General features: G+C 52.1%; 3 protein-coding genes and 1 pseudogene across 3 annotated transcripts; all 4 read right to left on the reverse strand.

Annotated features, from left to right (window-relative positions):
* Nucleotides 1-2,210: 2,210 nt before the first annotated feature.
* LOC136993020 (olfactory receptor 14J1-like) lies at nucleotides 2,211-15,157 on the reverse strand (the record flags this gene model as incomplete). The annotated part of the gene is made up of 3 exons (XM_067303038.1): nucleotides 2,211-2,291; nucleotides 14,068-14,124; nucleotides 14,342-15,157. Coding segments are annotated over 3 exons (954 nt in total), but the record flags the coding sequence as incomplete, so codon positions are not given.
* Nucleotides 15,158-27,454: 12,297 nt separating this feature from the next.
* LOC136993021 (olfactory receptor 14C36-like) lies at nucleotides 27,455-62,476 on the reverse strand (annotated as a pseudogene).
* A 38,772-nt stretch (nucleotides 62,477-101,248) lies between these two features.
* Nucleotides 101,249-102,169, reverse strand: LOC136993156 (olfactory receptor 14C36-like; the record flags this gene model as incomplete). The annotated part of the gene is made up of 1 exon (XM_067303166.1): nucleotides 101,249-102,169. A coding segment is annotated over exon 1 (921 nt), but the record flags the coding sequence as incomplete, so codon positions are not given.
* Nucleotides 102,170-112,675: 10,506 nt separating this feature from the next.
* LOC136993022 (olfactory receptor 14A16-like) lies at nucleotides 112,676-113,635 on the reverse strand. Its single transcript, XM_067303039.1, has one exon. It carries the CDS (start codon nucleotides 113,633-113,635, stop codon nucleotides 112,676-112,678), a length of 960 nt encoding a protein of 319 aa, XP_067159140.1.
* Nucleotides 113,636-142,159: the final 28,524 nt, after the last annotated feature.

Raw genomic sequence — 142,159 nt, forward strand, 5'->3', positions numbered from 1 at the left:
CTCCCAGAGACTAGAGACTTTTAGGGGACGTCAAGGGCATGAAGAAGAGCTGCTACTACTCCACTAACACAGAAAGACTAAGCAAAGAACACCAGGTCTCACTGCTGAATGGGGCAGGGGCTCTAGTAATAGCAGATGCAGATGGGTCTGAGCAGCTCGGTGCGTTCTTGGCTTCAGTCTTCACCAGCAAGGTCTCCTGAGCTGTTGTGCCTTGAGTCAGGGCTCCAGAAGAGAAAAACAGCCAGCAGGGTATGAGGGTTGAGTGAGGGATTGCTTGTAAGTACTCAGCCCAGGCAAGTCTCTGGGATGCGATGGGCTGCACATGAGGACACTGAGAGGGCTGGCCAACATCGTAACAAGGCCAGTCTCTATCACCTTTTGAAAGGTTGTGTAGATCAGGGGAGGTCCCAATGACCAGAAAAAGGAATGTGTTGTGCCCATCTTCAAGAAAGGCCACAAGGATAACCTGGGGAGCTGCAGGCCCTGCAGCCTCACTTTGGTGAGGAGTGTGTTATGGAGCAAATCCTCTTGGAAAACATTTCTGGGCACATGAAGAATGTGCCTGGGAACAGTCAGACTGGATTCACTGAAGGTAAATCATTCCTGCACAACCTGATTGCTTTCTGTGATAAAAGACCTGTGATTGTGGAGGAGCAGAAAGTTCTGGATGTCATTTACCATGATTTTAGGAAGGTGTTGGACACTGTCTCCATGAATATTCTTGAATACAATAAGGCATTACAATATGATGGGTGGACACCCGGGTTGGATGATTGAGCTCAGAGGACTTTTTGAATGGGTCATGCTTTACCAGGAAGCCAGGTAAAGGTGGAGTATGCAGGGGTCTCTACTGGGACCTGTCTTGTCTAACAAACAGGTTCACCAGTGACCTGGAGGATGCAACTCTCATCACGTTTGTAGATGACACCTCATCAGGAGGAAGAGTCATAAGTTTGAGGGCTGCCATTCAGAGCAACCTCAGCAGGCAGGAGGAATGGGCTGTGAGGAACTTTGTGAAATTCAACAAGGACAAATGCAGGTCCTGCACCTGGGACAGACCAACACCCTGCAGTGATACAGGCTGGAGAGTGCCCGGTTGGGCAGCAGCTCTGCAGAAAAAGGACCGGACGGTCTTTGTGGGCAGCGAGCTGAACATCAGCCAGCAGCGTGCCCTGGCAGCAAAGCAGGCCACAGCGTCTTGGGCTGCATGAACAGCAGCACAGCCAGGAGATGGAGGGAAGTGATTATTCCCCTCTACTCAACACTCATTAGAGCCCATCTAGATACTGTGTCCAGTTGGGGCTGCCTGTAGAAGAACACTGTTGATCACATGGAGTGAGTCCAGTGGCAGGCCCCAAGGTGGTTGGGGGCTGGAGCACTTGCCCTGTGAGGAGAGGCTGAGGGAACAGGGCTTGTTCAGCGCAGAAAAGGGAAGGTTTTGGGGAGGATTCATAGCAACTTCCCAACTCAAGGTTGCCACTGATAATGAACCAGGTTTTTACAGGAATTCATGGCAGGAAAATGAGAGGCAACAATTAGGAGCTGAAACAAGTGCAGTCAAAATTGTATATGAGGAAGAAAAATCAATGAGGATCCTGAAGCATTTGAAGTGGGGTCCAGAGGGGTTAGGGACTCTCTCTTCTTGGAGGTTTGCAGGATGCAGCTGGAAAGAGGCCTGAGAAACTTGGTGTGAATTCAGGGTTGATCCCTATGTGAGCAGGAGGTTGGACTCGAGACCTCCCAAGGTCCCTTCCAGCCTGAATGATTTGGTGATTTTGTCCTCTCTGCCGATAGCCACTGCAATTCTTGCAGGCAGCAAATCCTTTTCTGACATGGCCTCCCCAGAGCCAGCCCCTCCTAGTGGTGTGAGGTTGCCTCTTGGACCTGAAAGGTTTTCAGTCAAGGTTTCATTATGAGTGACTGCTTGTCCAGAGTGAGTCCTCTTCACAGCCTACAACACCTGTACATTACAACACGATTCCAAATGAGTGTGACATATGCAGAAAGTCATGGTGTAAGGGTGATTACACTCTAACATCCATGAGGTCCTTTGCTGATCCAAGAATAGCCAGAAGGACTGAAAGAGCCTTAAAGCTCCTAGGCACACACAGGTAATGTTGACTTTGTCCCTCTGGGAGGTGAGGGAGCTGCGTTTGTTCAGCCTGGAGAAGGGATGGCTTTGGGGACACCTAATAGTAGTCTCGCCATAGCTACCAGGACGTCATCAAGGAGATGGAGCCAGACTCTTCACCATTGTGCATGATGCGAGGGTGAAGGCCGATGGGCATTCGCTGAAAGAAGAGAGGTTCAGGCTGGGTGTAAGGAGAAACTTTTGACCCATCCAGAAAGTCAAGCACTGGGACAGGTTGCCCTGAGAGACTGTGCCATCTCCATCCTCAGAGGTTTTCAAGTCCGAAATGAGTAAAGCCCTGAGCAGCCTGATCGGACCTGATAGCTGACCCTGCTGTGGGAAGGAGGTTGGGCCAGAGACATCCTTGGGTTCCTTCCAGATGGAATGATTCTGCATTTCCTTCCAGCGCAAGTCTTCTCTTGACCTTGGGAAAACATTCAGCTTGCCTGTGATTGTGGAAGCAGATCTCACAAAAGTATGATCAGATCAACTGCATGTTCCTTCTCCTGCTCCGGTTAGTGTCATTCAGATTCAGGACTGCTTGGCAGCTACACCCAAATAGCCCTGATTGTTCTTTTGTTTCACCTTTTATTGCATTTTTCCCTCTTTTCCACCTTCCAGGTTGTTCTAACATCCTGATATCCTCCCATGCAGGCAGCTGACCCCTCTTTACCCTTTCTCCATTGACCCTGGCTCTGCTTTCTTCATGGAGCTTTTCTGAGATGCTTGCCATAGTGATCCCTACCTTTGCCAGCAGTCCCTTTAAACAACTACCTCCTTTTATTATGCGTAGTGTCCTGCAGTTCCTCCTGCTGTTATCCTGTCAGAGGCACCGCAAGACAGGATGAGCCATCTGCGCACACTCATTTACAGCTGATACAAGGGAGCTTCAGTCCAGAGGGACCTTGAGAAACCTGGGGATTTGACCAACAGAAATCTCATGCTGTCGTACAAGGAGCAGTGGTAGGTCCTGCATTAGGGGACAGAATAGCCCATGCACCAGGACAGGCTGGCACCTGACAGTCAGAGGAGTGACCCTGAGGAGAAGGGCCTGGATGTTACGAGGGATGCCATATGAGCCAGTGGTGCACGCTCACTGCAGATGAGGCCAGTTGCATACGAGGCTGCTTCAGGAAGAGTGTGGCCACCCAGACAAGTGGAATTATCAACCCCCTCGACTCAGCCCTGCTGTGGCCGCATCTGGAATAGTGTGTCCCAGTGTGGGCTTCCCAGTGCTGGAGGAATGTGGAGCAACTGGAGAGGGTACAGAGGAGTCTTCCAAGATGGAGTTTGGGGCCTGAAGGAGAGGCTGAGGGACCTGGGCTTCTTCAGCCTGGTGAAATGGGGGCGAAGGGCAGTACAGTAGTAGCCTCCAAGTGCTTGAAGAGATCATGGATCTTTTCTTGGTAGAGGGAAATAACATCAGGAGGGGAAACCAGGGTAAAATGGGAACTCACAGCTCAACTCCAGGGCAATATGACACAAAAGAGAAAGTGGAAGGAGGGATATGCAGCAAAGGAGGAATTCAAAAATTGTGTTCACTGGAGGAAGGATGGTGTTATGAAAGCCAAAGCTCTCAGAGGGTGCACACTGGCAGGGGACATCAAAGGCATGAAGGAGGGCTGCTACTGCTTCAGCTATGGTAAAGAATAGAAAGGAAAATGTTGGCTCTTTGCTGAACGGTGGGAGCTCAGTGCCTTTTTGGCTTCAGTCTTCTCCAGCGAGGTCTCCCAGGCTGTTGTGCCTCGAGTCAGGGCTCCAGGCAAGAAAAGCAACCAGCAGGGGATGAGGGCTGAGTGAGGGATGACTTGCAAGAACTCCACCCCTACAAGCCAGTGGGAATGGAACGGCTGCACCAAAGGACACTGAGAGAGCTGGCCACTATCATAGCAAGGCCGCCCTCTGTCATCTTTGAAAGGTCGTGGAGATGGGGTGAGGTCCCAATAACTGCAGAAAAGCAAACGTTACATCCACCCTCAAGAAAGGCCCAGAGGGCAACCCAGGGAACGACAGACCGTTCAGCCTCAATTGGTTGAGGAGAGTGTCATGGAGTGAGTCCACTCATTTCTGGGCACGTGAGGGAGAAGAAGGTGATAGGGAAGAGGCAGCACGGATGTTCCCAGAGTAAATTGTGTCTCACCACCTCATTGCCTTCTAGGATTAAATAGCTCTATTTGTGTTTGGAGAGCAGAAAATGCCTTTCAACTTGATTTGAGCAAGGGGTTTGACACTGTCTCCCACAATAGCCTTGTGGAATACAATTTAGAAATTTACCGCCTAGATGGGTGGACAACCAGATGATTGATTAGTGACATGGAAGAGGTAATACTCACTATGCTTGCTGAGGACAAAAAAACTGCAGGGGGGGCCCCAGCCATATGCTTGAGGGCTGCCATTCAGAGAGACCTAGACAGGCAGGAGGAATGGGCTGTCAATACCTGGAGTCCAGGGCATGAGCCACCTCATCTGCAGCCAGACCTCTGCCAGAGGAGAGAGCAGCATCTCTCCTGCCACAGGCCCATTTCATGCTGCCTGACAAGGGGGCTGAGAGTGACTGCCCTGCAATGTTGTTGTCTGTGAGGCAGCATGCCCAACTGGGTAAGGTGAAGGCTTTCCCAAGCCCCCTCTCTCTCTCTCCTTGCCTCCTTCGGCAGCAGGATCATGGTGTTGCTGTTTGTTTCCCCTCCTATCTATGCTGCTGCTCTTCTTGCTCTTGGGACAACTTCTTTGCATTGCTGCCAGATGGGATGAGAAGCGTGATGCTTTCTTGTATCTGAAAATTTCAAACAAGGAGGAACTGATCAGGGATGGGATAGTAAGCGTCACCCTTCTCTACTGTGACCATGAAAATGTGCATTTCCCAGATCGTGAGGAGAGTGAGGAAGGACAGTAGCAGAATACAGACCCTGCACTTGAGAGGAGCAGACTTTCGCCTCTTCGAGGGACTGGTGGCAGAACCCATGGGAAGCAGCTGTCAAGGGCCAGGAGCTCAGGAAAGCCAGCACGTCTTTAAGGACAGCACCTGCCAAGCACAAGGATGGTCCATCCCAATTCTCAGTAAAACTATTAGATTTCTCAGGGGACCAACCTGGCTAAACAGGGACCTCACACCTTAGCTCCAGGGTGATAGGGCAGCATACAGAGGGGCAAGAAGGGAGAGGCAAAGGAGGCATTTAGAAATATTGTCCAGGGTCATAGGCTTGGTGTCAGGGAAGAAAAAGCTACCCTAGCACTGACACTTGCAGAGGATGACAAGGGCATGAAGATGAGCTGCTACTGCTTCTGTAAGAATCAAAGAATAAAAAAAGAAAATGTGGCCTCACTGCTAAATGGGACAGGGAATCTTGTAGCAGCAGATGCAGATAGGTCTGAGTAGCTCAACCTCTTGTTAGCTTCCGTTTCCACAAGCAAGGTCTCCTGGAGTGTTGTGCCTTGAGTCAGGACTGCAGAGGAGAAAAGCAGCCAACAGTGGATGAGGGTCATGAGGGATTACTTGTGAGAACTCAAACTATACAAGTCAATGAGGTCGGAGGGGCTGCAGCCAGGGATACTGTGAGAGCTGACTGCTGTCACCGCAAGGCCACTCGCTATCATCTTTGAAAGGTTGTGGAGATCAGGTAAATCCCAACGACTTCAGAAAGGCAATTGTTACATCCATCTTCCAAAAAAGCCACAAGGGCAACCTGGGGAGCTGCAGGCAGTTCAGCCACACTTTGGTTAGCAGTGAGCCATGGAATGAATCCTCTCAGATCAAATTTCTGGGCACATGAAGGAGAAGAAGGTGCCTGCGAACAGTTAGCATGCATTTACCAACGGTAAATTCTGCCTCACCGACCTGATTGTCTGCTAAGAATAAATAACTGTATTTGTTGATGGAGAAGAGTAAGTGTCCTTTAAATAGAGTTCAGCAAGGTGTTTGAGAGTCTCCCACAATATTCTTGCATGCACGTTAGAATGTTACAGTCTAGAAGAGCAGACAACTGGATGGGTTGTAGATGAGGGCTGCCATTGAGAGGGACCTAGGCAAGCAGGAGGAATGGGCTGTCAGGAACCTCATGGAATTCAACAAGGACAAATGACAGGTCTTGCACCTGCCATAAACCAACACCCCACTGTGTCACAGGCTGGGGCCTGAGGGCCTGGGGAACAGCTCTGTGGAAAAGGACATGAGGGTGCTGGGGGACAGGAGGCAAAACATGAGCCAGCAGCGTTCCCTGGCAGCAAAGAAGGGCAGAAGCATCGTGGGCTGTATGAGCAGGAGCACAGCCATGAGGTGGAGGGAAATGGTGATCACCTTCTAGTCAGTATTCATTAGAGCACATCTAGAACCCTGCATCCAGGTTTGGGTTCCCAGAACAAGACAGAGGTTGATAACTGGGAGCGAGTTTGGCCGAGGGCCCTCACAACAGTCAGGGAGCTGGAGCACTTGCTTTGTGAGGAAGCATTGGAACTTGTTGCCCAGACAGCGCTGTACAGTCTCCTCCTTTGGATGTTGCCAAGACCAGACTGGATGAAGCCCAGAGCAACCTGGCCTGACCCCAGAGCTGACTCTGCTGGGAGCAAGGAGTTTGGGCTGAAGACCCCAGAGGTCCCTTCCACCCTGAAGGTGTCCATGATTCTTCCCACTCTCAATCTTCACTTTTGATGTCAGGGAAAGCATACAGGTGCCCTAAGACAGTGGAAGCAGGCCAGCTTTCTTGTCCTCCTCCACTCAGAATTATTCAGATGCAAGGCTTCTTGGCAGGAATCCCCAAGACAGCCCTGATCAATCCTTTGCTTCATTTGGAATTTCCTTGTTTTTTTCTTCCATTCCTTCTAAGTCTGTCTCTTTTACCACCCTGATCCTGTCCCATAAAGCCCACCCCACCCTGCCTTACCCTTAACTCATTGGCACTGGCTTGTTTTGTTTGGTTAGTTGGTTGGTTGATTTTTTTTTTTTTGGGGGGGGGGATTCGGACAACAGGTGCATCATGGAGATTTCCAAGAGAAGTGTCAAATCCTGTGCCTCAGGGAGAATAACACCATCCATGAGGAGAGGTTGAGGGACCTGTGCTTCCTTATCCTACTGAAGTGGAGGCAAAGGGCAGTAGAGTAGGAGCCTATGACTGCTCGAAGGGTGCTTTCAGAGATGATACAGCTTTTCTTAGGATGGGGAAACAGCATGAGAAGGGGAAAGAGCCACGAACTGCATCTTGAGAGGTTCAGACTGCACTTCAGGTCAAAAGAATGTCACTCCTAGGGTAGTGCTGTGGTGCAACAGGTCACCCAGAGGGAGTCTGTGATCAGCCCCTGCCTTTGTGTTTCAAGGAAAACCAAGGGAGGACAGGAAGACATCAGGAGAGGTAGGGAGATTGTGGGGTGAGAGTAAGGTGAGGAAGCAGCTTGGGTGTGTACAGTGTGCAGGGAAACAGGCACAGGCATGGAAAAGCATAGGACAGCCTGTGGTGGAGATGGACGAGGGTACTGCCAAGGCTGAAAGCTCCCAACACAGCTAGGTTTTTGTCCTCTTGGCCGTGGCTGTTGTCTCTGCCACTGAGGCCTATGAGGAGACACTGTTTCCTTAAAGCACTGTGGCCCTGCTGCCTCCTTGTCCCTTGGGAGCCCAGCAGGTGTCATATCATGGTCCTGAACTTCGTGTTGTACACCCCATGTCCACACTGCCCACAAGAAGAGCCCTGAGCAATGTGTGAGGGAAAGCATCACCCTACCCAGGGGCTGGCTGTCAGGGCCTGGTCACTCTGCTTGATAACACACATCAAGGTTGACCTGGCATCACAGCCACCCTCACATTGCCTTTGCCTACCTGCAATCAGGGCCTCCAACTTTCAGCTCTAATCAGCCCCTGCGGAGCTTTTGTTGGTAATGGCCCTCACTGGGACCTGTTAGCACTCCAAGAAACTTGGGATTTTCTTCTGACTTTAACTTCTTGAGAGGTTTCTTCAGTGTCTTCTCAGCATCTGAAGTTCATGGGCTCAGCACCAAATACAGCCGAGGGGTCATTAAAATGCAAAAAAAAAAAAAACCCTAAGACCTCTTTCCATAACTTTCTTCAGTTTGTCAATTCTTGTGTGGCAAATTGGAAAGTTTGCAGGAGTGTATTGAAATTAGGCAGATTTCAATGAGCACCTGAAAAGAAAGATGTCTGCTTCTTAAGCTTTCTTGAGTCTTCAGTTCTCAGAATAAGTCATACCCACATTCCCCAATTCATACTGACCCACAGTGTCTCCTAATGAAGTCAGGGCATGTAGGCAAAGCAGTGTTTTTCAGAGGAGACCTGCATGGAGAACCTTGCTCGCCAGCTCCCCAGCCCTGCCATTTCCCTCATCAGCCACTGGGGACTTCACATCACTCTTGTGAAAATCAAATCTTTTTCCTCTCAAGTCTGCAGCAGAATGTTACAGCTCATGTGCACCAATTCCCACCTGCTTTCCTGAGAGAAGTAGTTGCAAGCAGACACAGAAGGGTTTTTCTTAATTGGAAACAAACAAATTATAATTCGGAACAGTTAATAAAAGATACAAAAAAACAACTCGTCCACTGTATGTCAAGTCCAAGCTGCCTCCAGTGAGGTCCACTGCCCACAAGGCATAACCTTCCTTGAAATGTTCTCCACAGATAGATAGGAAAGGATAGGCAAGAAACACAACAAAGGAGGTGGCTAAAGAGACAAGGAGACTGCTGAAAGACGAGGCAAGCTTCAGACTCCCAGCAGCTCAGAGCAGCACCTGGAGAGTTGAGAGGTACTTGAAAGGATAAAGAGCAAGGGGAGGAGGATAACTGGGAAACTATGGGAAGTGCATATGTCCAGAGAGTCTGATGCAAAGATGCCTTTAGAAATGACCAATTTAATCTGGACATGTGGAGATTTGTGAGAGATCACTAAGATTTTATCCACAGCCTAACAGACAGAGCAGTGGAAACACAAGGTCAAGGGCAGATCAAGATTTCTTCTCCCCAGATTAATACCCTTCCTGAAGATTTCCATCTTTCATCATGTTCATTGAAGTAGACTAGAATAATCACCAATGGGCCCTCTCTAAGCACTGAAGGAAGACTGATTCCAGCATTACAAATCGTCTCATCAGAGGGTGGTTATGTGCAAGAGGTGGAATGTGGCTCTGGAAGCCCCGATTCCCATCTCTTAACTAGGCAGGACACACAGAATGGGCAAGAAGAGAGCTCATTGAGAACAAGGAGGAGGCTGATCTCACCCCAGGCCAGACCCCATCAGTGCAGATTTCTCTGTCAAATACAGTTCTCTGGAGTTGCCAGTTCCCTCTATGGAGGGAACTAAGTTGTCTCAACGGAGTTGTTTTGAGATACCTTTCCTAATGACAAGCTCAGATCCTGCAGGAGCCGCCTCCAAAATTTCCAGCACCACATGGCAACACAGCTGACCCAGGGCATCTCAGGCAGCAATAGCCTCTCTCTGTGGTCAAATGAATCAAGCCCCAAAAGGAGATCCTAGTCATAAGTTGAGATCTTCTCAAAAAAATAACTCACAGCAACAATTGAGAAGAAATCCTTGCTTCCAAAACTTCACACAGTTTTTACCACTGCCAGATATTTTTTTCTTTCTTATTAATTGGCAGCACCATTTTCATGCGCTACAGGAATTAGCCTGTCAATGCGAGTGTACATATACATATGTATATATACACATTATTCATCAAAATGCATGTGCTACCAACACTTGGAATGGAGAAACTTTGTTCTGAGGAACTACTTTATTCAAACTGTCATGTTTCAGCTCTCTTCTTCTGCCTCTCCATCCTTTCTTCTTCCTCGGCCTCTTCTCTCTTTACAGAGCCCTCCAGGGAAAGATACACTGAATCACAGCACTTAGGGTGGGGGAGAACTCTGGACGTCATCTAGTCCCAGCCGCCCTGGTCAATGCAGAGGGAACTAGATGAGGTTGCCCAGGGGCTCCCCCCACTTATGCATTGTCCACAAGGGTGCTGAGAGTGCGCTCCATCCATTGTGCAGGCCATTCATAAAGGTGTTAAACAGTCCTGCCCCACATGTTGATCACTGAGGGATGCTGCTAGAAACTGGCTGCCACTTGGAACTTGTACCACTGATGACAGAGTTCCAGCCTGATGGTCCAGCCAATCTTCCACCTGCCTTATGGTCCATTGATCCAGGGCAGAGCTCAACAATTTGCCGATAAGGAGACTCTGGGGGACTGTGCCAAAGGCCTTGCTAAAGTGAAGGTGCACAAAATGCCCTGCTTTCCCCTTGTGCACACAGGCATTCATCTGATGGCAGAAGACAATCAGGTTGGTCAAGCATGCTTCCATTTCCCATTGGTCAACACATGCTGCCTCTTCCAGGCCTTGCCCTTCATATGCTTGGAGATGGTTTCCAGGAGGATTTGCTCCATCACCTTCCCAGGGACTGAGATGAAGAGGACCAGCCTGTTATTCCCCAGACCCTCCCTCTTGCCCTTCTGGAAAACGACTGCGATGTCTACTTTTTCCCATTCATCAGAAACCTCCCTGATTACCCTGACATTTCATAGACAGTTGGGATCAGCATTGCAGTGACCCCAGCCACCTCTCCCTGCACCCTGGGGTGCTTCATGTCTGGTCCCATGGACTCGTGTGTGCCCACTGGGCAAAAGTCCTCCCCACCTGCATCATCCTCTACCAGGGGTGAGGCTTTGCTAACATGGATGCTGCCAAAGGACTGGGGGGCCAGGGAGGCCTGTCAGTAGACAAGACCAGGAAAAGACAAGGTAAAAGAAGCAATGAACTCCTCAGCTTTTCCCCTGTCTTTGTCATTATGTCCCCTACCCCACTGAGCAGGGAGACCATATTTTCCTTGTCTGGCTGCCTCGTGCTGCCAGCGTCCTTGCAGAAGCCCTTCAGGTCACCCTCCCCATCCATTCCTAGATCCAGCTCCAGCTCCAGCTGAGCTTTGGCTTGCCTAACTCCATCCCAAACAAGATGAAATCCTCTCTGCTGCAGTCCAGGGTGGTGACTCTGTTATTCCTCTTACCTCTCCACCATCTCATGGTCACTGCAGTGACAGACAACCTCCACATTCACATCCCCATCCAGCCTGAGCCTCTGGCAAGAAACCAATGGGGAGGATGGCACCATCTACTTAGAGATGCAAACTACAGAGGTACAGAAATCACACTGCAGAAAAGCTTGATCTTCTCCCCTCACCCCTGAGGGGATCGAGGCTATGGCCTTTCAGGTGGTTAAAGGTGAATGCCAGGAATTTCAGGAGTAATGTAGCTATGCCTGAGGCAGTGCCTCCCAGGCTGCCCTTACAGTCAACAGGGAGGAAGAGCTGTTCACCTGCCTCCTTTGAGATGGTCACATAAAGCACAAAGGACTCCTGTCCCAGAGACATTTGCTCTGTGCTTGAAATGCGGCCTGAGATCATAGGCATTCAGGATAATTCAGGTTGAAGGGACACAGGAGGCCTGTAGTGCAACGTGCTGCTCAAAGCAGGGTCAGATATAGGGTTAGAAACCAAAAAAATGCCCCTGCCACAGGACTTCCGGCAGTGATAGAGAAGGAGAAGACAGTAGAGGGTTGACAGGGTGATCCCATGGACAAAAAGCTTGCCTTTTTCCCCTTCTCCCAAGAATGAAATCCTCAGCTCTCCAGAGAGAAGAAGCTGGGAAACAAACTTTGCCACTAACATGGAGGCAGTGAATCTCCTGAGTCCCTTACAGACAGAGACTGGTCCAAAGGCCACCACCCCAATGGCACCAGACCCCCCCAGGCATGCCTGCCTTCTTGCTGGGCACCCTGCAGCCCCAAGCAGGAGGTGTGTGGGGAACAGAGTGGGGTCTGAAGCCTGCAGACCTGGCCACCCAGCAGGTGTGGTGGGACCCTGCTCCTCTAGATGACACTGGGCTCTCCTGCATTTCCCCAGTGTGGAGCCTGCGTCCCCTCCAGCTCGGAATACAGCCTGGCAGGTAGGACCAACATGGGAAACACGATCTCTATTCAAGGGTGTGAAGAGAGAGGGGAGGTCAGAGGGGGATCTGCTCATGCCCTGGGCAGTGATTCCCTCGCTGCAGCCAGTACAGCCCTGCTGATGCCCTGCAACCTGTGAACCCAGGAGATGGGACTCCGATCTGCTCTGGCTCTACAGATTTCTCAGCCCTTCAGACCCTGGATGCAATGCACTGGTCTGGGGACACCTCAGCAGTCGAAGGGCCTGAATGCCTGGTGTGCTCCTGAGAACTTCTCTGTAGTCTCCCAGCACTGCTTTGACTCCTGTTGCCCATGGAGCAGAGACTACTTTTGAGGATGAACTTGCTCACTGTGTCACTCTGAGGACAGGCTTGACCAGGCAGTACAAATGCCAGCAAGGCCTCAACCCCACAATAGTGTCCCCAGACCCTCACTCTGCCTTCCAGCCCCTTCGTCCTAGAGGATTTGGGTTGGGAGGGACCACCAGAGATCTCCAGGACCACGATTTGCTCTGAGCAGGGCTAACTTGACAGTTAGATCAGGTTGTTAAGTGCTTTCTCCAGAAGAATTTCTTAAATTCTCCTGTCCCCTGCCCCAGTGCTGCTCAACTACCATGGATATTTCTTTATTTTTTCCTTCAACTCCTTTGAAATTTCCCTTACTGCATCTTCTCCTTGTTGTCTCTTGTCCTTTCCTCCCCTTGGCCCCCACCCAGACCATCCCGCCAACTTTGACTGAGGACAATCACAGCCTCATCTCCAACCACAGCTTTGCTGAGATCTCCTTGAACTGTGCAGGTGGGTTGTGCTGGCCAACCCCAAGCAGAGCCATGTCCTGCAGACCTCTCCGTGGTCTCAGACGAGAGCGTATGGAGACATAACATGACCCAGGGCAGATCCTGTGAGCCAGTGCCAGCGCAGAGCCTGGATCAGCAGGCATGAGAAGAGAAGACCTCCAGCAGCTCCTCTCCATACCTGGGCAGGGAGTGATGCACCCAACAGTGCTTCTGAGAGAGGACAGTGACACAGGACAGGGGGCACTGTGATCTGCAGTGCTGGGCACTGACCATCTGTGCTGGCTTTGGGAGTCCTGGCAGGTGGTGCTGCTGGTAGTAGCCCTTGAGAAGCCCCCAACCCTGCTAGCAGCAGTGAGTCCCCTCCATGACTGTCAGGAGCTTCTGGAGTGTTGTGGCTCCCATCGGCACCTCATCCCTCACTGGCCCAGCCCTGCTGCCCTGCATGTGGCCCCATGGCCCCACTGTGTGGGCATTGCACAGGACAGGGCGCATGCTGGGGTGGGGAAACATTCCCCCCAGCATGGTCCCCATGACAGCCCTTGGTGCCCCGTTGCCCACGGCCCTCCTGCCTGGCAGCCTCCCACCAGTCCACAGACCCTGCCCAGCCATGATTCTGTCCCCCGGGGTAGCAGAAGTCCAGGATCTGGGGTCTGCTGAGGTCTGGGCCTGCAGAAAGTCCAGGCAGGGCTGGACATTGCCTCCACACACGTGCTGAGCCCAGCAGGCAGATGGAGCTAGTCGCATTCAGAGATCACCCCTCACCAGGACCACAGGGAACGGCCAGTGCTGGAAATAGTTGGTGTGAGAGGCTGGGTCTGGGAGGAGTTTCCTGGGGCAGTTTCTCCTCTCTGTTCATGCAGCAACAAGCTGGGCTGGATCTTTGCCCTGAGGCACCCTGCTTGAGGCCCCCATGGGAGGAGGATGGTCTACAGGCCCAGCAGATGGCCCCAGGGCCTCCTCTGCATGCTCCCTGACAGCCCTGCAGAGGACCCAGCATTGGTCGCATCCTCCCAGGGCTCACAGCTGGACATCCAGTCCTCTAGCTGGGCATGTAGCCTAGTTTGGGAGTGACATTTGGGGTGAGAACCAGCATGCGGGGTGGGGGAGATTGTCTCAAGGAAATGTGCTGGGGACACGGCATGAGGGACAGCAGCTTTGGAGGCAGAGCCCAGCCTTCAGGCACTGCACCTGCAAGAACTTACTTTATTACAACGATACTGCGATGGAGTCAGCTCTGACCCAGTGTTGGACACAAATTTCTATGGGCACCAGGTGAGACAGAGCAGTCTCAGTAAAGGCGGAAAGAATCCAACCATTTGTGTAGCAACATGGTGACAAATAATAACAACAGTAATAATAGTCATAATAAAAATAAAGTGAACAAACAAAGCTCAGTCCTGGTACAGGACACAGTGGGAGTCATTTGTGGAGAGCAATGGCAATGTCACCACTGCTGAAAAAGGCCCATGAAATCACTTTCCTCAGGGCATCTTTGAGCTCCTTGTTCCTCATGCTATAGATGAGAGGGTTCAGAGTTGGAGGCACAACTGCGTACAGAACAGTTACCACCAGATTCAGAGCTGGGGAGGAGATGGAGGGGGGCTTCAGGTAGGCAAAGATGATAGTGCTGACAAACAGGAAGACCACAGCCAGGTGAGGGATGCACGTGGAAAAGGCTTTGTTTCGGCCCTGCTCAGAGGGCATCCTCAGCACAGCAGTAAAGATCTGCACGTAGGACAGCACAATGAAAATGAAACACCCAAATATTACAGAAGCACTAAATGCAATAAGCCCAACTTCGCTGAGGTAGTAGTCTGAGCAGGAGAGCTTGAGGATCTGGGGAACTTCACAGAAGAACTGGTCCACTGTGTTGCCTTGGCAGAGTGGTATTGAAAATGTGTGAGCAGTGTGCAGGAGAGCATTGAGAAAAGCACTGGCCCAGGCACCTGCTGCCATTCTGACACAAGCTCTGCTGCCCATGAGGGTCCCATAGTGCAGGGGTCTGCAGATGGCAACAAAGCGGTCATAGGCCATGACAGTGAGGAGATAAAATTCTGCTGAAATGAAGAAAAAGAAGAAAAAGACCTGGGCAGCACATCCTGAGTAGGAGATGGCCCTGGCGTCCCACAGGGAATTGGCCATGGATTTGGGGACAGTTGTGGAGACGATGCCAAGGTCGAGGAGGGAGAGGCTGAGGAGGAAGAAGTACATGGGGGTGTGGAGGTGGTGGTCACAGGCTACAGCAGTGATGATGAGGCCGTTGCCCAGGAGGGCAGCCAGGTAGATGCCCAGGAAGAGCGAGAAGTGCAAGAGCTGCAGCTCCCATGTGTCCAAAAATGCCAGGAGGAGGAACTCGTTGAGGGAGCTGCTGTTGGACATTTTCCTATCTCCGGGCATGGGGGTCTGTGCAAAGAAGAAAAGACATTGAGAAGTTAGCAGAGACTTTTCAAGCAAAGAAACCCCCAAACGTTGCAGTTTTCTGTTTGAGCTGGAGGACGATCACACTCATATGTTGCCCTAGAAAGAAAGCAGCCCCTGCTGAGAGCAGACGAGTCCAGTTTCAAAGTGCACATCTTCAAATTTCTCACCTTTTCTCAGGGCACCTGAGGGAGCTCTCCACACTCCCCTTCTAGACAAGGACACACAGGGCTCTTTTCAGATGCCCACATACAGCTTCCCACCACCATCTCCATACTCTCAGCATCTCTGCACCTTCCTCATGGGGCTCTCAGATATCACAGAGCTGCTATGAGGCAGCAGTGCCTTTCCAAAGGGCAGGATACCACATGGAAACGGTCAACGGACTATCAGGAGTGAAGATGTGTACGCCTTATCGGAGATTCAGCTCATTTCCCAGCCCCACAGACCGCATTTCCTGGAGTGCAATAGGTTAGAAGGGGCCTATAGCAACCTCATTCCCATGCAGACCCCTCTGTTCCACAACTTGCAGCATCGGTGTCTGAACTGCAGCTGAAAACCCCCAACCCGTGAAAGCCCGAGAGCAAGAACAGGAGCAGCATGGCCAGGAGGGGAAACAAGGAGCAACACCATGATCCTGCTGCCAAGCGAGGCAAGGAGAGAGACAGAGAGGCATTCTGGAAAGCCTTCCCCTTACCCAGCTGGACATGCCACCTCGCAGACGGCAACATTGCAGGAGAGTCGCTCTCAGCTCCTTTGTCAGGCAGCATGAAATGGGTCCATGGCAGGAGAGATGCCCCTCTCCTCTGTCGGAGGTCTGGCTGCAGAGGAGGTGGCTCATGCCCTGCAGTTCCCTCTCATTCCCTGCCCATCCCTGCTGCCTGGAACTGTCCCTGCTGGCAGCTCTTTCTCTGTCACAACATCTTCTCCCTGTCAGTGCTCACAGACACCATCCCGCATGCTGGGTGCTCACTTCTGCCCTGCAGAAACCTCCCGGATCAGGGCACTGTCTACAGGCATCTCTGTGCATGCACGTCCTAAGGAGCAGGTCACAAAACTCCTATGAGGCCACAACGTGATGGTGATGTTGATGCTGTCTTTAGACTAAGGTGGAGAAGAAGCATCTTTCTGAGGTTTCTCACTGACCTATTAATGTCTGAGAGTGAAGGTTTAGGACTCCCACTTCCTTCACAAAATAGAAAGCCTGTTCATTCATTCTCCCTGCCAAATGTAGGAACCTGAAAGTGCAGACACCTGAAGGAAAGCTCCTTCCCTTTCAAGAAGCCCTTCTCTTGATCTCCTCCTGAAAAAAACCCTTGCACATATCCTGCGCTTCAGCTAGAGCTGTGAGCAGCCGTGACCCACGCAGCACCCTCTCAGCAGGAGAATGAACCTGCCCTGCCGGGGGTCGCTCCTTTCTCACAGAGTTTCTCCCCGTAGTGCTGTGGGGAGCTCCCCAGGCAGGCTGAGGGCTGACCATCGCTGGCAGCACAGTCACTGCCCCAGGCACACAGCACCCTGGGGTGCACAGACACTGCTCTGAATCACACCCCTGCGCAGACCTGTGTGTGCTCCCTGGTTTCACACCCTGCAGGCACCCCTGGCAGAATGGAGCTACACGCCCTATCCCTGTGATGGTGTGTCAAGGAATCCCTGCTCTGAAGCATCTCCTCCTCTGCCTATGCACTGGAAGAGCTGGGAGAGCGATCCTTAAAAAGCCTATCAGTTATAGGATGGGATGGGTTCAGAAGACCTGTCCAGGAACCTCAGTAGCATTGCCCTGCAGCCGGAGACTTAACGTGTCAAGGGCTGTGAAGATTTCTCCCACAAGGAGCTCTCCTCTGGCCTCCCACTCCACACTGCCTTGCACTTCTCTCTGCCTTGTCTCCTCTCATGTCAGCAGCAGCAGGCAGTGCCCAGAGCCCTGCTGCTCTTTGCAGAGGAGCTGCTCCTGCACACAGCTGTCTCTGGGCAGCGCTGCCCGCTTGCCATAAACTCCCTCCATTCCTGGAGCCTGTCCCCATGCTGGAACAGAGGCCCAGCTGAGCTCATGAATTTCTCTGTCTCTTGTGCTCCCTCCTCCTGGGAAATGTTCACTCCAATAAACTAAAATAATCACTGATGGGCCCTCACTAAGCACTGAAGGAAGACTGATTCCAGCACTAAGGATTGTTTCATCAGAGGAGGGTTATCTGCAAGAGGTGGAAATGTCCCACTCTGGAAACCCCTATTCTCATCTCTTAACTAGGCAGGACATGTAGAAAGAAGCAAGAAGGGAGCTGATTGACACCTGGTTCAGGTGCTGACTCAGATTAGTCAATGTGGGCACCTCATTCTGGTTTGGATGGTCCTGGACTGGAGGGGGATTCAGATCCCTCCCATGAACTCCACAAACACACAGCAGGTGGGATTCCCCTTCCCAAGCTGAAGTGAGCATAACATAGATGTCTGCACACGAGCTCCTTGTCTAAGCTCTGGCTATAATCACTGGAGATGGAGGGTGGGAGTCAGTTGCTCACACACAAACACCTGGTGACATTGGAAGAGACAGAGGTGGTCCCAGGCATGTGCCAGTGTCTGCTTGCTCTCATGGAGCAACTGGGAGACCCACATCCTTCTAGAACATGAGTTGGGGGCCAGCTGGAGAATTCCCTTGGCCATCTCAAATGACACTAGATACCCACTACTGTTAGAGCACCCCTCACTATGATGCTGAGACACATGGAGATGCCTACAGTGCAAACTGCTAATGGAATTCAGTGCAGACACTTGATTTAATGACATAGAAAAAGGCTGGCAGGGCCATGTCAGATGCCTGCGGTTTCTAGCACAACTGCATGGATGGGACCTATGGGAAAACCATGCCCCTTTGGAGTGGTTGCTGGGCAGACAACACAGGTTATCTCAGGCTTTCTACCTGTGCCCAGACAACTGAATCCCACCACTGCCTTTAGGGAAAGTCTTTCCCATCTGCTTCCAAGTGTACTGCATAAATGGGAGGCACATCACACCAAGGTCTCTGCTCTAGTCTCTGCACTCTCAAAACCTTCTTGCTCTTCTCTGCCTGAATCTCTTCTCACATCTGGACGACATGAACTGGGACTGGGCTAATGATGACCTCAGGGTGCCTGGATCACAGGCTGCCCAGGCCCAGGGACTTCTTCAGTGGCACCTTGTCCTGCCTGGAGATCGCTTCACCCCTGTCACAGGCACCATGGTGCTACAAATCAGCTCAGGCAGCAAACCCCTCTCCTGGCATTCCTGCACAGTCCAGCTCTGTTTTTCGCTGGCCTTGGGCACTGAAGGCTTTGCTCTCTCAGTGGGAACCTCCTTGCACCATTACATTGCCACCTGCTGTCTATGCCAGCATGGCTCTGCTCTGAAGTGGGGCCATTGCACACAGTGTCTTTGGCTCTTGGTAACAGGTTTCACCACAACCAGTCTGCTCTCTGTGCCACAGCTGATGCTCTGCAACCCTAATATATGCAAATGCATGCAGCCTGGGGTAGAAGCAGGATCAGATGGAGATGTACAAGCTTTCGCAGGTGTGAAACATCACTGGAATGATTGAGATGTGGTGGGATCACTCACATGACTGGAGGGCAATGCTTGTGGGGTACAATGTCTTCAGGAGAGACTGTCAGAGAAGCTGAGGAGGGAGGATGTCTTTTGTGTGAAGGGGCAGCTTGGATGTGTGGTAAATGTCCTTTACCTAGACTTTAGCAATGTATTTGACACTGTCTCCCACAATATTCTTGCATGCACGTTACAACGTTACAGTCTAAAAGAGCAGACAAGCGGATGGGTAAAAAGCTGCTTGGTGACCAGAGGCTCTGAGGGCAGTGGTGAATGGGTAATATTCTTCCTGGAGGCCAGGGAGAAGTAGACCACCTGAGGTTCTCTCCAGGAACTTGTCCTGTTCATCATCTGTATTAGTTACACGCAGGTGGCAACACTCATCATGCTTGCAGATGACCCCAAACAGAAGGCGAGGGTTCCAGTCCCATGTTTGAGGGCTACCATTCAGAGGGACCTAGACAGGCAGGAGGAATGAGCTGTCAGCAACCTCATGGAATTCAACAAGGACAAATGCCAGGGCTTGCACCTGCCATAAACCAACACCCCACTGTGTCACAGGCTGGGGCCTGAGGGCCTGGGGAGCAGCTCTGTGGAAAAGGACGTGAGGGTGCTGGGGGACAGGAGGCAAAACATGAGCCAGCAGCGTTCCCTGGCAGCAAAGAAGGCCAGAAGCATCGTGGGTTGTATGAGCAGGAGCACAGGCAGGAGGTGGAGGGAAATGGTGATCGCCTTCTAGTCAGTATTCATTAAACCACATGTAGAACACCGCATCCAGGTTTGGGTTCCCAGAAAAAAGAAAGAGGTTGATAACTAGGAGAGAGTTTGGCCGAGGGCCTTTGCAGTACTTGAAGAACTGGAGCACTTGTTCTGTGAGGAAATGGGGCTGGTACACTGTGGAGAAGAGATGGCTTTGGAGGGATCTCATAGCACCCTTCCAATGACTGTGAGGAGGTCCTCAAGAAGATGGAGCCAGGCTCTTCACCAGGGTGCAAGAGACCATGGGCATAATTTGGAAGAAGAGACGTTAGTGCAGGAGATAAGGGAAAGCTTTTCCACTACAAGGATGGTCAAGCTTTGGAAGTGGTTGCCCAGAGAGGCTGTGCAGTTTCCTCCCTTGCAGGTTTCCAAGACCACACTGGATGAAGCCCAGAGCAACCTGCTCTGACCCCAGAGCTGACCCTGCTGTGAGTGAGGAGATTGGCCTACAGAACTCCTGAGGTCCCTTCCACCCTGAAGGAGTTTGTGATACATCCCATGCTCGATCTTCTCTTGTGGACGTCAGGGAAAGCACGCAGGTGCCCTGTGACAGTGGAAGCAGGCCAGCTTTCTTGTCCTCCTCCACTCAGAATTATTCAGATGCAGGGCTTCTTGGCAGGAATCTCCAAGACAGACACGATCAGTCCTGGGCTTCACTTTTAATATGCTTGCTTTTTTTCTTCCATGTCTTCTAAGTCTGTCCCTTTTACCACCCTGATCCTGTCGTATACAACCCACCCCACCCCTGCTCATCCTGAACTCATTGGCACTGGTTTGGTTAGTTTCGTTCGTTACCTGTTTTTTTTTTTTTTTTTTTTTTTAATTTGGACAACAGATACCTCATGAAGATTTACAAGAGAAGTGTCAAGTCCTGTGCCTAGGTGGAAATAAACCCATCCATGAGGAGAGGTTAAGGGGCTTTGTTTCCTTTAGCCTGCTGAAGTGGAGGCAAAGGGCAGTAGAGTAGGAGCCTGTGACTGCTCGAAGGGTTGTTTCAGAGATGATGGAGCTTTTCTTAGTATCGGGAAACAGCATGTGAAAGAGAAGGATCCACAAACTGCATCTTGAGACGTTCAGACTGGAGTTCAGGTCAAAAGAATGTCACTCCTAGGGCAGTGCTCAGGTGCAACAGGTCACCCAGAGGGAGTCTGTGATCAACTCCTGGCTTTGTGTTTCAAGGAAAAGCAAGTGAGGACAGGAAGACATCAGGAGAGGTGGGGAGATCGCGGGGTGAGAGCAAGGTGGGGAAGCAGCTTGGGTGTGTACAGTCTGCAGGGAAAGAGGCACAGGCATGGGAAAGCATAGGACAGCCTGTGGTGGAGATGGCCGAGGGCACTGCCAAGGCTGAAAGCTCCCAACACAGCTAGGTTTTGTCCTTTTGGCCATGGCTGTTGTCTCTGCCACTGAGGCCTATGAGGAGATGCTGTTTCCTTAAAGCACTGTGGCCCTGCTGCCTCCTTGTCCCTTGGGAGCCCAGCAGGTGCCATATCATAGTCCTGAACTTAGTGTTGTGCACCCCATGTGCACACTGCCCACAAGAAGAGCCCTGAGCAATGCATGATGGAAAGCATCAGCCTTCCCAGGGGCTGGCTGTCAGGGCCTGATCATTCTGCTTGATAACACACACCAAGGTTGACTTGGCATCACAGACACCCTCACATTGCCTTTGCCTACCTGCAATCAGGGCCTCCAACTTTCGGCTCTAATCAGCCCCTGGGGAGCCTTTGTTGGTAATGGCCCTCAGTTGGACTCATTATCTTTCCAAGAAACTTTGGATTTGCTTCTTGAGAGGTTTGTTCAGCCTCTTCTCAGCATCTGAGGTTCATGGGCTTAGCACCAAATACACCGAGGGGTCATTAACATGCAAAAAAAAACCCAAAGGAGCCATGCCTCTTTCCATAATTTTCTTCAGCTCTTTAATTCTTGTGTCGCTAATTGGAAAGTTTGTAGCAGTGTATTTAGAAGAGAAGGAGGTCAATGAGCACCTGAAAAAGAAAGACGTCTGCTTCTTAAGCTTTCTTGATTCTTCAGTTTGCAGAATAAGTCATACCCACTTTCCCCAATTCATACTGGCCCACAGTGTCTCCTAATGAAGTCTGGACATGTAGGCAAAGCAGTATTTTTGATAGGAGGCCTGTATGGAGAACCTTCCTCCCCAGCTCCCCAGCCCTGCCATTGCCCTCAGCAGCCACTGGGGACTTCACATCACTCTTGTGAAAATCGAACCTTTTGCCACTCAAGGCTGTAGCTGAATGGTACAGCTCATGTGCACCAATTCCCACCTGCTTTCCTTCGAGAACTAGCAGCAGACAGACACAGAAGGGTTTGTCTTAATAGCAAACAAAGAAATTATAATTTGGAACAGTTTAATAAAAGATACAAAAAAGCACTCCTCAACATTGTGGTAAGTCCACACTGCCTCCAGTGAGGTCCACTGCCCACAAGGCATAACCTTCCTTGAAATGTTTTCCACACATAGATAGGAAAGGATAGACAAGAAACACAACAAAGGAAGTGGCTAAAGAGACAAGGAGACTTCTGAAAGACGAGGCAAGCTTCAGACTCCCAGAAGACCTCCCAGAGAGGTATCTGAAAGGATAAAAAGCAAGGGGAAAAGGAAAACTGGGAAACTATGGAAAGTGCATATGCCCAGAGAGTCTGATGCAAAGATGCCTTTAGAAATGATTAATTTAATCAGGACATGTGGAAATATGTGAGAGATGACTGAGATCACATCACAGACTAATAGAACTGATGAGGTGTCCCCAGACCAGTGCTTTAATCCTGGGTCTTAATGACTGAGAAATCTTTAGAGCCAGAGCAGATCGAAGTCCCATCTCGGACTCACAGGTTACAGGGCATCAGCAGGGCTGTACTGGCTGCAGCGAGGGAATCACTGCCCAGGGCATGAGCAGATCCCCCTCTGTCCTCCCCTCTCTCTTCACACCCTGGAATAGAGATTGTGTTTCCCATGTTGTTCCTCTCTGCTGGGCTGTATCCCCAGCTGGAGGGGACGCAGGCTTCACCCTGGGGAAATGCAGGAGAGCCCAGTCTCATCTAGAGGAGCAGGGTCCCACTACACCTGCTGGGTGGCCAGGAATGCAGGCTGCAGACACCACTCTGTTCCACACACACCTCCTGGCTGGGGCTGCAGGGTGCCCAGCAACAAGGCAGGCATGCCTGGGGATCTGGTGCCATTGGGGTGGTGGCCTTTGGACCAGCCTCTGTCTGCAAGGGACTCAGGAGCTTCTCTGCCTCCATGTTAGTGGCAAAGTTTGTGTCCCAGCTTCTTCTCTGTGGAGAGCTGAGGATTTCATTCTCGGGAGAAGAAGGAAACCCTTTTGTCCATGGGACTTGTAGCACCCTGTCAACCCTCTACTGACTTCTCCTTCACTATCATCCCCAGAAGTCCTTTGACAGGGGCATTTTTTGGTTTCTGACCCTTTATCTGACTCTCGTTTGAGCAGCACATTGCAGTAAAGGACTCCTGTGGTCCATTCAACCTGAATTATCCTGAACGCCTATGATCTCAGGGCCCATTTCAAGCAGAGAGCAAATGTCTCTGGGACAGGAGTCCTTTGTGCTTTATGTGACCATCTAAAAGAAGGCAGGTGATCACCTTCTCCTTTCTATTGTCTGTAAGGGCAGCCTAGGAGGCACTGCCTCAGGCATAGCTACATTACAATGGAAATTCATTGCATCCACCTTTAACCACCTGAAAGGCCATTGCCTGGATCCCCTCAGGGGTGAGGGGAGAAGATCAAGTTTTTCTGCAGTGTGATTTCTGTACCTCTGTAGTTTGCACCTCTAAGTAGATGTTGCCATCCTCCCCTTGGTTTCTTGCCTGAAGCTCAGGCTGGATGGGGATGTGAATGTGGAGGTTGGCCGTCACTGTAGTGACCATGAGATGGTGGAGAAGTAAGAGGAATAACAGAGTCACCTCCCTGGAGTGCAGAAGAGAGTGCTTCATCCTGTTTAGGGTGGAATTAGGCAAGCCAAAGCTCAGCTGGAGCTGGAGCTGGAGCTGGATCTAGGAAGGGATGGGGAGGGTAACCTGAAGGACTTCTGTAAGGACGTTGGCAGCACAAGGCAGCCAGACAAGGAAAATGTGGTCTCCCTGCTCAGTGGGGCAGGGGAAGTAGTGACAAAGAGAGGGGAAAGGCTGAGGAGGTCATTGCCTCTTTTACCTTGTCTTTTCCTGGTCCTGTCTACTGCCAGGCTTCCCTGGCCCCCAAGTCCTTTGGCAGCATCTGTGTTAGCAAAGCCTCACCCATGGTAGAGGACAATGCATCTGGGGAGGACTTTTGCCCAGTGGGAATACACAAGTCCATGGGACCAGATGGGAAACACCCCAGGGTGCAGGGAGAGGTGGCTGGAGTCACTGCAACGCTGCTCCCAATTCTCTGTGAAATGTCAGGGTAATCAGGGCAGTTCCTGATGACTGGGAAAAGGCAGAAATTGTACCCATTTTGCAGAAGGGCAAGAGGGAGGATCTGGGGAATAACAGGCTGGTCCTCTTCATCTCAGTCCCTGGGAAGGTGATGGAGCAAATCCTCCTGGAAACCATCTCCAAGCATAGGAAGGAGAAGGCCTGGAAGAGGCAGCATGCGTTCACCAAGGGGAAATGGAAACCATGCCTGACCAACCCAATTGCCTTCTACCATCAGATGAATGCCTGTGTGCACAATGAAAAGGGAGTGTGGCGAGATGTTTTAGGGACTCTTTTAAAACATCATGGTAACACAGGTATGTTGAGATTTGTGTAAATTTGGCCATCCAGAAGCAGAGCATTTCCTTGAAGCTGGTCACCCTGCTTTCCTCACCAGTTGAGAGAGCCTGACACCGCAGAGTGCGATGTGCTCTGCGCAAAGAGTGAAGAGTGGCATGGACAGCTGTGGGCAGGGTGTGGTTTTCTGAGCCCTGGGCTCTGTGTGAGACACAAAAATATTTTGTTTAATGGTGTAAGGCTGATTATAACAGAAATGTTTAGAAAATGAATTAAAAATGAAACACGAAAGAAATTAAGAAATAGATTGAAAGCAAAGAATTTTTTTTTATCCTTTCCAGCTTTTATTTTTTTTGTGTTCCTATTATCTTTCTTGAGTCATTTATTTATTTTTTCTTAATATAGTGGTCTTTCAGGGGAATGCTGTGTTTTTTCTTTTTTTTAAAAAAAAGGAAAGAGATTTTCAGAGCTGGGGTGGGATGCAGTCACAGGGTGATGGACAGCTGGTGCCTTTGCAGGTGCCCTGGTCCCCTCTGCCCAGCCTCCCTCTGCAGCTCCAAGGGGCTCCAGTGTCCCACAGGTCCCCTGTGAGAGCTGCCAGGCCCAGGCAGGTCCCTCAGAGACACCGGGGCCTCTCCAAGTGCCCCTGGGTGCTTGTGGTTGGACACCTGAGCTCTGCCTGGAAAGGTGAAGAACTGTTTTCAACATGTCAAAAATAGGAGCACACTTTCATCAGCACAAAAGGTTGGTTAATTTTTAATGTCAATGTTTTCCTATGATGAAAGAGTGGAAATCTTCAGGAAGGGTGTTAGTCTCGGGAGAAGAAATATCGATCTGCCCATTAACTTGCATTACCACTGCTCTGTCTCTTATGCTGTGGGTTTAATCTCAGTAACCTTTCACATATTTCCATATATCCTGCTTAATTGATCATTTCTAAAGTCATCTTTGCATCAGACTCCCTGGGCATGTGCACAGCTGAGGATTGTGTTTTCTTTCTTATGACACTGGATCAAGATTATTTTTGTTTGTCTGCAATTAAGACAAACCCTTCTGCGCCTGTTTGCAGCTAGTTCTCTAAGGAAAGCAGGTGGGAATTGGTGCACACGAGCTGTACCATTCAGCTACAGCCTTGAGTGGCAAAAGGTTTGATTTTCACAAGAGTGATCTGAAGTCCCCAGTGGTTGATGAGAAAACTGGTAGGGCTGGGAAGGTGGGAGGAATATTTTCCATGGATGTCTGACATCAAGGATGCTACTTTTTCTACATGTTCCGACATCATTAGGAGACACTCTGGATCCATATCAGTTGGAGAAAGTGGATATCACCCTAATTTGAAAGCTGAAAACTAAGGAAAACTTCAAAAGCAGAAATCCTTTTTTTTTTCTTTTTTGTGCTCATTGAAATCTTCCTCTTTTAAATACACTCCTGAAACCTCCCAATTAGCCACACAAGAATTGAAGAAAATTATGGAAAGAGGCCTGGCTCCTTAGGGTTTTTTGCATATTAATGACCCCTCAAATATATTTGGTGCTGAGCCCATGAACCTCAGGTGCTGAGACTGAACAAACCTCTCAAGAAAGTCAGAAGAAAATCCCCAAGTTTCTTGGAGCGTTAATGGGTCCCACTGAGGGCCATTACCAAGAAAGGCTCCCCAGGGGCTGATTAGAGCAGAAAGTTGGAAGCCCTGATTGCAGGTAGGCAAAGGCGATGTGAGGGTGGCTGTGATGCCAAGTCAACCTTGATGTGTGTTATCAAGCAGAGTGACCAGGCCCTGACAGCCAGCTCCTGGGTAGGGTGATGCTTTCCATCCCGCATTGCTCAGGTCTCTTCCTGGGGCCAGTGTGAGGTGAGGGTGCAAAATGCCGAGTGCAGGACAACATTACAACACCTCCTGGGATCCCCGGGGGTGAGGAGGCAACAAGGCCCAGTGGTGTAAGGAAGCATCATCTTCTTGCAGGCCCCGGTGGCAGACGCACCAGCCATAGCAAAAGGAAAAAAAATCCTCAGTTCTTTTGGAGGCTTTTAGCCTTGACAGTGCCCTCCGTCGTCTCCACACAGGCTGTCCTTAGCTGTCACAAACCTGCACCTGTATCACTGCAGGCTGTACACACCCAACCTCCTTCCCCACCATGCTCTCACTGCAGGATCTCCCCACCTTTACTGAAATCCCTCAGTCCTTGTTGGTGACTCCTTGAAAAACAAAGCCGGGGCTGATCACAGACTCCCTCTGGGTGTCCAGTTGCACCACAGCACTACCTTACAAGTGACATCCTTTTAACATGAAGTTCAGTCTGAATGTTTCAAAATGCAGTTTGTGGCTCTTTCTCCTTTGCATGCTGTTTCCCACTGCCAAGAAAAGCTCCCTCATCTCTGAAACCACTCTTCAAGCAGTCAGAGGTGACTACCATATTGGCCTTAGCCTTCACTTCAGCAGGCTAAAGAAGCCCAGGTTCCTCAGCCTCTCTGTATGGGCCATGTGCTTCAGGTCCCCAACCCCATCTGGGCAGACCTCCCCTGGACCCTCTCCAGTTGCTCCCCATTCCTCCAGCACTGGGTACCCCACACTGGGACACATTGTTCCAGACATGACCACACCAGTGCTGAGTGGAGGGAGTTAAGAACTGCCCTTGCCTGGGTGGCCAGGCTCTTCCTAATGCAGTCCTATATGCAGCTGGCCTCATTTGTGGTGAGCATGCACCACACGCTCATATGGCATCCCCCGTAATGTCCAGGACCTTCACCTTGGGGTCCCTCCTCTGCCGGTCAAGTCTCTGCCTGTCCTGATGCATGGGTTGTCCTGCCCTGCTGATGAGCCTTTCAAACAGGACAGGATGTGGAGTATACCCCTGCATACCCCACCTTTACCTGGCTTCCTGGTAAAGCATGACCCATTCATGAAAACCCTCTGACCTTGATCATCCAAACAACTTTTTGCCCATCTGGATGTCTAGTGGACATCCACTACTCTCCTCTCCTCCACAAGTACTCATCTTTTATCACAGAAGGAAATCAGATGGTTCAGGAATAATTTACTTTGGGTAAATCCATGCTGACTGTTCCCAGTCACCTTCATGATGTGCCCAGAACTGTGATCTGAGAGGACTGGCTCATGACACACTCCTCACCAACGTGAGGCTGAACAGCCTGCAGCTCCGCAGGTTGTCCATGTGGCTATCTTTGAAGGTGGACACAACATATTCCTTCTGCTGCTCATTGGGACCTCCGCTGATCTCCACAACCTTTCAAAGATGACAGCAAGCAGCCCTGCTGTCACAGCAGCTAGCTCTGATGCCAGCCATCCAATCCCATAGACTTGTATGGGTTGAGCTCCAGAGACTTAGGCACTGCAGGCTGGTTTTCTCCTTAGCAGTCCTGACTCTAGGCACAACAGCTCAGGAGAGCTTGCTGGTGAAGACTGAAGCCAGGGAGGACTTGACTTCCCCAAACTTATCTGCATTCACTTTTGCTAGAATCCCTGCCCCAGTCAGCAGTGACACCACATTTCCTTTTTTATTCTTCTACTGTTACTGAAGCAGCAGCAGCTCTTCTTCCTGTCCTTCACATCCCCTGCAAGTGTCTCTGTCCCAGGGGACCTATGGCTTCCTTAACACCATCCCTACTTTGCTGGACAATATCTCTAAATTCCTCCTTTGCAGCCTCTGCCTTCCTCCCCTTTCTGTATGCTGCCTTATTGCCCTGGAGCTCATGTGGGAGCTCCCTGTTTAGCCAAGCTGGGGTCCAGAGGTGTCTGCTAATTCTACAAACTGTTCATAAGGAGCATTCTTGTGCTTGATGGGTGCTTAATGACCTGCTGGCTTTCCTGAGCTCCTCTGCCCTTCAGAGTTGCCTCCCTTTGCCCATCCCATGGAAGAGCTCCATACATCCAAGTTACCCCTTCACACATAGGACATCCCCCTCCTCATCTTCCCTGGCTGTCTCTCCTGAAGAACTTGCACCCTGCCATTGAAGGACTCCATCATGCGACTGATCCCACCACATCTCAGTTATTGCAACCATGGGGCAGTCCCGGGACAGGCTCCATATGTTTGCATATATTTTGGCTTCAGCACCTCAGCTGTGGTGCTGAATGAAGATTTGTCACAGGGAAAACTTTTAGCAAGGACCTCAGGAATACAAAGGCTTTGATTGCAAGTGGTGACATGCTGGCCTAGACAGCAGGTGGCAATGTAATGGTGAAAGGAGATTTCCACTAAGAGAGCAAAGCCTGCAGTGTCCAAGGCCAGCGAGAAACAGAGCTGGGCCACAAAGGGGTGGCAGGAGAGGGGTTTCCTGCCTGAACTGACTCTGCAGCACCTTGGTGCCTGTGACAGGCTTGAACCAATCTCCAGGCAGGACAAGGTGCCACTGAAGAGGTCCCTGGTTCTGTGATCCAGCCACCCTGAGGACATCATTAGCCCAGTCCCTGTTCACATCATCTAGGGGGCGGAGGGGGAGGGGGAGGGTTGAGAAGAGGTTCAGAGGGCAGGGAGCAAGAAGGGTCTGAGAGTGCAGATGCTGGAGTGGAGACCTTGGTGTGATGTGCCTCCCATTTGTGCAGCATGCTTGGATGTAGATGGGATGGACTTTGCCTAAAGGCAGTGGTGGGATTCAGTTGTTTGGGTACAGGTAGATAATCCAAGATGCCCTAGGGCACTTGCCCAGTGCTACTCCAAAGCCCATGGCTTTCCTGGAGGTCCCATGCTGGAACTACTAGAAACATGTGGTTTTGCTGGACACCCCAGGCACTTGACATGGCCCTGCAGGCCTATTTCTATGTCATTAAATCACGTGTCTGCACTGAATTACATTAGCTGTTTGTAACATTGGGATCTTCATATGTCTCAGCTTCATAGTGAGAGGAACACTAGTTGTAGAAGGCATCTAGGGTCATTTCAGATGGCCAAGGGAAATTCTCCACCTGGCCCCTAGCTGATGCTCCATAAGGACGTGGGTTTCCCAGTTGCTCCATCAGAGCAAGAAGACACTGGCACATGCCTTGGACCACCTCTGTCTCTTCCAAGGTCACCAGGTGTTTGCATGTGAGCAACTGACTCCCACCCTCCATCTAAAGCGATTATAACCGGAGCTTAGGCAAGGAGCTCCCATGCAGACATCTATGTTGTGCCCACTTCAGTTTTGGCAAGGGGAATCCCACCTCCTGTGTGTCTGTGGAGTTCACGGGAGTTAGCTGAATCCCATTGCATCCCAGGGGTTTCTAAACAGGCATGAGATGCCCAGATTGACTCATCTGCATCAAGACCTGAAGAATGGGAAAATGAACTGCCTTCCTGACCACTTCTAGGTGTCCTGCCTAGTTGAAACATGGGAATATGGATTTCCAAAGTGGGACATTTCCAGCTCCTGTAGATAACCATCCTCTGATGAAACAAGCAACAATGCTGTGACTGGTCTCTCTGCATTGTTTCTAGAGGGACCATCAGTGATTATTTTGTTTTACCTCAGTGAACATTTCTCAGGAGAAGGGAGCACAAGGGACAGAGAAATTCATGAGCTCAGCTGGGCCTCTGTACCTGAGTGGGGCCAGGCTCCTGGGATGGAGGGAGCTCCTGGCAACCGGGCAGCACTGCCCAAAGACAGCTGTGTGCAGGAGCAGCTCCTCTGCAAAGAGCAACAGGGCTCCAGGCTCTGTCTGCAATTGCTGACAGAAGATGAGAGAAGACAGGGACAAGTGAAAGGCCGTGTGGAGTGGGAGGAGAGAGGAGAGCTCCTTGTGGGAGAAATCTTCACAGCCCTTGACACGGTAAGTCTCTGGCTGTGGAGCAATGCTATAGAGGTTCCTGGAGGGCTCTTCTAAACCCAACCCATCCCATCAAATCCCATATCTGTTTTTTAAGGATGTCTCTCCTGGTTTTTCTTTTGCAGAGGAGGCAGAGACGCTTCAGAACAGGGATTTGCCTCCACATCATTAAAGGGACAGTGCATCCTGCTCCTTTTTCTTGGGGACAGCTGCAGGGGTGTGCAGCCAGTGTGTGCACACAGGTCTGTCCAGGGCTGTAATTCACAGTAGTGTCCTTGTGCTCCAGGGTGCTGTGTGCCTGGGGCAGTGACTGTGCCGCCTGCGAGGGTCAGCACTCAGCCTGCCTGGGGAGTTCCCTGCAGCACTGTGGGGAGAAGCTCTGGGTGGGAGGAGAGACGCCCTGGCAGGGCAGGTTCATTCTCTCCTGCTGTGAGGGTGCTGAATGGGTCATGGCTGCCCACAGCTCCAGCTCACTCCCAGAACATTTCTGGAGGAGACTTTCCAAAAGGAAGGTCAAGGCAGCAGATACATGAAAGGGAAGGAGCTGTCATGAGTCTGTGCTTTCACTTTGATTCTCTCTGGCTAGGGCGAAATGGGATTGGATCTGTCAGGTTTAGACAGGGGACTGAGACAGTGACACTGAGAGAGGAGCAGCTCTGGGAGGGACTCAGCAAATGCCTTCATGCACCCCTCAGCCTAAGGACAGAACCAGCATCACCTTTCCAGCCTCAGCAAGGTTTCTCTCCCCTGCTCCATAGCACCTCCAAACACGGAGGTGCCCTGGGCAGCGTCCTGCCCCTGGGAGGTTTCTGCAGGGCAGAGCTGAGCTCACAGCAGGTGGGATGGGGTGTGTGAGCACTGAGAGGGGAGAGACATGGGGACGGAGAAACAGTTCCCCACAGGGACGGCTCCAGGCAGCAGAGTCATGCTCAAAGTGTGAGAGGAAACTATCAACTCCAAGGCCTCCTCTCCTCTCCAAGCCAGCACAGCCCTCTGCTCTCAAGGCTGGGGGGTCCAGGGCAGGAGTCGTTTCCTCGCCTGAAAATCCCTTCAACACTATGAGTGGGTTAAATCTGACTGGAACTGTCAGTAATTTAAAATTTTAGTCCCCCGTTCCCATCTACGTAGTGCTGTAGGTCAGGGCTGACTCCTCTGGAGCCCATGGGCAGAGGCCCCTGCTCCGCATGGCAAAATCAGCCAGCACAAATCAGAGCTCAAGCCACAGAGATCAATGATGGTGCTACTGAGATGCGGAGAGGTAATGTGTGTGTGCTTGGTGTGTGTGTGGGGGGGGGGGAGGGTGTTATGAGAAAGCTTTGCTCAGAGAAGCCTGTTCTAACTTGTCAAAGTCTTTTCTTCCTTGGACAGTCACCCTGTGTCACAAAGGAGCAAATGTCCAACAGAAGCTCCCTGAATGAATTCGTCCTCCTGGCATTTGCAGACACGAGGGAGCTGCAGCTCTTGCACTTCTCGCTCTTCCTGGGCATCTACCTGGCTGCCCTCCTGGGCAACGGCCTCATCATCACAGCCATAGCCTGTGACCACCGCCTCCACACCCCCATGTACTTCTTCCTCCTCAACCTCTCCTTCCTCGACCTTGGCTCCATCTCCACCACTGTCCCCAAATCCATGGCCAATTCTCTGAGGGATACCAGGGCCATTTCCTACTCAGGATGTGCTGCCCAGGTCTTTTTCTTCTTTTTCTTATTTTCAGCAGAGTATTGTCTTCTCACAGTCATGGCCTATGACCGCTACATTGCCATTTGTAAACCCCTGCACTACGGGACCCTCATGGGCACCGGAGCTTGTGTCAAAATGGCAGCAGCTGCCTGGGGCAGCGGTTTTCTCTATGCTGTGCTGCACACTGCTAACACATTTTCCATACCACTCTGCCAAGGCAACACAGTGGACCAGTTCTTCTGTGAAGTTCCCCAGATCCTCAAGCTCTCCTGCTTGGACTCCTACCTCAGGGAAGTTGGACTTCTGGTGGTTAGTCTTTGTTTAGCCTTTGGGTGTTTCATTTTCATTGTGCTGTCCTACGTGCAGATCTTCACTGCTGTGCTGAGGATCCCCTCTGAGCAGGGAAGACACAAAGCCTTTTCCTTGTGCCTCCCTCACCTGGCCGTGGTCTCCCTGTTTATCAGTACTGGCTTGTTTGCCTACCTGAAGCCCCCTTCCATCTCCTCCCCAGCTCTGGATCTGGTGCTGGCTGTTCTGTACTCAGTGGTGCCTCCAGCAGTGAACCCCCTCATCTACAGCATGAGGAACAAGGAGCTCAAAGATGCCCTGAGGAAAGTGATCCAATGGGTACAATGTCAGCACCAATAACTGTCCATTGTGCATCCATTCCTCAGGGTGCCTGGAATCAAGGCTGCGTGTTGTGCGTTTCTTTCTTTCTTACTTTTCTTTTTTGCATCCATGTCAAAAAACAAACAACAGCAACAAAAAAATCCAATTCGTGTCACCTCTCGTCAGGAATCTCTCATTTTAATCTGACCCAAAGTCCATGTTGAAGCAGGAAGCCAGGCTTCCCCTTTCATCAGCAGAGATGGGGAACCTCACAGCCCCACTAGTCTGAGCTCCCACGGATGTCCTGAGTGCAATGCAGAGTTTCCCTTTGCAGGGTCTCTTTCGGCACTGTCTCTTTCGACACCAAGGGAGCTCAGGGGCACAGAGTCAGGCTCAGATGAGCACAGGCAGGGTGAGACCATGGGTCCCGTGTCCATTAGGAGAGCTCAGCTCCCCTGGCCACAGTCAGGGTGTGATCCCACACCCCTCTTCTGTGAGGGTGGCAGCCAGCTGTCACCATGGGCTGGTCACTTGCCTCTACAGAGCTCCAACACCCAAAGCGAAGTGGGAGTGGATGGGAGGAGATGCTGGACAAAGCCTGTGGGGACAGACCCTCTGCTCCTCAGGACCATTACCCCACTGCCACAGCAGGCATTTCCTTGCTGCAGCCTTTGTGTGGGGCCTGCAGCTTTCTTGGAGACACGTCCAGCAACAGCAGCAGGACTTTCTCTTTTCAGGGCTTTTCTCCTCATTTCCACACTGTCCTGCCTTGCTCCGATGTGTGTGTATGGTCTCAGTGCTCTTGTAACATGCTGGTGGTAGGTTTGTGCTTCCCTGTGCATTCCTGTGAGCTCAGGAAGGACCAGGCATTGGGTGCATTTAGGGCAGACCTGGTCTGCACAATAATATTGTGATAGTAAAAGGGGATCCCCTCCACTATGTGCCTGAAGTCTGGCCTTTCTTCAGAAGGTGGAGTCAAAAATACACCCAAAGAAAGAGCACCTCAAAAGAGCCTGCTGCTCTGCTTGTGGACTCCATGGGATGTGGGGGACAAGCTCAGAGTCTCCATGTGATCTGTTAGGGACTGAGGGCTGGATCCAGGGTTCATCTCTCAGTGACCAGTGCTAGTGGAGCTGGTGAATGGTCTCTGAATTTTCTGCCCGAGGCGGTCCCACAGGTGCAGATGAGAGATGCTCATCCTTCTGGAGGGGAATCTGGAGCTGCCAGGAGAGCTCAGGGGATCTCCAGGGACAACATGTGCCTGGTGTGGGCAGTGAGTGGAGCCTCACAAAGTGAGGGACAGTCCACGGTGGTGGAGTGACCAGAAGGTAGAGCACTAAATCCAGGTACGCATGGGGAAATGAGGGCTCTGCAATCCCCAGAGAGGCAATGGGGACCCAGGAAGCCCAGGGAAGGGGCACTGGAGAGTCATTCCTGCACCCTCAATGAAGAATCACAGGCTGGAGCCTTGCCTGAGTTATGCTGTGGACATGCCTGTTCCTGGCCTGCACCTCTCATGTCTGGACCCGTCCCTGTGCCCATCCTGCTGACCTGACTCCCCATCTCTACCTCAAACTGGTCTCTGCATTACAGTCAGGAAAGCCTTAGAAAGGGATGCTGGGACCTGAGCAGCACCCAGAGAAGGTTTTAGATGCAAAAGATGACCATATATCCACAGCAACACTTGCCTGACAGCCAGTGTAAAGGTGTAAGGAGAGCTTCACATTTGGAGCCCTACTCAGCTAACACTGCACGCAGAGTCTTAGATGGACGAAAAAGTGAGGGCAGCCACTTGGGTCTGATTTTATGATGCACGGTTAGGAGAGGCACCTCCAGCTCCCTCGAGGGCTGTGCTGGAACCTTTCAGGATTGGGCTGAGGTGGGGTTGGCACATGCAGGGGGGTCAGGAGAGGGCAGCTCTCCTCTGCCATGCTGGGGCTGGGGCTGAGTCTGCAGCTGGGCACAGTGTTTCCCTGGGAAGATCCCTGAGGAATGGCTCTGGGGGATCCTTCGCCTCTGCCCTGGCAGCAGTGCCCGTGCTCAGAGTGCCGAGGTGGAAGTGCACAGAGGGTGGAAGGGGCACTGGCTGCCCAGAGGGATCATGGAGACATTGTGCATGCAGGGATGGAGTGAGGAAAGCCAGAACTCAGCTGGAGGTGCAGCCAGAGACCTTGGACATGGAAAGGGCTGGTGGATTATTAAATGACTCTTAAAAATTCCCCTGGAGCCTGGAGGGCCCCTGTCCAGCCTGACTTGTGCCCCACGTGGGGGTCAGCAAACAGCCATGCTCCTGGTTCTGCCAGGATCTGGTGGAGAAGAGAGGTCATGCAAGGCTGGCCTTTTCCCCTCCGTCGGGACAGAGAAACCTGCAGGAGGACACAGGTGGCCATGGACAACCCCACAGCTGGGGTGAGCAGCCAGCAATGGAAAGGGGTGATGTGAGGGGCTGGTGTGGGACGATGGCCCTGGGGCAGCTTCCCCAGTGTGTCCATGCAACACAGGGAACAACCTGGGCTCTTCTCTCCTGCACCCGCCATGTCCTGGTGCCTTTCCCAGGAGACCTGCATTTGCCCTGCAAGCACACAGCTCTGTGCTCCCACACTGCCATTCACACAGAGTAGCTGCCTGCTGGCATTTTTCCTCTCCTGGGCCCTTCCCAGCCCAGCCCAGACCCTCCCCAGCTCTCCCCACCTCCCCTGCCCTCTCCCCAGACCACCCAGCAGAGCAGCCCACACTGGGGGTGACCAGCAGCAGTGCCCACCACAGGGGGCTGCAGAGCTCTGGGCACTCACTCCACAGCCCCTCTGAAGGGCACAGCAGGTCCTGGGGGGGCAGAGAGGGGTGTCAGCCTCCCCATCAGCACCAGGGCTGGGAGCTAGCAATGGCACAAGGAAATGGAGGCCACTCATTCCATGTCTCCACTGCTCTCATCACCAGGAGATCCTTAACTCTGGCTGCCTGCAGCCCCTCTGGGCAGCCCCTCTCCCCAGGACAGCACAAGACTCCTGGCCCTGGGGCTCCTCAGGCAGCTCCAGTGACAGAGCAGCCTGCCCCAAGCTGACACACTCAGAAACAGGTTTTCATTTATTCCCCCCCACAGAAGCAATCAATTGCCCCTTTGCTCTTCTCCAGAGACATCCCTGCTCCCCAGAGAGCCTTTCCCCAGGTCAGTGTGTCCGTGCTGGCCTGCCTGGCCATTCCTGCAGTCCTCCCCTGTGCTCCCCACAGGGATCTGGGCTGGCGGTGCTGCTCTGCAGGGTTAGTGTGCTGTGGGGGCATGAGGTGACTCCACCCTGGCTGTGCTGGTCTGGGCAGGCCCAGCTGGCCCAGCATCACTGCACCTGACACCCCCCTCCCCAGGCTCTGTGCCTGTGGAGGATGCTTGGAGCAATCAGAGGGCATTTCACATTGTTCAGGATGTGTTCAGAGGTGTCATTAGACCCAGCCCACTCCCTCTCCTGAGATTTGGTGCATTCCTCATTTGGCCCTTTACCTTTGGGTGACTCCACTTGGTTTTGGGAATCTCCACTCACTGCCTGTCCCAGGCACGTGCTGACCCTGGAGATCTCCTGTGCTCTCCAGGTGGCTCCATACTCCCTTCCAGGATAGGAATCTGTCACCAGCCCTCTAATATGTGAGACAGTCCCCAGGAGATACCGCTTGAGCACTCACCCTCCCCAGGGGCACTGGACACATACTGGGCACCCTAACACATCACCCTATGAGCGCATCCCCCTTAGCCCATGGAAAACCCAGGCATGGCAAAAGGGGCTTTTTGAGTGCAATTCCCTGAGCACATTCTTGGCTCCAGCTTGGGAAGAAGAGCCCAAACTTCAGGCACTGTGCTGAGGAGATCTCCTTTTATTACAGAGATGCTGCAAGGGAGGCCAGCTCTGACAGTGTTCAGCAAATTTACACAAAGCCTCTGAGTCAGACAGAAGGGGGTTGTGCCTCTGGAGATGAATTCAGACGTTTGTGTACAAACACGCTTATCCCAGATAGAATGTCCGGACCACAAACGTTGCCTGAAATCGCTTGGAAATCACTTGTGAGGAGACATGGGCAGCTTATTGCTGCTGAAGTAGTAGCAGTTGAACCAATTTCTTCAGTGCCTCCTTGAGTTCCTTGTTCCTCATGCTGTAGATGAGAGGATTCACTGCTGGAGGCACCACGCATACAGCATGGCCAGCACCAGATCCAGAGCTGGGGAGGAGATGGAGGGGGGCTTCAGGTAGGCAAAGATGATAGTGCTGATAAACAGGGAGACCACTGCCAGGTGCGGGAGGCACATGGAAAAGGCTTTGTGACGACCCTGCTCAGAGGGGATCCTCAGCACAGCAGTGAAGATCTGCACTTAGGACAGCACAATGAAAATGAAACACCCCAAAGATAGACAGACGGTAAGCACAATAAGCCCAACGTCCCTGAGGTAGGAGTCTGAGCAGGAGAGCTTGAGGAGTGGGGGAATCTCACAGAAGAACTGGACCACAACATTGCCTTGGCAGAGTGACATTGAAAGTGTGTTTCCAGTGTGCAGGAGAGCATTGAGAAAACTAGTGCCCCAGGCAGCTGCTGCCATTTTGACACAAGCTCTGGTGCCCATGAGGGTCCCATAGTGCAGGGGTCTGCAGATGGCAACATAGCGGTCATAGGCCATGACAGTGAGGAGATAATACTCTGCTGCAAATAAAAAAAAGGAGAAAAAGACCTGGGCAGCACATCCTAAATAGGAAATGGCCCTGGTGTCCCACAGAGAATTGGCCATGGATTTGGGGACAGTGACGGAGATGTTGCCAAGGTCAAGGAGGGAGAGGCTGAAGAGGAAAAAGTACATTGGGGTGTGCAGGCGGTGGTTGCAGGCTACGGCTGTGATGATGAGGCCGTTGCCCAGGAGGGCAGCCAGGTAGATGCCCAGGAAGAGCGAGAAGTGCAAGAGCTGCAGCTCCCGTGTGTCCGCAAATGCCAGGAGGAGGAACTCGTTGATGGAGCTGCTGTTGGACATTTGCTTCCTCAGGACTTTGTGGACTGTCCAAGGAGGAAAAGACAGGGGCACGTTAGAGCAGGCTTCTCTGAGCCAAACCCACTCTGTGTCTCATAGAAACCCCCACCTTTCCTCTGTCCTTTACCTTTGCTCAGCTCCCTTTCTGCAGCTCTCTTTACACTGGCTGAGGGTGCCATGCGGAGCAGGGGCCTCTGCCCATGGGCTCCAGAGGAGTCAGTCCTGTTCTGCTGGGGGGTGTAAATGGAGGTGTCAAACTGCCCCTGCTATGTGGTGGGATACCTGGGGATGGGCGCTGGGAGGTGGGAGCAGGGGACTTGGCCCAGGTACCAGTGGGAAGTTTCTCTGTTTACCATGATGAGAGCTGAATACGGCTACGTCTGAAGGAGAAGACCCTTGTGAAGGATTCATCTGCCCCAGCCTTGCCTCTTCAACAGAGGTGTCTGTATCTGAATCAGTCACACCAGCTGCCACTCCAGCAAGGCAGAGAAACAGTCAAGTGAAGGCAGGGGGTGACCTGACCCTTTCTAGATGTCTCTGTCCCAATGAGATAGACCCTGCCGTCATGCCAGTTTACCATCTGCACCCTTCCTGTAGGCACTGCAGAGAGAATGGGAAGTGACTAGCTCTGATGCACACGTGCTGCAGCAGATTATGTCCACCGTGTATGTGGAAGGGCTGTTCAACATTTGGAAACCCATTTTTCTCTGCAGAATGATCAGTGGAGGAGTCTGATGATACACACACACATGCACACACACACACACATACACAGACACCCCTATCTGTATTTTCGATGCCTCCTTCTCATCGTGGAAGCATTCTTGGATGGAGTAGAAATCTTTGGCATTTCAATTGCTCTCAGCATGAGCCCTTGTGCATCCCAAGAGCAAAAAAGGACTCACTGTGACTTTGAATAGGGTCACACCTTGAATAGGGTGAATGCAGCCTTGGGCACAGGCATGAGCAGATGGAGATGCACAAGGCAGATAAGGCTGATGTTTTCCTGCATCTGGAAATTGCAAATACAGAGGAAGTGATCAGGGATAGGATAGTGTCAGCCTTGCCTACAGTGACCATGAGAAAGTGGAGTCCCAGATCCTGAAGGGAGTAGGGAAGGACAGGAGCGGAACACAGACCCTGGACTTCAGAGGAGCAGACTTTGACCTGTTCAAGGGACTGCTGGGGTACCCCACGGGAGACAACTCTGAAGGGCCCAGGAGCTCAGGAAAGCCAGCAGGTCTTTAAGGACAGCACCTTCCAAGCACAAGGATAGTCCATCCAGATACTCAATAAAACTAGCAGATATCTCAGGGGACCAAATTAGCTAAAGAGGGACCTCGCACCTTAGCTGCAGGGTGATAGGGCAGCATACAGAGGGGCAAAAAGGGAGAGGCAAAGGAGACATTTAGAAATAGTGTCCAGGGTCATAGGCTTGGTGTTAGGGAAGAAAAAGCACCCCGAGGATTGACGCTTGCAGGGGATGTCAAGGGCATGAAGATGAGCTGCTACTGCTTCAAGTAAGAATCAAAGAATAGAAAGGAAAATGTGGCCTCACTGCTAAATGGGACAGGGAATCTTGTAGCAGCAGATGCAGATACAACTCAACCCCTTGTTAGCTTCATTTCCACAAGGAAGGTCTCCTGGGCTGTTGTGCCTTGAGTCAGGACTCCAGAGGAGAAAAGCAGCCAACAGTGGACAAGGTTCACGAGGGATTACTTGTGAGAACTCAGACGATACAAGTCAATGAGGTTGGATGGGCTGCAACCAAGGATGCTGGGAGAGCTGACTGCTGTCCCTGAAAGGCCACTCTATAATCTTGGAAAGGTTGTGGAGATGGGGTGAAGTCCCAATGACTGCAGAAAGGCAATTGTTACATGCATCTTCCTAAAAGGCCACAAGGGCAACCTGGGGAGCTGCAGGCAGTTCAGCCTCACTTGGATGAGGAGTGAGTCATGGAATGAATCCTCTGAGATCACATTTCTGGGCACATGAAGGAGAAGAAGGTGCCTGGGAACAGTTAGCATGGATTTACCCAGAGTAAATTCTGCCTAAGCAACCTGATTGACCACTATGATTAAAAAAAACCCTCTCTTTGTGGATGCAGAAGAGTAAATGTCCTTTAATTAGACTTTAGCAAGGTGTTTGAAACTGTCTCCAACAATATTGCATGCACGTTAGAACGTTACAGTCTAAAAGAGTAGACAACCGGATGTGTAAAAAGCTGCTTGGATGACCAGAGGCTCAGAGGGCAGTGGTGAATGGGTAGTACTCTTCCTGGAGGCCAGGGAGAAGTGGAGCACCATGGGGTCTCTCCAGGAACTTGTCCTCTTTATCATCTGTATCAGTGACATGGAAGAGGCAACACTCATCATGCCTGTAGAAGAGGGCTGCCATTGAGAGGGACCTAGACAGGCAGGAGGAATGGGCTGTCAGCAACCTCATGGAATTCAACAAGGACAAATGCCAGGGCTTGCACCTGCGATAAACCAACACCCCACAGTGTTACAGGCTGGGGCCTGAGTGCCTGGGGAACAGCTCTGTGGAAAAGGACGTGAGAGTGCTGGGGGACAGGAGGCAAAACATGAGGCATTAGCATTCCCTGGCAGCAAAGAAGGCCAGAAGCATCATGGGCTGTATGAGCAGAAGCACAACCAGGAGGTCAAGGGAAATGGTGATCGCCTTCTAGTCAGTATTCATTAGAGCACATCTAGAACCCTGCATCCAGGTTTGGATTCCCAGAACAAGGAAGAGGTTGATAAGTGGGAGCGAGTCTGGCCGAGGGCCCTCACAGTAGTCAGGGAGCTGGAGCACTTGTTCTGTGAGGAAGCATTGGAACTTGCTGCCCAGACAGCGCTGTGCAGTCTCCTCCTTTGGATGCTGCCAACACCAGACTGGATGAAGCCCAGAGCAACCTGTCCTGACACCAGAGCCGACCCTGCTGGGAGCAATGAATTTGGACTGGAGACCCCCTGAGGTCCCTTCCACCCTGAAGGTGTCCATGATTCTTCCCATTCTCAATCTTATCTTGTCGATGTCAGGGAAAGCACGCAGGTGCCCTGTGCCAGTGGAAGCAGGCCAGCTTTCTTGTCCTCCTCCAGTCAGAATTCTTCAGATACAGGGCTTCTTGGCAGGAATCCCCAAGACAGCCCTGACCAATCCTTGGCTTCACTTTTAATTTCCTGTTTTTTTCTTTCACTCCTTCTAAGTCTGTCTCTTTTACCATTCTGATCCTGTCCCACGCAGCTCACCCCACCCCTGCTCACCCTTAGCTCATTGGCGCTGGTTTGTTTGTTTTGTTTTGTTTTGTTTTGTTTTATTTTGACAGAGAGGAGCTTCAGTCCTGAAGGAAATTGAGAAACTTTGGTGATTTGGACAACAAATACCTCATGAAGATTTACAAGAGAAGTGTCAAGTCCTGTGCCTAGGTGGGAATAATCCCGTCCATGAGGAGAGGTTGAGGGAGCTGGTTTTCTTTAGCCAGGAGGCAAAGGTCAGTAGACTATTAGCCTGTGACTGCCTGAAGGGTGGTTTCAGAGATGATGGAGCTTTTCTTGGCAGTGGGAAACAGCATGAGAAGGGGAAAGAGCCACAAACTGCATCTTGAGAGGTTCACACTGGACTTCAAGGAGAAAGACTGTCACTTGTAGGGTAGTGCTGAGGTGCAGCAGGTCACCCAGAGGGAGCCTGTGATCAGCCTCTGGCTTTGTGTTTCAAGGAAAAGCAAGTGAGGACAGGAAGACATCAGGAGAGGTGGGGAGATCCCAGAGTGAGAGCAAGGTGGGGAAGCAGTTTGGGTGTGTACAGTCTGCAGGGAAAGAGGTACAGGCGTGGGAAAGCATAGGACAGCCTGTGATGGAGATGACCCAGAGCACTGCCAAGGCTGAAAGCTCCCAACACAGCTAGGTGTTTGTCCTTTTGGCTATGGCTGGTGTCTCTGACACCAAGGCCCACAAGAAGATGCCATTCCTTAAAGCACTGTGGCCTTGCTGCCTCCTTGTCCCTTGGGAGCCCAGCAGGTGCATTATCATGGTCCTGCACTTAGCGTTGTGCACCCCCACCCTCACGCTGCCCCCAGGAAGAGCCCTGAGCAATGTGTGATGGAAAGCATCACCCTACCCAGGGGCTGTCTGTCAGGGCCTGGTCGCTCTGCTTGATAACACACATCAAGGTTGACTTGGCATCACAGCCACCCTCACATTGCCTTTGCCTACCTGCAATCAGGGCCTCCAACTTTCAGCTCTAATCAGCCCCGGGGGAGACGTTCTTGGTAATGGCCCTCAGTGGGACCTGTTAACACTCCAAGAAACTTGGGATTTGCTTCTGACTTTAACTTCTTGAGAAGTTGCTTCAGCCTCCTCTCACTCTCTGAGGTTCATGGGCTCAGCACCAAATACACCCAGGGGTCATTAAAATACAAAAAACCCTAAGGAGCCATGCCTCTTTCCATAATTTTCTTCAGCTCTTCAATTCTTGTGTGGTTAATTGGAAAGTCTGCAGCAGCGTATTGAAATTAGGCAGATTCCAATGAGCACCCGAAAAGAAAGATGTCTGCTTCTTAGGCTTTCTTGATTCTTCAGTTCTCAGAATAAGTCATACCCACATTCTCCAATTCATACTGACCCACAGTGTCTCCTAATGAAGTCTGGACATGTAGGCAAAGCAGTATTTTTGATAGGAGACATGTACGGAGAACCTTCTTCGCCAGCTCCCCAGCGCTGCCATTTCCCTCATCAGCCACTGGGGACTTCACATCACTCTGGTGAAAATCCAACCTTATTCCTCTCAAATCTGTAGGTGAATGTTACAGCTCATGTGCACCAATTCCCACCTGCCTTCCTTAGAGAACTAGCAGCAGACAGACACAGAAGGGTTTTTCTTAATAGGAAACAAAGCAAAATGAAATTTGGAACAGTTTATTAAGAAATAAGACACTCCTCAACTGTATGGTAAGGCCAAGCTGCCTCCAGTGAGGTTTACTGCCCACAAGGCATAACCTTCCTTGAAATTTTTTCCAGATAGATAGGAAAGGATAGACAAGAAACACAACAAAGTAGCTGGCTAAAGAGACAAGGAGGCTCCTGAAAGCCGAGGCAAGCTTCAGACTCCCAGCAGCTCAGAGCAGCAACTGGAGAGTTGAGAGGTACCTGAATGGATAAACAGCAATGGGAAAAGGAAAACTGGAAAACTATGGAAAGTGCATATGCCCAGAGAGTCTGATGCAAAGATGCCTTTAGAAATGACCAATTTAATCAGGACATTTGGAAATATGTGAGAGATCACTGAGATTTTATCCACAGCCTAATAGACAGAGTAGTGGAAACACAAGGTCAAGGGCACATCGATATTTCTTCTCCCGCGATTAATACCACTCCTGAAGATTTCCACTCTTTCATCATGTTCATTGAAGTAGACTAAAATAATCACCAATGGGCCCTCTCTAAGCACTGAAGGGAGACTGATTCCAGCATTACAGACTGTCGCATCAGAGGATGGTTATGTGCAAGAGGTGGAAATGTCTGACTCTGGAAGCCCCGATTCCTATCTCTTAACTAGGCAGGACACATAGAACAGGGCAAGAAGGGAGCTCATTGACAACAAGGAGGAGGCTGATCTCACCCCAGGCCAGACCCCGTCAGTGCAGATGTCTCTGTCCAATCCAGGTCTCTGCACTTCCCTTTCTCGTCCAAAGAGGGAACTAAGTTGTCTCAACTGACTTGTTTTGAGATACCTTTCCTAAAGACCAGTTAAGGTCCTGCAGGAGCCACCTCCAAAATTTCCAGCACCACATGGCAACACAGCTACACCAGGGCATCTCTGGCAGCAATAGCCTCTCTCTGTGGTCAGATGAATCAAGCCCTAAAAGTGGATCCTAGTCCTAGGTTGAGACCTTCTCAAAAAATAACTCAGTGCAACAACTGGCAAGAAATCCTCATTTCCAAAACTTCACACAGTTTTTACCATTGCCAAATATATATATATATATATATATATATATATATATATATATATATATATTTACACACATTATTCCTCAAAATACATTTGCTACCAACACTCGGAATGGAGAAACTTTGTTCGGAGGAACTGCTTTATTTAAACTGTCATGTTTCAGCTCTCTTCTTCTGCCTCTCTGGCCTTTCTTCTTCCTTGGCCTCTTCTCTCCTTACAGAGCCCTCCAGGGAACGGTTCACTGAATCACAGCACTTAGCGTGGACAAGACCTCTGGACATCACCTGGTCCCAGCCGCCCTGGTCAATGCAGAGGGAACTAGATGAGGTTGCCCAGGGGCTCCCCCCACTTATGCATTGTCCACAAGGGCACTGAGAGTGCGCTCCATCCACTGTGCAGGCCATTCATAAAGGTGTTAAACAGTCCTGCCCCACATGTTGATCACTGAGGGATGCCGGTAGTAACCACCTGCCACTTGGAACTTGTACCACTGATCACAGTGTTTCAGCCTGATGGTCTCTCCAATCTTCCACCTGCCTTATGGTCCATTGATCCAGGGCAGAGCTCCACAATTTCCCTATAAGGAGACTCTGGGGGACTGTGCCAAAGGCCTTGCTAAACTGAAGGTTCACAAAATCCCCTGCTTTCCCCTTTTGCACGCATGCATTCATCTGATGGTAGAAGGCAATCAGGTTGGTCAGGCAGGCTTTCCATTTCCCCTTGGTCGACGCATGCTGCGTCTTCCAGTCCTTCCCCTTCATATGCTTGGAGATGGTTTCCAGGAGGATTTGCTCCATCACCTTCCCAGGGACTGAGATGAAGAGGACCAGCCTGTCATTCCCCACACCCTCCCTCTTGCCCTTCTGGAAAACGACTGAGATGTCTGCCTTTTCCCAGTCATCAGGAACCTCCCTGATTACCCTGACATTTCATAGACAATTGGGAGCAGCGTTGCAGTGACTCCAGGCACCTCTCCCTGCACCCTGGGGTGCTTCCCGTCTGCTGACATGGACTTGTGTGTGCCCACTGGGCAAAAGTCCTCCCCAGCTGCATCGTCCTCTACCATGGGTGAGGCTTTGCTAACACGGATGCTGCCAAAGGGCTCGGGGGCCAGGGAGGCGTGGCAGTAGACAAGACCAGGAAAAGACAAGGTAAAAGGGGCAATGAGCTCCTCAGCCTTTCCCCTCTCTTTGTCACTACGTCCCCTGCCCCACTGAGCAGGGAGAACACATTTTCCCTGTCTGCCTGCCTTGTGCTGCCAACGTCCTTACAGAAGCCCTTCAGGTTACCCTCCCTATCCCTTCCAAGCTCTAGTTCCAGCTCCAGCTCCAGCTCCAGCTGTGCTTTGGCTTGCCTAACTCCATCCCAAACAAGATGAAATCCTCTCTGCTGCAGTGCAGGGTGGTGACTCTTTTACTCCTCTTACCTCTCCACCATCTCACAGTCACTGCAGTGACAGACAACCTCCACATTCACATCCCCATCTTATTTTGTTATTGCTTCAGGCAAGAAACCAAGGGGAGGATGGCACCATCTGCTTAGAGGCACAAACTACAGAGGTACAGAAATCACACTGCAGAAAAGCTTGCTCTTCTCCCCTCACCACTGAGGGGACCCAGCCAATGGACTTTCAGGTGGTTAAAGGTGGATGCAAAGAATTTCCATTGTAATGTAGCTATGCCTGAGGCAGTGCCTCCCAGGCTGCCCTTACAATCAACAGGGAGGAGGAGGTGTTCACCTGCCTTCTTTTAGATGGTCACATAAAGCACAAAGGACTCCTGTCCCAGAGACATTTGCTCTGTGCTTGAAAAGGGGCCTGAGATCATAGGTGTTCAGGATAATTCAGGCTGAAGGGTCCACAGGAGGCCTGTAGTGCAACGTGCTGCTCAAAGCAGGGTCAGATAGAGGGTCAGAAATCAAAAAAATACTCCTGTCAAAGGATTTTGGGGGTGATAGAGAAGGAGAAGACAGGAGAGGGTTGACAGGGTGATCTCATGGACAAAATGTTTTTTCCCCTTCTTCCGTGAATGAAATCCTCAGCTCTCCAGAGAGAAGAAACTGGGACATAAACTTTGCCACTAACATGGAGACGGAGAAGCTCCTGAGTCCCCTACAGACAGAGGCTGGTGCAAAGGCCACCACTAAAATGGCACGAGAGCCCCAGGCATGCCTGCCATGTTGCTGGGCACCCTGCAGCCGGTACAGCCCTGCTGATGCCCTGTAACCCGTATGCCCAGGAGATGGGACTCCGATCTGCTCTGGCTCTAAAGAATTTCTCAGCCCTTCAGACCCAGGATGCAAAGCACCGGTCTGGGGACACCTCAGCAGTGGAAGGGCCTGAATGCCTGGTGTGTTCCTGAGAACTTCTCTGTAGACTCCCAGCACTGGTTTGACTCCTGTTGCCCATGGAGCAGAGACTCCTTCTGAGGATGAACTCACTCACTGTGTAACTCTGAGGACAGGCTTGACCAGGCAGTCCAAATGCCAGCAAGGCCTCAACCCCACAACAGTGTCCCCTGCCCCTCACTCTGCTTTCCAGCCCCTTCCTCCCAGAGAATTTGGGTTGGGAGGGACCACCGGAGATCTCCAGGACTATGATCTGCTCTGAGCTGGGCTAACTTGACAGTTAGATCAGGTTGCTAGGTGCTTTCTGCAGGAGAGTTTTTAAAGATTTCCTCTCCCCTGCCCCAGTGCTGCTCAACTACCGTGGATGTTTCTTTATTTTTCCTTCAGCTCATTTGGAATTTCCCTTACTGCATCTTCTCCTTGTTGTCTCTTGTCCTTTCCTCCCCTTGGCCCCCACCCAGACCATCCCTCCGTCTTTGACTGAGGACAATCACAGCCTCACCTCCAAGCACAGCCTTGCTGGGATCTCCTGGGACCACGCAGGCTGTCTGTGGTGGCCAGCTGCAAGCAGAGCTATGTGCTTCAGGTCCCTACGTGGTCTCAGATGAGAACATATGGAGACATAACATGACCCAGGGCAGGAACTGTGGGCCGATGCCAGGGCAGGGCCAAGGGCAGCAGACATGAGAAGAGAAGACCTCCAGCAGCTCCTTTCCACACCTGGGCAGGGAGTGAGCACCCAGCAGTGCTCCTGAGAGAGGGCAGTGACACAGGATTGGGGACTGTTTGCTGCAGTGCTGGGCACCGACCATCTGTGCTGGGTCTGGGAGTCCTGGCAGGTGGTGCTGGTGCCTGTAGCCCTCGAGGAACCCTCAATCCTGCTAGCAGCAGTGATTCCCCTCCGTGACTGTCGGGAGCTTCTGAAGTGTCACGGCTCCCATCTGCACCTCATCCCTCCACTGTCTCATCCCTGCTGCCCTGCATGTGGCCCCACAGCCCCCCTGTGCAGGCACCACACAGGACAGGGTGTGTTCTGGGGTGGGGAAACTTCCCCCCCCACCATGGTCCCCATGACAGCCCTTTTTGCTCCATCCCCCACAGCCCTCCTGCCTGCCAGCCTCTCACCAGTCCCCAGCCCCTGCCCAGCCCTGTCCCTGTCCCCCTGGGGTTAGCAGAAGGCCATTGTCTGGGGTCTGCGGATGTCTGAGCCCACAGAGTGGCCAGACAGGGCTGCCCATTGCCCCCATACAGCTGCTGAGCCCAGCAGGCAGATGGAGCTGGTCACATTCAGAGATCATCCCTCACCAGGACCATGGGAATGGCCAGTGCTGGAAATGACTGATACAAGAGGCTGGGTCTGGGAGGAGTTTCCTGGGGCAGTTTCTCCTCTCTGTTCATGCAGCAACAAGCTAGGCTGGATCTTTGCACTGAGGCACCCTGCTTGAGGGCCTCCATGGGAGGAGGATGGTCTACAGGCCCAGGAGATGGCCCCAGGACCTCCTCTGCATGCTCCCTGCCAGCCCTGCAGAGGACCCAGCAGAGGGCATGTCCTCCCAGGGATCACAGCTGGACATCCGGTCCTCCAGCTGGGCATGGAGCCTTGTCTGGGGGTGACTTTTGGTGTAAGGACCGGCACGCAGGGAGGACAGGATTGTATTAAAGAAATGTGCTGGGGACAGGGCATAAGGGACAGCAGCTTTGGAGGAAGAGCCCAGGTTTCAGGCACTGCACCTGGAAGAACCTACTTTATTAAACAGATACTGTGAGGGAGTCAGCTCTGACCCAGTGTTAGACACAACTTTATATGGGAACCAGGTGGGACAGAGCAGTCTCAGTGAAGGTGGAATGAATCCAACCATTGGTGTAGCAACATGGTGACAAATAATAATAACAGTAATACTAGCAATAATACAAATAAAGTGAACAAACAAAGCTCAGTCCTGGTACGGGATGCAGGGGGAGTCATTTGTGGAGAGCAATGGCAATGTTACCACTGCTGAAAAATGTCCGTGAAATCACTTTCCTCAGGGCATCTTTGAGCTCCTTGTTCCTCATGCTGTAGATAAGGGGGTTCAGAGTTGGAGGCACCACAGCGTATAGAACAGTCACTACCACATCCAGAGCTGGGGAGGAGATAGAGGGGGGCTTCAGGTAGGCAAATGCGTCAGTGCTGACAAACAGGGAGAACACGGCCAGGTGAGGGATGCACATTGAAAAGGCTTTGTTTCGGCCCTGCTCAGAGGGCATCCTCAGCACAGCAGTGAAGATCTGCACATAGGACAGCACAATGAAAATGAAACACCCGAAAGCTAGACAAAAACTAACCACAATAAGCCCAGCTTCCCTGAGGTAGGAGTCTGAGCAGGAGAGCTTCAGGATCTGCGGGATTTCACAGAAGAACTGGTCCACCACATTACCTTGGCAGAGTGGTATTGAAAATGTGTTAGCAGTGTGCAGCACAGCATGGAGAAAACTAGTGCCCCAGGCAGCTGCTGCCATTTTGACACAAGCTCTGCTGCCCATGAGTGTGCCATAGTGCAGGGGTCTGCAGATGGCAATGTAGCGGTCATAGGCCATAACAGTGAGAAGAGAATACTCTCCTCCTAACAAGAAGATAACCAGAAAGACTTGAGCAGCACATCCTGAGTAGGAAATGGCCCTGGTGTCCCACAGGGAATTGGCCATGGATTTGGGGACAGTGGTGGAGATGGTGCCAAGGTCAAGGAAGGAGAGGTTGAGGAGCAAGAAGTACATTGGGGTGTGCAGGCGGTGGTTGCAGGCTACGGCTGTGATGATGAGGCCGTTGCCCAGGAGGGCAGCCAGGTAGATGACAAGGAAGAGTGTGAAGTGCAAGAGCTGCAGCTCCCGCGTGTCCGCAAATGCCAGGAGGAGGAACTCGTTGAGGGAGCTGCTGTTGGACATTTTGCTATCTCTGGGCATGGGGGACTGTGCAAAGAAGAAAAGACATTGAGAAGTTAGGAGAGACTTTTCAAGCAAAGACACCCCCAAATGTTGCAGTTCTCATACAAGCCCCCACATTGCCTCTCTCTTTCCTGAGAGGAGATTTGTGCAGCTCCCGTGCTGGAGCTCTGCTTTGCACTTGCTGAGTGTTCTGTGAGGAGCAGAGACCCCATGGGCCGAACAGGATTCAATCCTGCTGTAAAGCTGTGGGCACAGAATGGGGATGATTAGCTCTGACAGTCACAGTTTCGGTCAGGTGAAATCCACTCATCATGTAGAAGGGCTTTTCAGCATCTTCACTGTGAATTCTGAAGAATGAGGTTTGAGGAAGAGAGTTTCAGGGACTTTTTATTTCCTTTCAGATGGTCTTTTCACCACTGGGGAGTGTTCCTCAGAGGTAGAAATCCTTGGCATTTCCACTGTGAGTCCTGAGAAAAACAGATGCACTGTCCCTTGTTGCAGAGTGAGGACACCTAGTCTGTCTAATAGTCTCGTTCCCAGCTGGCCAGGGCTTCTACCTCTTTGAGCTGGAGGATGATCACACTTATATGTTGCCCTAGAAAGAAACCAGCCCCTGATGAGAGCACACGAGTCCAGTTTCAAAGTGCACAGCTCCAAACTTCTCACCCTTTCTCTGGGCACCTGAGGGAGCTCTCCACACTTCCCTTCTAGCCAAGGACACACAGGGCTCTTTTCAGATGCCCACATACAGCCTCCCACCACCATCTCCATACTCTCAGCATCTCTGCACCTTCCTCATGGGCCTCTCAGATATCACAGAGGTGCTATGAGACAGCAGTGCCTTTCTAGAGGGCAGCACGCAGGCTGCCAGGACACTATAAAGAAACAGTCAAAGGACTCTTAGGACTGGAGATGGGTTCTCCTTAAGGGAGAGTCAGCTCATTTCCCAGCTCACCAGACTGCATTTCCTGGAGCTCCACAGGTTAGAAGTGGGCTGGGGCCACCTCATTCCCATGCAGACGCTTCTGCTGCACAACTTGCAGCATCAAAGTCTGAACTCCAGCTGAAATCCCCCATCCCAGAGAACCCGAGAACAAGAACAGGAGCAGCATGGCCAGGAGGGGAAACAAGGAGCAACACCATGATCCTGCTGCCAAGCGAGGCAAGGAGAGAGACAGAGAGGCATTCTGGAAAGCCTTCCCCTTATCCAGCTGGGCATGCCACCTCGCAGATGGTGACATCGCAGCGCAGTCGCTCTCAGACCCTTTGTCAGGAAGCATGAAATGGGCCCATAGCAGGAGAGATGCCCCTCTCCTCTGTTGGAGGTCTGGCTGCAGAGGAGGTGGCTCATGCCCTGGAGTTCCCTCTCATTCCCTGCCCATCCCTGCTGCTTGGAGCTGTCCCTGCTGGCAGCTCTTCCTCTGTCACAACATCTTTTCTTGGTCAGTGCTCACAGACCCCATCCCACATGCTATGTGCTCAGCTCTGCCTTACAGAAACCTCCCGGATCAGGGCACTGTCTAGGGGCATCTCTGTGCATGCACGTCCTAATGAGCAGGTCACATAAACTCCTGTGAGGCCACAAAGGTGATGTTGATGCTGTCTGTAGGCTAAAGTCGGGATGAAGTGGCTTCCTGAGGTTTCTCACTGACCTATTAATCTGTGAGAGTGAAGGTTTAGGAGTCCCACTTCCCTGACAAAACATAAAACTTGTTCCTTCATTCTCCCTGCCAAAACTAGGAAACTGAAAGTGCAGACACCTGAAGAAAAGCTCCTTCCCTTTCAAGAAGCCCTTCTCTTGATCTCCTCTTGAAAAGACCCCTTGGACATATCCTGTGGAAGAGCTAGAGCTGTGAGCAGTCCTGACGCACACAGCACCCTCTCAGCAGGAGAATGAACCTGCCCTGCCGGGGCTGGCTCCTCTCACCGAGAGTTTCTCCCCACAGTGCTGTGGGGAGCTCCCCAAGCAGGCTGAGTGCTGACCCTCACAGGCAGAAGAGTCACTATCCTGGGCACACAGCACCCTGGGGCACAGGGACACTGCTCTGAATCACAGCCCTGCGCAGACCTGTGTGTGCTCCCTGGCTTCACACCCTGCAGGCACCCCTGGCAGAATGGAGCTACACGCCCTGTCCCTGTGATGTTGTGTCAAGGAATCCCTGCTCTGAAGCATCTCCTCATCTGCCTATGCACTGGAGGAGCTGGGAGAGTGATCCTTAAAAAGCCTATCAGTTATGGAACAGGACAGGTTGGGAAGACCCCTCCAGGAACCTCAGTAACATTGTCCTGCAGCCAGAGACTTACCGTGTCAAGGGCTCTGAAGATTTCTCCCACAAGGAGCTCTCCTCTGGCCTCCCACTCCACACTGCCTTGCACTTCTCACTGTCTTGTCTCCTCTCAAGTCAGCAGCAGCAGGCAGTGCCCGGAGCCCTGCTGTTCTTTGCAGAGGAGCTGCTCCTGCACACAGCTGTCTCTGGGCAGTGCTGCCCAGTTACCATGAGCTCCCTCAGTCTGAAGAGCCCGTCCCCATGCTGGAACAAAGGCCCAGCTGAGCTCATGAATTTCTCTGTCCCTTGTGCTCCCTCCTCCTGGGAAATGTTCACTCCAATAAACTAAAATAATCACCAGTGGGCCCTCTCTAAGCACTGAAGGAAGACTCATTCCAGCATTACAGATTGTTTCATCAGAGCATGGTTATCTGCAAGAGGTGGAAATGTCCCACTCTGGAAGCCCCTATTCCCATCTCTTAACTAGGCAGGACATGTAGAAAGAAGCAAGAAGGCTGCTCATTGACACCTGGTTCAGGTGCTGACTCAGATGAGTCAGTCTGGGCATCTCGTTCTGTTTTGGAAGGCCCTGGACTGGAGTGAGATTCAGCAAACTCCTGTGAACTCCACAAACACACAGCAGGTGGGATTCCCATTGCCCAAGCTGAAGTGAGCACCACACAGATGTCTGCATGGGAGCTCTTTCTCCAAGCTCCCATTGTAATCACCTGAAATGGAGGGTGGGAGTCAGTTGCTCACACACAAACACCTGGTGACATTGGAAGAGACAGAGGTTGTCCCAGGCATGTGCCAGTGTCTTCTTGCTCTGATGGAGCAACTGGGAGACACACATCGTTCTAGAGCATGAGGTGGGGGCCAGGTGGAGAATTCCCTTGGTCATGTCAAATGACACTAGATGCCCACTACTGTTAGAGCACCCCTCACTATGATGCTGAGACACATGGAGATGCCTGCAGTGCAAACTGCTAATGTAATTCAGTGCAGACACTTGATGTAATGACATAGAAACAGGCTGGCAGGGCCATGTCAGATGCCTAGGGTTTCTAGCATAACTGCCTGGATGGGACTTATGGGAAAACCATGCCCCTTTGGAGTGGCTGCTGGGCAGACAACCCAGGTTATCTCAGGCTTTCCCACCTGTGCCCAGACAACTGAATCCCACCACTGCCTTTAGGGAAAGTTCCTCCCATCTGCTTTCAAGCATGCTGCATAAATGGGAGGCACATCACACCAAGGTCTGTGCTCTAGTCTCTGCACTCTCAACCCCTTCTTGCTCTCTTTTTCCTCCTGAACCTTTTCTCACCCCCCAAGATGATATGAACAGGGACTGGGCTAATGATGACCGCAGGGTGCCTGGATCAAAGGCTGCCCAGGCCCAGGGACTTCTTCAGTGGCACTTGTCCTTGCTGGAGATCAGTTCACCTCTGTCATAGGCCCCAAGGTGCTACAAAACAGCTCAGGCAGCAAACCCCTCTCCTGGCATTCCTGCACAGCCCAGCTCTGTTTCTGCCTGGCCTTGGGCACTGCAGGGTTTGCCCTCTCAGTGGGAACCTCATTCCACCATTATATTGCCACCTGCTATCTAGGCCAGCATGGCTCTGCTCTGAAGTGGGGCCATGGCACACACAGTGTCTTTGGCTCTTGGTAACAGGCTCCACCACAACCAGTCTGCTCTCTGTGCCACAGCAGATGCTCTGCAACACTAATATATGCAAATGCATGCAGCCTGGGGTAGAGAAAGGAGCAGATGGAGATGTACAAGCTTTCACAGGTCTGAAACATCATTGGAATAACTGAGATGTGGTGGGATCACTCACATGACTGGAGGGCGATGCTTGTGGGGTACAATGTCTTCAGGAGAGACTGTCAGAGAAGATGAGGAGGGAGGATGCATTTTGTGTGAAGGGGCAGCTCAGATGTGTGGTAAATGTCCTTTACCTAGACTTTAGCAAGGTATTTGACACTGTCTCCCACAATATTCTTGCATACATATTAGAATGTTTCAGTCTAGAAGAGCAGACAAGCGGATGGGTAAAAAGCTGTTTGGATGACCAGAGGCTCAGAGGGCAGTGGTGAATGGGTAGTGCTCTTCCTGTAGGCCAGGGAGAAGTGGAGCACCACAGGGTCTCTCCAGGAACTTGTCCTGTTTCTCATCTGTATTACTTACACGCAGAAGGCAATACTCATCATGCTTGTAGATGATCCCTAACTGGAAGTGGAGGGTTGGGGGTCACTCATATGCTTGAGGGCTGCCATTCAGAGGGAGCTAGACAGGCAGGAGGAATGGGCTGTCAGCAACCTCATGGAATTCAACAAGGACAAATGCCAGGGCTTGCACCTGCGACAAACCAACACCCCACTGTGTCACAGGCTGGGGCCTGAGGGCCTGGGGAGCAGCTCTGTGGAAAAGGACGTGAGGGTGCTGGGGGACAGGAGTCAGAACATGAACCAGCAGCATTCCTTGGCAGCAAAGAAGGCCAGAAGCATCGTGGGCTGTATGAGCAGGAGCACAGCCAGGAGGTCAAGGGAAATGGTGATCGCCTTCTAGTCAGTATTCATTAGAGCACATCTAGAACCCTGCATCGAGGTTTGGGTTCCCAGAACAAGAAAGAGGTTGATAACTGGGAAAGAGTCTGGCCGAGGGCCCTCACAGTAGTCAGGGAGCTGGAGCACTTTTTCTGTGAGGAAATGGGTCTGGTTCCACTTGGAGAAGAGATGGCTTTGGAGGGATCTCATAGCACCCTTCCAGTGGCTACAGGGAGGTCCTCAAGAAGGTGGAGCCAGGCTCTTCACCAGGGTGCATGGTGGGAGGACAAGAGACAATGGGCATAGGTCGGAAGAAGAGACGTTCGTGCAGGAGATAAGGAAAAGATTTTCCACTGCGAAGATGGTGAAGCATTGGAAGTGGTTGCCCAAAGAGGCTGTGTAGTCTCCTGCCTTGGAGGTTTCCAAGACCAGACTGCATGAAGCCGAGAGCAACCTGGTCTGACCCCAGAGCTGACCCTGCTGGGAGCAAGGAGATTGGGCTACAGACCTCCTGAGGTCCCTTCCACCCTGAAGGAGTCCATCATTATTTCCACTCTCAATTTTCTCTTGTTGATGTCAAGGAAAGCACACAGGTGCCCTGTGACAGTGGAAGCAGGCCAGCTTTCTTGTTCTCCTCCAGTCAGAACTATTCAGATGCAGGGCTTCTTTGCAGGAATCCCCAAGACAGCCCTGACCAATCCTTGGCTTCACTTTTAATTGCCTTGATTTTTTTCTTCCATGCCTTCTAAGTCTGTCTCTTTTACCATTCTGATCCCTTCCCATACGGCCCACCCCAGACCAGCTCACCCTTATACTCATTGGCGCTGTTTTGGTTTGGTGGGTTTTTTTCTTTGTTTGTTTGTTTCGTTTTGACACAAAGGCGATTCAGTCCCAAAGGATCTTGAGAAACTCAGGTGATTCGGACAACAGATACATCATGAAGTTTTCCAAGAGAAGTGTCAAGTCCTGTGCCTAGGAGGGAATGATCCTGTCTGTGAGGAGAAGTTGAGGGACTTGGCCTTCTTTATCCTGCTGAAGTGCAGGCAAAGGGCAGTAGCAGCCTGTGACTGCTTGAAGAGTGGTTTCAGAAAGATACCATTTGGCTATGTCTGTGGAAAAGATCCACAAACTGCATCTTGAGAGGTTCAGAGTGGACTTCAGGTCAAAAGAATGTCACTTGTAGGGTTGTGCTGAGGTGCAACAGGTCACCCAGAGGGAGTCTGTGATCAGCCCCTGCCTTTGTGTTTCAAGGAAAAGCAAGGGAGGACAGGAAGACATCAGGAGAGGTAGGGAGATCGCGGGGTGAGAGCAAGGTGGGGAAGCAGCTTGGGTGTGTACAGTCTGCAGGGAAAGAGGCACAGGTGTGGGAAAGCACAGGACAGCCTGTGGTAGAGATGGCCGAGGGCACTGCCAGGACTGAAAACTACCAGCACAGCTAGGTCTTTGTCTTCTTGGCTATGGCTGGTGTCTCTGACACCGAGGCCCACAAGAAGACACCGTTCCTTAAAGCACTGTGGCCCTTCTGCCTCTTTGTCCCTTGGGAGCCCAGGAGGTGCCGTATCATGGTCCTGCACTTGGTGTTGTGCACCCCCACCCTCACACTGCCCCCAGGAAGAGCCCTGAGCAATGTGTGATGGAAAGCATCACCCTACCCAGGGGCTGGCTGTCAGGGCCTGGTCACTCTGCTTGATAACACACATCAAGGTTGACTTGGCATCACAGCCACCCTCACATTGCCTTTGCCTACCTGCAATCAGGGCCTCCAACTTTTGGCTCTAATCAGCCCCTGGGGAGCCTTTGTTGGTAATGGCCCTCAGTGGGAGCTGTTAACGCTCCAAGAAACTTGGGATTTTCTTCTGTCTTTAACTTCTTGAGAGGTTGCTTCAGTCTCTTCTCAGCATCTGAAGTTCATGGGCTCAGCACTAAATATACCCGAGGGGTCATTAGAATGCAAAAATCCCTAAGGAGCCATGCCTCTTTCCATAATTTTCTTCAGCTCTTCAATTCTGGTGTGGTTAATTGGAAAGTTTTCAGGAGTGTATTGAAATTGGGCAGAATTCAATGAGCACCTGAAAAAGAAAGATGTCTGCCTCTTAGCTTTCTTGATTCTTCACTTTTCAGAATAAGTCAAACCCACATTCCCCAATTCATACTGATCCACAGTGACTCCTAATGAAGTCTGGACATGTAGGCAAAGCAGTATTTTTGATAGGAGACCTCTATGGAGAACCTTCCTCCCCAGCTCCCCAGCCCTGCCATTGCCCTCATCAGCCACTGGGGACTTCGATCACTCTTGTTCAAATCAAACCTTTTTCCACTCAAGGCTGCAGCTGAATGTTACAGCTCAGGTGCACCAATTCCCACCTGCTTTCCTTCAAGAACTAGCTGTGAGCAGACACAGAACGGTTTGTCTTAAGAGGAAACAAATTATAGATTGGAATAGTTTAATAAAAGATACAAGACACTCCTCAACTGTATGTCAAGTCCAAGCTGCCTCCAGTGAGGTCTACTGCCCACAAGGCATAGCCTTCCTTGAAATGCTTTCCACAGATAGATAGGAAAGGATAGACAAGAAACACAACAAAGGAGGTGGCTGAAGACACAATGAGACTGCTGAAAGATGAGGCAAGCTTCAGACTCCCAGCAGCTCAGAGCAGCAACTGGAGAGCTGAGAGGTACCTGAAAGGATAAAGAGCCAGGGGAAAAGGAAAACTGGGAAACAATGGGAAGTGCATGTGCCCAGAGAGTCTGATGCAAAAATGTCTTTAGAAATGACCAATTTAATTAGGACATGTGGAAATATGTGAGAGATCACTGAGACTACATCCACAGCCTAATAGACAGAGCAGTGGAAACACAAGGTCAAGGGCAGATTGCTATTTCTTCTCCCCAGATTAACACCCTTCCTGAAGATTTCCATCTTTCATCATGTTCATTGAAGTAGACTAGAATAATCACCAATGGGCCCTCTCTAAGCACTGAAGGAAGACTGATTCCAGCATTACAAATCGTCTCATCAGAGGGTGGTTATGTGCAAGAGGTGGAATGTGGCTCTGGAAGCCCCGATTCCCATCTCTTAACTAGGCAGGACACACAGAATGGGCAAGAAGGGAGCTCATTGACAACAAGGAGGAGGCTGATCTCACCCCAGGCCAGACCCCACCAGTGCAGATGTCTCTGTCAAATCCAGGTCTCTGGATTTGCCAGTTCCCTCTATGGAGGGAACTAAGTTGTCTCAATGGAGTTGTTTTGAGATACATTTCCTAATGACAAGCTCAGATCCTGCAGGAGCCGCCTCCAAAATTTCCAGCACCACATGGCAACACAGCTGACCCAGGGCATCTCAGGCAGCAATAGCCTCTCTCTGTGGTCAAATGAATCAAGCCACAAAAGGAGATCCTAGTCATAAGTTGAGATCTTCTCAAAAAAATAACTCACAGCAACAATTGAGAAGAAATCCTTGCTTCCAAAACTTCACACAGTTTTTACCACTGCCAGATATTTTTTTCTTTCTTATTAATTGGCAGCACCATTTTCATGCGCTACAGGAATTAGCCTGTCTATGCGAGTGTACATATACATATGTATATATACACATTATTCATCAAAATACATGTGCTACCAACACTCAGAATGGAGAAACTTTGTTCTGAGGAACTACTTTATTCAAACTGTCATGTTTCAGCTCTCTTCTTCTGCCTCTCCATCCTTTCTTCTTCCTCGGCCTCTTCTCTCTTTACAGAGCCCTCCAGGGAAAGATACACTGAATCACAGCACTTAGGGTGGGGGAGAACTCTGGACGTCATCTAGTCCCAGCCGCCCTGGTCAATGCAGAGGGAACTAGATGAGGTTGCCCAGGGGCTCCCCCCACTTATGCATTGTCCACAAGGGTGCTGAGAGTGCGCTCCATCCATTGTGCAGGCCATTCATAAAGGTGTTAAACAGTCCTGCCCCACATGTTGATCACTGAGGGATGCTGCTAGAAACTGGCTGCCACTTGGAACTTGTACCACTGATGACAGAGTTCCAGCCTGATGGTCCAGCCAATCTTCCACCTGCCTTATGGTCCATTGATCCAGGGCAGAGCTCAACAATTTGCCGATAAGGAGACTCTGGGGGACTGCGCCAAAGGCCTTGCTAAAGTGAAGGTGCACAAAATCCCCTGCTTTCCCCTTGTGCACACAGGCATTCATCTGATGGCAGAAGACAATCAGGTTGGTCAAGCATGCTTCCATTTCCCATTGGTCAACACATGCTGCCTCTTCCAGGCCTTGCCCTTCATATGCTTGGAGATGGTTTCCAGGAGGATTTGCTCCATCACCTTCCCAGGGACTGAGATGAAGAGGACCAGCCTGTTATTCCCCAGACCCTCCCTCTTGCCCTTCTGGAAAACGACTGCGATGTCTACTTTTTCCCATTCATCAGAAACCTCCCTGATTACCCTGACATTTCATAGACAGTTGGGATCAGCATTGCAGTGACCCCAGCCACCTCTCCCTGCACCCTGGGGTGCTTCATGTCTGGTCCCATGGACTCGTGTGTGCCCACTGGGCAAAAGTCCTCCCCACCTGCATCATCCTCTACCAGGGGTGAGGCTTTGCTAACATGGATGCTGTCAAAGGACTCAGGGGCCAGGGAGGCCTGTCAGTAGACAAGACCAGGAAAAGACAAGGTAAAAGAAGCAATGAACTCCTCAGCTTTTCCCCTGTCTTTGTCATTATGTCCCTTACCCCACTGAGCAGGGAGACCATATTTTCCTTGTCTGGCTGCCTTGTGCTGCCAGCGTCCTTGCAGAAGGCCTTCAGGTTACCCTCCCCATCCCTTCCTAGATCCAGCTCCAGCTCCAGCTGTGCTTTGGCTTGCCTAACTCCATCCCAAACAAGATGAAATCCTCTCTGCTGCAGTCCAGGGTGGTCATTCTGTTATTCCTCTTACCTCTCCACCATCTCATGGTCACTGCAGTGACAGACAACCTCCACATTCACATCCCCATCCAGCCTGAGCCTCTGGCAAGAAACCAATGGGGAGGATGGCACCATCTACTTAGAGATGCAAACTACAGAAGTACAGAAATCACACTGCAGAAAAGCTTGATCTTCTCCCCTCACCCCTGAGGGGATCGAGGCTATGGCCTTTCAGGTGGTTAAAGGTGAATGCCAGGAATTTCAGGAGTAATGTAGCTATGCCTGAGGCAGTGCCTCCCAGGCTGCCCTTACAGTCAACAGGGAGGAGGAGGTGTTCACCTGCCTCCTTTGAGATGGTCACATAAAGCACAAAGGACTCCTGTCCCAGAGACATTTGCTCTGTGCTTGAAATGGGGCCTGAGATCATAGGCGTTCAGGATAATTCAGGTTGAAGGGACACAGGAGGCCTGTAGTGCAACGTGCTGCTCAAAGCAGGGTCAGATATAGGGTTAGAAACCAAAAAAATGCCCCTGCCACAGGACTTCCGGCAGTGATAGAGAAGGAGAAGACAGTAGAGGGTTGACAGGGTGATCCCATGGACAAAAAGCTTGCCTTTTTCCCCTTCTCCCAAGAATGAAATCCTCAGCTCTCCAGAGAGAAGAAGCTGGGAAACAAACTTTGCCACTAACATGGAGGCAGTGAATCTCCTGAGTCCTTTACAGACAGAGACTGGTCCAAAGGACACCACCCCAATGGCACCAGACCCCCCCAGGCATGCCTGCCTTCTTGCTGGGCACCCTCCAGCCCCAGCCAGGAGGTGTGTGGGGAACAGAGTGGGGTCTGAAGCCTGCAGGCCTGGCCACCCAGCAGGTGTGGTGGGACCCTGCTCCTCTAGATGAGACTGGGCTCTCCTGCATTTCCCCAGTGTGGAGCCTGCATCCCCTCCAGCTGGGAATACAGCCTGGCAGGGAGGACCAACATGGGAAACATGATCTCTATTCAAGGGTGTGAAGAGAGAGGGGAGGGCAGAGGGGGATCTGCTCATGCCCTGGGCAGTGATTCCCTCCCTGCAGCCAGTACAGCCCTGCTGATGCCCTGTAACCTGTGAACCCAGGAGATGGGACTCCGATCTGCTCTGGCTCTACAGATTTCTCAGCCCTTCAGACCCTGGATGCAAAGCACTGGTCTGGGGACACCTCAGCAGTCGAAGGGCCTGAATTCCTGGTGTGTTCCTGAGAACTTCTCTGTAGTCTCCCAGCACTGCTTTGACTCCTGTTGCCCATGGAGCAGAGACTACTTTTGAGGATGAACTTGCTCACTGTGTCACTCTGAGGACAGGCTTGACCAGGCAGTACAAATGCCAGCAAGGCCTCAACCCCACAATAGTGTCCCCAGACCCTCACTCTGCCTTCCAGCCCCTTCGTCCTAGAGGATTTGGGTTGGGAGGGACCACCAGAGATCTCCAGGACCACGATTTGCTCTGAGCAGGGCTATCTTGACAGTTAGATCAGGTTGTTAAGTGCTTTCTCCAGAAGAATTTCTTAAATTCTCCTGTCCCCTGCCTCAGTGCTGCTCAACTACCATGGATATTTCTTTATTTTTTCCTTCAACTCCTTTGAAATTTCCCTTCCTGCATCTTCTCCTTGTTGTCTCTTGCCCTTTCCTCCCCTTGGCCCCCACCCAGACCATCCCGCCAACTTTGACTGAGGACAATCACAGCCTCATCTCCAACCACAGCTTTGCTGAGATCTCCTTGAACTGTGCAGGTGGGTTGTGCTGGCCAACCCCAAGCAGAGCCATGTCCTGCAGACCTCTCCGTGGTCTCAGACGAGAGCGTATGGAGACATAACATGACCCAGGGCAGATCCTGTGGGCCAGTGCCAGCGCAGAGCCTGGATCAGCAGGCATGAGAAGAGAAGACCTCCAGCAGCTCCTCTCCATACCTGGGCAGGGAGTGATGCACCCAACAGTGCTTCTGAGAGAGGACAGTGACACAGGACAGGGGGCACTGTGATCTGCAGTGCTGGGCACTGACCATCTGTGCTGGCTTTGGGAGTCCTGGCAGGTGGTGCTGCTGGTAGTAGCCCTTGAGAAGCCCCCAACCCTGCTAGCAGCAGTGAGTCCCCTCCATGACTGTCAGGAGCTTCTGGAGTGTTGTGGCTCCCATCGGCACCTCATCCCTCACTGGCCCAGCCCTGCTGCCCTGCATGTGGCCCCATGGCCCCACTGTGTGGGCATTGCACAGGACAGGGCGCATGCTGGGGTGGGGAAACATTCCCCCCAGCATGGTCCCCATGACAGCCCTTGGTGCCCCGTTGCCCACGGCCCTCCTGCCTGGCAGCCTCCCACCAGTCCACAGACCCTGCCCAGCCATGATTCTGTCCCCCGGGGTAGCAGAAGTCCAGGATCTGGGGTCTGCTGAGGTCTGGGCCTGCAGAAAGTCCAGGCAGGGCTGGACATTGCCTCCACACACGTGCTGAGCCCAGCAGGCAGATGTAGCTAGTCGCATTCAGAGATCACCCCTCAACAGGACCACAGGGAACGGCCAGTGCTGGAAATAGTTGGTGTGAGAGGCTGGGTCTGGGAGGAGTTTCCTGGGGCAGTTTCTCCTCTCTGTTCATGCAGCAACAAGCTGGGCTGGATCTTTGCCCTGAGGCACCCTGCTTGAGGCCCCCATGGGAGGAGGATGGTCTACAGGCCCAGCAGATGGCCCCAGGGCCTCCTCTGCATGCTCCCTGCCAGCCCTGCAGAGGAACCAGCATTGGTCGCATCCTCCCAGGGCTCACAGCTGGACATCCAGTCCTCTAGCTGGGCATGTAGCCTAGTTTGGGAGTGACATTTGGGGTGAGAACCAGCATGCGGGGTGGGGGAGATTGTCTCAAGGAAATGTGCTGGGGACACGGCATGAGGGACAGCAGCTTTGGAGGCAGAGCCCAGCCTTCAGGCACTACACCTGCAAGAACTTACTTTATTACAACGATACTGTGATGGAGTCAGCTCTGACCCAGTGTTGGACACAAATTTCTATGGGCACCAGGTGAGACAGAGCAGTCTCAGTAAAGGCAGAAAGAATCCAACCATTTGTGTAGCAACATGGTGACAAATAATAACAACAGTAATAATAATCATAATAAAAATAAAGTGAACAAACAAAGCTCAGTCCTGGTACAGGACACAGGGAGAGTCATTTGTGGAGAGCAATGGCAATGTTACCACTGCTGAAAAAGGTCCATGAAATCACTCTCCTCAGGGCATCTTTGAGCTCCTTGTTCCTCATGCTGTAGATGAGAGGGTTCAGAGTTGGAGGCACCACCGAGTACAGAACAGTCACCACCAGATCCAGAGCTGGGGAGGAGATGGAGGGGGGCTTCAGGTAGGCAAATGCATCAGTGCTGACAAAGAGGGAGAGCACAGTCGGGTGAGGGAGGCATGTGGAAAAGGCTTTGTGTCGTCCCTGCTCAGAGGGCATCCTCAGCACAGCAGTGAAGATCTGCACGTAGGACAGCGCAATGAAAAGGAAACACCCAAAGCCTAAAAAGGCACTAACTGCAATAAGCCCAGCTTCCCTGAGGTAGGAGTCTGAGCAGGAGAGCTTGAGGATCTGCGGGATTTCACAGAAGAACTGGTCCACCACATTGCCTTGGCAGAGTGGTATTGAAAATGTGTTAGCAGTGTGCAGGAGAGCATAGAAAAAAACCACTGCCCCAGGCAGCTGCTGCCATTTTGACCCAAGCTGTGCTTCCCATGAGTGTGCCATAGTGCAGGGGTCTGCAGATGGCAACGTAGCGGTCATAGGCCATGACAGTGAGGAGAAAATACTCTCCTCCTAACAAGAAGACAACCAGGAAGACTTGAGCAGCACATCCTGAGTAGGAAATGGCCCTGGTGTCCCTCAGGGAATTGGCCATGGATTTGGGGACAGTGGTGGAGACAGTGCCAAGGTCGAGGAGGGAGAGGTTGAGGAGGAAGAAGTACATGGGGGTGTGGAGGTGGTGGTCGCAGGCTACGGCTATGATGATGAGGCTATTGCCCAGGAGGGCAGCCAAGTAGATGCCCAGGAAGAGCGAGAAGTGCAAGAGCTGCAGCTCCCACGTGTCTGCAAATGCCAGGAGGAGGAACTCGTTGAGGGAGCTGCTGTTGGACATTTTGCGACCTCCAGGCATGGGGGACCGTGCAAAGAAGAAAAGACATTGATAAGTTAGCAGAGACCTTTCAAGCAAAGAAATCCCAAATGTTGCAGTTCTGTCTTGGAGCTGGAGGAAGATCACACTCATATGTTCCTTTAGAAAGAAACCAGCCCCTGCTGAGAGCACACGAGTCCAGTTTCAAAGTGCACATCTCCAAACTTCTCACCCTTTCTCTGGGCACCTGAGGGAGCTCTCCACACTCCCCTTCTAGCCAAGGACACACAGGGCTCTTTTCAGATGCCCACATACAGCCTCCCACCACCATCTCCATACTCTCACCATCTCTGCACCTTCCTCATGGGGCTCTCAGATATCACAGAGGTGCTATGAGACAACGGTGCCTTTCTAGAGGGCAAGTTGCAGCCTGGCAGGACACCACAGGGAAACAGTGAAAGGACTGTTAGGACTGAAGATGGGCTTGCCTTAAGGGAGAGTCAGCTCATTTCCCAGCCCCACAGACTACCTTTCCTGGAGCTCCACATGTTAGAAGGGAGCTGGGGCCACCTCATTCCCATGCAGACCCCTGTGCTGCACAACTTGTAGCATCCATGTCTGAACTGCAGCTGAAAACACCCAACCCCAGAAAGCCCCAAAACAAGAACAGGAGCAGCATGGACAGGAGGGGGAAAAGGAGCAACGCCATGATCCTGCTGCCAAGGGAAGCAAGGAGAGAGACAGAGAGGCATTCTGGAAAGCCTTCACCTTATCCAGCTGGGCATGCCACCTCGCAGATGGTGACATCGCAGCGCAGTCACTCTCAGCCCCTCTGTCAGGCAGCATGAAATGGGCCTCTGACAGCAGAGATGCCCCTCTCCTCTGCCGCAGGTCTGGCTGCAGGGGAGGTGGCTCATGCCCTGCACTTCCCTCTCATTCCCTGCCCATCCCTGCTGCTTGGAGCTGTCCCTGCTGGCAGCTCTTCCTCTGTCACAACATCTTTTCTTGGTCAGTGCTCACAGACCCCATCCCACATGCTATGTGCTCAGTTCTGCCCTAAGGAAACCTCCCGGATCAGGGCACTGTCTAGGGGCATGTCTGTGCATGCACGTCCTAAGCAGCAGGTCACATAAACTCGTATGATGCCACAAAGGTGATGTTGATGCTGTCTGTAGGCTAAGATGGGGATGAAGCGGCTTCCTGAGGTTTCTCACAGACCAATTAATCTCGGAGAGTGAAGGTTTAGGACTCCCACTTCCTTCTCAAAAAAGAAAACTTGTTTCTTCATTCTCTCTGTCAAAATTAGGAAACTGAAAATGCAGACATCTGAAGAAAAGCTCCTTCCCTTTCAAGAAGCCCTTCTCTTGATCTCCTCTTGAAAAGATCCCTCAGACATCTCCTGTGCATGAGCTAGAGCTGTGAGCAACCGTGACCCACGCAGCACCCTCTCATCAGGAGAATGAACCTGCCCTGCTGGGGTCGCTCATCTCACTAAGAGTTTCTCCCAATAGTGCTGTGGGGAGCTCCCCGGGCAGGCTGAGGGCTGACCCTCGAAGGCAGCAGAGTCACTGCACTGGGCACACAGCACCCTGGGGTGCAGGGACACTGCTCCGCGCAGACCTGTGTGTGCTTCCTGGCTTCACACCCCTGCAGCCACCTTCCCTGGCAGAATGGAGCTACACGCCCTGTCCCTGTGACAGTGTGACAGGGAATCCCTGCTCTGAAGCATCTCCTCCTCTGCCTATGCACTAGATGTGCCAGCAGAACAATCCCTAAAAAGCCTATCAGTCATGGGATGGGAGGGGTTTAGGAGACCCCTCCAGGAACCTCAGTAGCATTGCCCTGCAGCCAGAGACTTACTGTGTCAAGGGCTGTGAAGATTTCTCCCACAAGGAGCTCTCCTCTCTCCTCCCACTCCGCACTGCCTTGCACTTCTCTCTGCCTTGTCACCTTTCATGTTAGCAGCAGCAGCAGGCAGTGCCTGGAACCCTGCTGCTCTTTGCAGAGGAGCTGCTCCTGCACACAGCTGTCTCTGGGCAGTGCTGCCCAGTTACCATGATCTCCCTCCATCCCCAGCGCCTGGCCCCGCTCAGGATCAGAGGCCCAGCTGAGCTCATGAATTTCTCTGTCCCTTGTGCTCCCTCCTCCTGGGAAATGTTCACTCCAATAAACTAAAATAATCACTCATGGTCCCTATCTGAGCACTGAAGGAAGACTGATTCCAGCATTATAGATTGTTTCATCAGAGCATGGTTATCTGCAAGAGGTGGAAACGTCCCACTCTGGAAACCCTGATTCCCACCTCTTAACTAGGCAGGACACCTAGAAAGGAGCAAGAAGGGAGCTCATTGACACATGGTTCAGGTGCTGACTCAGATGAGTCAGTCTGAGCATCTCATTCTGGTTTGGAAGCCCCTGGAATGCAGTGGCATTCAGCAAACTCCTGTGAACTCCACAAAAACACAGGAGGTGAGATTCCCCTTCCCAAGCTGAAGTGAACATAACATACATGTCTGCACATGTGCTCCTTGTCTAAACTCTATTTATAATCATTGGAGATGGAGGGTGTGAGTCAGTTGCTCACACACAAACACCTGGTGACATTGGAAGAGACAGAGGTGGTCCCAGGCATGTGCCAGTGTCTGCTTGCTCTCATGGAGCAACTGGGAGACCCACATCCTTCTAGAGCATGAGGTGGGGGCCAGGTCGAGAATTCCCTTGGCCATCTCAAATGACACTAGATGCCCGCTACTGTTAGAGCACCCCTCACTATGATGCTGAGACACATGGAGATGCCTACAGTGCAAACTGCTAATGCAATTCAGTGCCGACACTTGATGTAATGGCTTAGAAACAGGCTGGCAGGGCCATGTCAGATGCCCGGGGTTTCTAGCATAACCACCTGGGACCTATGGGAAAACCATGCCCCTTTGGAGTGGCTGCTGGGCAGACAACACAGGTTATCTCAGGCTTTCCTACCTGTGCCCAGACAACTGCATCCCACCACTGCCCTTAGGCAAAGTCCATCCCATCTGCATCCAAGTGTGCTGCATAAATGGGAGGCACATCACACCAAGGTCTCTGCCCTAGTCTCTGCACTCTCAAACCCTTCTTGCTCCTCTCTGCCTGAACCTCTTCTCACACCAGGATGATATGGACCAGGACTGTGCTAATGATGACCTCAGGGGGGCTGGATCACAGGCTGCCCAGGCTCAGGGACTTCTTCAGGGGCACCTTCTCCTGCCTGGAGATTGCTTCACCTCTGTCATAGGCCCCAAGGTGCTACAAGCCCTTTCCTGCCATTCCTGCACAGCCCAGCTCTGTTTCTCGCTGGCCTTGGGCACTGCAGGCTTTGCTCTCTCAGTGGGAACCTCCTTTCACCATCACATTGCCACCTGCTATCTAGGCCAGCATGGCTCTGCTCTGAAGTGGGGCCATTGCACACACAGTGCCTTTGGCTCTTGGTAACAGGCTTCACCACAACCACTCTGCTCTCTGTGCCACAGCTGATGCTCTGCAGCCCTAATATATGCAAATGCATGCAGCCTGGGGGGGAGACAGGATCAGATGGAGATGTACAAGCTTTAACAGGTGTGAAACATCACTGGAATGATTGAGTTGTGGTGGGATAACTCACATGACTGGAGGGCAATGCTTGTGGGGTACAATGTCTTCAGGAGAGACTGTCAGAGAAGATGAGGAGGGAGGATGCCTTTTGTGGGAAGGGGCAGCTCGGATGTGTGGTAAATGTCCTTTACCTAGACTTTAGCAAGGTGTTTGACACTGTCTCCCACAAAATTCTTTCATGTACATTAGAAAGTTGCAGTCTAGAAGGGCAGACAAGCAGATGGGTAAAAAGCTGCTTGGATGATCAGGCTGAGAGGGCAGTGGTGAATGGGTAGTACTCTTTCTGGAGGCCAGGGAGAAGTGGAGCACCACAGGGTCTCTCCAGGAACTTGTCCTGTTTATCATCTGCATTAGTTACATGGAGGAGGCAACACTCATCATGCTTGTAGATGACCCCTAACTGGAGGTGAGGGTGTGTGGGGAGCGCAGTCCTATGCCTGAGGGCTGCTATTCAGAGGGACCTAGACAGGCAGGAGGAATGGACTGTCAGGAACCTCATGAAATTCAACAAGGACAAATGACAGGGCTTGCACCTGCAATAAACCAACACCCCACAGTGTCACAGGCTGGGGCCTGAGGGCCTGGGGAACAGCTCTTTGGAAAAGGACGTGAGGGTGCTGGGAGACAGGAGGCAGAACATGAGCCAGCAGCATTCCCTGGCAGCAAAGAAGGCCAGAAGCATCATGGGCTGTATGAGCAGGAGCACAGCCAGGAGGTCGAGGGAAATGGTGATCGCCTTCTAGTCAGTATTCATTAGACACCATCTAGAACACTGCATCCAGGTTTGGGTTCCCAGAAGAAGAAAGAGGTTGATAACTGGGAGAGAGTCTGGCTGAGGGCCCTAACAGTAATCAGGGAGCTCGAGCACTTGTTCTGTGAGGAGATGGCTCTGGTTCCACTTGGAGAAGAGATGGCTTTGAAGGGATCTCATAGCACCCTTCCAATGGCTACAAGGAGATCCTCAAGAAGATGGAGGCAGGCTCTTCACCCGGGTGCATGGTGGGAGGACAAGAGACAACAGTTATAAATTGGAAGAAAAGACGTTTGTGCAGGAGATAAGGAGAAGCTTTTCCACTACGAGGATGGTGAAGCATTGGAAGTGGTTGCCCAGAGAGGCTGTGTAGTCTCGTGTCTTGCAGGTTGCCAAGAGCAGACTGGATGAAGCCCAGAGCAACCTGCTCTGACCCCAGAGCTGATCCTGCCGTGAGCAAGGAGATTGGGCTTGATACATCCTAAGGTCCCTTCTACCCTGAAGGAGTCCATGATTCTTGCCACTCTCAATCTTCACTTGTTGATGTCAGGGAAAGCACGCAGGTGCCCTGTGACAGTGGAAGCAGGCCAGCTTTCTTGTCCTCCTCCAGTCAGAATTATTCAGATGCAGGGCTTCTTGGCAGGAATCCCCAAGACAGACATGATCAGTCCTGGGCTTCACTTTTAATATGCTTGGGTTTTTTCTTCCATGTCTTCTAACTCCGTCTCTTTTACCACCCTGATCCTATCCTATACAACCCACCCCACCCCTGCTCATCCTGAACTCATTGGTGCTGGTTTGGTTTGTTTCGTTCGTTAGCTGGATTTTTTTTATTTTATTTTTATTTTTATTTGGACAACAGATAGCTCATGAAGATTTCCAGAAGAAGTGTAAAGTCCTGTGCCTAGGTGGAAATAAACCCATCCATGAGGAGAGGTTAAGGGGTCTTGTTTTCTTTATGCTGCTGAAGTGGAGGGAAAGGGCAGTAGAGTAGGAGCCTGTGACTGCTCGAAGGGTGGTTTCAGAGATGATGGAGCTTTTCTTAGTATCAGGAAACAGCATGCGAAGGGGAAAAATCCACAAACTGCATCTTGAGACGTTCAGAATGGACTTCAGGTCAAAAGAATGTCACTCGTAGGGTAGTGCTGACGTGCAACAGGTCACCCAGAGGGAGTCTGGGATCAGCCCCTGCCTTTGTGTTTCAAGGAGAAACAAGGGAGGACAGGAAAACATTAGGAGAGGCAGGGAGATCCCAGACTGAGAGCAAGGTGGGGAAGCAGCTTGGGTGTGTACAGTGTGCAGGGAAAGAGGCACAGGCGTGGGAAAGCATAGGACAGCCTGTGGTGGAGATGGCTGAGGGCAATGCCAAGGCTGAAAGCTCCCAACACAGCTAGGTCTTTGTCCTTTTGGCTGTGGTTGGTGTCTCTGACACAGAGGCCCACGAGAAGATGCTGTTTCCATAATGCACCATGCCCTTGCTGCCTCCTGTCCCTTGGGAGCCCAGGAAGTGCCGTATCGTGGTCCTGCACTTGGTGCTGTGCACCTCCACCCTGACACTGCCCCCAGGAAGAGCCTTGAGCAATGCATGATGGAAAGCATCACTCTACCCAGGGGCTGGCTGTCAGTGCCTGGTCTCTCTGCTTCATAACACACATCAAGGTTGACTTGGCATCACAGCCACCCTCACATTGCCTTTGCCTACCTGCAATCAGGGCCTCCAGCTTTCTGCTCTAATCAGCCCCTGGGGAGCCTTTCTTGATTATGACCCTCAGTGGGACTCATTATCTTTCCAAGAAAATTCTGATTTGCTTCTTGAGAGGTTGCTTCAGTCTCTTCTCTGCATCTGAGGTTCAGGGCTTAGCACCAAATACACCCGAGGGGTCATTAAAATGCAAAAAAAACCCTAAGGAGCCATGCCTTTTTCCATAATTTTCTTCAGCTCTTCAGATCTTGTTTCGCTTAATTGGAAAGTTTGCAGGAGTGTATTTAAAAGAGGAAGATTTCAATAAGCACCTGAACAAGAAAGATGTCTGCTTCTTAAGCTTTCTTGATTCTTCACTTTTCAGAATAAGTCACACCCACATTCCCCAATTCATACTGACCCACAGTGTCTCCTAATGAAGTCTGGACATGTAGGCAAAGCAGTATTTTTGATAGGAGACCTGTATGGAGAACCTTCCTCCCCAGCTCCCCAGCCCTGCCATTGCCCTCATCAGCCACTGGGCACTTCACATCACTCTTGTGAAAGCGAACCTTTTGCCACTCAAGGCTGTAGCTGAATGTTACAGCTCATGGGCACCAATTCCCACCTGCTTTCCTTCGAGAACTAGCTGCAAGCAGACACAGAAGGGTTTTTCTTAATTGCAAACAAACAAATTATAATTTGGAACCATTTAATAAAAAATACCAGACACTCCTCAACTGTATGCCAAGTCCAAGCTGCCTCCAGTGAGGTCCACTGCCCACAAGGCATAACCTTCCTTGAAATGCTTTCCACAAATAGATTGGAAGGGACAGACAAAAACACAACAAAGGAGGTGGCTAAAGAGACAAGGAGACTGCTGAAAGATGAGGCAAGCTTCAGACTCCCAGCAGCCCAGAGCAACCACTGGAGAGTTCAGCATTATCTGAACAGATAAAGAGCAAAGAGAGGAGGAAAACTGTGAAACTATGGGAAGTGCATATGCCCAGAGAGTCTGATGCAAAGATGCCTTTAGAAATGACCAATTTAATCAGGACATGTGGAAATATGTGAGAGATCACTGATATTTTATCCACAGCCTAATAGACAGAGGAATGGAAACACAAGGTCAAGGGCAGATCGATATTACTTCTCCCCAGATTAATACCCTTCCTGAAAATACCCTTCCTGAAGTTTTCCACTATTTCATCATAGGAAAACACTGACATTAAAATCAGCCAATCATTTGAGCTGATGAAAGGGTGCTCATATTTTTGAAATGTTGAAAACTGTTCTTCACCTTTCCAGGTGGAGCTCAGGTGTCCAAACACAAGCACCCAGGGGCACTTGGAGAAGCCACGGTGTCTCTGAGGGACCTGCCTGGGCCTGGCAGCTCTTGCAGGGGACCTGCAGGAGACTGGAGCCCCTCGGAGCTGCAGAGGGAGGCTGGGCAGAGGGGACCAGAGCACCTGCAATGGCACCAGGTGTCCATGACCCTGTGACTGCATCCCACCCCAGTTCTGAAAATGACTTCCCCTTACAAAAAATAAAAAATAAAATAAAATAAATATAAGAATCTTTCCAAAAGACCAGTGTATCAAAAAAGAAACAAACAAAAAAAGATATTTAGAGAAAGAAGAAAAGAACACAATGATAAGAATAATAAAATAAGAACACAAAGGAGTTGCAAAAGCTGAAAAGTGTAACAAATCTTTTTTTAGATAATTTATCTAATTTTTTCTTGTTTCATTTTTATTGACAGTTTCTAAAGATTTCTTTTATAATATGGTCCATATTATAAAAATATATAAAAATGATACTATAAAAATGATATTTTTGTTTCTCACACAAGTCCAGTGGCCTCAAACCATTCCCTGCCCAGGATCTTCCTTGACACTCCTCAATCTTTGCACACAGAGAGTCACACGATGAGGTGTCAATATTTCACAACTGATAGAGGAAAGCAGCCTGATCAGCTCCAGTAAAATGCTTTATTTATCCATGGTGGAAATTGCACCAATCTCAACATACCTGAGTTACAGTGATGCCTTAAAGGAGTCCCCAAACATCTAGCCACAAACCCGTTTCATTCATTGCATGGTCATTAAGCGTGACTCCATTTTAGGCAACAACAGGGATGGGAATTAGCTCACCCGATGCCAGACCCCTGCAGTGCAGATGTCTCTGGCTAACCCAGCTGTCTGCACTTCCCTTTCTAGTCAATGGAAAGAAAAAAGTTGTCCCACTCAGAGGCCTTGAGATGCTTCTCCTGGTGACCAGCCAATGCTCCAGAAAGGTTCCCATAGTTCCTGGGTCACATTTCCCAGCACCACATGGGAACACAGCTACACAGGGAATCTCAGGCAGCAATGGCCTCTATGTGTGTCTATAAAGGCCTGAATGTAAACTCTCATCATTGGGTGAAATCTATGCAAAAAATAGCTCTATGCAAGAAATGAAAAAAATCTTTGTTTTCAGAACTTCAAACATTCTTTATAAATTCTAATGAACATTTTCTTTCTCTTTTATTGGCATCACCATATGCATGTACTACAGAAATTACTCTATGTGAGTGCAAAGGTTTACATAGACATACAGTTACTCAACACAATACATTTCCTGGCAACACTCTGAATGGAGAAACTTGGTTCTGAGAAACTACTGTATTTCAATTGACATGTCTCCTCTCTCTTCTTCTGCCTCTCTGCCCTCTCCTCCTCTGCCTAGTCTGTCTTTACAGAGGCCTCATGGCCCCTCTGCCCTCCAGGGAAGTCTTCTGTGGGATCTTGCAAAACAGATCCCGAATGAGCTGAAACACCTACCAGAATGTCACCCAGACTGCTGTGTCCTCTTATCCTTACTACAAGGTCGCAACTGGCTCATCACCTGCTCCAAGGCAAAGCCCTGTGCACTCCAGCCACCCCTTTGCACAGAGCACTCCTGCACCTTTTCACCATCCCAGCATGCCTTTCCCAGGAGCCCAGTTTCACCCTGCCACGTGAGCTGTCCCACCATGTGAGTGTAATTCCACAGGGATAGGGGAGAGGGAGGTGCCAGTAAAGGGGACATGACTGGGATGTTGAATGTGGGGCCCAGAAAAGAGGACGACTCAGAAGAGGGGCAGGGGAGAAAATCATAGAAGTGACACCTGTGCAGTGTTGATGGTGAGGTCACCTCTTGTACAGCAACCTCATGGGCTGGGTTCTGGCAGGAGCCATTCTGAGGACCAGAACAGAATCACACCACCACTCATCCCACCAGAGATGATATATGGGCAGGAGGATGGGGAGAGGCAGGCAAAGGGGACATGGCTGCAGTGCTGATTGTGAGGTCACATCCACTGCAGCAGCCTGATTGGCCCTCAGCAGATGTGCTGGCCAGCAGGCTTTGGGATGTCACCCAGTGCCTCAGAGAGTCCACCCAGCAGAAATGACTGTCCTTGGGAGGGGAGGGGTGACACAGGTGACAGGGACCCATCTGGGTGCTGACTGCGAGGGCACCTCTGCTGCAGCCACCCCACCAGTCCACGGCCGGCAGGCATGCAGGCACGGCTCATGGCCACCCCGCTCAGGACTAGCCTTCTGGAGTGGACCTGCCACCAAGCAGCACACAGCTCCTCGCCTAGGTCTCCAAGCCCAGCATGCTGCCCCTGCGGCCCAGAGACACCATGGATGTTATCTGGAGGCTAGCTCTGGCAGCTCAACCTTCCCAAAGTAGCGCATGATGGATTATTAACAACAATTTTTTTTTTTTATAGTGTGATACAAAGAAGGAGTCATACTGCAGGCTCCAATGTACACTTTGATGATGGGTGGGTGACCTGAACTGTGCAAGGCATGCTGGGACAACCTTGTACCATGCTAGAAGGAAGTGACCCTCCCTTGCTTTTATCCACACCTCATTGCCAAGAGGGGACCTTTGTCCAAATTAGCCTCAGATCCACACTTGCGATTTCATCTCAGAGCGGGTTGCTAGCAAAGAGTCCACAAGTGAGCTAATATGCAGGCTGTGCATGAATTGGTCAGGCAAGAGCTTCAGAACCTGCAGGCTCCCAGCTGGGGGGCTCTTCGGGGACCCAGACATTCCCATCCCATGTTTCTGGATCCCAACCTGCTTTTCACACCAGTGCCTGCATCACCAGGAGATGGACATCTCGCCGAACCCACTGTCACTGCCAGCAGTTTGCAATGCAGGCAGCCAAAATGGTACACCGGTGCTCCAGCTTCTCAACTCCATCCATGGTTGGAGTTGCAACCTCCTGGGTCAGTTGGCAAGCCCCCTTAGCTGCTTTGAGATCACTTTCCAAACGCCCATTTCACTGGCACTGCATCAGCAATGCCTTGTCCAGGGTGCAGAGAGCAGCCAGTAGGATCCACCCCAGATCCCCCACTTCCTTTCACCCTGCCAGGCCTACTTTTTTCAGCCAGAGCTTGGAGACCAGTTCCAGGAGCCGCTCTGGGGATACCTCCGGCTCACTCTCTAGCTCTGGCCATGCTGCGGGGGCAACTCACCCCACCAGCTTGCGAGCCATGGGTGCCCATCCACCTGTAGTGACCACCGGGGACTGCAGCCACCCGCCTCCCCCTTGTCCTTTCACCCCCAAAGAGGCATCTCCACACCAGTATTCTGCCGACTACGTCAAATGTGACCACAAGGCAGGCAAGAGAAGGTTGGATACCGGCGGAGAGAGACACTCAAGGTTCATAAGGGGTTAAACAGGGTAGATTTAATAAAGGACTTTTACAGTCCAAGCTGCATGTGGAGCCCTGGGAACTGCATGGAGGGGTCACCGATGGGAGTCTGCTGGAGGCATGGGTCGGACGCAGGGGTCGGATGTCCAGGCGGGGCTCAACTCGTCATATCCTATGGGCCCCTTAAATCTACTACAACTATTTCCTTATCTCAGCTGTGCTAACCTTGAGCAGTTACTGTCTGGGAAATGCTGTCCTACTATTAATCTTTTGGATAGATAGGAAATGCTAGATAGAAACAGAATTTAGGACTTGCCTAAAGGGACAAACTACTGAAAAGCAAGCTTTAAACTCCCTGAAGTGCAACTCAGTAACTAGGTTCAGCTTTGTTCATTTGAATGCGGAAAGAGCAAGGGGAGGTGTCACAGTGGTACAGTGTTAGGATGTCCAGCTAGTGTGCTGTAAAGGAGATGTTAGGAATTGTCTATTTAATCAGGGCACGTGGAACTAGAAGAGAGAGTCACACAGCTCCTGGGGGTCCTGGGCCATGCCAGGGGCTGCGCTGCTTTTGGGGATCTTGGACCAGGCTGTGTTTCTGCACAAAAGTCTGGAAAACACTTTATGCAAGTCCCCAGAGAAGAGGGATTTTCCTGGGCACTCAGAGATACCCATGCTGGACTCAGCACATGTCGAGGGAAACCCATCCCACCGTACTAAGCCCACTGCTCTCCTTCCTGGAACCTTCCTGGGTGCTCAGGTATGGAACAGGAGACGAGGAAGAGCAATAAGGTTGGGTGTAGGGACGTTCTCAAGCTTCAGCAGCTGCAGAGCTGGGAGCTGGTCATGTCACAAACTTCTGAATGAGCCAAATGCAGATCCTGAGGCATTGCACTGCCCTCCAGGCTCTGCACTGGAGCCTGGGCGGCAGCACTGCAGCATGTGGGCGTGTCCTGAGATGCCCAGGGTCAAACCTGTGGGAGACCCAGGGAGACAGGGCTGTATAGCCCCCTTGGGAGAGCCAGGGTGCCTATGGTGGGGGGCTCTGGGGTGCCAGGGCTGTACAGCCCTGAAGAGAATGGGGGTCCCAGGGTGGGTCCAGGGTATCAGGGACTGTACCCAGGGGAGAAGCACTGCCTCGAGGTCATGCTGAGAAGCCCAAGGATCAGCTGAGCCCCAGAGAGGAGAAACAGCTTTCCCCAGGCTCAGCCCAAAGGAAATTTGGGCAAAATTCATGGAAAAACTTCCCTAAATTTGCTACTTGGCTTGGCCCATGCCTTTGGAGCATGGCAGGAACCCGGGTTCCAGAAAAAGCCCTCCAGATGATGTGTGTTAAGGGCATGTTTGCTCTTTTCTGGTGCATCATCTCTATCTCAAGCACTGCAGACCAAGAAACTTTGCTGAAGACTTTTAGAACCAAAGAGCCTGCTTTGGTGCCTCAAGGAGGAAGGTTGCGTCCTGTCCCAAACTGTCCTACATCCTACTTCTACAAAAAGAGCAACCCACAGTAGTTATCAGTTTTGAAGCTCACCAAAGCATCTCAGCACATGGCCAGGCTCTGTGCTGTTTCATCCCACATGACTTTGATCCTGACTTTGAAAAACGCCAACTCCCAAACCAACCCCCAAGCCCTAGGTTATTAAACAGCTCTGCCCAGTGCAGAGACCTGTTGGTGCAGGGGCGCAGAAGTGACCTCTCCAGTGCCCCATCTGAGATTTTTCACAGCCTTTGGCACTGTCTGGAGACGTTCCAGAAGGATTTATCAGCAATTTTGGGACATAACTGGGAACTGAAGGGAGGTGGCTGCTTTCCAGGACATGAGGGGAAATCTCTCTGCTCTCTCCTGGTCTGGGCCATCTCCATGGCACTGACCTAATGAGCCCCCAGATGACACCAGCTGAGGTCACAGTGGGATGTGCCGCATCACAGGGAGGTCTCCCCGGTGCCACAGGAGTGTCCTCACTACCATGCGCCACTGGACACTGCTCACGTGTTCCCTATCACTGCCCTTTGGAGCTGCTCCATGGCAAGGGGTGCGGACAGGAGGCAGTGGGGCCACACTGGGGCCACTCACTGACAGGCAGAGGAGCAGGGACGTGTTGGAGAGCTGTTCTGGGTTATTGGACAGGAAGAGCGTCCTGTTTCCCTGGCTGGGGAGGCGAGCTGAGAGTAAGGGGGCAAGCGAGATGGAGAACTGCTGAACTGAGACCATCAGCCCGCACTGCAGTTCCCTGTTCCCATCGCTCCTGCGGCTCTCCACCAAGGGTAAGGGCTTCATGACCTCCTTCCCCAGGTGCTGTACAGAGACTGTTAATTCCCAAAATGGCTGTGGGTCCTGGGCTGTGGGGGTAAATGGACAGGGTGGGGGCTGCCTCAAGAGCCTTTCCTGAGGGTCCCACGTGGCTCAGGGGACACTGTGGCAGCCAGGACTCCTGGGTCCTGGGGATGCCCTGAACCCCAGCCCTATCCCCTAAAGGCAGGGGGCAATCCAGGGCCAAGTTTCCCTGGGAGGGGGTCCCCCTTTGGGATCTGGCTCTGGCACGAAAGGGGTCCTGCGTCCTGGAGGTTGGGGTGTCCTGCAGCTCCTGTGGGGCTCTCAGGAGCCTGCTGGAAATGCCCATATGGGAATGTGTGATATGTGCTAATTTGTTACATCAAAGTGAGAAACAGCCTTGGGAACAGCCTGGATTGCAATATGTGCTAATTTGTTACATCAGAGTGAGAAACAGCCTTGGGAACATCTGTGGGAACATCCTACATCCTGTGGTGGGGGCATGTACCTCGCCTGAGAAAATTGAGCTGAGCTAGCAAAGCGGCAATATTAGTTTAGATAGCCTAATATGGCGATGGCGAGGTCACACAGTTGTAAAATATATGCGTGACCTGAGGGTCACCACTCACAATGCAGAGGAAGACTCCAGCCTTCATCCCCACGACCACCAGAGGGCTGAAGAAGACCCCCTAGCAACAGCCGGCGCAACCGCAGAAGTTACAGGAAGTGCCATGTATACCCGGAACTGGAATCGCATATAAGGAGACTGTGGGGGGGGGGTGCACGCACCGTTGGTGGAGCAGGAGACTCCCTGTCCGCCCAGCGCTGTTTTGCTTACTTGTAACTTGCTCAATTATTCCATTAAATTGGATTTTATGCAAACCAATTGGAGTGGTCGTGTTTGCCTAAAACAAATGGATCCTTCATCTTGTAATAACCCCAAGGTGTCTGCTCCTTTGGGAGAACCTCTGCTCCTTCCCCCTGGATCCTTTTATGTTTCCAGTTTGGCAGAGCATGTTTTGGGCTCAGAGGTGTTTTCCTCAGATGGCCTCAGACCCTGTCCTCCTGCAAATTGGGGTCAAACCTCTGCACCCAGAAGACAGCACGTTTGGGAGAGCAGCTTGGAAACAGGTGGGGGTGTCATCACCACCCCACAAGTCCCTGCAGCAGAGCCCAGCCATGGCGGGGCAGTGGCCATGCCCTGCGGCCCCGCACTGCCCGGCCACACGGGGCCACGCTGCCCCCAGGCCCTGCGATGTCTCGCGCTGCCTGCGCTGCCACCCACAATATGGCGCCTCACCGCGGGGGAGGGGGAGGAGCCACCCGTGGGGTCACACAGGGCCGCAGTGTTGCCATGGCATCGCCCCCAGTGCTGCCCTCCTATTGGCCAGCCAGGGGAGGAGGGTAGGGCAGGGTTTGAACTGGTGGCTCTGTCAGCCAATCAGAGTGCGGCATGTGGAAAAAAAGTGGTGAAAGGGGAGCGGGAGCCAAGCCAGAGGGAGGCAGCGGGCGAGAGCGGGTGTGAGCGGGACTGGCGGGGCTGCAGGCGCCTTCAGCTGCTGACAGGTGCCCTCCCGCCGGGGCAGGGGCAGCGGTGCTGGCAACGGGGCTGCTTTCCTGCAGGAGCTGCAGCAGGGGCTGGTGGGGCCGTGAGCACGGCACAGAGCGACCGGGGACAGAGCAGGGAGCTGCCCTGCAGCCAGACGTGGCGGCCTGCCCCGAGCAGCTGGGCCGGGGCAGCTGCTGGGGTTGGGGGGCAGGAAGCTTTGCCCCTGCTGGGGGTCGGAGATCCATTTGGAAGCGTTTCCCTGAGCTGCTGCTGCCACCTCAACCCCCAGGTGCTGCTCCGAGCTGCGTTTGGGAGCTGCTGGGCAAAGTGTGAGCAGGCTGCTGGTGTCCTCGCCAGGGCCCTTCCCAGTGGTGTCTTTTGTTCTGAAAACAGCATTTGTGAGAGTCTCTGAGAGTCATGGAGGTGGGAAGTGAGCAGGCACCGGGTTGTGAGTGGCTGTTCAGAGGCAGTGCCTGTTGCAAGGCCTTGGAGGCGTAGAAGGGAATGGAAGGGCTGGAGAGTTGGGCTTTGTGTGTTGTGGGGCGCTTGGGGTGCCCTGCGTGCTGCCATGTGTGGTGCTGTGACCTGTGTGTTGCTGATGCAGAGGCACGTGTTGGCTGCCAACCCTCTGCGAGGTGCAGGGGTAGCGGTGTGTTACAGTGTGGGGTGCCCTGTGGTGGAGCAAGGTGGTGGCCCCAGTGTTTTGCTGCTCAGCATGGGAGGAGGTGGCTGGAGAGAGCAGTGCTCTGCTCCCAGAGCCCAGCCTGCCATCACGGTGTCCTTCTGGGAGACCTGGGTGAGGACTGTTGGTGACCGTGTTGCCTCCTTGGAGCATCGTGGTGCGAGGCAGGGCTGCTGGCAGTTTGGTGGTTTCTGTCAGCTGAGGTTCAGGCTTGCAGTTTCGGAAGGTCTTGATGCTTCCGTGAGTCTTTCGGATGCTACTGACTCCCCTGGAGAAAGTCATCTTCTCCCTCCTTAAAGGCTTTCTGTTGCATCTGGACCCTCATTGCATCTTCCCATCCCAGACCCTAATCCATTCCGATCCCTCAGAGAGATGGGTAGTGAATCAAATCAGTCAGAGCCATTTCTCCACTTTGTGCCTACGCAGACCCTTGCAGACAGGGGAGATGCCACCTCACGAGAAGTCAGGCCTCTGAGGGTGATGGGTGGCTCTGAGACACCTGTCCTTGGTGAGCAGTGTAGGCGGCATCTCCAAAGCCTCTGGTGCCTTTGGAAAGAGTCTCAGAAGAGCAGATTCCTTGAGGCTGCAGTGGGGGAGATGTGGAGGTAGGGATCCAACGCCCTGCTCAAGGCAGGTGCCAGTAGATGAGGTGTCTTGGGTCCTTTTGCAGGGAAGTTTTGATCAGGCTCTCACCAATACAGCTCAGCACGGAGGGGAGACATTTGCCCCTGCCTGTTGAGACTCTGTAAGGCCAGCAGAACTGACAGTTACACTCCGATTCTTTCTTTCTTTCTAGGTTGCTCCACTCCTGGAGGTTCCCAGTGCAGTCATAGAGCTCCTGAGGGTGGAGGCAGGATACCAGGGTGTGTCCCTGTACCTGTCAACATCTTTGCCAACATCGTGAGTCCTCTGTGAAAGCAGCTGCAAGTGGATGAGAAGAGGCTATGTATGGATGCAAAGGCTTCCATAAATGCGCCTGGCTTCCGTGGGTGACTTGGGGTGTGGGTTCACCTCCTGGTACCTCTGCTGTGCTACAAATTCCATGTCCGACAACTGCTGTTAGTGCCAGCCCGCTCAGCAAATGCTCTTGTGTCCCCTCCTTTTCCTAGGAGGTTGTGGTGCCATACAGGACGAGTGCGAGACCCTTATAATAGATGCCAGCATGTCTTGAGGGCCTTTGTGTGAGGGCCGCAAAGCCTCCGTAGCTTGACCTGAGGAAATCTGACAGCTCTTGGGCTCCTGGCTCTGCGAGGGGTGAAGATGTGCCCAGGGCCAGGTTACCCGTGGCACCCAGCCCTCAGTGCTCTGTGAAGCCAGCTGTGGAGCCTGGACTGCTGCTGCAGAGCCTGCACAGCCAGGACAGCTGGCATTTCAGCAGCTGTCCAGTGTGGGGCTGTCTCATTGCGTGGGCCTCATGTCAAAGCCTCTGCACCCTGTTTCCCTTCCCCGGGGCTCCTTGTCCAAGTAAGTAAAGGAAAGGACCCGAGGTTCCTTTGGGCTCAGGAGCCCTTCTGGACTCTCTACTGTTTCTACACTGTATCTGTATCTTTTGTATTACTACAGAAAATGCCCATCCCTGCCATCCCTAGGTGGAGGTTCCTGAGGGGATGGAGGTGGGAAGCAGCAGCCTGCTGTGCCCAAAGAAAGCAGGATCCTTCCCTCTGAAAAGAACAGCATCGCCCAAGGAGCCAGCTCTGTCCCCAATCTTGTGCTGCTCATTTGCAGAGGCCTTGTGAGCCTAGAGTGCCTTGGCAACCTTGTGGTGTCACCTCAAGAGCTTCGCTGTGTGTCTGGGTTGAGGAGCCAAGGGAAGGCAGCGAGCAGAGCAGTGGCTGGGGAGTGTGCAAGAGGCGAGTGTCCTGCATCCATCTCTTCTTGGTGGCACCTGGTTGTATCGAGCAGAAGAGGCAGCTGTGTGTGGCAGAGACAGTGTGTTTGTAGAGTAGGTGGCAGAGCAGAGGTCTGGCGTCAGGTTGATGCCTGGTGCAGTGCTGAGTTGATGTGCCAGTGTGAGCAACCCTTTGCAGTGCAGCTGCTCCCTCAGCTGGTCTCTGTCCCTAGAAATGCACTAGAAATGGAAGTGGCATCCTGCTGTCATTGTGTAGGTGCTGCAGTGCAAAGGCTCCCAGTTCGGACTTGATGGTACTAAAGGAAAAGCAAGACCAATTGTTCCCTTTTGTGATTTGTGTGCAGGGTGACAGAGTGGAGGTGTGCCATGAGCTGGAGAGAGTCTTGCCAGGAGATGAAAGCCGTTTGCAGAAGACTGTTCTGTATGGAGCGATAACAGCGTAATCAAGGGACATGCGAGTGGCCCAGGTGAGCTTGTCCTCTGTGAAGGTTTGCACTTTTGAGATCCCTTGTGACTCCGTCCCAGATAGGGCAGCAGCAGACACGTCGATGTCGTTTGTGCTCGCGAGTTGAGTTGTACCTCTGAAGCTGCTAGGCCAAGAACATGCATATAGCTTGGGTGATGATGGTGAGGTCCCTTGTGTCTCAGTGCCTCCTAAACGGGGAGCAGGCCCATTGCTGCTCTTTCTGGTTTTGAGCTCCCTTCTGCATGAGCACCTGGTAGAGCAGTGGTAGGGAGGTTAGTGCTGTTTTTGTTTCTGGGGATCGTGTGCCTCAGTCCATGATAGGCCAGCAGCAGGTGCATGGCTTCAATGCAGACTGTGAGGTCGCTTTACTTTGAGTATTGAGAGGCCGATGGTAGGCACATGGCTGCTGTTTTTGTTTGTGAGGTCACCATTGCCTTAGTGTCTTATAGGCCAGCAGATGGCACATGGCTTTGATGAAGCATGTGAAGACACTACTTCCTCGGAATGGGATAGGCAAGCAGCAAGCAAATTCCTTTGATGCACATTGTTAGGGCACTTGTGCATCTGTAAATGACAGGCAACAAGGAGACGCATTATTACTCTTTGGGCTTGTGAGGACACATCTGCCTTAGTGCCTGATAGGCCAGTGCTGGGACCATGGCTGCTGTTTGTGGTTGTGAGGTCACTTGTGCCTGAGTGCCTGATGGGCCAGTGCTGGTCATGTGGCTGCTGTTTGTAGTTGTTGTTAGAGAATATTGAACTGAAGCTGCCTAGAATTAATCGCTTAGTGTAACTTGCTTAGCATTAGTAGCTAAATTTGCTGAAGCCTTAGGCCTCGAGCTGTGAATTTCTACCTAGATAAGTAAAAGGGGGCCCCAGAGCTGGTTCAGGCTGGAGGGATAAAGAAGTTACGCGGACAGCAGGAGTAGCAAATCTTGAAGATAAGAAAAGCAGCAGCCTGCCTAGAGACAGTGAAGGGGGCCCATGAAGAAGGGGAAGACCCCAGACCTAACTATTACTATTGGTCCATACTATCACCTAAGAGGTGGGGAATTTAGATTGTAAGGGTATAATTGCCCAGGGATTTCTTTATTTGCGGTCCCTCTTCAGAGGCACCCAGCTCGAGCTGTAATTACCACACGTGTATCATTAAATTTTATTTCTCTCCAACCTGACTTCGAACTTCTGCCTCAGCAGGAACCTAGGGTCGGACCCTGTTATGGTGGCCAGCGAGCCTAATTTTCCATAGCATGGTTAAATGTAGATGCAAAGAATTTCCATTTTAATGTAGATATGCCTGAGGCAGTGCCTCCCAGGCTGCCCTTACAATCAACGGGGAGGAGGAAGAGATTTTCACCTGCCTTCTTTTAGATGGTCACATAAAGCACAAAGGACTCCTGTCCCAGAGACATTTGCTCTGTGCTTGAAATGGGGCGTTCAGGATAATTCAGGATAATTCAGGTTTTAGGGACCACAGGAGGCCTGTAGTGCAAGGTGCTGCTCAAAGCAGGGTCAGATAGAGGGTCAGAAACCAAAAAATGCCCCTGCCAAAGGACTTCTGGGGTGATAGAGCAGGAGAAGGCAGTAGAGGGTTGACGGGGTGATCCCATGGACAAAGGCTTTCCTTTTTCCCTTTCTCCAGAGAATGAAATCCTCAGCTCTCCAGAGGGAAGAAGCTGGGACACTAACTTTGCCACTAACATGGAAGCAGAGAAGCTGCTGAGTCTCTTATAGACAGAGGTTAGTCCAAAGGCCACCACCCCAATGGCACCAGATCCCCAGGCATGCCTGCCTTGTTGTTGGGCACCCCGCAGCCACAGGCAGGAGGTGTGCGAGAAACAGAGTGGGGTCTGCAGCCTGCAGGCCTGGCCACCCAGCAGGTGTGGTGGGACCCTGCTCCTCTAGATGAGACCGGGCTCTCCTGCATTTCCCCAGTGTGAAGCCTGCGTCCCCTCCAGCTGGCAATACAGCCTGACAGAGAGGGCCAACATGGGAAACACGATCTCTGTTCCGGGGTGTGAAGAGAGAGGGGAGGGCAGAGGGGGATCTGCTCATGCCCTGGGCAGCGATTCCCTCCCTGCAGCCAGGACAGCCCTGCTGATGCCCTGTAACCTGTGAGTCCAGGAGATGGGACTCTGATCTGCTCTGGCTCTAAAGATTTCTCAGTCCTTAAGACCCAGGATGCAAAGCACCGGTCTGGGGACACCTCAGCAGTCGAAGGGCCTGAATGCCTGCTGTGTTCCCAAGAACTTTTCTGCAGTCTTCCAGCACTAGTTTGATTCCTGTTGCCCATGGAGCAGAGACTCCTTCTGAGGATGAACTCACTCACTGTGTAACTCTGAGGACAGGCTTGACCAGGCAGTACAAATGGCAGCAAGGCCTCAACCCCACAACAGTGTCCCTTGCCCAACACTCTACTTTCCAGCCCCTTCCTCCTAGAGGATTTGTGTTGGGAGGGACCACCAGAGATCTCCAGGACCATGATTTGCTCTGAGCTGGGCTAACTTGACAGTTAGATCAGGTTGGTAGGTGCTTTCTCCATGAGAGTTTTTTTTTTTAAGATTTCCTGTGCCCTGCCCCAGTGCTACTCAACTACCGTGGTCATTTCTTTATTTTTCATTTTACTCATTTGAAATTTCTCTTACTGCATCTTCTCCTTTTTGTCTCTTGTCCTTTCCTCCCCTTCGCCCCAGCCAGACCATCCCATCTGCTTTGACTGAGGACAATCACAGTCTCGCCTCCAAGCACAGCCTTGCTGGGATCTCCTGGGACCATGCAGGCGGGCTGTGGTGGCCAGCTGCAAGCAGAGCTATGTGCTGCAGATCCCTAGGTGGTCTTAGACGAGAATGTATGGATACATGACATGACCCATGGCAGAGCCTGTGGGCCGATGCCTGGGCAGAGACGGGATCAGCAGGCGTGAGAAATGAAGACCTCCAGCAGCTCCTCTCCACACCCAGGCTGGGAGTGATGCACCTGGTGGTGCTCCTGAGACAGTGACACAGGACTGGGGGCACAGTGAGCTGCAGTGCTGGGCACTGACCATCTGTGCTGGGTCTGGGAGTCCTGGCAGGTAGTACTGGTGGTAGTAGTACTTGGGAAACCCCCAACCCTGCTAGCAGCAGTGAGTCCCCTCCATGACTGTTGGGAGCTTCTGGAGTTTTGTGACTCATCAGCACCTCAGCCCTCCACTGCTCCAACCCTGCTACCTTCCATGTGGCCCCCACAGCCCCACTGTGCAGGCATCGCATAGGACAGGGTGCATTCTGGGGTGGGGAAATATCCCCCCACCATGGTCCCCATGACAGCCCTTGCTGCCCCGTCCCCCTCCGCCCTTCTGCCTGGAAGCCTCCCACCAGTCCCCAGACCCTGCTCAGCCCTGATCCTGTCCCCCTTGGGTTATCAGAATGCCTGCTCTGGGGTCTGCTGGGATCTGAGCCCAAAGGGAGAGGCCAGGCAGGGCTGGCCATTACCCCCATACAGCTGCTGAGCCCTGGAGGCAGATGGAGCTGGTCACATTCAGAGATCACCCCTCACCAGGACCATGGGGAATGGCCAGTGATGGAAATGGCTGGTATGAGGGTCTGGGTGTGTGAGGAGTTTCCTGGGACAACTTTTCATCTCTGTTCATGCAGCAACAAGATGGGATGGATTTTTGCACTGAGGCACACTGCTTGAGGCCCCCCATGGCAGGAACATGGTCTACAGGCCCAGGAGATAGCTCCAGGACCTCCTCTGCATGCTCCCTGACAACCCTGCAGAGGACCCAGCAGAGGGTTCTCCTCCCAGGGATCACAGCTGGACATCCAGTCCTCCAGCTGGGCAGGGGCCCTTGTCTGGGGGTGACTTTGGGGATTAGGACCAGCACACAGGATGGGCAAGGTTGTCTCAAGGAAATGTGCTGGGGACACTGCGCAAGGGAGAGCATCTTTGGAGGAAGAGCCCAGCCTTCAGGCACTGCACCTGCAAGAACCTACTTTATTAAAGAGAGAGTGCAATGGAGTCAGCTCTGACCCAGTGTTGGACACAACTTTATATGGGCACCAGGTAAGACAGAGCAGTCTCAATAAAGGTGGAAGGAATCTCAGCATTTGTGTAGCAACATGGTGACAAATAATAATAACAACAATAATAGTAGTCATAATGCAAATAAAGTGAACATACAAAGCTCAGTCCTCGTACGGGACACAGGGGAGTCATTTGTGGAGAGCAATGTTACCTCTGCTGAAAAATGTCCATGAAATCACTTTCCTCAGGGCATCTTTGAGCTCCTTGTTCCTCATGCTGTAGATGAGGGGGTTCACTGCTGGAGGCAACAATGCATACAGAACAGACACCACCAGATCCAGAGCTGGTGAGGAGATGGAGCGGGGCTTCAGGTAGGCAAACATGACAGTACTGACAAACAGGGAGACCACAGCCAGGTGAGGGATGCACGTGGAAAAGGCTTTGTTTCGGCCCTGCTCAGAGGGGATCCTCAGCACAGCAGTGAAGATCTGCACGTAGGACAGCACAATGAAAACAAAACACCCAAAGGCTACACAGGCAGTAAACACAATAAGCCCAGCTTCCCTGAGGTAGGAGTCTGAGCAGGAGAGCTTGAGGATCTGGGGAATCTCACAGAAGAACTGATCCACTGTGTTGCCTTGGCAGAGTGGTATGGAAAATGTGTTAGCAGTGTGCAGCACAGCATAGGAAAAACCACTGGCCCAGACAGCTGCTGCCATTTTGACACAGGCTCTGGTGCCCATGAGGGTCCCATAGTGCAGGGGTCTGCAGATGGCTACAAAGCGGACATAGGCCATAACAGTGAGAAGAAAATACTCTCCTCCTAATAAGAAGACAAACAGGAAGACTTGAGCAGCACATCCTGAGTAGGAAATGGCCCTGGTGTCCCACAGGGAATTGGCCATGGATTTGGGGACAGTGGTAGAGATGGAGCCAAGGTCAACGAGGGAGAGATTGAGGAGGAAGAAGTACATGGGGGTGTGGAGGTGGTGGTCACAGGCTACAGCAGTGATGATGAGGCCGTTGCCCAGGAGGGCAGCCAGGTAGATGCCCAGGAAGAGCGAGAAGTGCAAGAGCTGCAGCTCCCGCGTGTCTGCAAATGCCAGGAGGAGGAACTCATTGAAGGAACTACTGTTGGACATTTCACTCCCTGCAGGCATTCAGGACTGTCCAGGGAAGAAGAGATAGAGAGAAATGAGGACAGGCTTTTCTGAGCAAAACTTTCTCATAAAACCCTCCCAAACACATGCACATTACCTATCCCCATATCAGCAGCACCTTTATGGACCTCCAGTGCTTGAGGTATGGTTCGGGCTGGCTGGGTTTGCTGTGAGGAGCAGGGACCTCTGCCCATGGACTACAGGGGAGTCAGCCCTGACCTACAACACTGCAGACATGGGAACAGGGGTGACTAAAATTTATATTCCCAGTTCAAGTCAGATTTCATCCACACATAATGTTGAAGGCATTCTCAAAATCTTCACTCCCCTTTCTAAATAATGTGGGGTCATTAAGAGTTTTAAGGCTTCTTTTGTTTCCTTTAGCTGACCCTGTCACACCTGAGGAGCATTCCTGCAGGTAGAAATCCTCAGCATTGCTGCTGCACTCAGAGTGAGCAGCTGTGATTCTGAAGAGGCAAAAGGATTCACTCTGGCTTGAGCGCAGAGGGAGCAGAGCTGGCCTGTCCATCTACCTTCTTCCCAGCTGTCCTGTCCTCAGACCTTGGAGGTGGAGGACAGTTGCACTCATGTTACCCCAAAAAGAAACGACACCATGGAGAGCAGAGGAATGCACTTGCAAAGTGCCCATCAGCACTCTTTCTGAGGGGATGTGAGGCAGGTCTCAGCCCTCCCCTTCTAGCTAGCAACACACTGGTCTCCTTCCAGCTGCCCACATCCAGCCTCCCAGCAGCACATCCCAGCGTAGCCTCAGTATGTATGTGGCTTCTGCCTGGGGCACCTAGATAACACGCAGCTGCAATGGGAGAGCTGTGTCCTTGTGGAGGGCAGCTTGCAGCCCAGCCAGACACCCCAGGGAAATGGCGGAATGTCCTAAGGATGGGGTGTCCAGACGAGAGAGTTGGCTCACTCCCAGCACACACCCCCACTGCATTGCCCAGAGCCCCACAGGTTAGAGGGGCACTTGGGCACCTCACTGTCAAGGACACATTTGTGTGGCAGCACCTGCAGGGTCATTGTCTGAACTGCATCAGAAAGCCCCCTGCCAAGAGAGTCCAAGGGGAAGGACAAGGGCAGCATGGACAGGTGGGAAACATGGAGCAATACCATGATATTTGTGGTGAGGGAGGCAGGGCCAGGGAGGGACAGAGGAGCACTCAGGAGTGTCTCCTCTCCTGCATGTCCGGCTGCTGAGGAAATGACTCCTGCCGTGGACCCCCCAGCCTTGAGAGCAGAGGGCTGTGCTGGCTGGGAGAGGAGAGGAGGCCTTGGAGTTGACAGTTTCCTCTCACACTTTGAGCATGACTCTGCTGCCTGGAGCCATCCCTGCAGGGAGCTGTTTCTGTGTCCCCACATCTCTCCCCTCTCAGTGCTCACACACCCCATCCCACCCGCTGTGAGCTCAGCTCTGCCCTGCAGAAACCTCCCGGGGGCAGGACACTGCCCAGGGCACCTCCGTGTTTTCAGGTGCTATGGAGCAGGTGAGAGAAACCTTGCTGAGGCTGGAAAGGTGATGCTGGTTCTGTCCTTAGGCTGAGGGGTGCATGAAGGCATTTGCTGAGTCCCTCCCAGAACTGCTCCTCTCTCAGTGTCACTGTCTCAGTCCCCTGTCTAAACCTGACAGATCCAATCCCACTTCACCCCAGCTAGAGAGAATCAAAGTGAAAGCACAGACTCATGACACCTCCTTCCCTTTCATGTATCCCCTGCCTTGACCTTCCATTTGGAAAGTCCCATCCAGAAATGTCCTGCAAGTGAGCTGGAGCTGTAGGCAGACCTGACCCACATAGCATCCTCTTGACAGGAGGCTCAAGCTGCCCTGCCAGGGATCTCTCCTCCTGCCCAGAGCTTCTCCCTGTGGGAAGGTCCCTGGGAAGGCTGAGTGCTGACCCTCGCAGGCAGCAAAGTCACTGCTCCAGGCACACAGCACCCTGGGGCACAGGGACACTGCTCTGAATTACAGTCCTGGACAGATCTGCGAGCACACCCAGGCTTCACCCCCTGCAGCGTCCCTGGGAGAAGGTAGCAGCATGCCCTGTCCCTGTGGCACTGTGACTGGGAATCCCTGCTCTGAAGCATCTCCTCCTCCTCTGTAAAGGTGAAACTGATAAAGCGATCCTTAAAAATCCAGTCGTGTGACTGGATGGGTTTCTAGACCTTGCCAGGAACTGCAGTAGCATTGCCCTGCAGCCAGAGACTTACTGTGTCAGGGGCTGTGAAGATTTCTCCCACAAGGAGCTCTCCTCTGTCCTTCTGCTGCACGCTGCCTTTCACTTCTCCCTGTCTTGTCTCATCTTCTGGCAGAAATTGCAGGCAGTGCCTGGAGCCCTGCTGCTCTTTGCAGAGGAGCTGCTCCTGACAGCGCTGTGTCTCAGCGGTGCTGCCCGGTTGCCATGACCTCCCTCCATTCCTGCAGCCTGGCCCCACTCAGGAGCAGAGACCCAGCTGAAGACGTGACTTCCTCTGTCCCTTCTGCTCCCTCCTCCTGGGAAATGTTCACTGCAATAAACTAAAATTATCAGTGATCGTCCCTCTCTAAGCACTGAAGGAAGACTGATTCCAGCATTGCAATTTGTCCTATGAAAAGTGGAAATGTCCCACTCAGGAAGCCCCTAGTCCCATCTCTTAGCTAGGCAGCACACCTAGATGGGCAGAAGAATACAGTTCCTTTTCCCATTGTTCAGGTAATGATTCATATGAGTTAGTTTGGGCTTCTCAGGCTGCTTTAGAAGGCCCTGGGCTGGCATAGGATTCAGATTCTCCCGTGAGTTCCACAAAAAACATGGAGGAGGTGGGATTCCCCTTGCCTAGGCAAAAGTGAGCACAGCATGGATGTCTGCCTGCAAGATGTTGGTCTATGCATGACCATGCAGGTCTTCTGCTCCATCCTCCTGGGAAATGTTCACTGAGGTAGACTAAAATAATCAGCTATTGTCCTTTGCTAAAGAGTGGAGAGAGACTGATTCCAGCACTGCAATTTATTTCATCAGAGGATGGCTATCTCGGAAAGGTGGAAATGTCCCACTCTGGAAGCTCCTATTCCCATCTCTTAACTAGGCAGGACACCTAGATGGGGACAAGAAGGGAGCTCATTGACATATGGTTCAGGTGTTGATTCAGATGAGTCATTTTGGGCTTCTCAGGATGCTTTAGAAGGCCCTGGACTGGTGTGGGATTCAGATCCTTCTCGTGAGCTCCATAAAAAACACAAAGGGGGTGGGATTCCCCTTGCCCAGGCAGGAGTGAGCACAGCATGGATGCCTGCATGCATGATTTTGGTCTATGCTCCTGTCATAACCAACGGAGATGGAGGGTGGCAGTCAGTTGCTCACACACAAACACCTGGTGACATTGGAAGAGATAGATGTGCTGGAGGACATGTGCCAGTGTCTGCTTGCTCTGATGGAGCAAGTGTGACACCCACATCCTTCCAGAGCATGAGTTGGGGGCCAGGTGGGGAATTGCCTTGGCCACCTGCAATGATATTAGATGTCCACTGCTACCAGAGCTCCAGTCGCTAGGAAGCTGAAAGACATGCAGACCCAAACACTGCAAAGAGCTGATGTCATCCAGTGCAGACACTTGATTCAGTGACACAGAAATAGGCCTGCAGGGCCATGTCAGATGCCTGGGGGTGTCCAGCCCATCCACAAGTCTCTAGCAGATATACCACGGGACCTATAGGAAAACCATGGCCCTTTGGAGTGGTTGCTGGGCAAGTGCCCCTGGGCAACTCAGGTTTCCTACCAGTGCCCAAAGAAGTGGATCCCACCACTGCCTTTAGGCCAAGTCCATCCCGTCTGCATTCAAGCATGCTGCATAAATGGGAGAGGCACATCATACCAAGGTCTCCGCTCTAGTCTCTGCACCCTTAAAACCTTCTAGCTTTCCTCCCCCTGAACCTCTTCTCATCCCCAGGTGATATGAACAGGGACTGGGTTAATGATGACCTCAGGGGGGCTGGATCACAGGCTGCCCAGGCCTAGGGACTTCTTCAGTGGCACCTTGTCCTGCCTGGAGATTGGTTCACCTCTGTCACAGGCCCCAAGGTGCTTCCAATCAGCTCAGGCAGCCAACCTCTCTCCTGCCATTTCTACACAGTCCAGCTCTGTTTCTCCCTGCTCTTGGGTACTGCAGGCTTTGCTCTCTCAGTGGGAGCCTCCTTGCACCATTACATTGCCACCTGCTATCTAGGCCAGCATGGCTCTGCTCTGAGGTGGGGCCACTACACACAGTGTCTTTGGCTCTTGGTAACATGTTTCACCATGACCAGTCTGCTCTCTGTGCCATAGCTGAGGCTCTGCAATCCAAATACACACAAGTGCATGCAGCCTGGGGCACACAGAGGAGCAGATGGAGACACACAAGCTGTCACAGGACTGAAACATGGTTGGAATAACTGAGATGTGGTGGGACCACTACCATGACTGGAGGGCTGTGATGGCATGGTACAATCTCTGCAGGCAAGACCGTTAGGGAAGATGAGCAGGGGGGATGCCCTTGGTGTGAAGGGACAGCTCAGATGGATGGAGCTCTTGCATGGGATGGACAAGGGTTTGGGTGAGAGCTTGTGCATGAGCATCAGAGTAAAGGTGATGTTGTGATGGGGGTTACAGACCACCCGATGAGGGTGAGGAGGTGGATGCAGTCTCCTTTAAGCAACCTGAGGAAGTCAGTGGGGCACAGGGCCTGGTTCTTATGGGGGGACTTTAATCTCCCTGACATTCATTGGAAGGGCAAAGAGCAGGGTGCAAGCAGTCCAGGAGATTTCTGGAGGGTGTCAGGGACAGCTTCCAAGCACAGCTCCCTGATGGGCCAGGAAGGGTGACACTCACCTGGATCTGGTACTCACACAAGGAAGCACAGATCAGGGCTGTGATAATCTGTGGAAACCTTGGCAGCAGTGACTATGGAATAGTGGAGTCCCAGATCGTGAGGACAATGAGGAATGCAATAAGGCGTTATGATAAGATGGGTAGACAACCGGGTGGGTAAAAAGCTGGTTGGATGATCAAGCTTCGAGGGTTTTTTTGTTTGTTTGTTTTTTGAATGGGTCATGCTTTACCAGGAAAGCAAGTAAAGATGGAGTATACAGGGGTCTATACTCGGACCTGTCTTGTCTGACAGGTTCACCAGTGACCTGGAGGATGCAACTCTCATCACATCTGTAGATGACACTTAGTCAGGAGGAAGAGTCATTTGTTTGAGGGCTGCCATTCAGATGGACCTCAGCAGGCAGGAGGAACGGACTGTCAGGAAATTCAACAAGGACAAATGCAGGTCCTGCCCCTGGGACAGACCAACACCCTGCAGTGATATGGGCTGGGGGGCACTCTGCAGAAAAAGGACCTGGGAATCTTTGTGGGCAGCAAGCTGAACATCACCAAGGAGATGGAGCCAGACTCTTCACTCTTGTGCGTGATGCAAGGGTGAAGGCCAATGGGCATTAGCTGAAACAAGAGAGGTTCAGGCTGGGTATAAGGAGAAACTTTTGACCCATCCAGAGAGTCAAGCACGGGGGCAGGTTGCCCTGAGAGGCTGTGCCATCTCCATCCTCAGAGGTTTTCAAGTCCGAAATGTGTAAAGCCCTGAGCAAACTGATCGGACCTGTTAGTTGACCCTGCTGTGGGAAGGAGGTTGGGCCAGAGACATCCTGGGGTTCCTTCCAGGTGGAATGATTCTGAATGTCCTTGCACCTCGAGTCTTCTCTTGATCTTGGGAAAACATTCAGCTTGCCTGTGATCATGGAAACAGATCTCACAAAAGTATGATCCGATCAACTGCATGTTCCCTCTCCTGCTCCAGTCAAAGTAATTCAGATTCGAGACTGCTTGGCCGCTACACCCAAATAGCCGTGATTGTTCTTTTGTTTCACCTTTTATTGCATTTTTCCCTCTTTTCCGCATTCCAGGTTCTTCTAACATCCTGATACCCTCCCATGCAGGCAGCTGACCCCTCTTTACCCTTTCCCCATTGACCCTGGATTTGCTTTCTTTGCACATTCACTTGGCTTTTCTGAGATGCTTGCCATGGTCATCCCTACCTTTGCCAGCAGTCCCTTTAAACAACTACCTCCTTTTATTATGCATAGTGTCCTGCAGGTCCTCCTGCTGTTATCCTGTCAGAGGAACCGCAAGACAGGATGAGCCCTCTGCACACACTCATTTACAGCTGACACAAGGGAGCTTTAATCAAGAGGGGCCTTGAGAAACTTGGGGATTTGGCCAACAGAAACCTCATGCTGTTGTACAAGGAGCAGTGGCCAGTCCTACATCGGGTGGCAGAACAGCCCATGCATCAGGAGAGGCTGGCACCTGACTGTCAGAGTAGTGACCCTGAGGAGAAGGGCCTGGACATTACGAGGGATGCCATATGAGCCAGTGGTGCATGCTCACTGTAAATGAGGCCAGCTGCATACAAGGCTGCTTCAGGAAGCATGTGGCCACCCAGACAAGTGGAAATATTATCCCCCTCAACTCAGCCCTGGTGTGGCCGCATCTGGAATAGCACATCCCAGTGTGGGCTGCCCAGTGCTGGAGGAATGGGGAGCAACTGGAGGGGGGCCAGATGAGTCTTCCAAGATGGGGTTAGTGTGCTGAAGCACATGGCCTGTATGGAGAGGCTGAGGGACCTGGGCTTCTTCAGCCTGGTGAAATGGAGGCAAAGGGCAGTACAGTAGTAGCCTCTGAGTGCTTGAAAAGATCTTGGATCTCTTCTTGGGAGTGGGAAACAGCATGAGACAGAGAAAGCAGGCTAAAACAGGAACTCACAGCTCAGCTCCAGGGCAATAAGGCAGCATACAAGAAGCAGAAGAAGGGATATGCAGCAAAGGAGGAATTCAAAAAAATTGTCCAGTAAAGTAGGGATGGTGTAAGGGAAGCCAAAGCTTTCAGAGGGTAAACACTGGCAGGGGACATCAAAGGCATGAAGAAGAGCTGCTACTGCTTCAGGAATAGTAAAGAATAAAAGGAAAATGTTGGCTCCTTGCTGAAAGGGGGCAGAGAATCTAGTAAGAGCAGATGTGGGGAGGTCTGAGGAGCTCAGGGCCTTTTTGGCTTCTGTCTTCTCCAGCTAGGTATCCTGGGCTGTTGTGCCCAGAGTCAGGGCTCCAGATGAGAAAAGCAACCAGCAGGGGATGAGGGCTGAGTGAGGGATGACTTGCAAGAACTCCACCCCTACAAGTCAGTGGGCTTGGAACGGCTGCATCCAAGGACACTGAGAGAGCTAGCTGCTGTCATAGCAAGGCCGCCCTCTGTCATCCTTGAGAGGTCGTAGAGATGGGGTGTGGTCCCCTCACAATAAATGCAAAAAGGCAAATGTTACATCCACTCTCAAGAAAGGCCCAGAGGGCAACTCAGGGAACGACAGGCCATTCAGCCTCAACTGGTTGAGGAGTGTGTCATGGAGTGAGTCCACTCATTTCTGGGCACATGAGGGAGAAGAAGGTGATAGGGAAGAGGCAGCGTGGATTTGCTCAGGGTAAATTGTGCCTCACCAACCTGATTGCCTTCTAGGATTAAATAGCTCTATTTGTGTTTGGAGAGCAGAAAATGTCCTTCAACTTGATTTGAGCAAGGTGTTTGATACTGTCTTCCACAATATCCTTGTGGAATACAGTTTAGAAATTTACCACCTAGATGGCTGGACAACCAGATGACTTGATTAGTGACATGGAAGAGGCAATACTCACTATGCTTGTTGAGGACAAAAAAACTGCAGGGGACTCCAGCCATATGCTTGAGGGCTGCCATTCAGAGGGCCCTAGACAGGCAGGAGGAATGGGCTGTCAATACCTGGAGTCCAGGGCATGAGTCACCTCTTCTGCATCCAGACCTCTTGCAGGCACATTAGAATATTACAGTCTAGAAGAGCAGACAGCTGGATGGGTAAAAAGCTGCTTGGAGGATCAGAGGCTCAGAGGGCAGTGGTGAATGGGTAGGACTCTTCCTGGAAGCCAGGGAGAAGTGGAGCACCAGAGGGCCTCTCCAGGAACTTGTCCTGTTTATCAACTGTATCAGTGACATGGAAGAGGCAACACTCATCATGCCTGTAGATGAGAGCTGCCATTCAGAGGGACCTAGACAGGCAGGAGGAATGGGCTGTCAGCAACCTCATGGAATTCTACAAGGACAAATGTCATGTCCTGGACCTGCGATAAACCAACACCCCACTGTGTTACAGGCTGGGGCCTGAGGGCCTGGGGAACAGCTCTGTGGAAAAGGACCTGAGGGTGCTGGGGGACAGGAGGCAAAACATGAGCAGCAGCATTCCCTGGCAGCAAAGAAGGCCAGAAGCATCGTGGGCTGTATGAGCAGGAGCACAGGCAGGAGGTGGAGGGAAATGGTGATCACCTTCTGGTCAGTATTGATTAGAGCACATCTAGAACCCTGCATCCAGGTTTGGGTTCCCAGAACAAGAAAGAGGTTGATAACTGGGAGCGAGTCTGGCCGAGGGCCCTCAGAGTAGTCGGGGAGCTGGAGCATTTGTTCTGTGAGGAAATGGGGCTCGTTCCACTTGGAGAAGAGATGTCTTTGGAGGGATCTCATAGCAGCCTTCCAATGGCTACAGGGAGGTCCTCAAGAAGGTGAGGACAGGCTCTTCACCAGGGTGCATGGTGGGAGGACAAGAGACAATGGGCATAAGTTGGAAGAAGAGACGTTCGTGCAGGAGATAAGGAAAAGCTTTTCCAGTACGAGGATGGTGAAGCATTCGAAGTGGTTGCCCAGAGAAGCTGTGCAGTCTCCTCCCTTGGAGGCTGCCAACACCAGACTGGATGAAGCCCAGAGCAACCTGGTTTGACACCAGAGATGACCCTGCTGGGAGCAAGGAATTTGGACTGGAGACCTCCTGAGGTCCCTTCCACCCTGAAGGAGTCCATGATTATTTCCACTATCAATCTTCTCTTGTGGATGTCAGGGAAAGCACACAGGTGCCCTGTGACAGTGGAAGCAGGCCAGCTTTCTTGTCCTCCTCCACTCAGAATTGCTCAGATGCAGGGCTTCTTGGCAGGAATCCCCAAGACAGCCCTGAGCAATCCTTGGCTTCACTTGGAATTTCCTTTTACTTTTCTTCCCCCTCTTCTAAGTCTGTCTCTTTTACCATTCTGATCCCTTCCCATACGGCCCACCCCACCCCTGCTCACCTTTATACTCATTGGTGCTGTTTTGGTTTGATGGGTTTTTTTTGTTTGTTTGTTTCATTTTGACACAGAGGAGCTTCAGTCCCAAAGGATCTTGAGAAACTCGGGTGATTCGGACAACAGATACATCATGAAGTTTTCCAAGAGAAGTGTCAAGTCCTGTGCCTAGGAGGGAATGATCCTGTCTGTGAGGAGAAGTTGAGGGACTTGGCCTTCTTTATCCTGCTGAAGTGCAGGGAAAGGGCAGTAGTAGCCTGTGACTGCTTGAAGAGTGGTTTCAGAAAGATACCGTTTGGCTGTGGCTGTGGAAAAGATCCACAAACTGCATCTTGAGAGGTTCACACTGGACTTCAAGTCAAAAGAATGTCACTCGTAGGGCAGCGCTGCGGTGCAGCAGGTCACCCAGAGGGAGTCTGTAATCAGCCCCTGCCTTTGTGTTTCAAGGAAAAGCAAGTGAAGGCAGGAAGACATCAGGAGAGGCGGGGAGATCGCAGGGTGAGAGCAAGGTGGGGAAGCAGCTTGGGTGTGTACAGGCTGCAGGGAAAGAGGCACAGGCGTGGGAAAGCATAGGACAGCCTGTGGTGGAGACAGCTGAGGGCACTGCCAAGGCTGAAAGCTCCCAACACAGCTAGGTTTTGTCCTCTTGGCTATGGCTGGTGTCTCTGACACTGAGGTCCCCGAGAAGACACTGTTTCCATAAAGCACTGTGGCCTTGCTGCCTCCTTGTCCCTTGGGAGCCCAGCAGGTGCCCTATCATGGTCCTGCACTTGACATTCTGCACCCCCACGCATACACTGCCCCCAGGAAGAGCCCTGAGCAATGCGTGATGGAAAGCATCACCCTACCCAGGGGCTGGCTGTCAGTGCCTGGTCACTCTGCTTGATAACACGCATCAAGGTTAACTTGGTATCACAGACACCCTCACATTGCCTTTGCCTACCTGCAATCAGGGCCTCCGACTTTCGGCTCTAATCAGCCCCTGGGGAGCCTTTGTTGGTAATGGCCCTCAGTGGGACTCATTATCTTTCCAAGACACTTGGGATATGCTTCTTGAGAGGTTGCTTCAGCCTCTTCTCTGTATCTGAGGTTCATGGGCTTAGCACCAAATACACCCGAGGGGCCATTAGAATGCAAAAAAAAAACCCTAAGGAGCCATGCCTCTTTCCATAATTTTCTTCAGTTTGACAATTCTTGTGGGGTTAATTGGAAAGTTTTCAGCAGTGTATTGAAATTAGGCAGATTTCAATGAGCACCTGAAAAGAAAGATGTCTGCTTCTAAAGCTTTCTTGATTCTTCAGTTCTCAGAATAAGTCACACCCTCATTCCCCAATTCATACTGACCCACAGTGTCTCCTAATGAAGTCTGGACATGTAGGCAAAGCAGTATTTTTGACAGGAGACCTGTATGGAGAACCTTCCTCCCCAGCTCCCCAGCCCTGCCATTTCCCTCATCAGCCACTGGGGACTTCACATCACTCTTGTGAAAATCCAACCTTTTGCCACTCAAGTCTGTAGCTGAATGTTACAGCTCATGGGCACCAATTCCCACCTGCTTTCCTTCGAGAACTAGCTGCAGACAGACACAGAAGGGTTTGTCTTAAGAGAAAACAAACAAAAATAAAATTTGGAACAGTTTAATAAAAGATACAAGACTCTCATCAACTGTATGTCAAGTCCAAGCTGCCTCCAGTGAGGTCTACTGCCCACAAGGCATAACCTTCCTTGAAATGTTTTCGACAGATAGATAGGAAAGGATAGACAAGAAACACAACAAAGGAGCTGGCTAAAGAGACAAGGAGACTGCTGAAAGATGAGGCAAGCTTCAGATTCCCAGCAGCGCAGAGCAGCACCTGGAGGGTTGAGAGGTACCTGAATGGATAAAGAGCAAGGGGAAAAGGAAAACTGGGAAACTATGGGAAGTGCATATGCCCAGAGAGTCTGATGCAAAGATGCCTTTAGAAATGACCAATTTAATCAGGACATGTGGAAATATGTGAGAGATCACTGAGATTACATCCACAGCCTAATAGACAGAGCAGTGGAAACACAAGGTCAAGGGCAGATCGATATTTCTTCTCCTGCGATTAATACCCTTCCTGAAGGTTTCCACTCTTTCATCATGTTCATTGAAGTAGACTAAAATAATCACCAATGGGCCCTCTCTAAGCACTGAAGGAAGACTGATTCCAGCATTACAAATTGTCTCATCAGACAATGGTTATGTGCAAGAGGTGGAAATGTCTAACTCTGGCAGCCCTGATGCCCATCTCTTAACAATTGACAAGAAACCCTCATTGCCAAACCCTCACACAGTTTTTACCACTGCCAAATATTTTTTCTTCTTTCTTATTAATTGGCAGCACCATTTTCATGCACTACAGGAATTAGCCTGTCTGTGCGAGTATATATATATGTATGTATGTATGTATATACACACATTATTCATCAAAATACATTTGCTACCAACACTCGGAATGGAGAAACTTTGTTCTGAGGAACTACTTTATTTTAACTGTCATGTTTCAGCTCTCTTCTTCTGCCTCTCTGGCCTTTCTTCTTCCTTTCACTATTCTCTCTTTACAGAGCACTCCAGGGAACGGTTCACTGAATCACAGCGCTTAGGGTGGACGACACCTCTGGACATCACCTAGTCCCAGCCACCCTGGTCAATGCAGAGGGAACTAGATGAGGTTGCCCAGGGCCTCCCCCCACTTATGCATTGTCCACAAGGGTGCTGAGAGTGTGCTCCATCCACTGTGCAGGCCATTCATCAAGATGTTAAACAGTCCTGCCCCACATGTTGATCACTGAGGGATGCCACCAGGAACTGGCTGCCACTTGGAACTTGTACCACTGATCACAACGTTTCAGCCTGATGGCCCATTCAATCTTCCACCTGCCTTATGGTCCATTGATCAAGGGCTGAACTCAACAATTTGGCTCCAAGGAGACTCTGGGGGACTGTGCCAAAGGCTTTGCTAAAGGGAAGGTTCACAAAATCCCTGCAAAATCCCCCTTGTGCATGCAGGCATTTATCTTATGGTGGAAGGCAATCAGGTTGGTCAGGCATGCTTTCCATTTCCCCTTGGTCAACGCATGCTGCCTCTTCCAGGCCTTCTCCTTCCTATGCTTGGAGATGGTTTCCAGGAGGATTTGCTCCACCACCTTCCGAGGGACTGAGTTGAAGAGGACCAGCCTGTTGTCCAGATCCTCCCTCTTGCCATCCTGCAAAATGGCTGAGATGTCTGCCTTTTCCCAGTCATCAGGAACCTCCCTGATTACCATGACATTTCACAGACAATTGGGAGCAGCGTTGCAGTGACTCCAGGCACCTCTCCCTGCACCCTGGGGTGCTTTCCGTCTGATCCTGTGGACCTGTGTGTGCCCACTGGGCAAAAGTCCTCCCCACCTGCATCTTCGTCCCCTTGGGTGAGGCTTTGCTAACACAGATGCTTCCAAAGGGCTCAGGGGCCAGGGAGGCCTGGCAGTAGACAGGATCATGAAAAGACAAGGTAAAGGAGTCAGTGAGCTCCTCAGACTTTCCCGTGTCCTTGTCACTATGTCCCCTGTCCCACTGAGCAGGGAGAACACACTTTCCTTGTGTTGCTGCCTTGTGCTGCCAGCGTCCTTGCACAAGCCCTTCAGGTTACCCTCCCCATCCCTTCCTAGCTCTAGCTCCAGCTCCAGCTCCAGCTCCAGCTCCAGCTCCAGCTGAGCTTTGGGTTGCCTAACTCCATCCCAAACAAGATGAAATCCTCTCTGCTGCAGTCCAGGGTGGTCATTCTGTTATTCCTCTCACCTCTCTACCATCTCATGGTCACTGCAGTGACAGACAACCTCCACATTCACATCCCCATCCAGCCTGAGCTTCAGACAAGAAACCAAGGGGAGGATGGCACCATCTACTTAGAGGCACAAACTACAGAGGTAGAGAAATCACACTGCAGAAAAGCTTGCTCTTCTCCCCTCACCACTGAGGGGATCCAGGCTATGGCCTTTCAGGTGGTTAAAGGTGGATGCCAAGAATTTCCATTGTAATGTAGGTATGCCTGAGGCAGTGCCTCCCAGGCTGCCCTTACAGGCAACAGGGAGGAGGAGGTGTTCACCTGCCTCCTTTGAGATGGTCACATAAAGCACAAAGGACTCCTGTCCCAGAGACATTTGCTCTGTGCTTGAAATGGCGCCTGAGATCATAGGTGTTCAGGATAGTTCAGGTTGAAGGGACCACAGGAGGCCTGTAGTGCAACGTGCTGCTCAAAGCAGGGTCAGCTAGAGGGTCAGAAACCAAAAAATGCCCCTGCCAAAGGACTTCTGGGGGTGATACAGCAGGAGAAGGTAGTAGAGGGTTGACAGGGTGATCCCATGGACAAAAAGGTTTCTTTTTTCCCCTTCTCCTGAAAATGGCATCCTCACCTGTCCAGAAGGAAGAAGCTGGGACATGAACTTTGCCACTAACATGGAAGCAGAGAATCTCCTGAGTCCCTTACAGACAGAGGCTGGTCCAAAGGCCACCATCCCAATGGCACCCGACCTCGAGGCATGCCTGCCTTCTTGCTGGGCACCCTCCAGCCCCAGGCAGGAGGTGTACAGGGAACAGAGTGGGGTGTGCAGCCTGCAGCCCTGGCCACCCAGCAGCTGTGGTGGGACCCTGCTCTTCTAGATGAGACTGGGCTCTCCTGCATTTCCCCAGTGTGAAGCCTGCCTCCCCTCCAGCTGGGAATACAGCCTGGCAGAGAGGGCCAACACGGGAAACACGATCTCTATTCCAGGGTGTGAAGAGAGAGGGGAGGTCAGAGGGGGATCTGCTCATGCCCTGGGCACTGAATCCCTCCCTGCAGCCAGTACAGCCCTGCTGATGCCCTCTAACCTGTGAGCCCAGGAGATGGGACTCCGATCTGCTCTGGCTCTGAAGATTTCTCATCCCTTCAGACCCAGGATGCAAAGCACTGGTCTGCGGACACCTCATCTGTCAAAGGGCCTGAATGCCTGGTATGTTCCTTGGAACGACTCTCTGAGGACAGGCTTGACCAGGCAGTCCAAATGCCAGCAAGGCCTCAACCCCACAACAGTGTCCCCTGTCCCTCACTCTGCCTTCCAGCTGCTTCCTCCTAGAGGATTTGTGTCGGGAGGGACCACCAGAGATCTCCAGGAGCATGATCTGCTCTAGGCCGGGCTAACTTGACAGTTAGATCAGTTTGGTAGATGCTTTCTCCAGGAGAGTTTTTTTAAGATTTCCTGTCCCCTGCCCCAGTGCTACTCAACTACCATGGTTATTTCTTTGGTTTTTTTGCTAAACTCTTTTGAAATTTCCCTTACTGCATCTTCTCCTTTTTGTCTCTTGTCCTTTCCTCCCCTTGGCCCACACCCAGACCATCCTCTCTACTTTGACTGAGGACAATCACAGCCTCACCTCCAAGCACAGCCTTCCTGGGATCTCCTGGGACCACCCAGGCAGGTCGTGGTAGCCAGCTGCAAGCAGAGCTGTGTGCTGCAGATCCCTAGGTGGTCTTAGACGAGAATGTATGGAGACATAACATGATCCAGGGCAGAGCCTGCGAGCCAGTGCCACAGCACAGGTGGGGGCAGCTGGCATGAGAGGAGAAGACCTCCAGCAGCTCCTCTCCACACCTGGGCAGGGAGTGATGCACCCGGCAGTGCTCCTGAGAGAGGATGGTGAAACAGGACGGGCGGCACCGTGAGGTGTATTGCTGGGCACCAACCATCTGTGCTGGGTCTGGGAGTCCTGGCAAGTGGTGCTGGTGGCAGTAGCCCTCGAGGAACCTTCAACCCTGCTAGCAGCAACGAGTCCCCACCATGACCGTCAGGAGCTTCTGGAGTGTTGTGGCTCCCATCAGCACCTCATCTCTCCAGTGGCCAAGCCCTGCTGCCCTGCACATGGCCCCATGACCCCACTGTGTGGGCACCCCACAGGACAGGATGGATTTCGAGGTGGGGAAACATCCTGCAGGCATGGTCCCCATGACAGCCCTTGTTGCCGCGTCCCCCTCAGCCCTCCTGACGGGCAGCCTTCCACCAGCCCCCACCCCCTGTCCAGCCATGTCCCTGTCCCCCCAGCATTAGCAGAAAGCCATGCTTTGTGGTCTGATGAGGTCTGGGCCCACAGAGAGGCCAGGAAGGGTGGCCATTCCCCCCATACAGGTGCTTAGCCCAGCAGGCAGATGGAGCTGGTCACAATCAAAGATCACCCCTCACCAGGACCACAGGGAATGGCCAGTGATGGAAATGGCTGGTATGAGATGCTGGGTGTGTGAGGAGTTTGCTGGGACAGTTTCTCCTCTCTGTTCATGCAGCAACAGGATGGGCTGCATCTGTGTTCTGCCTGACGCTGTTTGAGGTCCCCCATGGGAGGAGGATGGTCTACAGGCACAGGAGATGGCCCCAGGATTTCTTCTGCATGCTCCCTGACAGCCCTGCAGAAGACCCAGCAGAGGGCTTGTCCTCCCAGGGATCACAGCTGGATGCCCAGTCCTTCAGCTTGCCGTGGAGCCTTGTCCGGGGGTGACTTTTAGGGTAAGGACCACTACGCAGGGTAGGAAAGATTGTCTCAAGGAAATGTGCTGAGGACAGCACGTGAGCGACAGCAGCTTTGGAGGAAGAGCCCAGCCTTCAGGCACTGCACCTGCAAGAACCTATTTTATTAGAGAAATGCTATGATGGAGTCAGCTCTGACACAGTGTTAGACACAACTTTATATGGGCACCAGGTGGGACAGAGCAGTCTCAGTGAAGGTGGAATGAATCCAACCATTGGTGTAGCAACATGGTAGCAAACAATAATAACAACAGGAATAATAGTCATAATAAAAATAAGTGAACAAACAAAGCTCAGTCCTCGTATGGGACACAGGGGGAGTCATTTGTGGAGAGCAATGTTACCACTGCTGAAAAATGTCCATGAAATCACTTTCCTCAGGGCATCTTTCAGCTCCTTGTTCCTCATGCTGTAGATGAGAGGGTTCAGTGTTGGAGGCACCAACGCGTACAGAACACTCACCACCAGATCCATAGCTGGGGAGGAGATGGAGGGGGGCTTCAGGTAGGCAAAGATGATAGTGCTGACAAACAGGGAGACCACGGCCAGGTGAGGGAGGCACGTGGAAAAGGCTTTGTTTCGGCCCTGCTCAGAGGGGATCCTCAGCACAGCAGTGAAGATCTGCACGTAGGACAGCACAATGAAAATGAAACACCCAAAGACTAAACAAAGACTAACCACCAGAAGCCCAACTTCCCTGAGGTAGGAGTCTGAGCAGGAGAGCTTGAGGATCTGGGGAACTTCACAGAAGAACTGGTCCACTGTGTTGTCTTGGCAGAGTGGTATGGAAAATGTATTAACAGTGTGCATCACAGAATAGAGAAAACTAGTGCCCCAGGCAGCTGCTGCCATTTTGACACAAGCTCTGCTGCCCATGATGGTCCCATAGTGGAGGGGTCTGCAGATGGCAACATAGCGGTCATAGGCCATGACTGTGAGAACAGAATACTCTCCTGTTAACAAGAAGAAAACCAGGAAGACTTGAGCAGCACATCCTGAGTAGGAAATGGCCCTGGTGTCCCACAGGGAATTGGCCATGGATTTGGGGACAGTGGTGGAGATGGTGCCAATGTCAAGGAGGGAGAGGTTGAGGAGGAAGAAGTACATGGGGGTGTGGAGGCGGTGGTCGCAGGCTACAGCTATGATGATGAGGCCGTTGCCCAGGAGGGCAGCCAGGTAGAGGCCCAGGAAGAGCGAGAAGTGCAAGAGCTGCAGCTCCCGTGTGTCCGCGAATGCCAAGAGGAGGAACTCGTTGAGGGAGCTGCTGTTGGACATTTTATTATCTCTGGGCATGGGGGACTGTGCAAAGAAGAAAAGACACGGAGAAGTTAGAAGAGACTTTTCAAGCACAAAACCCCCAAATGTTGCAGTTCTCTCTTTCAGCTGGAGGATGATCGTGGTCATATGTTGCACTAGAAGGAAACAAGCCCCTGCTGAGAGCACACCAGTCCACTTTCAAAGTGCACATCTCCAAACTTCTCACCCTTTCTCCGGGCACCTGAGGGAGCTCTCCACACTCCCCTTCTAGACAAGGACACACAGGGCTCTTTTCAGATGCCCACATACAGCCTCCCACCACCATCTCCATACTCTCAGCATCTCTGCACCTTCCTCATGGGTCTCTCAGATATCACAGAGGTGCTATGAGACAGCAGTGCCTTTCTAGGGGGCAGGTCAGAGCCTGGCAGGACACCACAGGGAAACCGTCAAAGGACCTTTAGGATTGAAAACGGGCTCTCCTTAAAGGAGAGTCAGCTCATTTCTGAACCTCACTGACTGGATTTTCTGGAGCTCCACAAGTCAGAAGGGGACTGGGGCCACCTCATTCCCATGCAGACCCCTCTGTTCCACAACTTGCAGCATCAGTGTCTGAACTGCAGCTGAAATCCCCCAACCCCAGAAAACCCCTAAACAAGAAGAGGAGCAGCATGGCTACGAGGGGAAACAAGGAGCAACACCATGATCCTGCTGCCAAGGGAGGCAAGGAGAGAGACAGAGAGGCATTCTGGAAAGCCTTCCCCTTACACAGCTGGACATGCCACCTCGCAGACGGCAACATTGCAGGAGAGTCGCTCTCAGCTCCTTTGTCAGGCAGCATGAAATGGGCCCATAGCAGGAGAGATGCCCCTCTCCTCTGCCAGAGGTCTGGCTGCAGAGGAGGTGGCTCATGCCCTGCAGTTCCCTCTCATTCCCTGCCCATCCCTGCTGCCTGGAACTGTCCCTGCTGGCAGCTCTTTCTCTGTCACAACATCTTCTCCCTGTCAGTGCTCACAGACACCATCCCGCATGCTGGGTGCTCACTTCTGCCCTGCAGAAACCTCCCGGATCAGGGCACTGTCTACAGGCATCTCTGTGCATGCACGTCCTAAGGAGCAGGTCACAAAACTCCTATGAGGCCACAACGTGATGGTGATGTTGATGCTGTCTTTAGACTAAGGTGGAGAAGAAGCATCTTTCTGAGGTTTCTCACTGACCTATTAATGTCTGAGAGTGAAGGTTTAGGACTCCCACTTCCTTCACAAAATAGAAAGCCTGTTCATTCATTCTCCCTGCCAAATGTAGGAACCTGAAAGTGCAGACACCTGAAGGAAAGCTCCTTCCCTTTCAAGAAGCCCTTCTCTTGATCTCCTCCTGAAAAAAACCCTTGTACATATCCTGCGCTTCAGCTAGAGCTGTGAGCAGCCGTGATCCACGCAGCACCCTCTCAGCAGGAGAATGAACCTGCCCTGCTGGGGGTCGCTCCTCTCTCACAGTGTTTCTCCCTGTAGTGATGTGGGGAGCTCCCCAGGCAGGCTGAGGGCTGACCATCGCTGGCAGCACAGTCACTGCCCCAGGCACACAGCACCCTGGGGTGCGGGGACACTGCTCTGAATCACAGCCCTGCACAGACCTGTGTGTGCTCCCTGGCTTCACACCCTGCAGCCACCCCTGGCAGAATGGAGCTACACGCCCTATCCCTGTGATGGTGTGTCAAGGAATCCCTGCTCTGAAGCATCTCCTCCTCTGCCTATGCACTGGAAGAGCTGGGAGAGCGATCCTTAAAAAGCCTATCAGTTATAGGATGGGATGGGTTCAGAAGACCCCTCCAGCAACCTCAGTAGCATTGCCCTGAAGCCAGAGACTTAACGTGTCAAGGGCTGTGAAGATTTCTCCCACAAGGAGCTCTCCTCTCTCTTCCCATTCCACACTGCCTTGCACTTCTCTCTGCCTTGTCTCCTCTCATGTCAGCAGCAGCAGGCAGTGCCCAGAGCCCTGCTGCTCTTTGCAGAGGAGCTGCTCCTGCACACAGCTGTCTCTGGGCAGCGCTGCCCGCTTGCCATAAACTCCCTCCATTCCTGGAGCCTGTCCCCATGCTGGAACAAAGGCCCAGCTGAGCTCATGAATTTCTCTGTCCCTTGGGCTCCCTCCTCCTGGGAAATGTTCACTCCAATAAACCAAAATAATCACCAGTGGGCCCTCTCTAAGCACTGAAGGAAGACTCATTCCAGCATTACAGATTGTTTCATCAGAGCATGGTTATCTGCAAGAGGTGGAAATGTCCCACTCTGGAAACCCCTATTCCCATCTCTTAACTAGGCAGGACATGTAGAAAGAAGCAAGAAGGGAGCTGATTGACACCTGGTTCAGGTGCTGACTCAGATGAGTCAATGTGGGCACCTCATTCTGTTTTGGAAGGCCCTGGACTGGAGTGAGATTCAGCAAACTCCTGTGAACTCCACAAACACACAGCAGGTGGGATTCCCCTTGCCCAAGCTGAAGTGAGCACCACACAGATGTCTGCATGGGAGCCCTTTCTCCAAGCTCCCATTGTAATCACCTGAAATGGAGGGTGGGAGTCAGTTGCTCACACACAAACACCTGGTGACATTGGAAGAGACAGAGGTGGTCCCAGGCATGTGCCAGTGTCTGCTTGCTCTGATGGAGCAACTGGGACACCCACATCCTTCTAGAGCATGATTTGGGGGCCAGGTGCAGAATTCCCTTGGTCATCTCAAATGACACTAGATACCCACTACTGTTAGAGCACCCCTCACTATGATGCTGAGACACATGGAGATGCCTACAGTGCAAACTGCTAATGTAATTCAGTGCAGACACTTGATTTAATGACATAGAAACAGGCTGGCAGGGCCATGCCAGATGCCTGGGGTTTCTAGCACAACTGCATGGATGGGACCTATGGGAAAACCATGCCCCTTTGGAGTGGTTGCTGGGCAGACAACACAGGTTATCTCAGGCTTTCCTACCTGTGCCCAGAGAACTGAATCCCACCACTGCCTTTAGGCAAAGTCCACCCCGACTGCATTCAAGCGTGCTGCATAAATGGGAGGCACATCACACCAAGGTCTCTGCTCTAGTCTCTGCACTCTCAAACCTTTTTTATTCTTCTCTTCTGAAACTCTTCTTACACCTGGACAACATGAACTGGGACTGTGCTAATGATGACCTCAGGGTGCCTGGATCACAGGCTGCCCAGGCCCAGGGACTTCTTCTGTGGCACCTTGTCCTGCCTGCAGATCGCTTCACCTCTGTCACAGGCCCCAAGGTGCTTCCAATCAGCTCAGGCAGGCAACCCTTCTCCTTCCAGGTCTGCACAGCCCGGCTCTGTTTCTCGCTGGCCTTGGGCACTGCAGGCTTTGCTCTCTCAGTGGGAACCTCCTTGCACCATTACATTGCCACCTGTTATCTAGGCCAGCATGGCTCTGCTCTGAAGTGGGGTCATTGCACACATGGTGTCCTTGGCTCACAGTAACATGTTTCACCACGACCAGTCTGTTCTCTGTGCCACAGCTGAGGCTCTGCAACCCAAATACACACAAGTGCATGCAGCCTGGGGCACACAGAGGAGCAGATGGAGACACACAAGCTGTCACAGGACTGAAACATGGTTGGAATAACTGAGATGTGGTGGGACCACTACCATGACTGGAGGGCTGTGATGGCAGGGTACAAGCTCTGCAGGCAAGACCATTAGGGAAGATGAGCAGGGGGGGATGCGCGTTATGTGAAGGGACAGCTCAGATGTATGGAGCTCTTGCATGGGACGGACATGAGTTTGGGTGAGAGTGTGTGCATGAGCATCAGAGTAAAGGCATTGTTGTGATGGGTGTTACAGACCCCCCGATGAAGGTGAGGAGGTGGATGCAGTCTCCTTTAAGCAACCTGAGGAAGTCAGTGGGTCACAGGGCCTGGTTCTTATGGGGGGACTTTAATCTCCCTGATATTCATTGGAAGGGCAAACAGCAGGGTGCAAGCAGTCCTGGAGATTTCAGGAGGGTGTCAGGGACAGCTTCCAAGCACAGCTCCCTGATGGGCCAGGAAGGGTGATGCTCACCTGGATCTGGTACTCACACAAGGAAGCACAGATCAGGGCTGTGATAATCTGTGGAAACCTTGTCTGCAGTGACTATGGAATAGTGGAGTCCCAGATCGTGAGGGCAGTGAGGAAGGACAATAGTAGTGTACACACTCCAGCCATCAAAGGAGGAAACTTTGTCCTCTCCAGGGGACTGGTGGGGGATCCCAATGGAGGCAGCTCTGAGGGGCAATGGAGCTTATGAAAACCAGCAGGTCTTTAAGGACAGCAGCCACCAAGCACAAGGACGGTCCATAGTGATACCCATTAGAACTAGGAGACATCTTGGGAGATCAGCTTGGTTAAACAGGATGCTGTTGTCCACCAAAGTAGGGATGGTGAAACCAAAGCTCCCCGAGTGTAGACACTTGCAGCAGATATCAAGGGCATGAAGAAGAGCTGCTACTACTCCGCTAACACAGAATGAATAAGCAAAGAACACCTGGTCTCACTGCTGAATGGGGCAGGGGCTCTAGTAATAGCAGATGCAGATAGCTCTGAGGAGCTTGGTGCCTTCTTGGCTTCAGTCTTCACCAGCAAGGTCTCCTGAGCTGTTGTGCCTCGAGTCAGGGCTCCAGAAGAGAAAAACAGCCAGCAGGGGATGAGGGTTGACTGAGGGATTGCTTGTAAGTACTCAGCCCATGCAAGTCTCTGGGATGGGATGGGCTGCATCGAAGGACACTGAGAGGGCTGGCCAACTACATAACAAGCCAGTCTCTATCACCTTTTGAAAGGTTGTGTAGATCAAGGGAGGTCCCAAAGACCAGAAAAAAGGAATGTGTTCTGCCCATCTTCAAAAAAGGCCACAAGGACAACCTGGGGAGCTGCAGGCCCTTCAGCCTCACTTTGGTGAGGAGTGTGTTATGCAGCAAATGCTCTCACATCATATTTTTGGGCACAGGAAGAATGTGCCTGGGAACAGTCAGCATGGATTCACTGAAGGTAAATCATTCCTGCACAACCTGATTGCCTTCTGTGATAAAAGACCTGTGATTGTGGAGGAGCAGAAAGTACTAGATGTCATTTACCATGATTTTAGCAAGGTGTTGGACACTGTCTCCATGAATATTCTTGAATACAATAAGGCATCATGATGAGATGGGTAGACACTCGGGTGGAAAAAAAGCTGGTGGGATAATTGAGCTCAGAGGGTTTTTTGAATGGGTCATGCTTTACCAGGAAGCCAGGTAAAGGTGGAGTAGGCAGGGGTCTCTACGTGGACATGTCTTGTCTGACAGGTTCACCAGTGACCTGGAGGATGCAACTCTCATCACGTTTGTAGATGACACCTCATCAGGAGGAAGAGTCACAAGTTTGAGGGCTGCCATTCAGAGGGACCTCAGCAGACGGGAGGAACGATCTGTCAGGAACTTTGTGAAATTCAACAAGGACAAATGCAGGTCCTACACCTGGGAGAGACCAACACCCTGCAATAATACAGGCTGGGGAGTCTGTGGACAGGGAGCTGAACATCAGCCAGCAGCTTGCCCTAGCAACAAAGCAGGCCACAGTGTCCTGGGCGACGTGAACAGGAGCACAGCCAGGAGATGGAGGGAAGTGATTATCCCCCTCTACTCAACACTCATTAGAGCCCATCTAGATACTGCGTCCAGTTGGGGCTGCCTGTAGAAGAACACTGTTGATAACATGGAGTGAGCTCAGTGGCAGGCCCCCAAGGTGGTTGGGGGCTGGAGCACTTGCCTTGAGAGGACAGGCTGAGGGAATGGGTTGGTTCAGTGCAGAGAAGGGAAGGTTTTGGGGGGGACTCATAGCAGCTTCCCAAGTGAAGTTTGTCACTGATAATGAACCAGGTTTTTACAGGAATTCATGGCAGGAGAATGAGAGGCAACGGTTATAAGCTGAAACAAGTGCAGTCAAAACTGTGTATAGGGAAGAAAAATCAGTGAGGATCCTGAAGCATTTGAAGTGGGGTCCAGAGGGATTATGGACTCTTTATTCTTGGAGGCTTGCAGGATGCAGCTGGACAAAGGCCTGAGGAACTTGGTGTGAATTCAGTGTTGATCCCTATGTGAGCAGGAGGCTGGACTAGAGTCCTCCCAAGGTCCCTTGCAGTAGGAATGATTTGGTGATTTTGTCCTCTCTGGTGATAGCCACTGCAATTCTTGCAGGCAGCAAATCCTTTCCTGCATGTGGGTTAGCACCTAACATGGCCTCCCCAGAACCAGCCCCTCCTAGTGGTGTGAGGTTGCCTCTTGGGCCTGAAAGTTTTTCAGTTCAAGGTTTCATTATGAGTGACTGCTTGTCCAGAGTGAGTCCTCTTCACAGCCTACAACACCTGTACATTACAACATGATGCCAAATGAGTGTGACATATGCAGAAAGTCATGGCATGAGGGTGATCGCACTCTAACATCCATGAGGTCCTTTGCTGATCTACTAATACAGAGAAGGACTGGAAAAGCCTTAAAGCTCCTAGGCACACACAGGTAATGTTGACTTTGTCACTATGGGAGGTGAGGGAGCTGTGTTTGTTCAGCCTGGAGAAAAGAAGGATTTGGGGAGACCTAATAACAGCCTCCCCATACCTACCAGGACATCATCAAGGAGATGGAGCCAGGCTCTTCACCATTGTGCATGATGTGAGGGTGAAGGCTGATGGGCATTAGCTGAAAGAAGAGAGGTTCAGGCTGGGTGTAAGGAGAAACTTTTGACCCATCCTGGCAGCCAAGCACTGGGGCAGGCTGTTCTGAGAGGCTGTGCCATCTCCATCCTCAGAGGTTTTCAAGTCCTCAGTGAGTAAAGCCCTGAGAAATCTGGACCTGATAGCTGACCCTGCTGTGGGAAGGAGGTTGGGCTAGGGATATCCTCAGGTCCCTTCTAGCCTGAAAGATTCTGCATTTCCTTCCACACTGCGTCTTCTCTTTTTGACCTTAGGGAAAACCTTCAGCTTCCCCATGACCATGGAAGTATGTCAGAAGCAAATATTACCAGACCAAGTGCATGTTCGTTGTCCTGCTCCAGTCAGAGTCCTTCAGGTTCAGGACTGCTTGGCAGCTACCCCCAAATAGGCATGATTTTTCTTTTGCTTCACCTTTTATTGAACTTTTACCTCTTTTGCACCTTCCAAGTTCTTCTCTTTTAACATCCTCATACCCTCCCATGAGGTCAGCCAACTCCTCTTTAGCCTTTCCCCCTTGACTCTGGATTTGCTTTCTTTGCACATTCACTTGGCTTTTCTGAGATGCTTGCCATGGTGATGCCTACCTTTGCCAGCAGTCCCTTTAAACGACTACCTCCTTTTATTATGTGGAGTATCCTGCAGGTCCTCCTGCTGTTATCCTGTCAGAGGCACTGCAAGACAGGATGAGCCCTCTGCACACACTCATTTACAGCTGACACAAGGGAGCTTCAGTCGAGAGGGGCCTTGAGAAACTTGGGGATTTGGCCAACAGAAACCTCATGCTGTTGTACAAGGAGCAGTGGCAGGTCCCACATCAGGGAACAGAACAGCCCATGCATCAGGACAGGCTGGCACCTGACCGTCAGAGGAGTGACCCTGAGGAGAAGGGCCTGGACATTACGAGGGATGCCGTATGAGCCAGTGGTGCACGCTCACTGCAAATGAGGCCCGCTGCATATGAGGCTGCTTCAGGAAGAGTGTGGCCACCCAGACAAGTGGAAATATTATCCCCCTCAACTCAGCCCTGGTGTGGCCGCATCTGGAATAGTGTGTCCCAGTGTGGGCTGCCAGTGCTGCAGGAATGGGGAGCAACTGGAGAGGGTCCAGAGGAGTCTTCCAAGATGGGGTTGGGGGCCTGAAGGGGAGGCTGAGGGACCTGGGCTTCTTCAGCCTGGTGAAATGGAGGCAAAGGGCAGTACAGTAGTGGCCTCTGAGTGCTGGAAGAGATCATGGATCTTTTCTTGGTAGTGGGAAACAACATGAGGAGGGGAAACCAGGCTAAAACAGGAACTCACAACTCAGCTCCGGGGCAATAAGGCAGCAGATGTAGGTAGGTCTGAGGAACTCGGGGCCTTTTTGGCTTCAGGCTTCTCCAGCTAGGTATCCTGGGCTGTTGTGCCTAGAGTCAGGGCTCCAGAGGAGAAAAGCAACCAGCAGGGGATGAGGGTTGAGTGAGGGATGACTTGCAAGAACTCTACCCCTACAAGTCAGTGGGATTGGAATGGTTGCACCCAAGGACACTGAGAGAGCCGGCTGCTGTCATAGCAAGGCTTACCTCTGTCATCTTTGAAAGGTCGTGGAGATGGGTTGAAGTTCCAGTAACTGCAGAAAGGGAAACGTTACATCCATCTTCAAAAAAGGCCCAGAGGACAACCCAGGGAACAACAGGTCATTCAGCCTGGTTGAGGAGTGTGTCATGGAGTGAGTCCACTCATTTCTGGGCACATGAGGGAGAAGAAGGTGATAGGGAAGAGTCAGCATGGATTGGCCCAGGGTAAATTGTACCTCACGTGCCTGATTGCCTTCTAGGATTGCATAGCTCTGTTTGTGATTGGAGAGCAGAAAATGTCTTTCAATGTGATTTGAGCAAGGGGTTTGACACTGTCTCCCGCAATATCCTTGTGGAATACAATTTAGAAATGTACTGCCTAGATGGCTGGACAACCAGATGGCTAAAGAACCTGTTCGACGATTAGGCTCAGAGGGCAGTGATGAATAGGTAGTACTCTTCCTGGAGGCCAGGGAGAGGAGGAGCACCACAGGGTCTCTCCAGGAACCTGTCCTTTTCAATGACTTCATTAGGGACATGGAAGAGGCAATATTCATCATGCACGCTGAGGACAAAAAACTGCAGAAGGGCCCAGCCATATGTTGGCCCCTCCCCCAGTGCTGCTCAACTACCATGATTATTTCTTTATTTTTTTCCTTCAACTCTTTTGAAATTTCCCTTCCTGCATCTTCTCCTTGTTGTCTCTTGTCCTTTCCTCCCCTTGGCCCCCACACAGACCATCCCACCAACTTTGACTGAGGACAATTACAGCCTCACCTCCAAGCACAGCCTTGCTGGGAGCTCCTGGGACCATGCAGGCAGGCTGTGGTGGCCAGCTGCAAGCAGAGCTATGTGCTGCAGATCTGCACATGGTCTCAGAGGAGAGCTAATGGAGACATAACATTATCCAGGGCAGAACCTGTGGGCCGATGCCAGGGCAGAGCTGGGGCAGCTGGCATGAGAAGAGAAGCCCTCCAGCAGCTCCTCTCCACACCCTCGCAGGGAGTTTTGCACCCAGTGGTGCTCCTGAGAGTGGACGGTGACAAAGGATGGGGGGCACTGTGAGCTGCATTGCTGGGCACTGACCATATGTGCTGGGTCTGGGAGTCCTGGCAGGTGGTGTCGGTGGCAGCAGCTCCCGATAAACCCCCGACCCTGCTAGCAGCAGTGAGTTCCCTTCATGACTGTTGGGAGCTTCTGGGGTGTCACGGCTCCCATCTTCCTCCTGTCCCTGTGCTGGTTCAGCCCTGCTGCCCTCCATGTGGCCCCATGGCCCCACTGCACCGACACTGCAGAGGACAGGGTGCATTCAGGGGTGGGGAAGTGTCCTCCAGGCATGGTCTCCATGACAGCCCTGAGTGCTCTGTCCCCCAAAGTCCTTCTGAAGCCTCCCACCAGTCCCCAGGTCCTGCTCAGCCTTGATCCTGTCCCCTGGGGTTGGCAGAAGGCCATGCTCCGCAGTCTGCTGGCGTCTGAACCCAAAGGGAGAGGCCAGGCAGGACCGGCCATTCCCCCCAAACAGGTGCTGAGCCCAGCAGGCAGACAGAGCTGGTCACATTCAAAGATTACCCCTCACCAGGACCTCGGGGAACGGCCAATGCTGGAAATAGGTGGTATGAGGGTCTGGGTGTGTGAGGAGTTTCCTGGGACAGTTTCTCCTCTCTGTTCATGCAGCAACAAGCTGTGCTGGATCTATGTTCAGACAGACCCTGTTTGAGGGTCCCCCATGAGAGGAGGATGGCCTACAGGCCCAGCAGATGGCCTCAGGACCTCCTCTGCATGCTCCCTGCCAGCCCTGCAGAGGACCCGGCACAGGGCTCCTCCTCCCAGGGCTCACAGCTGGACATCGAGTCCTCCAGCTTGGCATGGAGCCTTGTCTGGGGGTGACTTTTGGGGTAAGGACCAGCACACAGGGTGGGGGAGATTGTCTCAAGGAAATGCGCTGGGGACAGGGTGTGAGGGACAGCAGCTTTGGAGGAAGAGCCCAGCGTACAGGAACTGCACCTGGAAGAATCCACTTCATTACAAATATACTGTGAGGGAGTCAGCTCTGACCCAGTGTTAGACACAGCTTTATATGGGCAACAGGTGAGACAGAGCAGTCTCAGTGAAGGTGGAATGAATCCAACCATTGGTGTAGCAACATGGTGAGAAATAATAATAACAACAGTAATAGTCATAATACAAATAAAGTGAACAAACAAAGCTCAGTCCTGGTACGGTAAACAGTTGGAGTCATCTGTGGAGAGCAATGGCAATGTTACTACTGCTGAAAAAGGTCCATGAAATCACTTTCCTCAGGGCATCTTTCAGCTCCTTGTTCCTCATGCTGTAGATGAGGGGATTCAGTGTTGGAGGCACCACCGCATACAGAACAGCCACCACCAGATCCAGAGCTGGGGAGGAGAGGGAGGGGGGCTTCAGGTAGGCAAACAGATCAGTGCTGACAAACAGAGAGACCACAGCCAGGTGAGGGAGGCACATGGAAAAGGCTTTGTGACGACCCTGCTCAGAGGGGATCCTCAGCACAGCAGTGAAGATCTGCACGTAGGACAGCACAATGAAAACAAAACACCCAAAGACTAAACAGGCACTAAGTGCAATAAGCCCAACTTCCCTGAGGTAGGAGTCTGAGCAGGAGAGCTTGAGGATCTGTGGGATTTCACAGAAGAACTGGTCCACTGTGTTGCCTTGGCAGAGTGGTATGGAAAATGTGTTAGCAGTGTGCAGCACAGCATTGAGAAAACCACTGGCCCAGACAGCTGCTGCCATTTTGACACAGGCTCTGCTGCCCATGAGGGTCCCATAGTGCAGGGGTTTGCAGATGGCAACGTAGCGGTCATAGGCCATAACAGTGAGAAGAAAATACTCTCCTCCAATCAAGAAGAGGAACAGAAAGACTTGAGCAGCACATCCTGAGTAGGAAACGGCCCTGGTGTTCCGGAGGGAATTGGCCATGGATTTGGGGACAGTGGTGGAGACAGTGCCAAGGTCGAGGAGGGAGAGGTTGAGGAGGAAGAAGTACATGGGGGTGTGGAGGTGGTGGTCGCAGGCTACGGCTGTGATGATGAGGCCATTGCCCAGGAGGGCAGCCAGGTAGAGGCCCAGGAAGAGCGAGAAGTGCAAGAGCTGCAGCTCCCATGTGTCCGCGAACGCTAGGAGGAGGAACTCGTTGATGGAGCTGCTGTTGGACATTTTGCTATCTCCAAGCATGGGGGACTGTGCAAAGAAGAAAAGACATTGAGAAGTTAGGACCCATCTTCAGGTGCCCCATCTTTAGGCCCCAGACTTTTCAAGCAAAAAATACCCCAAATGTTGCAATTCTCATACTTCCCCCCCACACTGTCTCTCTCTTTACTGAGAGGATGGTCACACTCATATGTTGCCTTGAAAGAAACCAGCCCCTGCTGAGAGCACACGAGTCCACTTTCAAAGTGCACAGCTCCAAATTTCTCACCCTTTCTCCGGGCACCTGACAGAGCTCTCCACACTCCCCTTCTAGACAAGGACACACAGGGCTCTTTTCAGATGCCCACATACAACCTCCCACCACCATCTCCATACTCTCAGCATCTCTGCACCTTCCTCATGGGTCTCTCAGACATCACAGAGGTGCTATGAGACAGCTGTGCCTTTATAGAGGGCATCACGCAGGCTGCCAGGACACTATAAGGAAATGGTCAAAGGACTCTTAGGACTGAAGATGGGCTCTCCTTAAGGGAGAGTCAGCTCAATTCCCAACCCGACTGACTGCATTTCCTGGAGCTCCACAGGTTAGAAGGGGGCTGGGGCAGCATCATTCCCATTCAGACTCCTCTGTTCTACAACTTGCAGCATCAATGTCTGAACTGCAGCTGAAAACATCCAACCCCAGAAAGCCCAAGAACAAGAATATGAACAGCACGGACAGGAGGGGAAACAAGGAGCAGCACCATGATCCTGCTGCCAAGGGTGGCAGGGAGAGAGATAGAGAGGCATTCTGGAAAGCCTTCACCTTACCCAGCTGGGCATGTCACCTCACAGATGGTGACATTGCAGGACAGTCACTCTCAGCCCCTTTGTCAGGCAGCCCAAAATGGGCCCAGAGAAGGAGAGATGCCCCTCTCTTCTGCCAGAGGTCTGGCAGCAGAGGAGGCGGCTCATGCCCTGCAGTTCCCTCTCATTCCCTGCCCATCTCTGCTGCCTGGAGCTGTCCCTGCTGGCAGCTCTTTCTCTGTCACAACATCTTCTCCCTGTCAGTGCTCACAGACACCATCCCACCCACTGGGTGCTCACTTCTGCCCTACAGAAACCTCCCGCATCACAGCACTCTCTAGGGGCATCTCTGTGCATGCATGGCCTAAGCAGCAGATCACATAAACTCCTATGAGGCCACAAGGGTGATGCTGATGCTGTCTGTAGGCTAAGGTGGGGATGAAGTGGCTTCCTGATGTTTCTCACAGACCTCTGAAAGTGAAGGTTTAGGAGTCCCACCTCCTTGGCAAAACAGAAAACTCATTTCTTCATTCTCTCTGCCAAAAATTAGGAAATTGAAAGGTCAGACACCTGAAGAAAAGATCCTTCCCTTTCAAGAAGCCCTTCTCTTGATCTCCTCTTGAAAAGACCCCTTGCACATCTCCTGCACATGAGCTAGAGCTGTGAGCAGCCCTGACCCACACAGCACCCTCTCAGCAGGAGAATGAACCTGCCCTACTGGGGGTCGCTCCTCTCACCCAGAGGTTCTCCCCATAGTGCTGTGGGAAGCTCCCTGGGAAGGCTGAGGGCTGACCCTCGCAGGCAACAGAGTCACTGCACTGGGCACACAGCACCCTGGGGTGCAGGGACACTGCTCTGAATCACAGACCTGCACAAACCTGTGTGTGCTCCCTGGCTCCACACCCTGCAGCCACCCCTGGCAGAATGGAGCTGCACACCCTGTCCCTGTGACAGTGTGGCAGGGAATCCCTGCTCTGAAGCATCTCCTCCTCTGCCTATGCACTGCAGGAGGCAGGAGAGCGATCCTTAAAAAGCCTATCAGTTATGGGATGGGATGGGATGGGATGGGATGTTTTTAGGAGATGCCTCCAGGAACTTCAGTAGCATTGCCCTGAAGCCAGAGACTTACTGTGTCAAGGGCTGTGAAGATTTCCCCCACAAGGAGCTCTCCTCTGGCCTCCCACTCCACACTGCCTTGCACTTCTCTCTGTCATGTCACCTCTGATGTCAGCAGCAGCAGGCAGTGCCCGAAGCCCTGCTGCTCTTTGCAGAGGAGCTGCTCCTGCACACAGCTGTGTCTGGGCAGTGCTGCCCACTTGCCATGAGCTCCCTCCAACCCTGCAGCCTGTCCCCGCTCAGGAGCAGAGGCCCAGCTGAGCTCATGAATTTCTCTGTCCCTTGGGCTCCCTCCTCCTGGGAAATGTTCACTCCAATAAACTAAAATAATCACCAGTGGGCCCTATCTAAGCACTGAAGGAAGACTCATTCCAGCATTACAGATTGTTTCTTCAGAGCATGGTTATCTGCAAGAGGTGGAAATGTCCCGCTCTGGAAGCCCCGATTCCCATCTCTTAACTAGGCAGGACATGTAAAAAGGAGCAAGAAGGGAGCTGATTGACACCTGGTTCAGGTACTGACTCAGATGAGTCAATCTGGGCATCTCAAGCCCATTTAGAAGCCCCTGGAATGCAGTGGGATTCAGCTAATGCCTGTGACTTCCACAAACACACAGCAGGTGGGATTCCCCTTGCCTAAGCTGAAGTGAGCATAACAGATGTCTGCACACAAACTCCCTGTCTAAGCTCCGGTTATAATCCCTGGAGATGGAGGGTGGGAGTCAGTTGCTCACACACAGACACCTGGTGACATTGGAAGAGACAGAGGTGGTCCCAGGCATGTGCCAGTGTCTGCTTGCTCTGATGGAGCAACTGAGAGACACACATCCTTCTAGAGCATGATTTGGGGGCCAGGTGGAGAATTTCCTTGGCCATCTGAAATGATACTAGATGCCTACTACAATTAGAGCCCCAATCACTATGAAGCTGAGACACATGGAGATGCCTACAGTGCAAACTGCTAATGTAAGTCAGTGCAGACACTTGATGTAATGACTTAGAAATAGGCTGACAGAGACATCTCAGAGGCTTGGGGTTCCTAGCACAACTGCCTGGGACCTATGGGAAAACCATGCCCCTTTGGAGTGGTTGCTGGGCAGACAACCCAGGTTATCTCAGGCTTTCTACCTGTGCCCAGAGAACTGAATCCCACCACTGCCTTTAGGGAAAGTCCACCCCGACTGCATTCAAGTGTGCTGCATAAATGGGAGGCACATCACACCAAGGTCTCCGCTCTAGTCTCTGCACTCTCAAACACTTCTTGCTCTTCTCTGCCCGAATCTCTTCTCACCACCAGGTGATATGAACAGGAGCTGGACTAATGATGACCTCAGGGTGCCTGGATCACAGGCTGTCCAGTGCCAGGGACTTCTTCAGTGGCACCTTGTCCTGCCTGCAGATCGCTTCACCTCTGTCACAGGCGCCATGGTGCTACAAATCAGCTCAGGCAGCAAACCCCTCTCCTGGCATTCCTGCACAGCCCAGCTGTGTTTCTCGCTGGCCTTGGGCACTGCAGGCTTTGCCCTCTCAGTGGGAACCTCCTTCCACCATTACATTGCCGCCTGCTATCTAGGCCAGCATGGCTCTGCTCTGAAGTGGGGCCATTGCACACACACTGTCTTTGGATCTTGGTAACAGGTTTCACCACAACCAGTCTGCTCTCTGTGCCACAGCTGATGCTCTGCAACACTAATATATGCAAATGCATGCAGCCTGGGGTAGAGACAGGAGCAGATGGAGATGTACAAGCTTTCACAGGTGTGAAACATCATTGGAATGACTGAGATGTGGTGGGATCACTCACCTGACTGGAGGGCAATGCTTGTGGGGTACAATGTCTTCAGGAGAGACTGTCAGAAAAGATGAGGAGGGAGGATGTCTTTTCTGTGAAGGGGTAGCTCGGATGTGTGGTAAATGTCCTTTACCTAGACTTTAGCAAGGTGTTTGACACTGTCTCTCACAATATTCTTGCATGCACGTTAGAATGTTACAGTCTAGAAGAGCAGACAAGCGGATGGGTAAAAAGCTGCTTGGAGGACCAGAGGCTGAGAGGGCAGTGGTGAATGGGTAGTACTCTTCCTGGAGGCCAGGGAGAAGTGGAGCACCACAGGGTCTCTCCAGGAACTTGTCCTGCCCAACAACTGTATTAGTGACATGGAAGAGGCAATATTCATCACGCTTGTTGAGGACCCAAAACTGCAGAGGGGCCCAGCCATATGCTTGAGGGCTGCCATTGAGAGGGACCTAGACAGGCAGAAGGAATGGGCTGTCAGCAACCTCATGGAATTCAACAAGGACAAATGACAGGGCTTGCACCCGCCATAAACCAACACCCCACAGTGTTACAGGCTGGGGCCTGAGGGCCTGGGGAGCAGCTCTGTGGAAAAGGACGTCAGGGTGCTGGGGGACAGGAGGCAAAACATGAGCAGCAGCATTCCCTGGCAGCAAAGAAGGCCAGAAGCATCGTGGGCTGTATGAGCAGGAGCACAGCCAGGAGGTTGAGGGAAACGGTGATCGCCTTCTAGTCAGTATTCATTAGGCCACATCTAGAACACTGCATCCAGGTTTGGATTTCCAGGAAAAGAAAGAGGTTGATAAGTGGGAACGAGTTTGGCTTAGGGCCCTCACAGTAGTCAAAGAACTGGAGCACTTGGTGTGTGAGGAAATGGGGTTGGTTCAACTTGGAGAAGAGATGGCTTTGGAGGGATCTCATAGCACCCTTCCAATGGCTACAAGGAGGTCCTCAAGAAGGTGAGGACAGGCTCTTCACCAGGGTGCATGGTGGGAGGACAAGAGACAATGGGCATAAGTTGGAAGACGAGACGTTCGTGCAGGAGATAAGGAAAAGCTTTTCCACTACGAGGATGGTCTAGCATTCGAAGTGGTTGCCCAGAGAGGCTGTGCAGTGTCCTGCCTTGGAGGTTGCCAAGACCAGACTGGATGAAGCCCAGAGCAACCCTGGTTTGACCCCAGAGCTGACGCTGCTGTGAGGAAGCAGATTGCACTAGTGACCTCCTGAGGTCCCTTCTACCCTGAAGGAGTCCATCATTCTTCCCACTCTCCATCTTTGCTTGTTGATGTCAGGGAAAGCACGCAGGTGCCCTGTGACAGTGGAAGCAGGCCAGCTTTCTTGTCCTCCTCCGGTCTGAATTATTCAGATGCAGGGCTTCTTGGCAGGAATCCCCAAGACAGACTTGATCAATCCTTGGCTTCACTTTTAATATCCTTGTTTTTTTCCCATGTCTTCTAACTCTGTCCCTTTTACCACCCTGATCCTATCCCATACAGCCCACCCCACCCCTGCTTACCCTTCACTCATTGGCCCTGGTGTGGTTTGTTTCGTTCGTTAGTTGATTGGTTTTTTTGTTTGTTTTGCTTTGTTTTTTTCGATTTGGACAACAAATACCTGATGAAGATTTACAAGAGAAGTGTCAAGTCCTGTGCCTAGGTGGAAATAAACCCATCCATGAGGAGAGGTTGAGGGACCTGGGCTTCTTTAGCCTGCTGAAGTGGAGGCAAAGGGCAGTATAGGAGGAGACTGTGACTGCTCGAAGCATGGTTTCAGAGATGATAGAGGTTTTCTTAGTTTAGGTAAACAGCATGCGAAGGGGAAAGATCCACAAAGTGCATCTTGAGAGGTTCAGACTGGACTTCAGGTCAAAAGAATGTCACTCCTAGGGTAGAGCTGAGGTGCAACAGGTCACCCAGAGGGAGTCTGTGATCAGCCCCTGGCTTTCTGTTTCAAGTAAAAGCAAGGGAGGACAGGAAGACATCAGGAGAGGCAGGGAGATTGCGGGGTGAGAGCAAGGTGGGGAAGCAGCTTGGGTGTGTACAGGCTGCAGGGAAAGAGGCACAGGCGTGGGAAAGCATAGGACAGCCTGTGGTGGAGACGGCTGAGGGCACTGCCAAGGCTGAAAGCTCCCAACACAGCTAGGTTTTGTCCTCTTGGCTATGGCTGGTGTCTCTGACACTGAGGTCCCCGAGAAGACACTGTTTCCATAAAGCACTGTGGCCTTGCTGCCTCCTTGTCCCTTGGGAGCCCAGCAGGTGCCCTATCATGGTCCTGCACTTGACATTCTGCACCCCCACGCATACACTGCCCCCAGGAAGAGCCCTGAGCAATGCGTGATGGAAAGCATCACCCTACCCAGGGGCTGGCTGTCAGTGCCTGGTCACTCTGCTTGATAACACGCATCAAGGTTAACTTGGTATCAAAGACACCCTCACATTGCCTTTGCCTACCTGCAATCAGGGCCTCCGACTTTCGGCTCTAATCAGCCCCTGGGGAGCCTTTGTTGGTAATGGCCCTCAGTGGGACTCATTATCTTTCCAAGACACTTGGGATATGCTTCTTGAGAGGTTGCTTCAGCCTCTTCTCTGTATCTGAGGTTCATGGGCCTAGCACCAAATACATTCGAGGAGTCATTAAAATACGAAAAAAACCCTAGGGAGCCATGCATCTTGCCATAATTTTCTTCAGCTCTTCAATTCTTGTTTCGCTAATTGGAAAGTTTAAAGGAGTGTATTTAGAAGAGAAAGAGGTCAATGAGCACCTGAAAAAGAAAGACGTCTGCTTCTTAAGCTTTCTTCATTCTTCAGTTTGCAGAATGAGTCACACCCACATTCCCCAATTCATACTGACCCACAGTGACTCCTGAAGTCTGGAAATGTAGGCAAAGCAGTGTTTTTGATAGGAGACATGTATGGAACACCTTCCTCCCCAGCTCCCCAGCCCTGCCATTGCCCTCATCAGCCACTGGGGACTTCACATCACTCTTGTGAAAATCGAACCTTTTGCCACACAAGGCTGTAGCTGAATGTTACAGCTCATGTGCACCAATTCCCTCCTGCTTTCCTTAGAGAACTAGCTGCAAGCAGACACAGAAGGGTTTGTCTTAAGAGGAAACAAACAAATTATAATTTGGAACAGTTTAATAAAAGATACAAAAATCACTCCTCAACTGTATGTCCAGTCCAAGCTACCTCCAGTGAGGTCCACCGCCCACAAGGCATAACCTTCCTTGAAATGCTTTCCACAGATAGATAGGAAAGGATAGACAAGAAACACAACAAAGGAGCTGGCTAAAGAGACAAGGAGACTGCTGAAAGACGAGGCAAGCTTCAGACTCCCAGAAGACCTCCCAGAGAGGTATCTGAAAGGATAAAAAGTAAGGGGAGGAGGAAAACTGGGAAACTATGGGAAGTGCATATGTCCAGAGAATCTGATGGAAAGATGCCTTTAGAAATGACCAATTTAATCAGGACATGTGGAAATACGTGAGAGATCACTGAGATTACATCCACAGACTAATAGACAGAGCAGTGGAAACACTAGGTCAAGGGCAGATCGATATTTCTTCTCCCCAGATTAATACCCTTCCTGAAGATTTTCACTATTTCCTCATAGGAAAACATTGACATTAAAATTAGCCAATCATTTGAGCTGAGGAAAGTGTGCTCCTATTTTTGAAACGTTGAGACAGTTCTTCACCTTTCCAGGCAGATCTCAGTTGTCCAACCACGAGCACCCAGTGGCACTTGGAGAGGCCCCGGTGTCTCTGAGGGACCTGCCTGGGCCTGGCAGCTCTCACAGGGGACTGGTGCGAGACCGGAGCCCCTCGGAGCTGCAGAGGGAGGCTGGGTAGAGGGGACCAGGGCACCTGCAATGGCACCAGCCATCCATGACCCTGTGACTGCATCCAACCCCAGCTCTGAAAATCACTTTCCCTTTCAAAAAAGAAAGAAAAGAATCTACCCAAAAGAGCAGTGTATCAAAAAAGAACCAAACAAAAAAGATAATTAGAAAAAGAAGAAAATAAGAACACAATGATAATAAGAAAAATAAGAACACAAAGAAGCTTGTAATGCTGAAAAGTATAACGAATTTGCTTTAGATAATTTAGTTAATTTCTTTCCTGTTTCTTTTTTATTGTCATTTTCTAAAGATTTCTTCTATAATAAGGCCCACACTATTAAAAATGACAGGTTTTTGTCTCGCACAAATCCACTGCCCTCAAACCATTCCCTGCCAGCATCTTCCTTGCCGCTCCTCAGTCTTTGCACACAGCAAGTCACACCATGCAGTGTCAAGCTCTCACAACTGATAGAGGAAAGCAGCCTGATCAGCTTCAGTGAAAACGCTCTATTTATTGATGGCCGAAATTGCACCAATCTCCACGTACCTGTGTTACAGTGATGCCTTAAGGGAGTCCCTACACATCTAGCCACTAACCCTTTTCGTTCCCTGCATGGTCATGAAGTGCGACTCCATTTGAGGCAACAACAGGGATGGGAATTAGCTCACCTGATGCCAGACCCCTTCAGTGCAGATGACTCTGGCTAACCCAGCTGTCTGGACTTCTCTTTCTAGTCAATGGAAAGAAAAAAGTTGTCCCACTCAGAGGCCTTGAGATGCTTCTCCTGGGAACCAGCTAATGCTCCAAAAAGGCTCCCATAGTTCCTGGGTCACATTTCCCAGCACCACATGGCAACACAGCTACACAGGGCATCTCAGGCAGCAGTGGCCTCTATATGTGTCTATAAAGGCCTGAATGTAAAATTTTCGTCATTGGGTGAAATCTATACAAAAAATAGCTCTATGCAAGAACTGAAAAAAGTCTTCATTTTCAGAACTTCAAATGTTCTTTATCAATTGCAATGAATATTTTCTTTTTTTTTTCTATTGGCAGCACCATATGCGTGCACTACAGAAATTACTCTATGGGAGTTTACATGTTTATATATATGTACATGTTATTCTTCATGAGATGTTTCCTGCCAACACTCTGAATGGAGAAACTTGGTTCTGAGAAACTACTGTATTCCAATTGACAAGTCTCCTCTCTCTTCTTCTGCCTCTCTGCCCTCTCCTCCTCTGCCTAGTCTGTCTTTACAGAGGCCTCATGGCCCCTCTGCCCTCCAGGGAAGTCTCCTGTGGGATCCTGCCAGGCAGATCCTGAATGAGCTGAAACACTACCAGAATGTCACCCAGACTGGTGTGTCCTCTTATCCTTACCACAAAGTTTCAACTGGTTCATCACCTGCTCCAAGGAAAAGCCCTGTGCACTCCAGCCACCCCTCCTTTGTACAGAGCACACCTGCACCTCCTCGCCACACCAGCCTGCCTTCCCCTGGAGCCCAGTTTCATCCTGTCCCACCATGTGTGTGTAATTCGATGGGGATAGGTGAGAAGGAGGTGCCAGCAAAGGGGACATGGCTGGGATGTTGAATATGGGGCCCAGAAGAGAGGACAACTCAGAAGAGGGGCAGGGGAGAACAAGAGAGAAGTGACACATGTGCGGTGTAGATGGGGAGGTCACCTCTGGTACAGGAACCTCATGGGCTGGGTTCTGGTAGGAGCCATTCTGAGGACAAGAAGAGAATCACGCCACATCTCATCCAACCACAGGTTATATACAGGCATTGTGCAGGCTCCAATGTACAGTTTGATGTTGGGTGGGTAAGCCAAACTGTGCAAGGCCTGCTGGGACAGTCCTGGACCACCCTACAAGGAACTGACCCTCACTTCCTTTTATCCACACCTCACTGCCAACAGGTCACCTTTGTCCGAATTAGCTCAGATCCACACTTGCGATTTCATCTCAGAGGGGCTTCACTTGCAAAGAAGAGTCCACGAGTGAGCTAATGCCCAGGCTGTGCTTGAGCTGATCAGGCAAGAGCTTCAGAACCTGCAGGCCTCAAGCAGCTCAGGGACACAGTGCAAAACGTGCTCAGCTGAGTTGGACACCTCAACTGTCAGGTCAGAAATGACTGCCTTAGAGAAGAGAGGAGCATGTGGAAAGGTGAGGAACATCATTCTGAGGGGGCTTGCAAGTTATCTGCATAAAACAACTTCAGCTTTGCAAGCTGATTCTCAGCTATGACCCATGAAGTATTTCCTGCTGACTTGCAGGCAAGTGCTGGAGCATCACTATTCACTGTAGTCACTGCACATCTGGGAGAAGTGTTTTCAAAGGCCAGTCATTTTCTGAAGAAATACTTTGTCTTTGGAAGTTTCCCTTATTCTGCCCATTTCAAAAGCTAATGACTGTGGCACTGTTGCTTGAAAGGGCGCCTCTGAGTGCTCCACCTTGGCAAGACCATTTCCTTGTTAACTGTGTGCGTGGGAAAAGTCCCACATGATCTAAACTGCTCTCTGAGGCCTCCTGCTGGATGTCAGACCCTGGATGTCTTGTTTTAGAGCCCAGGGCAGCATGCAGGGTGAAGCAGGGAGCCCCAAAGCAGAGAGACCTTCAGCACGAAGTGCTCAAGACCCTCTCTAGAATTCACTGGATTGGAGGCAGGTTAATTGTATGGTTAAGTAAGGGCTAATTGGGGGATACTACTGCATTATAAGCAAAGAGTTTCGAGAGTCCTGCCACATGAGAAGAAAAGAGTGTCTGCACCAGTTATGGATACGAGTAGTATCTCCACTTAGCCTTTGCTAATAGGAGAAGGAGGCAGCTGCTATGCCTCCAGCCTAAAAAATCTTGTGTTTGGACAGATCCCAGAAGTGTTAACTTCAAGAATCTCCAACAAGGAACCCTTTCTGAAAGATGAGCCTCTATACTCCAAATACTCTAAGCTGCATATTTCTATGTATTTCACAGTCTGTGTGGGATATCTGGCTGCAGATCCTGGCAAGAGCTTTGGAAAGTGAAGTCCTGAACCTCAGCAGGCAGAAGGCAGCAGGCTGCCAGCATCCCTGGCTCATGCCATCAGGGCAGCCTGGGCCCTGAGAGCCAAGCACCTCCTCACCTCGCAGCGCTCCCCAGTTCGGCGACACTCCCTGTGCAGAACACTGCTCTCTCCAGACATGTTCTCCCATTCCGAGCAGCAAGACCCTGGGGCTACTGCCCTTCCCCACCACAGGGCACCCACCACTGGCACATGGTGGTGATGTGTGACTCCTATTTTATGCCCTGACAAGTTGAGACACGGATGTCGAATAAGAACAACTGGGCTGAAGGGAGGTGACTGCTTTTCAGGACATGAGGGGAAATCTCTCTGCTTTCTTCCTGGCCGTGCCATCTCCATGGCAGTGACCTACTGAGCCCCCAAATGACACCAGATGAGGTCACAGTGGCATGTGCTGCATCACAGGGAGGTCTCCCCGGTGCCATGGCGGAGTCCTCACTTCCCTGCGAGGCCCGGGCACTGCTGGGCACTGCTCATGTGCTCCCCACTGCTGCCCTTCAGAGCTGCTCCATGGCATGGAGTAGGGACAGGAGGCAGCAGGGCTACCTTAGGGACGCTCACCGACAGGCAGAGGAGCAGATACGCATTGGAGAGGAGTTTTGGGTGACGAGATGGGAAGAACATCCTTTTTCCCCGGTCGGACAGGGAAGGTGAGCACAAAGGGACAAGCGAGATGGAGGACTGCTGGACTGACACAATCAGCCTGCACTGCAGTTCCTTGTTCCCAGCGTTCCTGCAGATCTCCACCAAGGGTAAGGGCTTCGGGAGCTCCTTCCCAAGGTGTTGCACACAGAGTGCTAATTCCAAAAATGGCTGTGGGTCCTGGGCTGTGGGGGTGGCAGGACAGGGTGGGGGCTGCTGCGAGAGCCTGCCTAAGGGTCCCACCTGGCTCAGGGGACAATGTGGCAGCCGAGACTCCTGGGTCCTGGGGCTGGGGCTGCCCTGATATCCAAGGTTCCCGTGCGGTTGGCTCCATCCCCTCATGGCAGGGGGCAATCCAAGTCCAGGTTTCCCTGGGAGTGGGTCCCCCTTTGGGATCTGGCTCTGGCAGGAAAGGGGTCCTCTGTCCTGGAGGCTGGGGTGTCCTGCAGCTCCTGTGGGGCTCTCAAGAGCCTGCTAGAAATGCCCATGTTGGAAATGGATCCTTCACCTTGTAATAACCCCAAGGTGTCTACTTGTTTGGGAGAACCTCTCTTCCTTCCCCCTGGATCATTTACACTTCCCACTTGGCAGAGCACGTTTTGGGCTCAGAGATGTTGTCCTCAGATGGCCACAGTCCCTGTCCTCCTGCAAATGGGAGTCAGACCTCTGCACCCAAAAGACAGCCAGTTTGGGGGAGCAGCTTGGAAACAGGTGGGGGTGCCATGGCCACCCCACAAGTCCCTGCTGACCCCAAGCATTTTCCTCTGAGCTGTGGGGGGCAGTGCTGAGGGGAGTCCAGCAGGGCCATCTGCCCCAGCCCACTCCTGGCCACACACCTCTGCTGCCCAGCACTGGCAGGCCCACAGCTGCTCTGCCCTGGCTGCCCCTTGCCCCCGGGACTCCTCAGCCCTCCAGAGCGACCCCCAGGACCCAACCCGGCCCCGCAGAGAGCAGCCCCTGCCTGGCCGCGGCCCAGCCCTGCTGGGTGCAGTGCGAGGGCTGCCAAACCCTGGGGCTGCCGGGGCCCCAGGGCTGACAGGGCTCTGCTCTGCCCTGCACTGGGGGCAGCAGGATGCTGCCCGCTGGCTCTGGTGCCCCAGCCATGCCCAGGGCCCCCACGACAGCACCAGGGCCGGCACCAGCACAGGCCCCGGGGGGGGCTGCTCCCCCGCACCTGGCACAGCCCCAGGCACAGGGCAGCCAGGAGCCCGGCAGGGTCCCTGAGGCACAGCCCAGCCCTGGTGGGGCAGCGGCCATGCCCCAGGGTCCCGCACTGCCCAGCCACACGGGGCCGCACTGCCTCCATGCCCTGCGATGCCTCGTGCTGCCCTGCGCTGCTGCCCACAACATGGCACCTCACCCCGGGGGAGGGGGAGGAGCCGCCCGTGGGGTCACACAGGGCCGCAGTGTTGCCATGGCATCGCCCCCAGTGCTGCCCTCCTAGTGGCCGGCCAGGGGAGGAGGGTGGGGCAGGGTTTGACTGATGGCTCTGTCATCCAATCAGAGTGTGGCATGTGGAAAAACAGCCATGAAAGGGAGAGCAGAAGCCAAGCCGGAGGGAGGGAGTGGAGGGGCTGGCGGGGCTGGCGGGGCTGTGGGCGCCTTCAGCTGCTGGCAGGTGCCCTCCCGCGGGGTGGGGGCAGCGGTGCTGGCAATGGGGCTGCTTTCCTGCAGGAGCCGCAGCAGGGGCTGGTGGACCTGTGAGTACAGCACAGAGAGACCGGGGACAGAGCGGGCAGCTGCCCTGAAGCCAGACGTGGCGGCCTGCCCCAAGCAGCTGGGCCGGGGAGGCTGCTGGGGTTTGGGGGCAGGAAGCTTTGCTGCTGCTGGGGGTCGGAGACCCATTTGGAAGCGTTTCCCTGAGCTGCTGCTGCCACCACAGCCCCAGGTGCTGCTCCGAGTTGCGTTTGGGAGCTGCTGGGCACTGTCTGACCAGGCTGCTGGTGTACTCACCAGGGCCCTTTCCTATGTTCGCTTTTGTCCTGTAAACGGCATTTCTGAGTGGCTCTGAGAGTCCTGGAGGTGGGAAGTGAGCAGGCCCTGGGCTGTGAGTGGATGTTCAGAGGCAGTGCCTGTTGCAAGGCCTTGGAGGCCTAGAAGGGAATGGAAGGGCTGGAGAGTTGGGCTTTGTGTGTTGTGGGGCTCTTGGGGGTGCCCTGTGTGCTGCCATGTGTGGAGCTGTGCCCTGTGTGTTGCTGATGCAGAGGCGCATGTTGGCTGCCAACCCTGTGTGAGGTGTCTTGTGGTGGAGCCAGGTGGTGGCCCCAGTGTTTTGCTGCTCAGCATGGGAGGAGGTGGCTGGAGAGAGCAGTGCTCTGCTCCCAGAGCCCAGCCTGCCATCACGGTGTCCTTCTGGGAGACCTGGGTGAGGACTGCTGGTGACCGTGTTGCCTCCTTGGAGCATCGTGGTGCGAGGCAGGGCTGCTTGCAGTTTGGTGGTTTCTGTCAGCTGAGGTTCAGGCTTGCAGTTTCGGAAGGTCTTGATGCTTCCCGGAGTCTTTGGGATTTTACTGACTCCCTTGGAGAAAGTCATCTTCTCCCTCCTTGAAGGCTTTCTGTTGCATCTGGACCCTCATTGCATCTTCCCATCCCAGACCCTAATCCATTCCGATCCCTCAGAGAGATGGGTAGTTAATCAAAGCAGTCAGAGCCATTTCTCCACTTTGTGCCTATGCAGACCCTTGCAGACAGGGGCGATGACACCTCACGAGAAGTCAGGCCTCTGAGGGTGATGGGTGGTTCTGAGACACCTGTCCTTGGTGAGTGGTGGAGGCGGCATCTCCAAAGTCGCTGGTGTCTTTGGCAAGAGTCTCAGTGTAGCAGATTCCTTGAAGCTGCAATGGGGGAGACGTGGAGGTAGGGATCCAACACCCTGCTCAAGGCAGGTGCCAGTAGATGAGGTGTCTTGGGTCCTTTTCCAGGGAAGTTTTGATCAGGCTCTCACCAATACAGCTCAGCATGGAGGGGAAACATTTGCCCCTGCCTGTCGAGACTCTGTAAGGCCAGCAGAACTGACAGTAGCACTCTGATTCTTTCTTTCTTTCTAGGTTGCTCCACTCCTGGAGGTTCCCAGTGCAGTCCTAGAGCTCCTGAGGGTGGAGGCAGGATGCCAGGGTGTGTCCCTGTGCCTGTCAACATCTTTGCCAACATCGTGAGTCCTCTGTGAAAGCAGCTGCAAGAGAATGAGGTGAGGCTACATATGGATGCAAAGGCTTCCATAAATGCGCCTGGCTTTTTTGGGAGACTTGGGGTGTGGGTTCACCTCCTGGTACGTCTCCTCTCCCACAAATTCTGCCTCCCACAAATGCTGTTAGTGCCAGCCCGCTCAGCAAATGCTGTTATTTCCCCTCCTTTTCCTAAATGATTGCGGTGCCATGTAGAACGAGTGCAAGACCCTTATGATAAATGCCAGCATGTCTTGAGTGCCTTTGTCTGAGGGCCACAAAGCCTCCCTACCTTGACCTGGGGAAGTCTGACAGCTCTTGGGCCCCTGGCTCTGCAAGGGGTGAAGATGTGTCCAGGGCTAGGTTGCCCGTGGCACCCAGCCCTCAGTGCTCTGTGAAGGCAGCTGTAGAGCCCAGACTGCTGCTGCAGAGCCTGCACAGCCAGGACAGCTGGCATTTCAGCAGACCTCCAGTGTGGGACTGTCTCATTGCTTGGGCCTCATTTCAAAACCTCTGCAGCCTTTTTCCCTTCCCTGGGGCTCCTTGTCCAAGTAAGTAAAGGAAAGGACCTGAGGTTCCTTTGGGCTCAGGAGGCCTTCTGGACTCTCTACTGTTTCTACATTGTATCTTTTGTATTACTAAAGAAAATGCCCATCCCTGCCATCCCTAGGTGGAGGTTGCTGAGGGGATGGAGGTGGAAAGCAGCCACCTGCTGTGCCCAAAGAAAGCAGGATCCTTCCCTCTGAAAAGAGCAGCATCGCCCAAGGAGCCAGCTCTGTGCCTGCCTGATCTTGTGCTGCTCATTTGCACAGGCCTTGTGAGCCCAGAGTGCCTTGGCCACCTTGTGGTGTCACCGCAAGAGCTTCGCTGTGTGTCTGGGTTGAGGAGCCAAGAGAAGGCAGTGAGCAGAGCAGTGGCTGGGGAGTGTGCACGTGGCGAGTGTCCTGCATCCATCTCTTCTTGGTGGCACCTGGTTGTATCAAGCAGAAGAGGCAGCTGTGTGTGGCAGAGACAGTGTGTTTGTAGAGTAGGTGGCAGAGCAGAGGTCTGGCGTCAGGTTGATGGCTGCTGCAGTGCTGAGTTGATGTGCCAGTGTGAGCAACCCTTTGAAGTGCAGCTGCTCCCTCAGCTGGTCTCTGTCCCTAGAAATGCACCAGAAATGGAAGTGGCGTCCTGCTGTCATTGTGTAGGTGCTGCAGTGCAAAGGCTCCCAGCTTGGACTTGATGGTACAAAGGAAAAGCAAGACCAATCGTTCCCTTTTGTGATTTGTGCGCAGGGTGACAGAGTGGAGCTGTGCCATGAGCTGGAGAGAGTCTTGCCAGGAGATGACAGGTGTTTGCAGAAGACTGTTCTGTATGGAGCGATAACAGCGTAATGAAGGGCCATGCGAGTGGCCCAGATGAGCTTCTCCTCTGTGAAGGTTTGCACATTTCAGATCCCTTGTGACTTGGTACTAGATAGGGCAGCAGCAGGCACGTCGATGTCATTTGTGCTCGTGAGGTGAGTTGCTAAATGAATCTAGCACTGGTGTGAGCCGTGGTGTTAGTAATCTCTGATTTCCAGTGTTTTTGTGCTGTAGAAATTCTGCCCATCCAAACCCCAGGGTTGTTAGATTTTCCTTCAAGGTCTGAATGGCATCTCTGTGCTTTGATTCTTCAACGTGGGAACTGGAGAGGACAGGGGCTGTGACTGGCTGTTGAGAGGAAGTGCCTTCCAATAGGAAGTTTCCTATTGAGAGCTTTCCTGTGCAGCAGTGTTTGCTGAGGGAGGAGGGTCCACAAGACTTGCTCGTTGACAGCTGGGCATTAGAATGCTGGGAGCTCTTAGGAGGACTGAAGGCCTTGTGGAGAGGTGGTCTTTGGAGACGGGCAGGTGTGTTCTTGGGAGGTGAACTGAAAGGGGCTGATGCCTTCCTGTGCCCAGTCTGCTTACAGGAGTCCCTTTGAGGAGGAAAGCCCAGGCAAGAGTGCTTCACAAAGGATGTGCAGCCCCAGGTCTCTCTTCCTCCCAGTTGCCGTCTCTGCAAGTTCCTCCACCGTCCTGCTGTAGTATGAGCTTCATGTGCTGCAGCAGGGCAACAAGAGAGCAGCCCACATGCAGGCATGAGTGTGCTAGGTGTGGTGTCATTAGGTGCTGCCATCACTGCCACGGGCAAGGCGCCGTTTTTTGCCAGAGCTTTGAGTGGGTGTGAGGAGCTCTAGATGCATTGCTGCGAGTAGCTGGAGCCAAGGGAGCGTCCCATCCTCCACACACCTATCCTCCAATGAGTCTCACAGCTTTTGGGGAAGGCACTGTGGACCCTGTGTGCTTGAAGCACTTGACTCTTGGCATTTTCTGCCCGAGCGCTTTTAGAGCTGCCCCTCGATTTTTGTGCCTCCATGTGCTCCTTTGTGAGCCTGCTGAGCAAGGTGCGAGAGAGGGCGAGTGGTGCCAAAGGGACTGGTCCTCCTGCACTGAAGGCCCAAAGGGCCCCTCAGTAGGGAGGCTGGTTGGGTGAGTGCCTTGAGGGCATGTGAGGCAAAACCGAGAGGCAAGAGCTGGCCTGCTGAGCCCCTGGGAGAGCACTGTGGGTCTGCTTCCTTGAGGTGGGAAGTGAGCCTGAGCAGGGCGGTGCCTGGCTGTTGAGAGAAAGTGCCTGTTGCAAGGCCTTGGAGGACTAGAAATGAATTAAAGTTCTGGAGATTTGGCCTGTGTTTTAGAGCCTTTGTGGGTGCCCTGGCTGCTCCCATGTCTGGTCGTGTGCCCTGTGTGTCCCTGATGCACAGCCATGTGTTGACTGGCAACCGTCTATGAGGCGCAAGGTGGGGGTGCAGCGTGTCATAGTGGGGGGTGGCCTGTGGTGGGGATGGGGGTGGCCACAGTGTCTTGGTGCTGCAGGCAGGAGGAGGTGTCTGGAGAGAGCAGTGCTGTGCGTGGGGAGCCCTGCCAGGCTGGGGAGCGCTGCGAGGTGAGGAGGTGCCTTGGCTTGTAGGGCCCAGGCTGCCCTGGTGGCGTGAGGCAGGGATGCTGGCAGCCTGCTGCCTTCTGTGCGCTGAGATTCAGGACTTGACTTTCCTCAGCTCTTGCCAGGATGTCCAGCCAGGATGCTGATTAAAGGCAAAGGAGTGTTTCTCCTTGCTCCGAGATGAAAACCTGGCATGCTTTTTCCCTGCTTTCATCTCATTTGCTTTTCCTAGGGAGAGCTTTCCTCTGCAGCAGTGTTTGCTGAGGGAAGAGGAGGCTGTGGGGGTTGCTCATTGCTGGCTGGGTGTTAGCATGCTGCAGTTCTCTGGAGGTGTGAAGGCCTTGTGGAGAGATGGCCTTTGGAGACGGGCATGTGTGTTCTTGGGAGATGACTTCTAAGGGAGGCTGATGTCTTCCTGTGCACAAGCTCCCTAGACAAGGAGTCCCTTTGAGTAGGCAGGGCAAGGCCAGAGTGCCCTGCAAGGGATGCGCAGCCCAGATCTCTCTTCCTTCCCGTTGCAGCCTCTGCAAGTTCCTCCACTGTCCTGCTGTAGTGTGACCTTGTTGTGCCACAGCAGCGCAATGAGAGAGCAGCCCTTGTGCAGGCATGAGTGTGCTCGGTGTGGTGTCATCAGGTGCTGGCACTGCTGCCAAGGGCAAGGAGCGTTTTTTTTGCCTGATCTTTGTGTGGGTGTGAGGAGCCCCACTTAGCTCTAGATGCATTTCTGCGAGTAGCTGGAGTCAAGGGAGTGGTGGTGAGTGCACCCATCCTCCAACGAAGCTCCTGGCTTTTTGAAGCCATTGCTCACCTTGAGTGCTTGAAGCACTTCAAGCTTGAAGCTTGAAGGGGGTTTCCTGGCTGCTGCCTTGTCTGGTCATGTCCCCAGTGTGTCCTCAATGCACAGCTGCATGTTTTCTGGCAACCCTCTATGAGGCGTGTGACAGGGGTGCGGCATGTCACAGTGGTGGGGTAGGCTGAGGTGGGGACAGACGATGGCCCCAGTGTCTTGGTGCTGCATGTGGGAGGAGCTGTCTGGAGAGAGAAGTGATGTGCGCAGGGAGTGCCACCACACTGAGGGGAGATTCCTAGAGGTTTTCATTGTGACCACTCTTTTTCTCCGACTCGTGCCCCCTGAGTCCCTGATGGGATCATCTCCTGAAGCCCTGAAAAATCCAGGTGCCAATGAGTGGAGCGTTGGGGGTCAATTGCTTGCTAAGGAAAGAGAGAGCAGTGGTCCTTCCTGCAGCCTGCCCCCTGGTGCTGGTTTAGAGGAGAGCTCCTTGTGCCAAAAATGAGTACTAACAAGTTTTCTCTGCCACACCCCAAGCTCCTTCAGCGGATGACTTTGCTGGTGCTCTCAGACTCTCCCTGTGCCATGCCATGTGGGAACCTGGAGGCAGAGCATTTGCTACCTTCTGCATGTGTCCCGCACACTGCTGAAGCCTTCTGGCTTGTCTCAAGGCTTTGCCTGGGAGAGAAATGGCAGCCCTTGGTGAGACAGGGGAATGCAAATGCTTGAGAGCAACAGAAGCCTTGTGCCATTTTCCTCGTTGGAAGCCTGCTTGTGTGGGACTGGTGCCCTGGCCCTGTGCATGCTGGTCACTGTGTGTGTGTGTGCCCTCATGTGGTCATTTGTGAGCCCCTGGAGCGAATGGAGAGAGAGGGGGAGTGGTGCCAAAGAGATTGGTCCATCTCCATTGAAGCCCCAAAGGAGACCTCAGTAGGGAGGCTGGTTGGGTGAGTGCCTTGAGGGCATATTTTTGCAAAAGTGAGAGGCAAGAGCTGTCCTGCTGAGCCCCTGGGAGAGCACTGTGGGTCTGCTTCCTGGAGGTGGGAAATGAGCGTGAGCAGGGCTGTGCGTGGCTGTTGAAAGGAAGTGCCTGTTGCAAGGCCTTGGAGGACTAGAAGCAACTGGAAGGTCTGGAGAGGTGGCCTTTGTATATTTTGGGACCTTTGGGGGTTTCACATGGCATGTCACAGTGGTGGGGTAGGCTGAGGTGGGGACAGACGATGGCCCCAGTGTCTTGGCGCTGCATGCAGGAAGAGCTGTCTGGAGAGAGCAGTGCTGTGCATGGGGAGTGCTGCAGGATGGAGAGATTGGGAACACTGCGAGGTGAGGATGTGCCTTGGCAGGTAGGGCCGAGGCTGCCCTGGTGGTGTGAACCAGGGATGCTGGCAGCCTGCTGCCTTCTGTGCACAGAGGTTCAGGCCTTGACTTTCCAAAGCCCTTGCCAGGATCTACAGCCAGATATCCAACATATGCTGTGAAATACATAGAAATATGCAGCTTAGAGTATTTGGAGTAGAAGAGGTCATCTTTCAGAAAGGGTTCCTTGTTGGAGATTCTTGACGTTAACACTTCTGGGATCTGTCCAACCACAACCATTTTTTAGTCTAGAGGCATCCAGTTGCCTCCCTCTCCTATTAGCAAAAGCTAAGAGGGGATACGACCCATATCCATACTTGGTGCAGACACTCTTTTCTTCTCGTGTGGCAGGACCCTAGAAACTCTTAGCTTATAATCCAGTAGTATCCCCCAAGTAGCCCTTACTTAACCATCCGATTAACCCCACTCCAATCCAGTGAATTCTAGAGACCGTCTTGAGCTCTTCCTGCTGAAGCTCTCGCTGTTTTGGGGCTCCCTGCTGCACCCTGCACCCTGTGAACTGCCCTGGGCTCTGACACAAGACATCCAGGGTCTGACATCCAGCAGGAGGCCTCAGAGAGCAGTTTGGATCACATAGGACTTTTTCCACCCACACAGTTAACAAGGAAATGGTCTTGCCAAGGTGGAGCACACAGAGGTGCCCTTTCAAGCATCAGTGCCACAGTCATTAGCTTTTGAAATGGGCAAAAGAACGGAAACTTCCAAAGACAAAGTATTTCTTCAGAAAATAATTGGCCTTTAAATACACTTCTCCCAGATGTGCAGTGACTACAGTGAGTAGTGATGCTCCAGCACTTGCCTGCAAGTCAGCAGGAAATACTTCATGGGTCATAGCTGAGAATCATCTTGCAAAGCTGAAGTTGTTTTGTGCAAATAACTTGACAGCCCCCTCAGAATGATGTCCCTCACCTTTCCACATGCTCCTCTCTTCTCTAAGGCAGTCATGTTTGACCTGACAGTTCAGGTGTCCAACTCAGCTGAGCACGTTTTGCACTGTGTCCCTGAGCTGGTTGAGGCCTACAGGTTCAGGAGCTCCTGCCTGATCAGATCGGGCACAGCCTGGGCATTAGCTCACTCGTGGACTCTTCTTTGCAAGTGAAGCCCCTCTGAGATGAAATCGCAAGTGTGGATCTGAGGCTGATTTGGAGAAAGGTCCCCTGTTGGCAGTGAGGTGTGCATAAAAGGAAGTGAGGGTCAGTTCCTTGTAGGGTGGTGCAGGGCTGTCCCAGCAGGCCTTGCACAGTTCAGCTCACCCACCCATCATCCAACTGTACATTGGAGCCTGCAGAATGACTCCTTAATGATATCACACACTAAAACAAACAAACAAACAAAAAAACCCTCTGGTTCGTACCAATACATCATGTGCTATTTTGGGAAGGTTGATCTGCCAAAGGAAGCCTCCAGATAATGTCCATGGTGTCTCTGGGCCACAGGGTCAGCACGCTGGGCTCGGAGGAGACCTAGGTGAGGAGCTGTGCACTGCTTGGTGGCAGGTTTGCCCCAGAGGGCTGGTCCTGATCAGGGTGGCTGAAGTTCAGCTGAGTTTCAGGTTGGCTCAGGGTTTCTGAGGAACCTGGTGTGAATTCCGTGTTGATCCTGATGTGAACTTAAAAGCTTTCAGGCCCAGGGGGAAACCTCACACCACTCAGAAGGGCTGGCTTTGGAGAGACCATGTCAGGTGTTAACCACATGCAGGAAAAGACTTCCTGCCTGCAAGAATTGCAGTGCCTATCGCCAGAGATGACAGAATCACCAAATCATTCATGTTGGAGGGGACCTTGGGAGGTCTCAAGTTCAACCTCCTGCTCACATAGGGATCAACATCGAATTCACACCAAGTTCCTCAGGGCCTTGTCCAGCTGCGTCCTGCAAGCCTCCAAGAAGAGAGAGTCCTTAACCTCTCTGGACCCTTCTTCAAATGCTTCGTTATCCTCTTTGATTTTTCTCCCTTATAGCTAATTTTAACTGCACTTGTGTCACCTTATAGCCATTGCCTCTCATTCTCCTGCCATGAGTCACTGCAAAAACCTAGTTCTTTATTGGTGGTAACCTTGAGCTGGGAAGCTGCTGTGAGTGCCCCACAAAGCCTTTCCATTTCCAGTTGAACAAGGCCCATTCCCTCAGCCTCTCCTCACAGGGCAAGTGCTCCAGCTCCCAACCACCTTGGGGCCTGCCACTGAACTCACTCCAAGTGACAAACAGCGTTCTTCTACAGGGTGGGTCCAACTGGATGCAGTATCTAGATGGGCTCTAACAATGCTGAGTAGAGGGGGATAATCACCTCCTTTGATCTCCTGGCTGTGCAGCCCAAGACACTGCAGCCTCCTTTGCTGCCAGGGCATGCTGCTGGCTGATGTTCTGCTCCCTGCCCACAAAGACTCCCAGATTCTTTTTTCTGGAGAACTGCTGCCCAGCCAGGCACGCCCTACCCCTTATTGCTGCAGGGTGTTGCTCTATCCCAGGTGCAGGGCCTGACATTTGTCCTAGCTGAACTTCAGAAAGTTCCTGACAGCCCATTCTTACTGCCTGCTGAGGTCCCTCTGAATGGCAGCCCTTGAGCTTATGACTGTTCCACCCAATCAGGTGTCATCTACAACCATGATGGGATTTCCATTCTGCAGGTCACCAATGAACCTCTCAAACAGGACAGGATGTGGCGTGTAGACTCCTGCATACCCCACCTTTACCTGGCTTCCTGGTAAAGCATGACCCGTTTGCGAAAACCCTCTGAGCTCAATCATCCAAGCAGTTTTTTGCCCTTCTGAATGTCTACTGGACATCTGCTACTCTCCTCTCCTCCACAAGTACTGGTCTTTTATCACAGAAGGCAATCAATCAGGTTGGTCAGGAATGATTTGCCTTCAGTAACTCCATGCTTACTGTTCCCAGACACCTTCTTCTCCCTCATGTGCCCAGAAATGTGATCGGAGAGGACTGGTTCCATGACACTCTCCTTACCAAAATGAGGCTGAATGGCCTGCAGCTCCCTGGCTTGTCCATGTGGCCTTTTAAAAGATGAGCACAACATATTCCTTCTTCTGGTCTTTGAGACACGCCCCCCCCCCCCCCATCCCCGATCTCCACAACCTTTCAAAGATGATAGAGAGCAGCCTTGCTGTCACAGCAGCCAGCTCTCTCAATGTCCATGGATGCCAGCCATCCAATCCCACTGACTTGTAGGGGTTGAGTTCTTGCAAGTCATTCTTCACTCAAGACTTGGGCACTGCGGGTTGTTTTTCTCCTCAGGAGTCCTGACTCTAGGCACAATAGCCCGGGACACTGTGTTGCTGAAGACGGAAGCCAGGAAGGACTTGAGTTCCCCAGACCTATCTACATCTGCTTTTACTGGAATCTCTGCCCCATTCAGCTGTGAGCCCACATTTCCTTGTTTATTCTTTTACTGTTACTGAAGCAGCAGAAGCTCTTCTTCCTGTCCTTCACATCCCCACAAGTGTCTCTATCGCAGAGGAACTTTGGCTTCCTTAACACCATCCTTAATTTCCTTGCTGTCCTTAATGACCTGCTGTCTTTCCTGAGTTCCTCTGCCCTTCAGAGGGCCTCCCTTTGTCCATCCAATGGAAGAGCTCCATGCATCCAAGATACACCTTCACACACAGGTTATTCCCCTCCTCATCTTCCCTGGTGGTGTTTCCTGAAGAACTTGTACCCTGCCTTTGAAGGACTCCAGTCATGTGAGTGATCCCACCACATCTCAGTTATTCCAACCATGTGGCAGTCCTCTAACAGCTTGTGCATAGCCATTTGCTCCTGGCTGCACCCCAGGCTGCATATTTTTGCACATATTTTGGCTTCTGCATTTCAGCTGTGGCGCTGACTGAAGATCTGTCACAGGGAAACATGTTACCAAGGACCATATGCATTCAATGGCTTTGATTGCAAGTGGTGACATACTGGCATAGATAGAAGGTTCCCACTAAGAGAGCAAAGCCTGCAGAGCCCAAGGCCATGGAGAAACAGAGCTGGGCTGTGCAGAAATGGCAGGAGAGGGGTTTGCTGCCTGAGCTGACTCTGTGGCACTTTGGGCCTGTGACAGACTTGAACCAATCTCCAGGAAGGAAAAGGTGCCACTGAAGAAGCTCCTGGTTCTGTGATCCAGCCACCCTGAGGACATCATTAGCCCAGTCCCTGTTCATATCATCCTGGGGGGTGAGAAGGGTTTCAGGAGGAGGAGAGCTAGAAGGATTTGAAAGTGCAGAGACTAGAGCAGTGTCATGTGCCTCCCATTTGTGCAGCATGCTTGGATGTAGACAGTGCAGACTGTGCCTAAAGGCAGAGGTGGGATTCATTTGCTTGGACACAGGTAGGCAACCCAAGGTGCCCTGGGTCACTTGCCCTGCAAGCACTCCTAAAAGGCATGGCTTCCTGTAGGTCCCATGCTGGAACTACTAGAGACATGTGGATGTGCTGGACACCCCAGACATCCGACATGGTCCTGCCAGCCTATTTCTATGTCATTAAATCAAGTGTCGGCACTGAATTGCATTAGCTGTTTGTAGCTTTGGGATCTTCCTATGTCTCAACTTTAGATTGAGTGGAGCTCTAGTAGTAGGAGGCATCTAGTGTCATTTCAGATGGTGAAGGGAATTCTCCACCTGTCCCCCAACTCATTCTCTAGAAGGCTGGGGGTGTCATAGTTGCTCCATCCGAGCAAGAAGACACTGGCACATGCCTTGGTCCACATCTGTCTCTTCCAATGTCACCAGGTGTTTGTATGTGAGTGACTGACTCCCACCCTCCATCTCCACTGATTACAATGGGAGCTTAGACAAGGAGCTCCCATGCAGACATCTATGTTGTGCTCACTTCATTTTTTTGCAAGGGGAAACCCACCTGCTTTGTGTCTGTGGAGTTCACAGGAGGATCTGCATCCCACAGCATCCCAGGGACTTCTAACTGGGCATGAGATGCCCAGACTGACTCATCTGAATGAAAACCTGAACCATGGGTGAATGACCTCCCTTCTTGTCCGCTTCTAAGTGTCCTGCCTAGTTAAGACATGTGAATATGGATTTCCAGGGTGGGATGTTTCCACCTCTTGTAGATAACCATCCTCTGATGAAACAAGGGACAATGCTGTAACTGGTCTCTCTGTATTGTTCAGAGAAGGGCCATCAGTGATTATTTTAGTTTGTTGCAGTGAACATTTCCCAGGAGGAGGGAGCACAAGGGACAGAGAAATTCATGAGCTCAGCTGGGCCTCTGCTCCTGAGCAGGGACAGGCTCTTCAGACTGAGGGAGCTCATGGCGAGTGGGCAGCACTGCCCAGACACAGCTGTGTGCAAGAGTAGCTCCTCCGCAAAGAGCAGCAGGGCTGTGGGCACTGCCTGCTGCTGCTGACATGAGAGGAGACAAGGCAGAGAGAAGTGCAAGGCAGTGTGGAGTGGGAGGACAGAGGAGAACTTCTTGTGGGAGAAGTCTTCACAGCCCTGAACACTGTAAGTCTCTGGCTGCAGGGCAATGCTACTGAGCTTCCTGGAAGAGTCTTCTACACCTATTTCATCCCATGACTGATAGTTTTTTTAAGGATCGCTCTCCTTTGCAGAGGAGGGGGAGATGCTTCAGAGCAGGCATTCCCTGCCACAGCGTCACAGGGACAGGGCATGCTGCTACTTTCTCCCAAGGACAGCTGCAGGGCTGTGAAGCTGGGATATGCACACAGGTCTTCCCATGGCTGTGATTCAGAGCAGTGTCACTACACTGCAGAGAAAGGTGCAAAAAAGGCTACTTGAAAGGGAAGGAGCTTTCCTTCCAGGGCTTTCAGTTTGCTAATGTTGGCAGGGAGGAAAAAGGAAAGAGTTTTGTGGTTTGGCAAGGAACTGGGACTCATGGACCTTCCCTCTCAGAGATCAGGAGGTCTGTGAGAAAGCTCAGCAAACCCTTTCAACCCCACCTCCACCTACAGCAGCACCTACATCGCCTTTATGGTCTTATCAGGGCTTATGTGACTTGCTCTTTAGGACCTGTGAGCACAGAGATGACCCTGGACAGTGCCCTGATCCGGGAGGTTTCTGTAGGGCAGAACTGTGCACACAGAGGGTGGGACAGGGTATGTGAGTACCGACAGGGAAAAGATGTTGGGAGAGAGAAAGCTGCAGGCAGCAGGGACAGCTGCAGGCCGTAGAGATGGGCAGGGAATGAGAGGGAAGTGCCAACAGAATCATCATGGGAGGATGGATTTGGGCAAGTCATGGTCAGTGGTCAGTCCCTCCAATGCAGACACCTTCCTCTGAGCAAGCTCCCTGTGTCTCCTCTCCCACGCAGCAGATCCTCTGCCCTGACAGCCACGGGGTCCAGGGCATGAGCTGCCTTCTCTGCAGCCAGCCCTCCGGCAGAGGAGAGGTGCCCGACAAAGGGACTGAGAGTGACTGCCCTGCGATGTCACTGTCTGCGAGGTGGCATGCCTAGCGGTAAGGTGAAGGCTTTCCTGAGTTCCCATCTGTCTCTCTCTTCTTGCCTCCCTTGGCAGCAGGACCATGATGCTGCTCCTTGTTTCCCCTCCTGTCCATGCTGCTCCTGGTCTTGCTCTTGGGCATTGTGGGGTGGGAAGTTTCAGCTGCAGTTCAGACATGGATGCTGCAAGTTGTGGAACAGAGAGGTCTGCATGGGAATAAGGTTGCCCCAGCCCTCTACTGACTTGTGGAGCTCCAGAAAATGCAGTCTGTGGGGCTGGGAAATGAGCTATCTCTCCCTTAAGGAGAGCCCATCTCTAGTCCTAAGAGTCCTTTGACTGTTTCCTTATAGTGTCCTGGCAGACTGTGTGCTGCCCTCTAGAAAGGCACTGCTGTCTCATAGCATCTCTGTGATATCTCAGAGACCTATGAGGAAGGTGCAGAGATGCTGAGAGTAGGGAGATGGTGGTGGGAGGGTGTATGTGGGCATCTGCAAAGAGCCCTGTGTATCCTTGACTAGAAGGGTTTTGTGGAGAGCTCCCTGAGGTGCCCTGAGAAAGGGTGCGAAGTTTGGAGATGTGCACTTTGAAACTGGACTCGTGTGCTCTCAGCAGGGGCTGGTTTCTTTCTAGGGCAACGTATGAGTGTGATCATCCTCCAGCTCCAAGAGGTGGAAGCACAGGACAGCTGGGAATGAGACTAATAGACAAACTAGCTGTCCACACTCTGCACCTAATGACAGTGAATCCATGCCAAGGATTTCTACCTTTGAGGAACACTCCCCAGGGATGACAAGGACATCTCAAAGAAAATAAAAATTCCCTGAAACTCTCTTCCTCAAACCTCATTCTTTAGAATTCAGAGTGAAGATGCTGAAAAGCCCTTCTACACAATGAGTGGATTTCACCTGACAGAAAGTGTGACTGTCAGAGCTGGTCACACCAATTCCCCTGTGCCCACTGCTTGACAGCAGGACAGACGTCTCTGGGTCCCATGGAGAGAGATCCCTGCTCCTCACAGCACACTCAGCCAGGGCAAAGAGGAGCTGAAGCATGGGAGCTGCACAAAGATCCTCTCAGTAAGGAGAGAGGCAATGTGGGGGCATGTACAAGAACTGCAACATTTGGGAGGTTCTTTGCCTGAAAAGTCTCTGCTAACTTCTCAATGTCTTTTCTCCTTTGAACAGTCCCCCATGCCTGGAGACAGCAAAATGTCCAACAGCAGCTCCCTCAACGAGTTCCTTCTCCTGGCATTTGCAGATACGCAGGAGCTGCAGCTCTTGCACTTCTCACTCTTCCTGGGCATCTACCTGGCTGCCCTCCTGGGCAACGGCCTCATCATCACAGCTGTAGCCTGCGACCACCGCCTCCACACCCCCATGTACTTCTTCCTCCTCAACCTCTCCCTCCTCGACCTTGGCACTGTCTCCACGACAGTCCCCAAATCCATGGCCAATTCCCTGTGGGACACCAGGGCCATTTCCTACTCAGGATGTGCTGCTCAAGTCTTTCTGGTTTTCTTCTTGTTAGGAGGAGAGTATTTTCTTCTCACTGTTATGGCCTATGACCGCTTTGTTGCTATCTGCAGACCCCTGCACTACGGGACCCTCATGGGCAGCAGGGCTTGTGTCAAAATGGCAGCAGCTGTCTGGGCCAGTGGTTTTCTCCATGGTCTTCTGCACACTGCAAACACATTTTCCATACCACTCTGCCAAGGCAACACAGTGGACCAGTTCTTCTGTGAAGTTCCCCAGATCCTTAAGCTCTCCTGCTCAGACTCCTACCTCAGGGAAGTTGGGCTGATTGTGGTTAGTGCCTGTTTAGCCTTTGGGTGTTTCATTTTCATTGTGCTGTCCTATGTGCAGATCTTCACTGTTGTGCTGAGGATGCCCTCTGAGCAGGGACGACACAAAGCCTTTTCCACATGCATCCCTCACCTGGCCGTGTTCTTCCTGTTTGTCAGCACTGACATCTTTGCCTACCTGAAGCCCCCCTCCATCTCCTCCCCAGATCTGGATCTGGTGGTGGCTGTTCTGTACGTAGTGGTGCCTCCAACTCTGAACCCGCTCATCTATAGCCTGAGGAACAAGGAGCTCAAGGATGCCCTGAGGAAAGTGATTTCATGGGCATTTTTCAGCACTGGTAACACTGCTTTTGCTCTCTACAAATGACTCCCACTGTGTCCCGTACCAGGACTGAGCTTTGTTTGTTCACTTTATTTTTATTACTACTACTATTACTGTTATTAATATTTATCACCATTTTGCTACACAAATGGTTGGATTCATTCCACCTTTCCTGAGACTGCTCTGTCTCACCTGGTGCCCATATAAAGTTGTGTCCAACACTGGGTCAGAGCTGACTCCCTCACAGTACCTCTGTAATAAAGTAGGTTCTTGCAGGTGCAGTGCCTGAAGGCTGGGCTCTTCCTCCAAAGCTGCTGTCCCTCACACCCTGTCCCCAGCACATTTCCTTGAGACAGTCTCTCCCACCCTGCGTGCTGACTGTTACCCCCAAAGTTACCCACAAACAGGGCTGCATGCCCAGCTGGAGGACTGGATGTCCAGCTGTGAGCCCTGGTAGGATGAGCCCTCTGCTGGGT

The sequence above is a fragment of the Apteryx mantelli genome, chromosome 11 (genome assembly GCF_036417845.1).
Source record: "Apteryx mantelli isolate bAptMan1 chromosome 11, bAptMan1.hap1, whole genome shotgun sequence".
In the NCBI taxonomy this organism is placed as follows: domain Eukaryota; kingdom Metazoa; phylum Chordata; class Aves; order Apterygiformes; family Apterygidae; genus Apteryx; species Apteryx mantelli.

What these genes read in the sequence shown, in the direction of transcription:
- LOC136993022 (XM_067303039.1), bottom strand. Translation starts at nt 113,635, where the DNA reads ATGTCCAACAGCAGCTCCATCAACGAGTTCCTCCTCCTAGCGTTCGCG.